The sequence below is a fragment of the Amblyomma mixtum genome, chromosome 5, assembly GCF_055824585.1.
Source record: "Amblyomma mixtum isolate Tamu chromosome 5, ASM5582458v1, whole genome shotgun sequence".
In the NCBI taxonomy this organism is placed as follows: domain Eukaryota; kingdom Metazoa; phylum Arthropoda; class Arachnida; order Ixodida; family Ixodidae; genus Amblyomma; species Amblyomma mixtum.
The window spans coordinates 141,807,019-141,928,914 of record NC_143016.1 but is presented as its reverse complement, the minus strand read 5'-3'; the positions used below and the strand labels follow the sequence as shown (position 1 = coordinate 141,928,914).

The 121,896-nt window shown below is 47.9% G+C and overlaps 1 protein-coding gene and 1 long non-coding RNA gene across 3 annotated transcripts; both read left to right on the top strand.

Annotated features, from left to right (window-relative positions):
• The first annotated feature begins 10,887 nt into the window (after window positions 1–10,887).
• On the top strand, window positions 10,888–67,708 carry LOC149343928 (uncharacterized). 2 transcript variants are annotated; one of them, XR_016282742.1, is made up of 5 exons: window positions 10,888–11,070; window positions 49,400–49,509; window positions 55,243–55,312; window positions 63,622–63,685; window positions 67,669–67,708. It is a non-coding gene; the product is annotated as an uncharacterized LOC149343928 (long non-coding RNA). The 2 variants fall into 2 exon arrangements; XR_016282743.1 differs by lacking the exons at window positions 63,622–63,685; window positions 67,669–67,708 and adding an exon at window positions 57,183–57,551.
• On the top strand, window positions 41,410–42,906 carry LOC149343929 (uncharacterized). Its single transcript, XM_089542528.1, has one exon. It carries the CDS (start codon window positions 41,410–41,412, stop codon window positions 42,319–42,321), a length of 912 nt encoding a protein of 303 aa, XP_089398654.1. The 3' UTR covers window positions 42,322–42,906.
• Window positions 67,709–121,896: the final 54,188 nt, after the last annotated feature.

Here is a 121,896-nt window from a genome sequence, read left to right as displayed (position 1 = left end):
CGGATGCATGGGGATCTGCCAATATCCAGAGCGCAGGTCAACCGACGAGAAGTACGACGCAGATTGAAGACTGTCCATGGCATCATCAATACGCGGGAGCGGGTAGACGTCCTTCTTCGTCACAGCATTTAACCGACGATAGTCTACGCAAAAACGCCAGGAATTATCCTTCTTGCGTACCAGTATAACAGGAGCAGCCCATGGACTTGACGACTCCCGGATGACGCCTTTCTGTAGCATATTCTGCACTTGCTCGTTGATTAGCTTCCGTTCAGCCTGGGACACACGATAAGGCTTCTGTCTGATCGGATGAGCGGTACCGGTGTTGATGTGATGCTGCGTGCGAGAAACTGGCAGCGAAGGTGGATTGGCTGGCTGAGCGAAGTCAAATACCGACGCATACTGGGTAAGAACAGTCTGTAAAGCAAGCCGTTCGGACGACGGAAGCGACTTGCTGATCATGCGCATGATATTGACGGAAAAGTCTTCTGCTCGACTGGAAGGCTCGCACTCAGACACAGATTGGATAGTAAGAATGTCGTAAGCATGAAACCGAGCGAGTTTAAGCCCCGATGGGATCAAAACAGGTTCCGACGAAGCACTCACTGTCCATAGTTGTGCGCTACCGTCGACGACGGCAACAATGGCCCGGGGCACCAGACATTCTGTTTCGCGGCGTTGTGCACATCTGGCTCAACAAGCAAATGGAAGGTGCCTTTGCGGTTGTCCGAAGAGCGAACAGAGACGAACATTGCTGCCATGGCTGGCAAACGCACATCTTGCGTGACACTAAAGACACCATCACTGCAGTCGGATGAATCCTGCACAAAAGTAGATAGCATATTGCGCTGGAGAGAAATTTCTCCTGCTCCGCAATGCAAAGTGGCCCCGCATTTACGTAAAAAATCAATACCTAATATGACATCATGCGTCGCATGGGGTAATACGACAAATTTTGCTCGAAACTTCTCTCCAGCAATGGTGACTGATACGAAGCAGATGCCAACTGGGCGCAAAGTTTCACCCCCAACACCACGAAAACTGGCACTCTGGTCCCATGCAAACATCACTTTGCGTCCAAGGCGCTTTTTGAAAGAAAAGCTCATCACCGACACAGCGGCACCGGTGTCCACTAATGCAAGAGTGTTTAAGCCACCAACACACACAGACACTTTGTTCTTCAACATGATGACCGGCAGAGGAATTGTTGATGACGACCGTTCCGCGACCTCACCTCTATCGGCAGCAGGAGCTAGTTTTCCGGCGGTGGTGGGGAAGAACGACGACGAGGCGATGGTGAACGGCCACGTCGCGAAGGCGGTGGTGTGAGGCTGCGGTCGGAAACGGGAGAATTGGGGCGGAAGAGTCGGTCTTGGCGTGGCTGCCAGTCACGAGGAGGGTTCCAGGACTGGGGGCCACGGAAAGCCAGGGACGGCCGGGCCGACGATTGTGTGAAGCGGGGTGGTTGGTCGCGACGCCGACAGTAAAGGGAAATATGCCCAGGACGACCACAACGGTACCAAACTGGGGCCGCACGTGGAGCGTAAGTACCGGGGCAGTCGCTCGGAGGGGGGTAGGAGTTCCGAGGCGCAGAATAGTGCTCTTCCTCAGAGCGGGGGTAGGACTGGTGCGTTGGAGGTGCAGAGACGCGACCTTGGTCGGTATTAGTGCGTGGACCAGGGTAGGCCTGTCTGGCCCAGTTGACTTGTGGTTCAGGGAGTGCAGGCTGGAGCGAGCATGCGTTGTATACGGGATCAGCGGCGGGGCGTTGAAATTGCTGGCTCAGCTCTTCTTGGACGATGCGTCGGACGATTGAAGCAAGGTCGTCACTGCCTGCAAAGTCCACGCTGGCGACGATGGGAACGTTGGAAAGACGGCCAAACTTGTGGGAAATGCGGCGAGTCTTTAGGGCCTCAAACGTTCGGCAATGACGAATGACGTCAGACGAAGTGGCGAGGTCGTCCTTCGTTATCAGGAAATGATAGAGGTCTTCAGCAATACCCTTTAAGAGGTGGCCGACTTTGTCGTCTTCAGTCATGATGCGATTTACAGTGGAGCACAGCTTTAGGACTTCCTCAATGTACATTGTACAAGTCTCGTTAGGTCGTTGAGCTCGTTGGGCAAGTGTTTGTTCGGCTTTCTTTTTTTTCGATATCGTGTCACCGAAACACGCCTTGAGCTCGTCGACAAAACTGTCCCATGTAGCTAGTGCGTCCTCATGGTTCTCGAACCATAAAAGTGTCGTTCCCGCAAGAAAGAAAACAACGTTCATGAGCTGCATCGACTTGTCCCAGCGGTTGTATTTGCTCACACGCTGGTAGTGCTTGAGCCTCTCCTCGACGTCCTCGTCCGCTGCGCCAGAAAACATGCGGGGCTCGCGCTGAGGCGGCCAGAACCTGACCTGTTCGGAGCTGTCCCGGCTGGTTTGTAGACCCGGCTCAGAGGTGCTGGCAGGTGGTGGATTGGTGCCGTTGCGGGTAGCCATAATGGGAAATGCGGGTGGTAGCCCGGCCAAGCGTCGGCTGCTGCGAACGGAGATAGGGTCCAGGACGTCAAAACCCCACCTCCACCAAGTGTCACGAAGTTGCGAGGACGGGAACGGGTTTATTTACAAGTCGGCATCGTGGACGTCACTGGACGCTCAGCGTCAGGCGGGCTCCACCACGGTCTCGCGCACACCGAGTTCTTCTTCTTCTTTCCACTGCACTGCAGTGCGACAGCGCCGCAGCGCGGCGTAACAATACGCTAGTTGCTTCCCCTGTGCATAGACAAGGGAAGGGTAGTCATGCATCTGACAGCCTGGGTCTGTGACGTGTTACTAACCGTTCGCTCCTTGCCGAAGACTTTGAATCTTGCGCGGTGGCTCAGTGGTTATGGTGCTCGGCTGCTGACCCGAAAGACGCGGGTTCGAACCCGGCCGCGGCGGTTCAATTTCTTTGGAGGATAAATTCTAGAGGCCCGTGTACTGTGCGATGTCAGTGCACGTTAAAGAACCCCAAGTGGTCGAAATTTTCGGAGCCCTCCACTACGGCGTCTCTCATAGCCTTTGTCGCTTTGGGAAGGTAAACCCCATAAACCAACCAACCATCTTCCAAAGCTATTCAATTGCTTTTAGGGGAGAGATCAGTCCGTCTAATGCAACAACTGTTCTAGTCCATTTTCCCAGCCAAAGAATGTGTAGCATAAGTAACAATTTCGCCCTGCTGATTCTGTTGATGATTATTCTTTGGCTGAAGGTATGCCACTTAGTCGTTAGAACCCCTATTATCTAATTGGCACCGAGGGTTGAAAAAATAAAATAGAATTGAGCAAATGGAACTGTATAATATGACCTCGTTTTCAGCGCGTACGCACTTACCAAAAATGAGTTCGAAGGTATCTTAACGCAAAAAAGGCAAAATCATTCACTTGTCCGATATACAGTGTTAAAAAAAAACACTTTATGCTGAACGGGGATAGAAAGGTTGACGCATAGTTAGTTACTCATTAGCAATAGAGAAGAATGGCCATGTGGCGCTGTGCATTAATTTGTGCACATCCTCCTGCACAGATCATTTCGAGCACCAATTGTGTAAAATCGGCATCTCTACTCAGGTCAACGGTAAATGATTAGTAACTATTCACCATCTACGCATCAGGCATATTAGCGCAGGTGCGCAGGATTAGCAGTACTCGTGGAAGACACGCCAAACCGGTGCCCTAACATGGAAGCAATTGGCCCAATAGCGCGGCGCAGCCCCGAATGTACGGCAACGTGAAGACCCGACGCGGCTGGTTACTGAATCCCCGCAGACTCTGCGCATATGTGAAGCAAGACGAGAAGAGAAGATGAAGCCATTTTACTAAATGTCGCATCGTGTAACTTGTTCCGCAAGAAAACGCACGTGGCAAATTTTACTGTGCGTATAGATATGAATGACAGCGGATAAGTTTGTGAGTCTAGATCTCAATGAGTGAACGCATGTGGGAATGAATATACCGGGTGTTTAAGCGAACACTTTCAAAATTTTAAAGAATCGGCTTTTTGAGGTAAATATATGGTTTTTGCGGCATACTATTACCAGTGTTGGCGTACACTACAAAACCGGTGTGTCGTCTTAAGTGGTAGCTGGTTAAATAATTTTTAATAATTAACTTTTTAGCTAGTAGAGTGAGTTAGGCCTGTAGTTGTAATTAGATATTTGTAGCCAGTGGTTAGTGTTAGCCATATCAGTTTCTAGAATTGCGAAAACTCGATTACGCGTGAAGGCTCTGGCTGGACAGAATTTGGCTTTTTCGACTAGTTACGTGCACTGGAGGGTTTGCTATGCCCGCATGACATCGAAAGTCCATCTTTTTCGCCCGAAACAGCCAGATTTTTTTGGAGCTACAGGGACGGCGGTTATCGCGTTTCGGAGGTCTCAAAAACTGATATGACTATTACTAACCACTGGCTACAAGTCTCTAATTGCAACTAGTCTCGTAACTCTAATAGTTAAAATGTTAGTTATTAAAGTCAGTAAACCAGCTTACTACTTAAAACGATTCATCGGGGTTCTGGTTCCCGCAAACATGGCGAAGCACCATGCCGCAAACGACATATTTTTACCCGAAAAAGCCTATTGTTTAAAATTTTCGAAAGTCTCCGCTGAAACACCCGATACATATTGTTATTTGATATGAGCTTTGGCAAGCGAAGCGGAGCCTGGATGAGTTCATACGAATGCCAGTGAATAAATGTTAGAGTGCAATTTGGGCAGAGATGAAAAAGTGTTGGCACAATTGAGATCCTGCGATCGTTCTGTCAAAGTGCCAAGGTGTCGTAGAAAAAGCTTTGGAAATAGAAAAATTGTAATATACCGTTATGGGAATATTGAAGGCAGTTGTCCATTCTTGTGATATGTTGCAAATTTTTTTTTCAAGCATTTCTATCGACCGCAGCGCAAATTTGACTGCCACTGAAAACGAATCGGAAACGCTTCTGGCGATAGCAAACACATTAATATAAGAGAAATACCAGACTGCCGTCGGTGATTCCCAGAAAGATTATTGTTATAGCGAAATCCTATATTATACAAAAAAAACTGCGTTCATAACCGGCTTCCTGTTCAAAAAGGCTTTTGTCCAGACTTGTTCGGTACGAAGGACTGGGGAAAGACTGCTATATAGCTTTGCGTTTGGGCAGGTCGGCGTCACGCCCGGAGAATTCCCTGTGTGTTGGGGGGTATAGACAGCGCTCGAGCCGATAATGCTGAAGTGTGTACGCGTACGTAACAGAGTGCATGAGTGCCTAGGGGAGTGTCAGAGGAAGCGGCAGTCTCAGGAAAGCTCCGCCCAAAATTTGAGTTCTCGGGATAGAGCATGCCCATGTGCGTTCCTGCTGAGCTCCGCATGGACTAAGGCCCGTAAGAGAAGACGAGCTGTAGACGGTAAAGGGAGAAATCAGACGGTAGAGTGTGCCTGTCTGGAGATACGACCTGCATTCATGTTACGAATGGCTTGTTGGGATGGGAGTCGCTAACGACTACTCTGATACAGGAGTCGCACACAGCTAGCGCGGCGGCAAACTCCTCTGTGGTGGTAACTGTTGCAACGTTAAGGACGCTGCGTTCATTGTGCCACATTCGGTGGAGTGCCAGTGCGAGTGCAACCATAGCGGGACAAAACAAGACGGCCTTGAGTCTGCACATGCGGTGACCGATTCTGTGGAGGAATTAAAGTGAATGCACAATGTCCTTATTTGCATATGGGTACAGAATAATTGGTGGGGGCTAAACGTTTACCGAGGCACTTGCGTCGATGGGTTTGGACTCCGGACTGAGCAAGGGGCCTGCATGCATAGCTGCGGATTCATCGCTAATCGGGAGGACACAGTCCACGTGTCAAAACCTTTCCTTCAATGGTGATTCAAAGTGGCATAGTTCAAAGACACCTACGTCCCTTTTACTTTAGACTGACTTCGGCTCTGCATCGAAGAAGTACAGTCGTAGCAGACTCTAGTGGAGGGCAGCTGTAAACGCGTTTCTGATCACATTTAGAAGCAACGCAGAAATGAGCAAGCAGCTGCCGCTTTTGTTATTTTATTGTGCTTCGCGCCGCAACAAGGTGGATAAAATCGACGTCAGCAGCGCGCCTGAGCAGGCTGTCGGAAGCCTGAGACGCCTCGCACCGATGGAACATGTGTTAAATCGATTCGAGCATCGCGCCGGTGCGTGCCCACCCAGCACGCCGCCGGTAAGTTTTGTTGCTCTCCATCTTCACTCACTCCTCTTATCTGATTGGCCGCCGCAATCCCCCTCTTCTCTCTCCTCTCCTTAGCAGTTGCGCTCCAGGCCTTACCATCTCACGTGCGTCTCCGCTCGTAACCTGCTGTTCACTTTCCACGACCGCGGCTTCATCAGACTGCTATTTTTACGAGGCGATGGTCCTCTCATTGCTCACAGATTATAAAGCGTAAAGAGGCGAATGACGAAAAAAATTCTCCACCAACACTGACTCAGTGTTTGACTTAAGGGGTTAGCTACGGAAGCTTTGTGTCTACATCTTTGTGCTCAGCAAACGTGGAGGAGACGAAATCCAAACATCTGCGAATGTTTCCTTTCCGGAAGCACCCCTTCTGAGACGCAAAAAGTGACATATACCTCATTCATTTTGCGCTATTGCGATTTACAGCCAACTTCGCTATATTCGGTATAATTCGTGGGGATACCTGCTAATAAATTTATAAAAGTGTGCATCACCACTCGGCGAATCGTTTCACAACATCCGGAACGCCCTGTGACAAACGGTACGGCCGTAATGGTCGTCAGAATGTCCTCTGTATGCGCGGGTTAGGGGCCGAAAGGTCTAATTTCGACAGCGTCTATACTGTATATATATATTGCGCAGTATACGCTTCGTTAAAGGAAACATTTATTCAACTCGACGTTTCGATCGGAAGACCGATCTTCTTCGGTCTTCCGATCGAAACGTCGAGTTGAATAAATATGTTTCCTTTAACGAAGCGTATATTTCGCTATATATTCTTATAAGCAGTCTAGTACTTCACGCTTTCGCAACCTATATATATATATATATATATAGGTGCTACGCACCCATTGTTGCTATCTGATGTAGTGTGGTCACATTGTAACTATATTGGTCAATTTTACCTTCATTACAGACATACAGGCCCTTGGAGTAGTAAGAGCTAACGGTCTTGAAAGAGCAGCGCTTGAGATGCCTATTATATCTTTGTCCTTGGCCTCTTTGCGCTCTTTTATTTTAAGAATGTATTTTATAGCCGGGGGGTTAGGGGTGCTTGAGGAGGTTCTGCATACTGGCAATTACTGGGAACCTTTTGTAGGACAGCGGTAGGAGCATGATCAGTTGGTTTATTGGCTTGTTGGGGTTTAACGTCCTAAAGCGACTCATACTATGAGGGACACCGTAGTGAAGGACTCCGGAAATTCTGACCACCTGGGATTCCTTAACGCACACTGACATCGCACAGTACACGGGCCTCTAGAATTTCGTCTCCACCGAAATTTCAAGGCCGCGGCTGGGATATAAGCCGCGTCGGACAGCGCCTGTATGGGACGATCCGGCTGTCATACGCAACGGAGCATGTAGCAGCTCTGATCCCACCTCTTGAGGCCTCTATGTAGATGATGGTTGAATCATGGGGATGAGTTTGGTGGGGGACGCCAACTGCGTATCTACGCAATCGGTCGGAACGTGTTTTGGAATGGGAGCTATGCGGAGGTTATGCATGTGCGGGGAAGGACCCGCTATGACGTGGAGGTCGATCGGATTAAATGCAACTTTTTCAAGCATCCGGTGTCCCGGTAAGATGCTGGAATGAGGGGCCATATGTTGTTTTACTGCTGTTTTATGAGGTCTCTACGGCCTAAGATATGGAACTAAATTGAGAAGGGTGACCATGTGAACTAGTTGCCTGACTTGCCTCTCGCGACGCCCGCGGTGCTTATGAGTCTGCGGCGAGTATGACGAGTTAGCTGATGACAAACTTTGCTGGTGGCAGTAATATTGACTTATTTAGATCATCCATGAGGTTGAAATCCTTGAATCTGATGGGAGGGTGTTAGAAAGATTTGGCGACCGGACATTGTGAGAGAGTTACGGTGAATATATTGGCGTTATTACTGGAATTCTCCGAAGAGGAATATTTCGGATCGGTTGTCCGCGGGACACAGGCCTACTACGCACAGTTAAGAAGGGACTACAATGGTGCCTTGCTTGTAGCTGTCGTGGATTTCCTAAGTAGAACAACAAGTGCACAGAAGGTCTGGTGTAGAAAGGATGATTGATGTTTAGGAGAGATGCAAGAATATGGGATACAGAAGCCGTACCCACGCTTAAAACGGTGGGTGAAAAAATAACACCTTGTAGAGTGCCCCGAATGAGGAGGAAGGAATTAAAGACAAAGTCGAGGAGAAGGAGCCTGGCCGTGTGGTTACGCCGAAATTCAGTAAGGTATCTGTACACCTTAGACTTGAAACAGGTTGAGCCAATGGTGGGCGAGGTTATCAGATGCATTTCGTATATCGAGGGCAACTATTGCTTTAATGCCGCTAAACTGGAGGAGGATAAAATTCCTTCATGAGAGGAAGAAGAGGTATTTGGCGCGCATAACCTTTAAGAGGCCCTCTTATTGAGGAGGAATGGAATCCGTACGTCTAGATGCGCCTTAATTCGATTGGTAGCCATACGCTCCATGCTCTTTCCCACGCAGGAAGCTATGAAGATTGCACAGAAACTTTGAGCGGTTGTTTTTTTATCGCTTTCAGGAGGAGCGTTATATGGGTCTGTTTCTAAGGCTCTGGAAGGGTGCCGTCCTCCAAATGGGACTTCATGATGTTCAGAATGTGTTCTTTGTCCCGGCCGCGGAAGTTGCGAGAAAGTGTGTACGTATTACGATACTCGCCTGTGGCATACTTCCGCCTTTGTTGAGCCAGTGCTTATTCGAGGTTCAGGGGATGGTCTGCTCATTGAGGCCTGCAGTGGGAGAGCCTGTTTGGGAGGGCAGGAAATGCAAGGAAGGAACATGCGTGTCGCGGAGCTTGGTTGCTGATGCGGCAGTGCCTAGTGGAAACTGTAATTTCTCAGAGGTAGGAACAGGAACCGGTTGGTGACCAAGGAGTTAAGGGTTCAGTTTTGATGAAGTGAGTTTAGCTTTTTACTTTTTAACGTCCAAAGCGGCTCAGGCTATGAGGGATTTTGGTTGAGGATGCCTTCGATGCCATTACCAATTTGTTTCAGTGAGTTATGGCGAAGGTAGCGATGTGTCCTTTGACCTATAGCTTCAAATGGCTAACGCACTCGGCAAGCCGAATGTTGATGCGCAGGGTGCGAGGAGTGTGTAGCAGTTGTTTCCTTCAATTCGAGATACGGACAATATAGAAGTCCGGGTTTTCTGAGCGGACCGATCTGGAATATTTCTGCGTGGCTTGTTTCTAGGCTTGTTTGAGTGATTTGTCCAACCCTCAAGATCCCCATTTGTATGAGAGGAATCACAACTAGCATGAAAGGACTACATGTTAGTCAGCGAAATTTTTCCCTAACAGGAATAAAGATAGCAAGAAACCACAGTTCGCGTAGTCGTGAGTATTGAGGCAGAAGTTTTTACAACCAGCCTTGACTCTTACAGTTACACTATTCTAATTACATTGCATGTCTTAGGAGACTGTAAAATACTGATTCCATACCACCAGCCCTTATTATAACAGTGGCGAACCGATCACTGGGGCTACCCGCCTCGCCATCAGGCGCATGCTCCACCTTCTGGTAAAAGTTTGCATACAAGACCCTCATCTGCCCTGAACTAAATTATGTAACACTATTTTTGACTGTCATCATGCTGACCTAATCAAAACACTAGACGAACCTCGTCACTATACTTATTCTATCTTGTTGCTCTCACAGTAGCAGTATTGCAGCAATAAAAGCATAGTTTAATTTACACGACACGCATTCTGTATTTTAAGAGCCCGACTTCACCTTTTTCACAGATTTCATCAGCCATTGCCACCACCTAACAAGAATATCAAATCTCCCAACCGCTATGCCCTTCACACCCACTCGAATGCTATGTATCCACCCCCTCCCGCACACGCACAGTCACATACCAAAATTGATTTTTTATCCGCTGTGCCAATGATTGGAGCCACGTGCCAGACAATATTCCCACACTGAGTGTCCCCTCAACCTTCAAGTTTGCAATCGAGTCATCACCCAAGCCTTATCACCTATCGACATCTTAACCATGTGATGAGCATCTGTCATGTAATATCGCAGCTAGGTACACCTGCGGTAGACTCTTTAACTACTTATTTTCGCCAACAAGAACGACCACAAAAAGCTTGAGCGACTAAACTTTTTTTGAAGTGGTCAAGAAGGTGTGAACGTGGAGTTACACACAGAATACATTCATTTAATTTCTCATTGTAAAAGAACGATTGTAACGAATAAAGTTGCCAAATGCAGAACACCACTGATAATAATATCGGGCTTCTTCGAAAAAGCAAAACAAAGAGATTAAGAATCGGTTCGCGTCAAAAACCTCGTCACCAAGTAAAACATCATTTCACAACTTGAACAGCCAGCACTCTCAAATATTGGTAACGAGGCTAACCAGCTTGGTACATCGATATCAAGGGACAAAAAAAATTACTCGCATGATTCCACTATTCAAACCGAGCTTCTATCAACACCTGTTTAGCACCCTGGCCTCTCTCTCAGCGTATATGTCAAACGAAATGCTGCAGTTCACAGTCGAAAGAAGGATTTTATTTTGTGCATTTTATAGAGCATATGGACACAGCGCTGAGTTTTGTAGAAGTCATGGAATGACCTTTTTTATGAACGCAATATAGCCGGAGACAATAACATGTCAGCAGTTGTGTGAAGCCCCTTAAGAGCCAGCTTGTTGCGACGCGTTAAGCGCAGCGTAGCCGATCTGCCTGAACTATCGTTCTGTCGGACCATTATACGGCAGGTCAGCTGTGCAAGTGCACACGTCGGCTATTTCGTCGTCACGCCTCAATATACATTGCTGGCTGGTCTTGGTCCCGTTGTACAGTGAAATATTTGGTAAGGAGCGCCAAGTATGTATTTTGTTTAATTTTCGAGGCTCAACCGTTTTGCGCTCGAACTTCTCGGAACAGAAATTTCTTTTTGAATTTTGAACATCGCTTGGTACTTCAGCAATTTTATGCAGTTGTTTTTTTTTACTGCACGTTCTAATCATGGCTCCCATCCTCGCCAGATGTGCACCTTTCGTTCCGTGGAGAATTCGTTCTAAATTTGTCCCCACTTGTATTTCAATAGGCTGTAATTTTTGAATAGGCTGCAATATGACGCGATAGACTTAATGCGTTAATGCCCATACACATGGAAATGGTCATTCTTTACATTCATAGACCGCTGGGAGTTGTGAGGGCATTCATGGCGCCGAAGTGCTGCGGTTAAGCGTTGCGCCACTGCTCTGATAGGAGATTAGAATATGACGTGATACCCTTAAAGAGTTAATGCCCATACACACGGAAATGGTCTTTCTTTACATTAGGAGAACGCTGGGAGTTGTCATGCCACTCCGGGCGCCGCGGTGCTCTGGTTAAGCGATGAGTCACTGCTCTTAAAGGAAGTTAGTATATGAGGCGAATAGACTTAATGAGTTAATGCCCATACACAAGGAAATGGTCATTCTTTAGATTCACAGACCTCTGGGAGTTGTCAGGCCACTCCTGGTGCCGAGGTGCTGCCGTTAAGCGTTGCGCCACTGCTGTGATAGGAATTTAGTATATGACGCGATAGCCTTAATGAGTGCATGCCCGTACACACGGAAATGGTCATTCTTTACATTCATAGAACGCTGGCAGTTGTCAGGTCATTCCTGGCGCCGAGGTGCTCCGGTTAAGCGATGAGCCACTGCTCTTATAGGAAGTTAGTGTATGACGCCATAACATTAATGAGTTAATGTCCGTACATACGGAAATGGTAATTCTTTACATTCATAGACTGCTGGGAGTTGTGAATCATTCCTGGCGCCAAGGTGCTGCGGTTAAGCGATGCGCCACTGCTGTGCTGGGAGGTTAGTATATAACGGGATACCCTTAAAGAGTTAGTGCCTATACACACGGAAATGGTAATTGTTTACATTCATAGACCGCTCGAAATTTTCATGCCATTCTTGGCGCCGAGGTGCTGCGGTTAAGCGTTGCTGCACTGCTCTGCTGGGAGGTTAGTATATAACGGGATAGCCTTAAAGAGCTAATGCCTATACGCACGGAAATGGTCATTCTTTACATTCATAGACCGCTCGGAATTTTCAGGCCTTTCCTGGCGCCGAGGTGCTGCGGTTAAGCGTTGCGGCACTGCTCTGCTGAGAGATTAGTATATAACGCGATAGCCTTAAAGAGTTAATGCCTATACACACGGAAATGGTCATTCTTTACATTCATAGAGCGCTCGGAATTTTCAGGCCATTCCTGGCGCCGAAGTGCTGCGCTTAAGCGTTGCGGGACTGCTCTGCTGAGAGGTTAGCATATAACCCGATAGCCTTAAAGAGTTAATGCCTATACATACGGAAATGGTCATTCTTTACATTCACAGACCGCTCGGAATTTTCATGCCATTCTTGGCGCCGACGTGCTGCGCTTAAGCGTTGCGGCACTGCTCTGCTGGGAGGTTAGTATATAACAGGATAGCCTTAAAGAGTTAATGCCTATACACACGGAAATGGTCATTCTTTACATTCATAGACCGCTCGGAATTTTCAGGCCATTCTTGGCGCCTAGGTGCTGCGGTTAAGCGTTGCGGCACTGCTCTGCTGAGAGGTTAGTATATACTGCGATAGCCTTAAATGGTTAATGCCTATACACACGGAAATGGTCATTCTATACATTCATAGACCGCTCGGAATTTTCAGGCCATTCTTGGCGCCGAGGTGGTGCGGTTAAGCGTTGCGGCACTGCTCTGCTGAGAGGTTAGTATATAACGCGATAGCCTTAGAGAGTTAATGCCTATACACACGGAAATGGTCATTCTTTACATTCAGAGAACACTGGAAGTTGTCATGCCACTCCTAACGGCGCGGTGCTCCAGCTAAGCGATGCGCCCCTGCTCTTACAGGAAGTTTGTATATTACGCGATAGCGTAAATGAGTTAATGCCCGTACACATGAAAATGGTCATATTTTACATTCATCGACAGCTGGGAGTTGTCAGGCAAATCCTGGCGCCGAGGTGCTGCGGTTAATCGATGCGCCCCTGCTCTTATAGGAAGTTAATATATTGGCGCCATCCGTTCGTCGTCATCGCTCTCTTGGTAACACGACAGCGCGGAATGCGCGGGAGCTCGCCTTAAAAAGAAAGAAGCATAAGTGTCTGCCAAGTGAATGCTCCGGTTTTGAGCTTTTACCGACGTCCACTGCAGTCGCCTACTTTGACGTACCCAGCACCTCCACCAGGTGTCACGAGTGGTTCAGTACGTCAGGCACGGTTTGGTACGTCAAAGTGGGCGACTGCAGTGGACGTCGGTAGCAGCCCAAAAGCGGAGCATTCACTTGCCAGACGCTTCATGACACCGTCCATTCGTCATCATCGTTCTCCTGGCAACACGATAGCGTGGAATGGGCGCGAGCTCGCCTTATAAAGAAGCTGAAGTGTCTGGCAAGCGAATGCTCCGCTTTGGGGCTACTACCGACGTCCACTGCAGTCGCCTACTTTGATGTAGAAGGCGAAATTCTAGAGGCCCGTGTACTGTGCGATGTCAGTGCACGTTAAAGAACCCCAGGTGGTCGAAATTTCCGAAGCCCTTCACTACGGCGTCCCTCATAGCCTTAGTTGCTTTGGGACGTTAAACCTCAATAAACCAAACCAAACTTTGATGTACCCAACCGTGCCTGACGTGCTGAACCACGCGTGACATCTGGTGGAGAGCGCTGAGTAACGCATTCCATGCCTCGGACTCCCCCATCAAGCAGGGATTCAAGTCCTCGAGGTTCGTCTGCCATGAAGGCGTCGCGAATCGGTTAGATGCGTCCCCGACTGCTGGAGGGGAACGCTTTCGCGTGCAGGTTCGAAGAAAACAAACAAACCAATCAAAACAAAACGAAGCCGTGTTTATATTTTAAAGGAAAGGAGGCAATAAAAGAAACGAAAACACCCAGGAAAACACACACTAGGAACGCGTACAACAGTAGAGACAAAAAAATTACCGACGATTACGTTACTTCCTAATGCAAAATTTGAGCGCAGCAAATAAGCTGTTTCACCTTTTCGATAGATTGAGGCAAAGAAATCGAGCAACACATGTATGCGCTATCACAGATTTTTTTTTTTTTTCACACGTATTCCTTTAACAAAGACTCCACTAACAGTTCTTGACAGTCATGAAGGAAGCTTTGTGGTCGGAGAAATAGACTGATATATGTTCGACTTGGTACACCAATGCTTGATTCTCAAAGACGAGATCTATACAAGTGCCTCGCGAGGTTGTCACAGCCGTGACGCGTTACGAGCGAGAGGAACGGGATGTTCTCCCGCATAAGTGTTAGGAAATTGCCGTTAGTCTTTATGTCAACATTAAAGTCCCCCACTACTAACATCGGTGTGGATCGATGGACGGTTAATGCGAGTTGCAGGAAGTGCACGACGTCTTTCGTGAGTGCGGTAGGGGCGAAGTAGGCAGCTACTACCAGCAAGCCGTTGGGCAACTTTGCGGCGCACAGTTCGCCAACTTCATGTGACGTGCGAAACATTTCGACTGGTATTGCAGAGAGACCTGTGCGCAAGTAGATAGCGACTCCCGCCGCTCTGTTGTGGTCTCTGCGAGCACCACAGCAGTATAGGAAATGTATGATTTCGAGAGGCTCTTCGGGATCCATCCAGGTTTCAGCAAAGCAAAGTACAGAGGAATGGCGCAGAATGTGATCGTGGTGTACGTCCTTGGCATGTGCGGCAAGGGAGCGTACGTTAAGAATGTGGTTGTGAATGATGAATCAAGTGCTGCCAGCGAATGACGCGTCCATTGGCTGTCTGCGTGTGTTACTGATGTGTGGTTAACATGTTAAGCTTCGCCTGTAAGAGTGGAACGCGACAGCGTCTTGCAACGCTGCCAGGGAGTCCACAGAACGCCATCGCCAATTCGGCTGTACGCCTTGCTGGACGGTAAATTTATTTTTTGAGGAAAGGAAATGTATCTCTCTCTCGCATATCTGGGTGGACACCTGCACCTCGCCGTAAGGGAAAGGGGGAAGATGGGAGTGAACGAAGACGCCGTATTAGCTAGACGCGCCTTTGTTCACTCCAAACCATTCAGCTGGCATTACGGAGTGGCTAGCGTGCTCGTATCGCACTCCGTAGACCCTGGTTCGATTCCCCAACTCGACCAATTTCGTTCTCGGTTTCATTGATTTATGCGGTCTAACTAGAAAGGTTAATTAGGCTATTTCATATTTATATTATTGCATTTCTATCCATCGTGTTCTGTCATTAACCTGTCAATTGTTGGAACTGTCTAGGATGTTCGACACAACGTATATGAAACGAGCAACGTCTTACTGAGTGGGGAAGTGCGTGGTGGTGGAGGGAACGCGGCTTCGTACTTATCTGTTTTTTTTCAGCAGCGTCTCCTTCCGCGGACGCTGTTGTCGCTGCGGCGCGCGTCTTTCTTTTCTTTTCTTCTGACCTCTTCATTCTCCTCTATATTAATTAGGCTAATTGATTAATTAAGCAATTAGCTAAACTCAGTCCAACTTAGTTGCAGCATCACTATACGATCCCTTTGATTGGTTGCATGGTTACTAGCCAAAGTACAACTGGCCCCATTTGAAATTCGCGCACTGTGACGTCACGAGCATTTCGACCAATTGAAAAGCGTGATATTGGGGGCGGAGCTGGTTACGAGGCCGACGCCGACGCGAAACCCAGGAACGGACGCCAAAGAGCTGCGCTCTAAAAGGAGAGAGTTCACCGGATACAAAGCGTCCCAGGTGGTGCGGGAATGCCTTGCAGGTAGCGCAGACGCGGGTTGGCGAGTTGCGATGCGTCGCTGGCGTTGCGTCCAGGGAGGCGATGGTAGAGAGCCAAGAGATGAGGAACGGAGATGTATACGGGAGATTCTGACAAACTCCTGTCAGCTGCCCCCAAGAACTGGGCAGCTGCAGCAGGAAAACTGTAGCCAGGCCCCGTCGACAGCGTCCCGATGCACCGTGGGCCCATGCAGCCCATCCAAGCCGTGGCCGCAAATTGGCGATCACAGTAGGTCTGCGTCGTAGATTCAAGGGAAGTCGACGGCAGCACAGATCCGAAGTGTGACGGCTGCGACCTCCACGCTTGAATGAGGCTCAATGATCTTGCGTCGATGATCCAAGGGAAGTCACTGGCAGCTCGGATCCAACGTCCGACAGCTGCCACTTCCACGCTTGAATGACCAAAATTGTGGTGCGGTGTCTTCCTCAACACCTCGGATTGCTCACACGTAGCTCTACGCACCTCGTGCCTGCCTCGCGCACACCACTCGCACGCGCACACGCGCTACGCGGGGCTGGCACGCACGGCGCTCTGATGTCCGACGCACCACTGCCGACTCGCCGCGTTCTGAAAATCTCTCGGCAGCGTGGTGTGCACATCACAGGAGGTGACGCCTGTACACCACGGCAGCCGCCGGCTTCAAGGCCTTCAACCCTAGTTTGGGCTTCTGGAGTCTCGCTCGACCCAAGCGCGTCGTCCAGCGCCATCGCCGACGACCGCTCAGCTCGAAATAGGCATGCAGACGACGATTAGTTCACTTTCCGTTGTGCTGCAGCAGCCTCGGGAGCCACCGCCCGGAAGACTGGCTGGAGAAATTTGAACGCGTGGTCCGGTACAACAGATGGACGGATGACTCCAAGCTTCAGCACGTGTTTTAAGGCGGAAGCCTTTAATGCCTCATCGTTGTAAGCAGGAGTTGTCGACAGAAATGTCACGCTTTTCAATTGGTCAAAATGCTCGTGACGTCACAGTGCGCGAATTTCAAGTGGGGCCAATTGTACTTTAGGTAGTAACCAATTAAAGGGATCGTGTAGTGATGCTCCAACTAAGTGGGACTGAGTTTAGTTAATTGCCTAATTAATCAATTAGCGTAATTAAGATAGAGGAGAATGAAGAGGTCAGAAGAAAAAGTAAAAGAAAGACGTGCGTCGCAGCAACAACCGCTGCTTAAAGAACAGATAAGTGGTCGATGTTTAGAAAAAATTTATTTACATATGTACACATGCCAAGGTTACAAGATACAATCACATTAACAAAAACACATGACATTAAGCATGTAAGGTGAGCCAATTAAACAGGTACCGTAAACATTTCTAAGTAACTAACAGGAATGGGCAATGTAAAATAAGAATGCACATATACCGATTGACAGAAGAGAGAAAAGTCGATAATTAGTCATTGAAACATTGAAAAGTTGACCTTAGCGCCAGTTTGGCCTAAAAACCAAGACAAGACGACCGTTATTAACAGAAATAAATGGCCATGACCATTGTCGGAGAAACTCTTCCTCACCCAAGAAAAAGAGTTCCTCGGACAAAAAACTAATCAGCTCCCGTCGGAGAGGGCCGAGAATTGGCCACACAGCGCGGCGTCGAAAGCCACTAGCGACCGCGGCGCATCGACTGCGCCATAAACTAAAAAGACCTGCAACTATTAACAGGCGAGCAAAACGGCCGCTGGGGAAGCGGCCGCGGGAGACGAAGCACGAAATGCCCTGCCCACGAAATCCCGCATGAACCGCGCGCCAAAAGACACGCGCTACAACACAGGTGACTGTAGCGTGGCGATTAGATTCCGGGAGCGGGCAATTCGGACAGATACTGGAGCGTAACACACCCCACCGCTCTAACCGGTCACAAGTAGGGAGCACTGCCCAGCCAAGTTTCCAGGCAAAGTCACGTAGATGATCTGGGAGAGGTGTCGACGCTAAACGCGCCCACTGAACGCGGCGCATAGGTGAGCGGCGAGACGCCGGCACAACAGGTAACAATAGTGTGCCCATAATGTCCACCACACGGTCTGCAACGATGTTGACAGCAGGTGCTACTGCTCTTACATGCCTGTAAAAGGCTACTGATGAAGCGTAGAAAGCGGTAGGTTGCTCTGACTGGGGTCCATGATTAACAGGGGCCGCCGGATCCAAAAAGCGTAAAGAAGGGCCCACAAAGTACCGAGCCAGGATTCGCGCCGGAGACGCGTTTCCTAGCAGGATACGCAAAATACTCTTCAACGCTAACAGCGAGGACGTGACGGACAAATTTGGAAAGGCAAACCCTCCTCTCTCCCGTGGCTGTCCAAGAACAGCACGGGCTACAAGCTCGGTTCCGCCTGACCAAAAGAACGAAAAAACTGTAGTCTGCACTCGCCTTATGACACGGAGGGGTGGTTTAACAGTGTAGCAGAGGTACCAGAAGGCACCAAGTATGACGGACTGAACCAGGTAGCGCCTCTCAAGCAGAGGCAACTCGAATGTCTGCGCCCTTCGCACACGAGCTGTAATGTCTTCGACGACCGAAGACCACACACCATTCCATATTCCAGCACAGTCGTAGGTCACACCTAAAATGCGCATCTGCGCGCACCACTGCAAAGGTATTGAAGATGTAATACGAGTCTGGGAAGACCCCACAAAAAAGTAACAACTCTTCGAGTAATTAAGAGCAGCCCCAGACAAGGAGGCGTACTCACGGAAAACATTTAAAGTTTCAAGCAGGCTGCGTTCATCAGCTAAGTACAGAGTGATGTCGTCTGCATAAGCAGTGACGCGTACCGCTTCGCTGCCTGGCAAAGCCAGACCTCTAATAAAGGAGTGGCGATTGACTGCCAAGAGGAAAGGCTCTAATGCTAAGACAAACAAAAGGGGGGAGAGCGGACAACCTTGACGGACGCCGCGGCGAACATCAAATGCGGTACTTTCCCGGCCATCGAGGAACAGAGTGCTTGAAATATCTCTGTACATCTCTTTAATGAGAAGCACGAATGAAGGTGGGAAGCCGAAAGCATCCAGCATCCCGTAAAGGTACTCGTGCTCTAAGAAGTCGAACGCCTTTTCCTGATCAAGGGAAACAAGAAGACCCTGTGCGCGCCGTCGTAAAGTATACGCTAGGATGTCTCGCGTTACAGAAGATAAACTGTGTATTTCACGGCCTGGGATGGAGCAAACCTGGTGGCAGGAAATAAGTGACGGGAGGAGAGCTCGTAGACGACGAACGAGTAATTTTGCTAACACTTTGTAATCTGAATTTAGCAGGGTGATAGGGCGCCAATCTGCCGGGCATGTCGACATAGGAGACTTTTTAGGAATAAGGACAATGCGGCCTCTTTTGAATGATTCAGGAAATACGTGCTCAGTAAAGCATATTTTTAATACTTCCAAGAAAATAGGGCCCACAATATCCCAAAATTCTAAATAGAACTCCACAGGAAGGCCGTCTGGACCAGGCGCTGAGCCTCGTTTCATGAAGTCCAACGCCTCCTTGATTTCATCTGTTTTTGGCACAGCCATAAGGCCATCATGGAGTTCAGTTGAAACCTGCGGCAAGCCTGCTAAAAATGGGGCTGCGGAAACGACATTGCGATCAACTAGAATGACCGACTGAGCAATACCCCTGAAATGGCTAAAAAACGCACTGAAATTCCTGCCACCTGGTTGGGACGTAGCCCCGGCGGAAGATGTAAACGCAGGGGCACCTTGAGTGTACAACAGCTCTTGGCGGGCCAACCGAAGCACCTCAGGATGAGCAGTTGGACTGCGTCGACAACGCCATGCAGCCGCTGTCAAAGAGGAGGCACGTAAAAGACGCTGTAGGCGCTCCGAAAGCTCCTCTTTCCATGCGCACATAAGCGACGAAGGCGACGGGGTGCGTTGAGCAATACGTAGCTTCGCCGTCACCACACGCACCTCATCTGACACGCGAGCCCTAAGGGCTCGACCAGATGCGGCGCAATGGTGACGCCACTGCTCCTTCAGACGGTCCCAGTCACCAGGCACCGCCCCAACAACCGAAAAACGCAAGACCCGTGTGAGCCCCTCTTTAGTGCTGGCGTCGTGAAGTATGCGTACATCCAACCGCCATGGTCTATGGGGTGATACTGCAGGCGCCGGAACCGTGAGTGATAGAAGAAAAGGGCGGTGGTCTGATATGTGCACCGGCGAGGATGGCAGCGTCAGTACATTAGCTACACACACTGACCGCGAAAGGCTCGCCGGAACGTACGCCCTGTCTAGCCTACTCGACGATAACCCGCGACGCCAAGTCCACACAAAGACGTTGCCATAGAGGAGCTCATACGCGTCCGTGAGCATGAAATGATTCACTAAGCGGCGCAACTAACGTGCATTCCAGCCTGGCCTACCCCTACCAGGGCCTTGCACATCGGCGACCGTATCGAGCACGCAGTTGAAATCGCCCAACATCACAACATTACGCCCTCCAAGAAAATACACATATAAATCTTTAAAGAATGCGTTTACCAAATTGGAATGCGCAGGCGCATAAATACAAAGAATTCTCAGGTGAAGTGCGTTAAACGTGCAGTCGAACGCCAACACGCGTCCAAGCGCATCGTAGGTAACATGATGATCGCGCAACAGTGAGCGGTTCAAAACAAGAACGCCAACGCCGCTAGAACGCGTGCTGGCGTACGAAAAAAAGGCATCGACGCCAAACCTACGCTTGAATTTCAACACGTCACTGAGACGAAAAAAATTGGTTTCTTGCAGGCAGACGATATCGCAACCCGAGGAACGAGCGAATGCGACCACCGTTGCCTGCTTCAAAACACTGCGGAACCCCTGCACGTTAAGAGTAATAATTTGAAGGTTAGTCATTTTAGAAATGAAAAATGAAACCTGAACAGTCGTGATGTTTAGGCAATACAAAGCGCGCCGCGAACGGCGCTAAACCACCTCACTTTTTGCGGAGGGTCGGACCAGAGGAGGCACGAGGCCTCCTTGGCCGACCGGCAGAATTGTCCGAGTCCGTAGTCGACGCATGTGGACGCTTTAAGCTCGAACTTAAAGCGACCATCTCAATATCCGACGACTCTTCGCTAGAAGTGCTAGCGCTGATCCTCGATGTTGAAGAGGACGGCGACTGCACAGGGTCAGCGTCTGGAGATGATCTTGGCTCTCGTACAAGCGATGACGAAGACGACGATGGCGGCGTCGGGTCCTCCTCAGGCGTGATGGCAGTCTCGTCAATGACGAGGTTGACTGAAGAGGACGAGGACGTCAAGCTGCTGTCGTCACCGTCGACCTCAGCTATGTCGGCGTCTCTGCTCAAAACCGCAACGCTGGCCGCGGGCTCTAGCGCGGGCTCCGAGGGTGGCACGTTCTCAGCCTCAGATTTTTCCAGGGACACAGTAGGCTCGGCCCCTGCCTCATCAGGGACGCTCGGAGAGACTGAGGCTGACGCAGCAGGAACCTTTACTGTCTGCTCGCTTGGTGCAGCACTGGACGCATCAACAGCAGACTCCGGCTCTTCCACGCAGCGACGCTGAGACGCAGTGGAAGCACCCGTAACGGCGGCGGTGTTGGATCCGCCGGTCTCCTTGATGGCTTCAACCGCTCCCTGAGCGGCCTGCGGGGGCGCAGGGCGGGCCGCAGCCTCCGAGTACGAGGGCTTGATAGCGCACGCCACAGTAGCGTGCGGATCACCACAACGACGACATGGCAGCACGCAACCCTGGCCTTGGTGCCCAAAGACCCCACAGCGGGCGCAGAAAGGAGCCGTGCACTGTGCCCTGAAGTGCGCAGTGGACCCGCAACGCCGGCAAACGCGCTGCATGCCCTTGTAGTCGCACGTCACGCGGTGGCCCGCGACCTTGATGTAGTTGGGTACGGGTGACTCTGGTTTCATTTCAATCCGCACGTAGCGGGTCCCGGTGGTGACAGTGGGACGCGATCCCATGACGCCGCGACTAATGTGCAGCACCTTGCCAAAAGGGGAGAGAGCCTTGGCAAGGGCGTCACTGGGTACACGTGCGGGCAGAAAAAGAACAGTCACCTGGGTCACCTGCGGGCTCAGGGGAACGATGGCGACGCGTTCCTTGCCGATGGTGAGGCAGGAAGCTTCAACGATTTTAGCCATGGCGGCTTCACTTTTCACAGTGACTTGGTAGTTGCGTCCACCGAAGTGCTGGACGCAGTACACTTCCTCCAATCCAACTACGGAGGCTGTCGCATCGACGACATCCTCCGGACTAGCCCCCTCAGGGACGACAACATCAAAGGCCAGAGCCTTTGTAGGTGGCTGGCTCACCATAATGAGGCGCCCGCCAGCCGAAGGACACCTTAACAAAACACGTCGAAATGTCACACACCGGCCACCGACGCAAGCCGGCGGCCGGAACACACACCGAAGCGTCCACCAGCACAGCTACTCGGACAACGAAGCCGCGTTCGCTCCACCACCACGCACTTCCCCCCAACTTCGACGTTGCTCGATTCGACGTTTCTCATTTCATATACATTGTGCGGAACATCCTAGACAGTTCAAACGTTTCACAGGTGAATGACAGAACACGATGGATAGAATTGTAATAGTGTAAATATCAAATAGCCTAATTAACCTTTCTAGTCAGACCACATAAATCAATAAAACCGAGTACGAAATTGGTCGAGTTGGGGAATCGAAACAGGGTCTCCGGAGTGCGACACGACCACGCTAGTCACTCCGCCATGCCAGCTGAATGGTTTGGAATGAACAAAGGCGCGTCTAGCTAATACGGCGTCTTCGTTCACTCCCATCTTCCCCCCTTCCCTTACGGCGAGGTTCAGGTGTCCACCCAGATATGCGAGATACATTTCCTTTCCAAAAAAATAAATTTACCGTCCAGCAAGGCGTAGAGCCGAATGGGCGATGGCGTTCTGTGGACTCCCTGGCAGCGTTGCAAGACGCTGTCGCGTTCCACCCTTACAGGCGAAGCTTAACCTCTTAACCCCATATCAGTGACACAAACAGACAGCCAATGGACGCGTCATTCGCTGGCAGCACTTGAATCATCATTCGCAACCACATTCGTGGCAGAATGTTATACTCAGGCTTTCGCCTTGCACCACTTTAGTCGCCAAAGTGTCTCCTAATTTTTTTCGCTGAAGGGCGCAGGTCGTACGTGGTTCGAGAACCGGGATTCATTCATAACGACGTGGAATGTATTTAAACACCAGTTCCTGAAGAATTTCAAGACGGTGCTTCGAAGAGAACGGGCCGATCTGCTCCTTCAGTCCTGAACTCAGCTCCCAAATAAAAACTTGCCTTTTAAATGACATATCCGCTATTTTTTTGCTGAATTTTATTTTATTTGTTTCATTTTACTCGAACATATCCACAAAATATCGTACCGAAAAGTGGCCTGAAACAATTAGACGCTCTTTTTTCAATTTCTTTTTTGATGGGTTTCACATCATAGCCACAGATTTACTTTCTCAGAATATGACCCATTACTTTCTGCGGATAACTCATCTCACAAAAGTAAAGAAAGAATAGAGTCCGTTGCTCTCCATTTGTGAAAAAAAAGCGCGAGCTATACTGCGGGAAGGACTATCGTTAAAAATTCAAGTGATTAGATTACCATGTTGCGTTTTTCTAATATACATGCACTGCATGACACACTGTGAAGACAATCTCTCAAAAGATGATAAAAAACATAGTGCATGGGGTCAAGGGAAGACAGAAGAGAGAAAAAAAAATCTCTGCCTCTCCCGTAACCGAGAGTAAACATGAAATGTTTACGGGCCTAATGTCATCTCGGTGGACACCCGAACCGCACCGTACAGGAAGGAAGGAACGCCACCACCCGTTCAGCGCGATGCCTTGCCATTTGAACGCAAGGTTTTTTGAGGAAAGTAAATGGCGCAGTAATTCTCTCCCATCTCGGTGGACACCCGAACCACACCGTAATGGAAGGGAGGAGCGCCAACACCCGTTCGGCGCGATGCCTTGCCCTTTGAACGCAGCGCTTCTCCCCCCCCGGGCCCCTGTGCGCCTGCGCGGCTTTGCTTCGATGCGCGAAGCCCCTAAGAGTTCACGTGTGACAACGAAGTGTATCGTGGCATTTATGTGCTTTTTGCACGCGTTATTAGAAATCGGAAATTATAATTCCGTGCATTATCAAACGTACAGCGACTGATATCTTGATAAACATTGAGAAGGCACTGGCAGCAGTTATTTTTTTGTGACTCCTTTGGAGACCAACCGGCGCTTGCATGCCGGTCGCGTAGGAGGGCTTACAGAGTCTCGTGAAATCTCGTCAAGTCTCGTACGGTGCCCGGATGTTCTCGTTTCAGAGCCCGGATGACTGGAATTCAGTGCCCGTATGAGTGGATTTCAGTGCCCGGATGAGTGGATTTTATTGCCCGGATAAGTGGATTTCAGTGCCCGGATGAGTGGATTTCAGTGCCCGGATGATGGCTCTCGGTCTCGGCGTGACGTCACCACACTGCCGACAACGGGGGCTAAAAGCATTTCATGCTCAAAATGTGCTTGTCTACTTCGAAGAGATGGCGAAGTTATTTCGTCGATCTGACCCGGATATGACTAAGCAGAAGAAACTCCGGTACCTTATGCGACGTGTAAAGGAGCAAATCTTTGCCGGACTGCTTCGCAATCCACCGAGCACGAATGCAGAGTTTGTCGGAGGCCACCACCATGGAAAATACACTCGATATGCGGTTACGGCAACACGAGCGTCAGCCTTTGGCGATGACTGCGGCAGCCATTGACATCAATACCAGTGATGGGCTTCGCGAAACCGTACGAGCTGCCGTTCTCGAGGAGCTCCAGAAACTGTTCCCGGCTGCGTCGCCTGCGCCAGCGGTTTCTACCCTATCCGAGGATATTAGGGAGGAGGTGCAACAGGCGCTTACAGCCCCAGCTTCCTTTCAGCCGTACTTAGCCCCACCGCTGATGACGTACGCCGCTGTTGCTCGTCGCGCACAACCGCCGCCGAGTCGCCGTCAGAAAACCCGGCGCCGCCACCACCTGCTCGTCCTGCTCCAGCGTATCCCAGTAAAAGTGACATCTGGCGCACTCCCAACTACCGTCCACTCTGCTGTCACTGCGGTGAACCGGGCCACCTGTACCGCAATTGCAGGTATCGTCAGATGGGCCTCCAGGGATTCCCTGCCGATGCACCACGTCCGCAGCCTGGGCAGCGACCCAGGGAAATCGACTATTATCTGGCGGAATCTGCCGGCGGGACACGCAGGTCTCCATCCCCACGTCGTTTCTCTTCTCCTCGTCGGTCTTACGGTGACTTCCCGCGGGGAAGCTCGCCAAGCCCCCGCCAGGAAAACTAAAAGCAGCAACCTTTGAGGGGGAGGTTGCTCATCGACGCAATGTACAAGACCCTCCTACGCCGGAACTGGGTGGCCACCTGATGCCACGACCAACTGCCGTCCATAACCATTACACGCCGACTCCACGCCAATGCCAGCTGACAAATCGAAGCAAACCCGTGCTGCACCGCAGCCGTGACCGTACACCACGCCTTACCCCTCACACGACGTCTACGACAGCAAACCTTAGCATTTCCCTCGCCGGAACAGACGTCACTGCACTCATCTACATAGGGGCCGATTACTGTATCCTCAGTGGACATGTCACAGCAACCCTGAAAAAGGTCAGCACTGCGTGGGTGGGCACACAGATTCGTACAGCCGGGGGTCACTTAGTTACACCGACTGGGATTTGCACATCAAGAGTGACAGCTGAAGGCGCAACCTACCTGGCAATGTTCGTCATACTCGAACATTGTTCACGTGACGTCATTCTCGGAATGGATTTCTTGACCGAGAATGGCGCGGTCATCGACCTCCAGTCAAAGGCCGTGTGTTTCTCCACAGAGAACGCAATACACAGAGCTTTAGACCACCCGACCGCACTTTGCATCCTGGATGACCACGTCATCATTCCACCTCGTTGGGGTCTCATGGTTTCTGTCGGCGCTAAGACTGTGCGGAATTTCGAAAGCGTCGCGGAAGGCAACCAGATCTTGCATTTTGCCAGAAGCCTTGCTGTCGCCAGAGGCGTCGGTTACCTCGTCGACGGAGCAACAGAAGTGCTGACAGCCAATTTCAGTGGTGCACACCAGCATCGGAACGTGGGAACCATTGTGGCTCACGTTGACGCCAATCCCCATGTCAGCAGTACATCCAGTATTCCCACAATGTCGTTGTCGGAACAGCAGAGCCCAGTCACTGGTTTCACGTTCGACGTCAATCCAAGACTCTCTCCGACGCAGCAACAACAAGTTAAAGATCTTCTGCGCTATGGCGACACCTTCTCGGTATCACTGCGTGTTGGACGAACTAACCTAGCGAAGCATCACATTATCACGGACGATAACGTGCACCCTCTCCGGCAGTCCCCCTACCGAGTATCTCTCGGTGAACGCAACGCTATTGGCCTCCCAGTCAAATAAATGCTCCGCGACGACGTAATTCGTCCTTCCTAGAGTCCCTGGGCGGAGCCAATCGTCCTTGTAAAGAAAAAAGACGGAACATTGCAGCTCTGTGTAGATTGCTGTCGCCTAAACAAAATCACTAAAAAGGATGTCTATCCTCTTCCCCGGATTGATTACGCTCTGGATCTCCTCTGTAGAGCGAAATACTTTTCTTCGATTGACCTCAAGTCAGGCTACTGGCAAATTGAGGTCGATGAGCGGGACCCTGAAAAAGCAGCTTTTATTACTCCAGATGGCCTTTATAAATTTACAGCCATGCCTTTTCGACTGTGCTCTGCACCGGCCACTTTCCAAAGCCTCATGGACACCGTGTTTGCCGATTTAAAATGGGAGACGTGTCTCGTCTATCTTGACGATGTTGTCGTCTTCGCCCCGACTTTTCAGGAGCACCTTCACCGCTTTGAATTGGTCCTAGAAGCCATAAGATCTTGTGGACCCGCGCTCAAAAATGAGAAATGCCACTTTGCGTATACAGAGCTAAAGTTCTTAGGGCCCGCTATGAATCAAGCCGGAGTTCAGCCTGATCCTGAGAAAACAACAGCTATTGCCAATTTTCCGCCGCCGCAAGACCTGAAAGCTGTCTGCCGTTTTCTTGGATTGTGCGCGTATTACCGTCGCTTCGTGAAAGATTTTGCTCGCATTGCCGAGCCGCTGACGCGCCTAACCCGGACGGACACACTTTTCAGATGGGAAGTAGCGCAAGAAAATGCATTCCGCAGCCTTCAAAGCCTCGTGCAGGCGCCTCCCATTCTGGCTCACTTCGACATAAACGCCGACACGAAGCCCCATACTGATGCCAGCAACATCGGCTTAGGTGCTGTCCTGATCCAGATCCAAGCAGGTCAAGAACGGGTCATCGCTTACGCAAGTCGGTGTTTCTCGCCAGCCGAATCAAACTATTCTGCTACCGTGAAAGAATGTCTTGCCATTGTATGGCCACTTCGAAATTCCGAGCGTACCTTTACGGCAAAAATTTTAAGGTGCTAACCGATCATCATGCCTTATGCTGGCTCTCAAGCCTCACAGACCCATCGCTCGCCTCGTCCGATGGAGTCTGCGCCTCCAGGAATACGACATGACGGTCTTGTACAAATCCGGGCGCAAGCACTGTGACGCCAATTGTCTGTCCCGCGCCCCAGTAGATCCTTATACCGACGTCTCTAATGATGACGACATCTTACTGAGTGCTCTTAGCGCCTCCTGCCTCGCTGAACAACAATGCGCCGACCTAGAACTTCGCGATGTAATGGAATTTATCAACGGTAGCAACATGACCGCCCGGCGCGCTTTCATGCGCGTGTTCTCCTCTCTACGCATCCGCAATGGTCTTCTGGTCAAGAAAAATTTCGCCTCGAACAATACACAATACCTAATTGTCGTACCGGCTGGCCTGCGCAATGAAATCCTCCAAGCCTCCCATGACGAACCCACTTCTGCACATTTGGGCATAGCCCGTGCGCTAGCCCGAATACAAGAGAAGTACTACTGGCCTCGTCTCCGTGCTGATGTCACTCACTACGTCAGAACGTGCCGAGCCTGTCAGCGTCGCAAGATGCCGTCAACCAAACAAGCTGGGCTCTTGATACCTATTAAACCACCCATAAGGCCCTTCCAACAAATAGGATTGGACATGCTGGGTCCGTTCCCAAGTTCGAACTCTGGCAACAAATGGATAAATGTAGCGACGAACTACCTGACCCGCTATGCAGAAATGTCATCTCTACCTAGCGGCACCGCTTTAGAAGTCGCCAAGTTCTTCGTCCATGAGATCGTACTCCGCCATGGGGCACCTGAAGTGCTTGTCACTGACAGAGGTCCTGCGGTGATGGCTGAGCTGCTGCAGGAGGTCTTGGTTTATAGCCATAGCGACCACCGCCGAACAACGTCGTAGCCCCCTCAGACGAAAGGGTTGACTGAAAGACTGAACCGAAACATTTCTGACATGATCTCCGTGAACCTGGATATTGAACACAAAACGTGGGACGAAGTGCTCCCTTATGTCACCTTCGCCTTCAATACGGCCATGCAAGAAACAACGCAGATTTCCCCTTCCCGCCTCGTTTACGGCCGAGCAGTGACGACGATGCTCGATGCAATGTTACCACATCTGGACGACTCTAGCCTTCACTCTGGTACCTACACCTTCATAGAACGCGCCGAAGCTGCTCGCCAACTGGCCAAAGTAGAAATTCAGGACCAACAACTTCGAGATGCAGACCATTGTAATCGGCGCCGTCATGAGGTCCATTATGCGCCTGGCGACCGTGTGTGGGTGTGGTCCCCCATTCAGCGACGAGGACTCAGCGAAAAACTCCTCCATCGCTTCTATGCACCATACCCCGTGATCAGGCCATTGGGCGACCTGAACTACGAGGTCATTCCCGATGGATTTCAGAAGTCACGACGGTCTCCGTGCCCTGAAGTGGTGCACGTGGTCCGCCTGAAGCCTTATCGCGAGCGGTAGACCTGCCCACTAATCCTGTTCCGTCCATCCGACAACTTCACTCATTCCCAGCATCAGGACGACGCTTCTTTTTGTCGGGGAGTAATGACACTGACCATTCGTCGTCATCGTTCTCCTGGCAACACGGCAGCGCGGAATGCGCGCGAGCTCGCCTTATAAAGAAAGAAGCTGAACTGTCTGGCAAGCGAATTCTCCACTTTTTGGCTGCTTCCGACGTCCACTGCAGTCGTCTACTTTGACGTACCCAATCGTGCCTGACGTGCTGAACCACGCGTGACAATATGACGCGATAGCCTTAACGAGTAAATGTCCGTACACACGGAAATGGTCATTCTTTACATTGAGAGAGCGCTGGAAGTTGTCATGCCAATATTGGCGGCGCGGTGCTCCGGTTAAGCGATGCTCTACTGCTCTTATAGGAGGTTAGTATATGACGCGATAGACTTAATGAGTTAATGCCCGTACACACGGAAATGGTCATTCTTTACATTCAGAGAGCGATGGGAGTTGTAATGCCAATATTGGCGGCGCGGTGTTCCGGTTAAGCGATGCGCTACTGCTCTTATAGGAGGTTAGTATATGACGCGATAGCCTTAATGAGTTAATGCCCGTACACACGGAAATGGTCATTCTTTACATTCAGAGAGCGCTGGGAGTTGTCATGCCAATATTGGCGGCGCGGTGCTCCGGTTAAGCGATGCGCTACTGCTCTTATAGGAGGTTAGTATATGACGCGATAGCCTTAATGAGTTAATGCCCGCACACACGGAAATGGTCATTCTTTACATTCAGAGAGCACTGGGAGTTGTCATGCCAATATTGGCGGCGCGGTGCTCACGTTAAGCGATGCGCTACTGCTCTTGAAGGAGGTAAGTATATGACGCGATAGCCTTAATCAGTTAATGCCCGTACACACGGAAATCGTCATTCTTTACATTCAGACAGCGCTGGGAGTTGTCATGCCAATACTGGCGGCGCGGAGCTCCGGTTAAGCGATGCGCTACTGCTCTTATAGGAGGTTAGTATATGACGCGATAGCCTTCATGAGTTAATGCGCGTACACACGGAAATCGTCATTCTTTACATTCAGAAAGCGCTGGGAGTTGTCATGGCAATATTGGCGGCGTGGTACTCCGCTTAGCAGTGCACTACTGCTCTTATAGCAGGTTATTATATGACGCGATAGCCTTAATGAGTTAATGCCCGTACACACGGAAATCGTCATTCTTTACATTCATAGAGCGCTGGGAGTCGTCATGCCAATATTGGCGGCGCGGTGCTCCGGTTAAGCGATGCGCTACTGCTCTTATAGGAGGTTAGTATATGACGCGATAGCCTCAATGAGTTAATGCCCGTACACACGTAAATCGTCATTCTTTACATTCAGAGAGCGCTGGGAGTTGTCATGCCAATATTGGCGGCGCGGAGCTCCGGTTAAGCGATGCGCTACTGCTCTTCTAGGAGGTTAGTGTATGACGCGATAGCCTTAATGAGTTACTGCCCGTTCACACGGAAATCGTCATTATTTACATTCAGAGAGCGCTGGGAGTTGTAATGCCAATATTGGCGGCGCGGTGTTCCGTTTAAGCGATGCGCTACTGCTCTTATAGGGGGTTAGTATATGACCCGATAGCCTTACTGAGTTAATGCGCGTACACACGGAAATGGTCATTCTTTACATGCAGAGAGCGCTGGGAGTTGTCATGCCAATATTGGCGGCGCGGTGCTCCGGTTAAGCGATGCGCTACTGCTCTTATAGGAGTTAAGTATATGACGCGATAGCCTTAATGAGTTAATGCCCGTACACACGGAAATGGTCATTCTTTACATTCAGAGAGCGCTGGGAGTTTTTATGCCAATATTGGCGGCGCGGTGCTCCGGTTAAGCGGTGCGCTACTGCTCTTATAGGAGGTTAGTATATGACGCGATAGCCTTAATGAGTTAATGCCCGTATACACAGAAATCGTCATTCTTTACATTCAGAGAGCGCTGGGAGTTGTCATGCCAATATTGGCGGCGCGGAGCTCCGGTTAAGCGATGCGCTACTGCTCTTATAGGAGGTTAGTATATGACGCGATAGCCTTAATGAGTTAATGCGCGTACACACGGAAATCATCATTCTTTACATTCAGAAAGCGCTGGGAGTTGTCATGGCAATATTGGCGGCGCGGTACTCCGGTTAGCGGTGCACTACTGCTCTTATAGCAGGTTAGTATATGACGCGATAGCCTTAATGAGTTACTGCCCGTTCACACGGAAATCGTCATTATTTACATTCAGAGAGCGCTGGGAGTTGTAATGCCAATATTGGCGGCGCGGTGTTCCGGTTAAGCGATGCGCTACTGCTCTTATAGGAGGTTAGTATATGACGCGATAGCCTTAATGAGTTAATGCCCGTACACACGGAAATGGTCATTCTTTACATTCAGAGAGCGCTGGGAGTTGTCATGCCAATATTGGCGGCGCGGTGCTCCGGTTAAGCGATGCGCTACTGCTCTTAAGGAGTTAAGTATATGACGCGATAGCCTTAATGAGTTAATGCCCGTACACACGGAAATGATCATTCTTTACATTCAGAGAGCGCTGGGAGTTTTTATGCCAATATTGGCGGCGCGGTGCTCCGGTTAAGCGGTGCGCTACTGCTCTTATAGAAGGTTAGTATAGGACGCGATAGCCTTAATGAGTTAATGCCCGTACACACGGAAATCGTCATTCTTTACATTCAGAGAGCGCTGGGAGCCGTCATGCCAATATTGGCGGTGCGGTGCTCCGGTTCAGCGATGCGCTACTGCTCTTATACGAGGTTAGTATATGACGCGATAGCCTCAATGAGTTAATGCCCGTACACACGTAAATCGTCATTCTTCACATTCAGAGAGCGCTGGGAGTTGTCATGCCAATATTGGCGGCGCGGAGCTCCGGTTAAGCGATGCGCTACTGCTCTTCTAGGAGGTTAGTGTATGACGCGATAGCCTTAATGAGTTACTGCCCGTTCACACGGAAATCGTCATTATTTACATTCAGAGAGCGCTGGGAGTTGTCATGTCAATATTGGCGGCACGGTTCTCCGTTTAAGCGATGCGCTACTGCTCTTATAGGAGGTTAGTATATGACGCGATAGCCTTAATGAGTTAATGTCCGTACGCACGGAAATCGTCATTCTGTACATTCAGAGAGCGCTGGGAGTTGTCATGCCAATATTGGCGGCGCGGTGCTCCGGTTAAGCGATGCGCTACTGCTCTTATACGAGGTTAGTATATGACGCGATAGCCTTAATGAGTTAATGCCCGTACACACGGAAATCCTCATTCTTTACATTCAGAAAGCGCTGGGAGTTGTCATGGCAATATAGGCGGCGCGGTACTCCGGTTAGCGGTGCACTACTGCTCTTATAGCAGGTTAGTATATGACGCGATAGCCTTAATGAGTTACTGCCCGTTCACACGGAAATCGTCATTATTTACATTCAGAGAGCGCTGGGAGTTGTAATGCCAATATTGGCGGCGCGGTGTTCCGGTTAAGCGATGCGCTACTGCTCTTATAGGAGGTTAGTATATGACGCGATAGCCTTAATGAGTTAATGCCCGTACACACGGAAATGGTCATTCTTTACATTCAGAGAGCGCTGGGAGTTGTCATGCCAATATTGGCGGCGCGGTGCTCCGGTTAAGCGATGCGCTACTGCTCTTAAGGAGTTAAGTATATGACGCGATAGCCTTAATGAGTTAATGCCCGTACACACGGAAATGGTCATTCTTTACATTCAGAGAGCGCTGGGAGTTTTTATGCCAATATTGGCGGCGCGGTGCTCCGGTTAAGCGGTGCGCTACTGCTCTTATAGGAGGTTAGTATAGGACGCGATAGCCTTAATGAGTTAATGCCCGTACACACGGAAATCGTCATTCTTTACATTCAGAGAGCGCTGGGAGCCGTCATGCCAATATTGGCGGTGCGGTGCTCCGGTTCAGCGATGCGCTACTGCTCTTATACGAGGTTAGTATATGACGCGATAGCCTCAATGAGTTAATGCCCGTACACACGTAAATCGTCATTCTTCACATTCAGAGAGCGCTGGGAGTTGTCATGCCAATATTGGCGGCGCGGAGCTCCGGTTAAGCGATGCGCTACTGCTCTTCTAGGAGGTTAGTGTATGACGCGAAAGCCTTAATGAGTTACTGCCCGTTCACACGGAAATCGTCATTATTTACATTCAGAGAGCGCTGGGAGTTGTCATGTCAATATTGGCGGCACGGTTCTCCGTTTAAGCGATGCGCTACTGCTCTTATAGGAGGTTAGTATATGACGCGATAGCCTTAATGAGTTAATGTCCGTACGCACGGAAATCGTCATTCTGTACATTCAGAGAGCGCTGGGAGTTGTCATGCCAATATTGGCGGCGCGGTGCTCCGGTTAAGCGATGCGCTACTGCTCTTATACGAGGTTAGTATATGACGCGATAGCCTTAATGAGTTAATGCCCGTACACACGGAAATCCTCATTCTTTACATTCAGAAAGCGCTGGGAGTTGTCATGGCAATATTGGCGGCGCGGTACTCCGGTTAGCGGTGCACTACTGCTCTTATAGCAGGTTAGTATATGACGCGATAGCCTTAATGAGTTACTGCCCGTTCACACGGAAATCGTCATTATTTACATTCAGAGAGCGCTGGGAGTTGTAATGCCAATATTGGCGGCGCGGTGTTCCGGTTAAGCGATGCGCTACTGCTCTTATAGGAGGTTAGTATATGACGCGATAGCCTTAATGAGTTAATGCCCGTACACACGGAAAAGGTCATTCTTTACATTCAGAGAGCGCTGGGAGTTGTCATGCCAATATTGGCGGCGCGGTGCTCCGGTTAAGCGATGCGCTACTGCTCTTATACGAGGTTAGTATATGACGCGATAGCCTCAATGAGTTAATGCCCGTACACACGTAAATCGTCATTCTTCACATTCAGAGAGCGCTGGGAGTTGTCATGCCAATATTGGCGGCGCGGAGCTCCGGTTAAGCGATGCGCTACTGCTCTTAAGGAGTTAAGTATATGACGCGATAGCCTTAATGAGTTAATGCCCGTACACACGGAAATGGTCATTCTTTACATTCAGAGAGCGCTGGGAGTTTTTATGCCAATATTGGCGGCGCGGTGCTCCGGTTAAGCGGTGCGCTACTGCTCTTATAGGAGGTTAGTATAGGACGCGATAGCCTTAATGAGTTAATGCCCGTACACACGGAAATCGTCATTCTTTACATTCAGAGAGCGCTGGGAGCCGTCATGCCAATATTGGCGGTGCGGTGCTCCGGTTCAGCGATGCGCTACTGCTCTTATACGAGGTTAGTATATGACGCGATAGCCTCAATGAGTTAATGCCCGTACACACGTAAATCGTCATTCTTCACATTCAGAGAGCGCTGGGAGTTGTCATGCCAATATTGGCGGCGCGGGGCTCCGGTTAAGCGATGCGCTACTGCTCTTCTAGGAGGTTAGTGTATGACGCGATAGCCTTAATGAGTTACTGCCCGTTCACACGGAAATCGTCATTATTTACATTCAGAGAGCGCTGGGAGTTGTCATGTCAATATTGGCGGCACGGTTCTCCGTTTAAGCGATGCGCTACTGCTCTTATAGGAGGTTAGTATATGACGCGATAGCCTTAATGAGTTAATGTCCGTACGCACGGAAATCGTCATTCTGTACATGCAGAGAGCGCTGGGAGTTGTCATGCCAATATTGGCGGCGCGGTGCTCCGGTTAAGCGATGCGCTACTGCTCTTATAGGAGTTAAGTATATGACGCGATAGCCTTAATGAGTTAATGCCCGTACACACGGAAATGGTCATTCTTTACATTCAGAGAGCGCTGGGAGTTTTTATGCCAATATTGGCGGCGCGGTGCTCCGGTTAAGCGGTGCGCTACTGCTCTTATAGGAGGTTAGTATATGACGCGATAGCCTTAATGAGTTAATGCCCGTATACACAGAAATCGTCATTCTTTACATTCAGAGAGCGCTGGGAGTTGTCATGCCAATATTGGCGGCGCGGAGCTCCGGTTAAGCGATGCGCTACTGCTCTTATAGGAGGTTAGTATATGACGCGATAGCCTTAATGAGTTAATGCGCGTACACACGGAAATCGTCATTCTTTACATTCAGAAAGCGCTGGGAGTTGTCATGGCAATATTGGCGGCGCGGTACTCCGGTTAGCGGTGCACTACTGCTCTTATAGCAGGTTAGTATATGACGCGATAGCCTTAATGAGTTACTGCCCGTTCACACGGAAATCGTCATTATTTACATTCAGAGAGCGCTGGGAGTTGTAATGCCAATATTGGCGGCGCGGTGTTCCGGTTAAGCGATGCGCTACTGCTCTTATAGGAGGTTAGTATATGACGCGATAGCCTTAATGAGTTAATGCCCGTACACACGGAAATGGTCATTCTTTACATTCAGAGAGCGCTGGGAGTTGTCATGCCAATATTGGCGGCGCGGTGCTCCGGTTAAGCGATGCGCTACTGCTCTTAAGGAGTTAAGTATATGACGCGATAGCCTTAATGAGTTAATGCCCGTACACACGGAAATGGTCATTCTTTACATTCAGAGAGCGCTGGGAGTTTTTATGCCAATATTGGCGGCGCGGTGCTCCGGTTAAGCGGTGCGCTACTGCTCTTATAGGAGGTTAGTATAGGACGCGATAGCCTTAATGAGTTAATGCCCGTACACACGGAAATCGTCATTCTTTACATTCAGAGAGCGCTGGGAGCCGTCATGCCAATATTGGCGGTGCGGTGCTCCGGTTCAGCGATGCGCTACTGCTCTTATACGAGGTTAGTATATGACGCGATAGCCTCAATGAGTTAATGCCCGTACACACGTAAATCGTCATTCTTCACATTCAGAGAGCGCTGGGAGTTGTCATGCCAATATTGGCGGCGCGGAGCTCCGGTTAAGCGATGCGCTACTGCTCTTCTAGGAGGTTAGTGTATGACGCGATAGCCTTAATGAGTTACTGCCCGTTCACACGGAAATCGTCTTTATTTACATTCAGAGAGCGCTGGGAGTTGTCATGTCAATATTGGCGGCACGGTTCTCCGTTTAAGCGATGCGCTACTGCTCTTATAGGAGGTTAGTATATGACGCGATAGCCTTAATGAGTTAATGTCCGTACGCACGGAAATCGTCATTCTGTACATGCAGAGAGCGCTGGGAGTTGTCATGCCAATATTGGCGGCGCGGTGCTCCGGTTAAGCGATGCGCTACTGCTCTTATAGGAGTTAAGTATATGACGCGATAGCCTTAATGAGTTAATGCCCGTACACACGGAAATGGTCATTCTTTACATTCAGAGAGCGCTGGGAGTTTTTATGCCAATATTGGCGGCGCGGTGCTCCGGTTAAGCGGTGCGCTACTGCTCTTATAGGAGGTTAGTATATGACGCGATAGCCTTAATGAGTTAATGCCCGTATACACAGAAATCGTCATTCTTTACATTCAGAGAGCGCTGGGAGTTGTCATGCCAATATTGGCGGCGCGGAGCTCCGGTTAAGCGATGCGCTACTGCTCTTATAGGAGGTTAGTATATGACGCGATAGCCTTAATGAGTTAATGCGCGTACACACGGAAATCGTCATTCTTTACATTCAGAAAGCGCTGGGAGTTGTCATGGCAATATTGGCGGCGCGGTACTCCGGTTAGCGGTGCACTACTGCTCTTATAGCAGGTTAGTATATGACGCGATAGCCTTAATGAGTTACTGCCCGTTCACACGGAAATCGTCATTATTTACATTCAGAGAGCGCTGGGAGTTGTAATGCCAATATTGGCGGCGCGGTGTTCCGGTTAAGCGATGCGCTACTGCTCTTATAGGAGGTTAGTATATGACGCGATAGCCTTAATGAGTTAATGCCCGTACACACGGAAATGGTCATTCTTTACATTCAGAGAGCGCTGGGAGTTGTCATGCCAATATTGGCGGCGCGGTGCTCCGGTTAAGCGATGCGCTACTGCTCTTAAGGAGTTAAGTATATGACGCGATAGCCTTAATGAGTTAATGCCCGTACACACGGAAATGGTCATTCTTTACATTCAGAGAGCGCTGGGAGTTTTTATGCCAATATTGGCGGCGCGGTGCTCCGGTTAAGCGGTGCGCTACTGCTCTTATAGGAGGTTAGTATAGGACGCGATAGCCTTAATGAGTTAATGCCCGTACACACGGAAATCGTCATTCTTTACATTCAGAGAGCGCTGGGAGCCGTCATGCCAATATTGGCGGTGCGGTGCTCCGGTTCAGCGATGCGCTACTGCTCTTATACGAGGTTAGTATATGACGCGATAGCCTCAATGAGTTAATGCCCGTACACACGTAAATCGTCATTCTTCACATTCAGAGAGCGCTGGGAGTTGTCATGCCAATATTGGCGGCGCGGAGCTCCGGTTAAGCGATGCGCTACTGCTCTTCTAGGAGGTTAGTGTATGACGCGATAGCCTTAATGAGTTACTGCCCGTTCACACGGAAATCGTCTTTATTTACATTCAGAGAGCGCTGGGAGTTGTCATGTCAATATTGGCGGCACGGTTCTCCGTTTAAGCGATGCGCTACTGCTCTTATAGGAGGTTAGTATATGACGCGATAGCCTTAATGAGTTAATGTCCGTACGCACGGAAATCGTCATTCTGTACATTCAGAGAGCGCTGGGAGTTGTCATGCCAATATTGGCGGCGCGGTGCTCCGGTTAAGCGATGCGCTACTGCTCTTATACGAGGTTAGTATATGACGCGATAGCCTTAATGAGTTAATGCCCGTACACACGGAAATCCTCATTCTTTACATTCAGAAAGCGCTGGGAGTTGTCATGGCAATATTGGCGGCGCGGTACTCCGGTTAGCGGTGCACTACTGCTCTTATAGCAGGTTAGTATATGACGCGATAGCCTTAATGAGTTACTGCCCGTTCACACGGAAATCGTCATTATTTACATTCAGAGAGCGCTGGGAGTTGTAATGCCAATATTGGCGGCGCGGTGTTCCGGTTAAGCGATGCGCTACTGCTCTTATAGGAGGTTAGTATATGACGCGATAGCCTTAATGAGTTAATGCCCGTACACACGGAAATGGTCATTCTTTACATTCAGAGAGCGCTGGGAGTTGTCATGCCAATATTGGCGGCGCGGTGCTCCGGTTAAGCGATGCGCTACTGCTCTTAAGGAGTTAAGTATATGACGCGATAGCCTTAATGAGTTAATGCCCGTACACACGGAAATGGTCATTCTTTACATTCAGAGAGCGCTGGGAGTTTTTATGCCAATATTGGCGGCGCGGTGCTCCGGTTAAGCGGTGCGCTACTGCTCTTATAGGAGGTTAGTATAGGACGCGATAGCCTTAATGAGTTAATGCCCGTACACACGGAAATCGTCATTCTTTACATTCAGAGAGCGCTGGGAGCCGTCATGCCAATATTGGCGGTGCGGTGCTCCGGTTCAGCGATGCGCTACTGCTCTTATACGAGGTTAGTATATGACGCGATAGCCTCAATGAGTTAATGCCCGTACACACGTAAATCGTCATTCTTCACATTCAGAGAGCGCTGGGAGTTGTCATGCCAATATTGGCGGCGCGGAGCTCCGGTTAAGCGATGCGCTACTGCTCTTCTAGGAGGTTAGTGTATGACGCGATAGCCTTAATGAGTTACTGCCCGTTCACACGGAAATCGTCATTATTTACATTCAGAGAGCGCTGGGAGTTGTCATGTCAATATTGGCGGCACGGTTCTCCGTTTAAGCGATGCGCTACTGCTCTTATAGGAGGTTAGTATATGACGCGATAGCCTTAATGAGTTAATGTCCGTACGCACGGAAATCGTCATTCTGTACATTCAGAGAGCGCTGGGAGTTGTCATGCCAATATTGGCGGCGCGGTGCTCCGGTTAAGCGATGCGCTACTGCTCTTATACGAGGTTAGTATATGACGCGATAGCCTTAATGAGTTAATGCCCGTACACACGGAAATCCTCATTCTTTACATTCAGAAAGCGCTGGGAGTTGTCATGGCAATATTGGCGGCGCGGTACTCCGGTTAGCGGTGCACTACTGCTCTTATAGCAGGTTAGTATATGACGCGATAGCCTTAATGAGTTACTGCCCGTTCACACGGAAATCGTCATTATTTACATTCAGAGAGCGCTGGGAGTTGTAATGCCAATATTGGCGGCGCGGTGTTCCGGTTAAGCGATGCGCTACTGCTCTTATAGGAGGTTAGTATATGACGCGATAGCCTTAATGAGTTAATGCCCGTACACACGGAAATGGTCATTCTTTACATTCAGAGAGCGCTGGGAGTTGTCATGCCAATATTGGCGGCGCGGTGCTCCGGTTAAGCGATGCGCTACTGCTCTTATACGAGGTTAGTATATGACGCGATAGCCTCAATGAGTTAATGCCCGTACACACGTAAATCGTCATTCTTCACATTCAGAGAGCGCTGGGAGTTGTCATGCCAATATTGGCGGCGCGGAGCTCCGGTTAAGCGATGCGCTACTGCTCTTAAGGAGTTAAGTATATGACGCGATAGCCTTAATGAGTTAATGCCCGTACACACGGAAATGGTCATTCTTTACATTCAGAGAGCGCTGGGAGTTTTTATGCCAATATTGGCGGCGCGGTGCTCCGGTTAAGCGGTGCGCTACTGCTCTTATAGGAGGTTAGTATAGGACGCGATAGCCTTAATGAGTTAATGCCCGTACACACGGAAATCGTCATTCTTTACATTCAGAGAGCGCTGGGAGCCGTCATGCCAATATTGGCGGTGCGGTGCTCCGGTTCAGCGATGCGCTACTGCTCTTATACGAGGTTAGTATATGACGCGATAGCCTCAATGAGTTAATGCCCGTACACACGTAAATCGTCATTCTTCACATTCAGAGAGCGCTGGGAGTTGTCATGCCAATATTGGCGGCGCGGAGCTCCGGTTAAGCGATGCGCTACTGCTCTTCTAGGAGGTTAGTGTATGACGCGATAGCCTTAATGAGTTACTGCCCGTTCACACGGAAATCGTCATTATTTACATTCAGAGAGCGCTGGGAGTTGTCATGTCAATATTGGCGGCACGGTTCTCCGTTTAAGCGATGCGCTACTGCTCTTATAGGAGGTTAGTATATGACGCGATAGCCTTAATGAGTTAATGTCCGTACGCACGGAAATCGTCATTCTGTACATTCAGAGAGCGCTGGGAGTTGTCATGCCAATATTGGCGGCGCGGTGCTCCGGTTAAGCGATGCGCTACTGCTCTTATACGAGGTTAGTATATGACGCGATAGCCTTAATGAGTTAATGCCCGTACACACGGAAATCCTCATTCTTTACATTGAGAGAGCGCTGGGAGTTGTCATGCCAATATTGGCGGCGTGGTGCTCCGGTTAATCGATGCGCTTCTGCCCTTATTGAAGGTTAGTATATGACGCGATAGCCTTAATGAGTTAATGCCCGTTCACACGGAAATCGTCATTCTTTACATTCATGGACCGCTGGCAGCTGTCAGGTCATTCCTGGCGCCGAGGTGCTGCGGTTAAGCGTTGCGGCAATGCTCTGATAGGAGGTTAGTATAAGATGCGATAGCCTTAAAGAGTTAATGCCCATACAAACGGAAATGATCATTCTATACATTCAGAGAGCGCTGGGAGTTGTCATGTCAATCTTGGCGCCGCGGCGCTCCGGTTAAGCGATGCGCCACTGCTCTTATAGGAAGCTAGTATATGACGCGATAGCTTTTATGGGTTAATGCTCATACACAAGGAAATGGTCATTCTTTACTTTCATAGACCTCTGGGAGTTGTCAGGCCACTCCTGGTGCCTAGGGGCTGCGGTTAAGCGTTGCGCCACTGCTGTGATAAGAATTTAGTATATGGCGCCATAGCCTTAAAGGGGCCCTGCACCATAATCTGAGTGCATTGTTTTGCTTCCTTGTTGCAACTGTTGAGTTATGGCGACGCTATTACCGCCGGTCATAACACGCATATGTTTGTATTTAATATTTTAAGTTGCTCGAGAATCAAAATCATGGCACTGACGTCGTCGGCACACAGCGGTGGTCTTTTGCATTGTTGCAGCAGATATGACTTCAGCTGGCGGACAGTTATGATTGGATGAACAACTAATAACAAGCTAATTGTGTTTCGTAACAATATGTTATGTTTTGTTGTGTCCTTTTATATTAAATTGAAAATAACTAGCATCTTTTTTGACGCCAAAGCATTTCAAAGCTTGTTAGAAAAAAAGACCCAGCAGAGGCGCTGGCAATTACTTTGCATCAAACAATTTCGTGGCCTCCTGCTGCGCCGCTCTGCCCAAGCTCCGCCCACAACCGGTGTCGCACTTCGCCGCCGTGCAGCAGTGCCTGAGCGCTGCTTGGCTTGGTATACAAATATCGGAAGGAAAGACAAGATCGCCTTGTTATCAGAAAGACTGCCAGCTTTGTGACAATGCCCCCACATTTGCAGTGCTCTGTGTGTTCTGTAGATTGCACTTCGTCAGATGGCACTATTGACTGCAGTGAGTGTGGTCACAGATACCACACTGGGAAATGCGCCGGAATTACCGATGCTACGCTCAAAACAAAGGGAGATGAATACCGTAAAGCCTGGCGCTGCATCTTCTGTAGGCGCTCGAAAGCACGCACGCCGGCTGCGCAGGATGCAAAACTCGCCAGTGATGATAGCGTGGATCTGAGGATCTGGATGATGGCAATTAGTGATAAGCTTGACCAGCTGCTGCCTCTTAAAGAAACGATTGACGGTATCGAAGACTCATTGCAGCTGTTAAGCGACCAGTACGATGATTTGCTTTCACGCACAGAGCGGAACGAGCGCGAGGTGAAAGAACTAAGGAAGAGGGTGGAAAAGGTCGAAACACAGAATGATGATGTCGCTCAATTGAAAGATGACATTGATGACCTTGAATGGAGGAGCCGCCGCCTCAACCTAGAATTTCATGGCATCCAAGAAACTGATAAAGAAAACCTGTTGGATAAGATAAATGCACTGACTGCCCAAATTAAACTTCCTGCCCTCTCAGCGAATGATGTAGTGGCAGTTCACCGTCTGCCAGCAAAAAAAGATAAGATCCCAGGCATAATTTGTCGTTTCGCAAGGCAAGCTGACAGGGACGCGTGGTGGCAAAACAGAAAGAAACTGCAAGAAGCAGACGGAAATATCTTCGTGCTAGAAAACCTAACGAAAAGAACCCGTGCACTGTTGTTCGAAGCTAAGAACTGGGCAAAAGTTAAGAAATACAAATACGTGTGGCATAGCAATGGCCGAATTCTGGTACGAAAGGCTGATGGACTGAATGCCGAATTGGTATCGAGCGTTGGCGACCTGGAGAAGCTTGCCTAAAGGCGGATGACCCATGGATATGGCGTCCTACGTTTTGCCGCACGACTTCCAGAAACACATAGGGAAACCGTTTTTGCAGTCATTCAAATGCTTTCATCTGAACATAAGATCAATCAAATATAAAAAATTAGGTCTGGATTTACTTCTTGATGAGCTAAATGAGTCACTAGATTGTGTATTGCTAACTGAGACATGGTCAACGGACAGCACCGACGTTTATAGACTTGCTGGGTATGAATCTTGTTACTTAAATCGCTCCTCTGGAAGGGGTGGCGGAATTTGCATTTTGATAAACAAAATGTACGACTATGAACTGCTTGAAAATTTTTCCATCGTTACAGATGATTATGAAATTGTATCTGTTCTTGTTCACAACAATTTGTTGGTAGTTTGTTACCGTCCTCCACATGGAAAGATGGCGCCTTTCTTTGACTACTTAGAAACGCTGTTCTCCTTTGTTGATATTAATCGTTATAGTATTATATTTGGTGGTGATATTAACATAAATATGATGAATGCTTCTTTGCAAACTAACTTTTCTGTTTTGTTGAACACGCATGGTATTAGGAACACTATTGATATGCCGACGAGAGTGACAGAAAGTTCATCCTCATTAATTGATGTGTTCCTTACAAATATTGACACATGTAGAATCAAAGCGGGTGTACTTACGTCAGATCTCAGTGATCACTTGCCTATATTTTTGTGCGCCAAAAGTCAATTCAGCAAAAATAAAGCACGACATACATATTTTGTTCAACATATGACACACTGCAACCTTTCCAAGTTTTATAGCAAAGTTTCACGCACTTCGTGGGATCAAGTTTTTGGTAGCCAAGATGCGAACGTTGCTTATGACACATTCATGAAAATACTGAAACCAATCTATGAGGAGAGTTTCCCTTTAGTAGCAAGGAAGAACGGTAGAAAAATTCGAAAACCATGGGTTAACGCAGAACTTTCCGCGAGGATCAGAAAAAAGAATAACTTGTACCACCAATTTGTCAAAAGCAAAGACAAAAAAATACTACTAGAATTTAAAGCTTTCCGTAATCGTCTAGATAAAGATATAAAAAAAGCCAGACGTGAATATTTAGACAATGTATTTATGCCTGCAGCAGGACAAATGGATGCAGTTTGGCGTAGACTGAACTCGATGCTAAATTACAAGATAGGAACTGAAAAAGTGTGTAAGATAAAAAGACATGATGCTGAGTTAACAGGAGAAACCCTCGCGAACGCATTCAACCAACATTTTGTTCAAGGTAACACCGCCATTTGCTCCAATGACCTAGCAAACTTTCCGCGTAATGATAACTCGGTGTTTCTGACTCCAGTAAGTGAAACAGAAACTGCAAGCATAATTCTGAATTTAAGAAATAGCAGTGCCAAAGACGTAGATGGAATTCAGGTAAAACCAATCAAACACGTTGCACATTATCTTGCTCCATGCTTAATGCATGTACTTAATTTATGCTTTCAGCAGGCCATATTTCCGCCCAAAATGCAGGTCGCTCGAGTAAGCGTGCTATATAAGAAAGGTGACAAAAATGATATGGGAAATTATCGGCCCATATCGATTCTCCCGGTCTTTTCCAAAGTCTTTGAAAAAGCTATTTTAAACCGATTGACAGCATTTCAAGAAAAGCACAAATTGCTAGCTAGTAGCCAGTTCGGTTTCCGCAAAGGATTTAGCACTGAACTTGGCCTCTTGACGCAGAAAGAACACATTTTAAGTGGTTTGGAGAAAGGTAAGCTAGTCTTGGGCCTTTACGTTGACTTCTCGAAAGAATTCGACACTATCAGCCACGCAATACTTATTAGGAAGTTAGAACATTATGGCATTCGCGGAAAGGCCGGTGTTCTTATGGAATCCTACCTTAAACATCGTACCCAAATTGTAGCCATTGGTGATTCTTTATCAGATGCACTTCATGTTTCCCTGGGTGTGCCGCAAGGCAGCATCTTGGGCCCCTTTTTGTTCAAGTTGTACGTGAACGATGTTTACGGTATCGCTCCATCCGCTACTTTTGTGAATTATGCGGATGATACAAGCGTGTTTTTCACAGGAGAATCAAGTGATCACCTAATAGCTGCAGCAAATGTAGCGCTTGCTAAGCTTGATGAATGGACCCAAAAAAATAGCTTGAAGATTAATGCTGATAAAACTAAAGCAGTTTTGTATCATACTAGGAACAAAAACATAGACACACAAAACACAATTACACTACGGTCAACTCCTGTAGAGATTGTGTCTAGTTTTAAAACTCTGGGTGTCATTTTTCAAAACACAATGTCATGGGATGCCAACATAGATTATATTACAAAAAAACTATCACAAATAGTAGGCATTGTTTCGCGAAATCGCCATGCATTCCCTCGCCACATTCTGATGCTGATTTATAATGGTCTTTTCTCCCCTAGACTTAATTATTGTCACTTGGTATGGGCATCGACTACTAAATCTAATATAGACAGAGTGCTCATTCTCCAAAAAAAGTTTTTAAGAGCTGTCGAAAACGTACCAATGCACTACCACACACATGAATTATTTAAAAAATACAATGTAATTCCAGTAACAAAATCCTATGACTACCGGCTTTGCAAGTTGTTCAAACAAGAAACTAAATGTAACAATTGTACTATTCAGAACATAGCTCAGCTAGAGAATAATGTAGTTTCATACCAGACGCGTCATTTTGAACCATGGAAGGTTAACACAAGTAGAACTACATGCGGTCTAGAAATGCTGCAAAACAAGTTACCCCGATTACTAAACAGTTTGCAAGCTAAAAATATCCAACTCGACAATATAACTTTCAAAGCACTGCGCGATCTTTTCAAAACGAAGTAAAACGAGATTTTGCGTCTATAATATTTCCCCATGAATGTATTAAAAATGTGAGTACGTGTTACACTGAAATGTGGTAACAGTATATATGTTTTAGCGTTTTTTCTTGTAATATGTTGTTGTTTTTTTTCACTTTTTTTTTCTTTACATGTTGTGATAAAATATGCTGTGTATAAACTTTTCTTTACGACATTCCGCCAACTGCCAATGAAAGGGGGCCTGCGGCCCTGTCAAGCTGGCTTATGGCAGCTTTTTCTGCAGGCTTCCTGCATCATGTAATGTGATGTGAATAAACTTCTTCTTCTTCTTCTTCTTCTATACTCGAGCAGCGACAAAGCATGCCTGCTTATGTTGCGAGCTTACGGCAACGGCACCGCTCGCGGGCGCTCCTGGCGACGAGCTCTGCTGCTGCCTGGCTGCCGAGGTCGTCGCAAGGCCCTATAGCTCGTTTCGCGTCGAAGCCACAGCGGCCGGCGCTTCGGAAGGCGCCGGCGCTATAATGAAAGGCCTACTGTTCACACTGCTTTTCTGTCAACAGCATTATCTCGCAATAAAATAATAGCGTCGTCAATATCCGCTACGCCCTCAGCAGCGGAGCTAGCGGGCGCCAGTCGAGCCAGACCCGGTCGGGTCAGAGGCAGCTGCGAGGCGGTTCTCGCAACAAATTCGCTCGTGCCACTGTTGTACCTTTTACCAGCAACTCGGTATTGGCCAGTGACCCAGAAAAATGATATATTTCTCATTTTCCTATCCCAGGCTTTATTACTTACGTCAAGAACACTCTTTAGCTCGTTTTTATGACGCCGGCAGACGGGATCCCGTCTGCCGGCGTCCAGGCTGGCCGGCCGGCAGGCTCGGCTTACTTCACGTTCGCACAATAAAATACAAAAACAGCCATGCTACCTGAAAGGATGCTTTCTAGATTGGAGCAACGGCAGCATGAGTGGAGCTTTCGGCTCCTTCGCTCCGTCTCAGTCTAGCGCCCATGTGCTTGTAACCACGGAAACGACGTCGTCAGCGTCAGCGGAAACGTGTTACAGCGACCAGGAAACCATGAGAAGCTATCTTCCGGGACGTTGTGGTGACGTGCTCGGGCACGCTGTTTCCATTGGTCTCGCCGCGTGTCGTCATTGGGTGAGTGAAACGGCAAAGAGAATACCGAGAAAATTTGAGTCGAGGGCAATTTTTTGTTTGCTTGTATTTTGAAAATTCATTCCTTAATAACTCCCGTTCTAGTGCACCGATTCCAGTTATTCATTTTGATTCGGTATCTGTGTGCCATGAACAACTCATCTAAAGCATATGGAAAAAGCGTTGCTGGGCCCCTTTAAAGAGTTAACGCCCATGCACACGGAAATGGTAATTCTTTACATTCAGAGAACGCTGGGAGTTGTGCCACTCCTGGCGCCGCGGTGCTCGGGTTAAGCGATGGGGTACTGTTCTGACAGGAGGCTGTTACAAACACAGCCATCTGCGGGGCTTGTGATGTGCAGTTTGGTCTACACTAGCAAACCCTCGCGATCGATGATGAGTTTACCACTTGCCACGCTCGGTAGTTTCCCCCCAGTCCAATGGCCAGGTTGGCCTCTGCGTCGCTGTTCTCGTTGTGATAATGTCGCAAGGTTTGCAGAACGTCTAGCGTCACGTGTCCCGTGCCACACGGGATGGTGGTCCCCATTTCCTCCTGCGCAGGTCCTTCTAACGCTAACGCACTAACGTCAGGTCATGCGCCCAGCTATTGATTTTGGTATCACATGGGTTTTTGTAGGCAGCGGACACTAGCTGCAATGCGTTGTAACATTTCACAAAATGCTGCCGGATCCCCATAGTTCTTACGCTCTTATAGTGCATTAAAAAGTTGGGTAAGGTGCACGAAAATCTTGCTCGCTGTAAACGGTTCGGTAGTTTTAGAGCGCAGCTCTTTGGCGTCCGTTCCTGGGTTTCGCGTCGTCGTCGGCCTCGTAACCAGCTCCGCCCCCAATGTCACGCTTTTCAATTGGTCGAAATGCTCGTGACGTCACAGTGCGCGAATTTCAAATGGGGCCAATTGTACTTTGGCTAGTAACCATGCAACCAATCAAAGGGATCGTATAGTGATGCTGCAACTAAGTTGGACTGAGTTTAGTTAATTGCTTAATTAATCAATTAGCCTAATTAATATAGAGGAGAATGAAGAGGTCAGAAGAAAAGAAAAGAAAGACGCGCGCCGCAGCGACAACAGCGTCCGCGGAAGGAGACGCTGCTGAAAAAAAACAGATAAGTACGAAGCCGCGTTCCCTCCACCACCACGCACTTCGCCACTCAGTAAGACGTTGCTCGTTTCATATACGTTGTGTCGAACATCCTAGACAGTTCCAACAATTGACAGGTTAATGACAGAACACGATGGATAGAAATGCAATAATATAAATATGAAATAGCCTAATTAACCTTTCTAGTTAGACCGCATAAATCAATAAAACCGAGAACGAAATTGGTCGAGTTGGGGAATCGAACCAGGGTCTCCGGAGTGCGATACGAGCACGCTAGCCACTCCGTAATGCCAGCTGAATGGTTTGGAATGAACAGAGGCGCGTCTAGCTAATACGGCGTCTTCGTTCACTCCCATCTTCCCCTTTCCCTTACGGCGAGGTGCAGGTGTCCACCCAGATATGCGAGAGAGATACATTTCCTTTCCTCAAAAAATAAATTTACCGTCCAGCAAGGCGTACAGCCGAATTGGCGAGGGCGTTCTGTGGACTCCCTGGCAGCGTTGCAAGACGCTGTCGCGTTCCACTCTACAGGCGAAGCTTAACATGTTAACCACACATCAGTAACACACGCAGACAGCCAATGAACGCGTCATTCGCTGGCAGCACTTGATTCATCATTCACAACCACATTCTTAACGTACGCTCCCTTGCCGCACATGCCAAGGACGTACACCACGATCACATTCTGCGCCATTCCTCTGTACATTGCTTTGCTGAAACCTGGATGGATCCCGAAGAGCCTCTCGAAATCATACATTTCCTATACTGCTGTGGTGCTCGCAGAGACCACAACAGAGCGGCGGGAGTCGCTATCTACTTGCGCACAGGTCTCTCTGCAATACCAGTCGAAATGTTTCGCACGTCACATGAAGTTGGCTAACTGTGCGCCGCAAAGTTGCCCAACGGCTTGCTGGTAGTAGCTGCCTACTTCGCCCCTACCGCACTCACGAAAGACGTCGTGCACTTCCTGCAACTCGCATTAACCGTCCATCGATCCACACCGATGTTAGTAGTGGGGGACTTTAATGTTGACATAAAGACAAACAGCAATTTCTTAACACTTATGCGGGAGAACATCCCGTTCTTATCGCTCGTAACGCGTCCCACAGCTGTGACAACCTCGCGAGGCACTTGTATAGATCTCGTCTTTGAGAATCAAGCATTGGTGTACCAATTCGAACATATATCACTCTATTTCTCCGACCACAAAGCTTCCTTCATGACTGTCAAGAACTGTTAGTGGAGTCTTTGTTAAAGGAATACGTGTGAAAAATAAAAAAAAAATTCTGTGATAGCGCATACATGTGTTGCTCGATTTCTTTGCCTCAATCTATCGAAAAGGTGAAACAGCTTATTTGCTGCGCTCAAATTTCGCATTAGGAAGTAACGTAATCGTCGGTAATTTTTTTTCGTCACGTTGTTTAGAAAAACAAACGTGGTCGTTTACTTTTGACCTCCTGAGTACTAGCATTACGTTCGCCAAAGGTTCCTAGCTATACATATTCATATTCATCGCTGCGATCTACGTATTCTATGCACTGAATTATAGCTCGCCGTGAAACAGCTTTTTAGCCTGCCGCCACCTGTCCGTCATTAAGCTGCCGTTTCGAATCTGCAATGCACTCGCTAGTTTTGCACTAATAGCAGAGTGCTTAATAATCCCGTCTTGTTGGAGTTAGCGTGGCTTCCGAAGGCTGTGGTTCCGGGAGTACAGAAGCACTTTTGCGGATTTCATAAGGAAGCAATCTGTTGGTGAAATAAAGCCAAGCAAATCGTAATACGTTTTAGACTTCGTCACTGGAGCGCATTGTTCGGGACATGCGTTTTGTATCGACGAGAGGAACAGTTTTCCGTGAAAAACAACGATGGGAGCTGTTTATATGGAGGACGGCAAGTAAATGAGCGATGGTGCAGGCGTTTTAGGGGTGCCAAATATCTGTTGTATTTTGACCTCATCCCAATTTTATTTTTACAGGGAAGGCAGGAACGGCAGAAGAAAAACACGGAAACATCTGAAGTGTTGAGCTTTAACATGAACATGACTTTCGTTTTCCTTGTACTAGCCTTCCTTATTCTATTGCACCGGTGAGTACTACTTCGACAGTTTCACGCATTAGAGAGAACGGATGGTCTGTGGAGAGTTTTCGCCTGTTCAGAAATTTCGAAAACTTTTGATTTTTGATCAGCTTTGTTTCTTTAATGTTCGCCAAAGTTTTCTGCAATTACACACTCCGTAGTTCCCTGTTTGCGAGTTTTTTATTGCTAACAGCTATTGTTTCCCCTCATATTACTCTAGGTTTTTTGAGCTTCCCATCAGTTATCAGATTTAAATGGTCAAATAAATGAAAAAATGATGGCAAGAAGAAGACTATACGCATGTAAATGATACCCGGGAAGGATAGCAGGCATCCTCATCTTGATGCCATAGTGGGCTTAGCGTTACCATAGGCCCTGCAAAAAAGTATATGGTGTAAAATGGTTATCACGCTTCTTGTTTATTTTTAACTTTGGCGGTTCTTTGAAAGGAATATGTCTGTTCCTGCTCAACCTAATTTATCAGGCTGTCATGTGACAAAACCTTGCGTTGGAGCTAGCGTGGGGCTGTGGTATTGATTTCAGGATCTGCCTCGCGTTCACGAGTCCGTCCTAACAATCCTGGTGCTGTACAATTCTCCACCGCATTAAAAAAATCCGTATCTCGGTGGAATTCCATAACCAGTCTTGTGGCGTGGCCTGATTTCAGTCATCCCTCACCTGAAAAATGTTTGCACACCATGGTGTAGTACTAGGCCACAAGCTCTTACATGAATACAAGGATTAATGAGGCATCTTTTTTCATGAGCAAAATCACCACTGCTATCCGTAAACAGGCGCAGACTGCTCCTTCAAGAAAGGCTTAGTGGCATTGGAGTATTGGCTAGATGAGACGGAGGCGGTATGTACACGACACTTTTATTGCGAAAGCAATACTACTCGCACTTTCAAGCCTTCGCGTGAGCCGCCCGCAGTTACGTTTGACCTTTAGCGGAGTGAATATGGGCGACCAACGCGCTCCTTCAGAGAGCCCGGCTGCAGTTACGCCGCACCGCTCACCTGTGGCGCTATTGCCGCTGTGACGTCATACCAACTGTAGATTGTTTTTTTTCTCTCAGTCGCAACATCAAAAACAAAATATAAAAACTACCGAAGACGCTTTCAGTCGTCGGGCAGCGGCGGCCGGTAGCCACGCGTGACCTGTAGATGCGGAGCACTGAGTTCCTAAAGTTGGAGGCGCGGCGCTTTTGCTTTCGCAGCCTACCAGGCTTAACCAAAGTTAAGCCTTAAAGTTAACCAAAGCTAAGCCTTCACTTTGGCTTAAAGTTTAGCCATAGTTAAGTTACTTTATTCGGCACCGAATTGTGTACGATATCTCGCTATACTACCACTTGCTGATGAACCTTTAGATGTGTTGTAATTGAATTTCACAGCCTCTGGAAAACACACACAATGGAGCCCATTGTGAGCCTTTCTGAAAACGCTATTTCAGTAAATTGACTGTACACCTAAAAGAAATGCATGCCCAGAGGAAGTTCGAACCAGAGTGGCGCTCACTCTTGGGGCTGCGCTGTTCATTGCCATTTTTTCTAGTACTTTGTTGCATTGATATGTACGATTATGATATACCAGTTAAGTGCTCTACATTGATAATTTTTTCACGCTACGTGGCTTAGATGTGTCGTGTTGTGCACCGTGTTGATTTGGCACTGCTTTTCAAGTGTTTGCCCTTATTTTATTGAATTATATACTTTAAAAAATTGCATGACTGTAATAAGTATCACCTTGACAAAAAGTCTCAATATGGTCAAGAGTATAGTGCCCTCTGCTTTCAATCTAAGACAGAGCAGTTGGATTTCGACCCACCACCACGCCATTTCTTTCCTCATCACCTCTTCCTGTCTTAGGGTGACCGCTTGCGCCCTTTGTTAGCTCCCTCCCGTCGAGCAGCTGATCCCTAGGGATGATTCGTGCCAAAGTAAGCGTCGGCATTCAGTCTGGAGAAGTACTAACTGTTGTGGCAATGCAGTTAGTCTCCGGAAAGGACCAACGTTTGATATAAAATGAAGAAAAAGCGCTTAGGGTACACTGAAGAGCACTGGTTCAGTGCGGTTGTCCAGACTCCTTGTGCGGCAAAGCGGCAATTGTTCGCATGGTGCTCTTCAGGGTGGCTCAAGTGTGGTCTATATTTTCTGCTTCAGTATATAGCAATATCAACGTGAGCTAAATTTTCTCTGGGAAGTACCGTAATCGTAGTTCAAACTTACCTCCACTAGGATCGCTTCTCTAGAGGAGAAAAAACTCCACACTTCCCTCGAGAATCACGAGATAGTAGCGACTCCACCTTGAATGCTATTAGGCCACCAATCTGCTTGTAAATATCATGGGCAGCGCACTGTTTCTTCTCTGCGTGGATTTCATTCAACCCAAAATCGAAGATTTTCACTGACGTGCATACGATGCGGATGCAGGGAGCCGTGTGCCGAAGCATCGTCTGAATGATGGTGTCAGTCAGTTCATCCCACAGAGTAAAGTTTCAGGCGTCATGCGTGCTTGCCGTCCCCCACGTTACATCAGAGGGAAGACAGAGGGGAAGTCGGAGAGCGGACGATTCCAAGAATACGAGAAGAATGAACCTTGTTCCAGGCCCACTACGGGCACCCTAGACGTCGTACAGCACCTGATTGTAAACAGCTTTACGGTGAGGTAGGCGCGCCCAGGTGGCGACAAGTCCTCATATTCTAAGTTCTGATATTCTAAGTCCTGATATTCTTTTGCGCCATCTCTGCGGTTCCGCCGATCAAAGCGCAGGGTGGCTCAGGCTGCGCTCTTCGATGGCATAATGCGCTGCGGGCAAGACAGCTTGTGAGTGACGGCACTTTATTCGGAATGTCGCAATCTTCTCAGTGTAACCAGCCATAAATATGCCTGCTCAAAAGGCCAACAGATGCGAAAAAGATACCCTTTTTCCTTCTCACGAATGGCGAGTTTCGCTGCACAACCTACAGCACCGTAAATGTACTTTCATATAACCGTAAACGTGCTATGATACATTTTCTCTCTTCTGCTTATGCTTAACAAAGTGTATACTGTGGTCCCCAAAACTATATCCGCTTCACTGCCGCGATAGACAGTTGTCCCCTAGCGAATTATGGCTTCTGATGCGCAAAGCCTGTTTTAAGAATTGTAAGAGCTCGAATCCAAAATTTTACCATGACTGAGGCCTTGCGGTTGGCGTTCCACAGTCAGCTTCCGAATGTCATCGCTGTAGTGTGCCGTCTTTATTTCGCATTTTCTAAAGGTTGCGCTGTGTTGTATTCCTAGTTCTCATGAATTAATAACTGCCCCGATCAGTACTCGCTAGTCATCTAACCACGTACCGGCCAAAAACGGCCTCCTGAAGAAAGAGTGAGCATTTTTGCAGCCGACAATTGTCGAACTCTTGCAGAAACTCGTATGTTCACGGAGGTGTAGATCCATTCTTGTTGACCAGGACACCATTGCTGGATTTTTTTTCGGAGACCCTGAGCGACCTTGAGCGCCAACTAAGAGTGCATATCCTGCAGCTTACCTACGCTTCTCTCTCAAATACACCACCCGGTGAGTTCTTTGTAGTGGTGCCGAACTGTCATTTTGACCTCCGTACAAATATATGGATCATTATAGGGGGTGCTACACCGCCCCTCTATGTTGATCCGCCTTGGCTGTACTCGTCTGGTGTTGTGAGGGATTCTTAAAAGAAATTTACCGTTGGGTAGCTTCCGCAAGCATCTGCTGCCGACTTTGAGAGGAGAAAAAGAGCAGGCACCCGCAGCGGTGAGGGGTTGAGTGCTGCGCCTGCACACTGCTGCTGATTCTGCTGTGACGGAGCGTGTCAACATTCGTCAAGATTTGTGCGTTCTGTCCCAGAACTGCAGGCGACCGGTGTTTGGGTTGCGCGAGAATGCCGGCGTCGGGCAGACACCATGGCTCTGAAGGGGAGTTGGATTGCTAGCACATCCTTTTCTGCGGGATCATAGCGGCTCCTTGCCCTCAGTGAAGAGGAGCAGCCGTTGCTGTAAGGCATGTGCATGCTGTTGTTGCGCACAGGAAAGCTCGAACCCGGGCTCCATTTGGTAGCGTGTTGAGTCGTCGGGCTGAGGAAAGTCTGAAGCTTCGAAGGTTGGGGAAACACGAAAACAAGCAGGTTTAATGGCAAGAAGCCAAGACAATTATTTACATAAATTTACAAAAGAAGAGCAAGGAATCAAAATTTAAGAGTTCATGACGTCGATCGACTGGATGAGCCTTTTTCCCCGGGCCCAGAGCGTTCGTGCTCACTTAGAGCGCAGGTTAAATAGCCCAAGGCTCCGCCCTTTCACAAGGCGGCAATTCATCGTGACACAAAAGATCGGCACCACACGACACAGCCAACGGAGACACCTGTTGAGAGCCCACACGTGGGAACTGGCGATGAGGAGCGTAAGTCCGCATCTCTGTCGCACTGCGAGGCAACCATACTGTTGTCAGTTCGCGTCCATCGAACACAGGTGTGGCCTCATGACGTCGCAGCCGCAGCTACGCCGGCTTCCTCTGATTCATTCCGGGTTTTTTTCAGACGAGGGGCAACCTTTCTTCCCCTGTCGTCGATTGCTTCTCGAAGATCGTTCGCACCGAGCCGAGCGTGGGATGAGCATCCATCGACCATTTCCCAGCTGGTCGTTCTTTTTGGTGGGGTCATCTTGGGGGTCAAGGACCTTTTGAAATATCCGCTGTTGAATCCACCATCATTTCATCGCGGGTCTCAAGATGGGTCGCAACAATGCCCAGTGGCACCACATCAAAGCTTTGCTCGCCTTCTACCTGCACTGGCTGAAGAGTACCCCTTTTTCAGAGGGCCGGATTCGAAGCTGGGCTTGGCCGATGAGGGACGCAGTGGGACTTACGGAGGCTCTGTCAAGCGCATCAAGCGCACACCTCTAAATAAAGCAGGTAGCCAAGCCAGTGGATGCTTGAGCCCCTTTCTACCAGTGGGTGTCCGGCTCTGGAATTCGAACCAACCAACTATCGCAGCTCAGATGGGCGCCCAAGCCACTAGCCCATGGCTGCTCTGTGAACAGTAGAGCGGAAGTAATCATTTCTTTACTAGTAAAAACTAGTCTGCACCATTTCTGCATATTATACGGTCCTTCAAAAGACGTATCGATTAAAAGACGGAGTGCCTTCCCACCGTCTGTGGCACCCTCTCACACTCTGACTCGTTCTCTTGGAACGCGATAGGCGAAATGCTGGCGAAGGTCTCACTTAGCGAGAGCTAGCTTCTGTGATAACCCCTAGACTGTATCTGATGCAGAAGGCAAGGAACGTGCCGCTTCGAGCGTACACTGATATTGTCCTAATAGGATTGAAATGTCGACGTTTTTGTAGCGGGAGCTACAATACGCCAGCCGCTTTGCGAGGTCAGCGTGGCTGCGCGCTGAGCCACGGCATCACGCTCCGCCAGCTGTGCGCATGCGCGGAGTGACGTCAGAGGACGCAGCTAGTGTGGGCGTTGCCGCCTCACCGCTGCGCTGACGGCGGTGCAGACGCAGCCCGTCTCGTCACTTGTGCACCAGTCTCACTACTTTACTGAGCACCGGAGCATCTTCATTAGTATAAACAATAAAGTTCAAGCCGTTACGTAAACCGCTTGTATTACTTTCAAGAGAAACCTAAGGGTCGCCAGAGGTATGTACCTCTCGCTACCCTACCAGGTTTCACCACAGTAAAACCACAGCCAATTTTTTCGACGCTCTCTCTTTTCAGAGTTACCCCCAGCGGAAAACAGTGCCCCAAACAACCAGCCAAAAATGAGAAATATCCCTGTGTCGGACAAGTATGTGGTTTCCGTTCTGTAGAAATTTTAGCCTATTCAAAGCCTCTTATTATTTACCGGCGCAAACATCAGCACTGGCACGTTATTTTACGCACAATTATACCGCGCCATTTTGTGAGATCAGTCTTTCAGTTTCACATTTTCTAAAATAAAATCCTCCGGCCACTTTTCTGACGGTCAGTGAGAGCGATTTAAAAGCTTTTAGACGACATGGAGGTTCATGCCGACGCAGCTATCGCTTGAAAGCAACACTTAAATACTCGTGAGCCGCTTACTGGCGCGCTGCTCAGAAAGTGAATTGTGTTGTGTGCACGTCTATCGCCCCTTCACTGTCAGAACACATGTGCGAATATATAGAACAACTGTATTTATAGAGAGTCAGAAATTTTATTCAAAAAGTGAACAACAGGAAAAGAGCATCATTGTGTAAATGCAGTATTCTTACTAGGTGTACTTCAAAAAAAGAAGCCAGAAACATCACTTATGAATTGCCCATAAACTGGCCTGTAAAAGTAAACTACACCCTGCAATTCTTGGATTCAGCGATTTTATGTGAAATCTCTGTTTTATTCTGGCCTGCCTATACAAAGGTCTGTTTTGCCTTTACCGTACCTTTGCATGCTTCGTTCACCATCACAGTTGCGTTTTGGTTGTTTTTTGTGCTCATCTTTCATAATTTCCCTCCGGTTTACACCGTATGTAATTATATTTCACGGTTTCTTCACCTCTGCACTCAAGCCTTATCACTTTTAGTAACTCTAGTGGGATTTTTAACAGGTTGCCTTTTAGGTTCCATTAACGCACTTTGACGCGACTGCAACTGTAGGCCGCACCAGTTGTTCAAGTAAAGGAGAATGGAAGATAAAATCCTGTATAAATATGTTCTTCCCGATGTAAAATTTCAGTTACAAGTCTAGAGTTTGTCCAGTCTGGATTCCTTCCGTGTGCGTCTTCCTGGTGCGCTAGCCGCTATGTTGAATTTCAGCAAGAGCTGCTCCTGGTTGTTGCAACAAAGTACGCATGGAGCCATATGCGATACGGAATTTTAGCATGCATTGCGACGACTAGCGACCAATCAACTCTGCAGCTGTTCATGTATACCTTCGCCTCCATCCATTCATCGGTATTAATGCTGCTAAAAGACTTTCAGAAGGTCCTTATATAAAGGAAGGAATTTGCGGTGAATGTGCCACGTATGTGTTGACAACCTCAAGTTGAGTGCTATATGCAGCACGTATACAGCATGTTGCCTGTATGCAGCACATGGAAGCTGTGTACGCGCTCGGGACTAGTTGTGGGAACCAGTCTGCAAGTAATTCGGTGTAAGGCTAAATGATTAGGCCTCCGTGCGCCCAACCACGCTATTGGCGTGGAGGTTGCGTGTTTTCTAAAAGGTAAGTAAAATGCACTTCTAAATTGTTTCTACTAAATGGCTTCTTCAGAGCAACTACATCTTTAGCTGTACAATAGGTAACTGTGTTAATATACCCTTGGCATGTTAATTAAATTTTTTTACGAAGAATTAGCCACCCAAATTTCTGGGAATACCGGATTAGAGGGGAAGCTTGTGAAATCTAAAATGCCCTACATTAGTAAAAATCTAAATGCCTTACATTAGTTCTATCGCATGTCCCCTCCTTCAAAGTTGAGAGATTTGTAACTAGCTCTAGGTAGGCCTCTTCGCGGCTCCGAGACATTGCTACCTGGGCCGCCCTGCAAAGTGTGGCCGTCTTAATTTTTTTGCCCGCAAAAAAAGGCAACCTCTTATGTGACGGATATGTAAATTTCTCCCACCATACGCAATAATTATCGCTCATGCATTGCACATGCAATCAAATACTCACTCAGATGCCGATTAATTCCCATGCAGGTCTGTCCGCATAGCCGCCTCTGTGAGTCCCCATGTGCCTGCGTGGGTTATAATTTTTACTCTTGTTATGGCCACTGTGACCTGCCTACAAGACCCAATCGCAATTGATAATCTTGCCTGTACACGATGAAGGTGAAATGCTTCTGACATGAAACCAGTTCTACTCTTTACACTTTCAAGACCTTCCCTGCAGCATGTCCTCTAATATTCTTCAGTCTCTAAATTGATGTGCAGTATTCGTCAAAATACGATGGTGATTTTCTTTGCATCAGAATATACACACAATTTCAAGATATTGAAATTTTAGCAGGAGTAACAAGTGCCTGCTAAAAGCATGAGAGCTGGACTATGTTTCTTGTACATCATACATCATAAATAAACAGTTGTCAGATCCCGCTTTGCGTGTCCTGTCGCTGTTTAGTGGTAGCAAGCATGGTGTATCAGGCGTTGCACGTATGAATAATACCCCATCTAAGGGTTTTTCCTGAGAGTAAGCGTTTACCGGTCCCACCGTATAATACAAAGGAAGTGTCCGTAATGAAAAGCGACTGGTGCGGTCATGTTATTCGGTTTGTCACACATTCGCAAGCCCGTTCAAAGCAAAGAAAAAGTAATTGCTTGATTGAAAGTTTTTAACAATTTATACCCAACATAATTATTACAGTTTCTTTCGCAGTTGTATGAGGCAAAGCATAAACGCCGTCCCACGCTTGATTCTCAAGACACCGTAAGAAGTATATTTCGCTATTTTTGCAGGAGTCCGAAATAGGTTTAAGGCGCCAATAGCTCTGGCAGCGATTTTTTTTGCCGCCTCCTCCGCTTTCGTCACACTGCTTTCTTCAATGGCAGCGCGAAACCGCGATATCCCCATCTCTTGTTCCTTCATATGGCTTTGCCCCCCCCCCCCCCCCCCCCCTCTATCCTAACGGGTGCATCCGAGGGTGCTAGCCGCATAGACCGCATAGGCGCACTGACCTGCAAGCCATAAAAGATCTAGTATCGTGCCCAGCCGCGTGTGTGCCGCCGCGAGAATTTTTTTGCCCTGTTCATTCCTCAGTACGTGTCAATCGCCGAAGGAGGGCGTGGGTTTCTGCGCCATGGTGTGTCCAGTTCAAATGTACAAAGACATTTTCGCGAAGTTAACGGCCCCGCATTAATACCTACGTTAGGCAAACTGAAACATACAGAGTTAATTTTTCAATTTACTTGCTCATGAAGCAAAAATTTAGAGAACTCCTCTTATGTTATTTCACACAATGTGAGTAACTGATGTTTATTTCACCGCTTGTAACTGTAGCCAGATCCAGCCCGTAAAAAAACGAGAAGCGGCATTACTTTGAAAGCGCTCGTTCGTAGGCCAGCTGCAAGATATTGGCTTCGGCTGGTGCGTACGAAATCGCTGGAAAGATCCTTCCTCGGTCTTTCTGAAGAAAACATGTTTTTGCAAAAGGGCGGCTTTGCATGTGGAGGGAGACGCGAGCAAATATGAAACTTTAGAAATACGTTTCACTGCCTTCAAAAGTCAACGATCCAGCCTTAGGCAAGCACCCGAACGTCACCAAGTAAGAACTTTGTCCCGCTTTGATGTTTTTTGTTATTATTGTTGGATTTGTTCTATGACATTGGGAATTTAAATGCGTATGTTAACATCCTCAGAATGGTTTGATCAAAAATGCAGACTCTTGAGGCATTCGAAAGGAGATAAACGTTGGCTCCAGCACAGTGTCCTAAGGATTCTTTCCAACTGACGCCCCCAACAAAAAACAAGTTTCTACAAAGTTTGAAGCCAATTTTTCATTATCTTTTTATAGGCTGCTTTGCTCTTCAAAAATTATCGCTAAAGTTTAGAACCGCTAATATGTCTTGTGTAGGCGTCTGTCTATGCGACATTTTCTCAGAAATAGACCTCCAACCATCATTCGGTGACACTTCTCTTTGCCCCGTCGCGGTGGCTCAGTGGCTACGGCGCTCGGCTGCTGACCCGAAAGACGCGGGTTTGATCCCGGCCGCGGCGGATGAATTTCGATGAAGGCGAAATTCTAGAGGCCCGTGTGCTGTGCGATGACAGTGCACGTTAAAGAACCCCAGATGGTCGAAATTTCCGGAGCCATTCACTACGGCGTCCCTCATAGCCTGAGTTGCTTTGGGACGTTGCAGCTCAAAAAAGCATAAAAAAGTAACATTTCCCTTTATTCGGTGAGACACTGAAATGTTGAATGGCTAGTGAGAGCAAAGACATAGCAAAGGTATTGTCGATGCTCATACTGTCACGAAGTGCACACGAGATTCTAGGCAGTGAGGAAGACAGCGAAACATGCTCAGGAAAGTAAACTGTTTATTGGGCTGACCTTCGTCCATAGTGGACTGAATGACTGGGCGGCGGCGAAAGAAACAAGCGTGCTCGGAGGACGTCGAACAGAATGCCCGCCACTCTCCGCTGTGCTCAATTTGAAGCTGACAGCGAACGTTCGACATTCAGCCTGCTACGTCACCACAACATTCAGGAAAAAATATAGAATGGGCTCCTTCTGTATGCAGTCAAGCGAGATAAATCTGGCTTCGTCCTCCATCACACACAAAGCGATAAAGCCGCATACCGGCTAAATGAAGAATAAAATATGAACAGCTAAGAGATTCGCCAAAATTCTCCTCTCTCAAGGAAGCACCGACCAGATGCTTTAAAAGAAATAAGGTGACTTGAAACAAATAAAACGGACTCTGCACAATAAAGACCAAGAATTGAAAAACAGCGTCCATTAGCGCACATGATGGGGCTTTAGACAGACGGCCTGGACAACTTCTGGTAGTGCGCGGCGTCGCTGAGATGCAGCTATTTTCTCAGTAAGAAGTGTATTTTGCTTTTTTTTCAGGCGTCCGAAATAGGTTTATGGCGCCAATAGCGCTGGTGGCGTCTTTTTGCCGTCTCCATCGCTTTGGTCACTCCTTCAATGGCGGCGCGAAACCGCGATATTCCTATCTCTTGTTCCTCCTCCTGGCTTTTGCCTCCCCACTCTATCCTAACGGCTGCAACCAAGCGTGCTAGCCACTTAGACTGCATAGCCGCACCTACCTGCAAGCCATAAAAGCTCTAGTACCGTGCAACAGGTGTGCAGCCGTGAAAGTATTCTTGCCCTGTTTGTTCCTCTGTAAGTGTCAATCGTCGAAGCAGGGCCTGAGTTTTGGCGCCATGGCGTGTCCAGTTTAAAGGAACGAATACATTTTCGCGAAGTTAACTGCCCTGCATTAATACCTACGGTACGCAAACTAAAACAAAAAGGGTTAATTTTTCAATTTCTTTGTCATGAAGAGAAAATTTAGAAAACTCCTATTATTCTATATCACACAAAGTGAGCAAGTGATGTTAATTTGACCGCTGGAAACTGGTGCCAGATCAAGTCGCTTAAAAAACGTGAAGCGGCATTACTTTGAAAGCGGTCGTGCCTAGGCCAGCTGCAAGCTATTGGCTTCGCACAATGCGCGCGAACTCGCTGGAAAGGTTGTTCTTCGATCTTTGTAAAGAGCACGTGTTGTGTTTGCAAAAGGGTGGCTTTGCATGTGGAGGGACACAACGGCATATATGGAATTCTAGAGCTAGGTTTCACTGGCTTGAAAAGTGAACGATCGAGCTGAGGCAAGCATCCGAACGTCACCAAGTAAAAACTTTGTCCCGCTTTCATGTTTTATGCGAAGCATACTACTTTAGCTACCACTTCAGCCCTTCACCGTGGTTATGCGCCTCCAAATCACGTGATACATGACGTCACACCACGTGACACGATGACGTCACGACAGTGGAGAAACGGGGGCCCACCTCGCGCCGTCGCTGTGGTTGTGCGCCTCCAAATTACGCGACACGATGATGCTTCGCATTCTCCAGGCTTAACCAAGTTAAGCCTCAGCCATTTTTTTTGTTATAGATGTTGGATTTCTTCTATGATTTTTCGAACTAAAATGTGTATGTTAACATCCGCACAATGGTTTGAATAAAAACGCAGACTATTGAGCCATTAGAAAGGAGATAAGCGTAGGCTCCAGCACAGCGTCCTATGAATTCTTTCCAACTGACGTCCCTTACACAAAACAACCATTTCTACAATGTTCAAAGCCAGTTTTCTTTTTTCATTTTCTGCTTTCTAGGCTGCTTTGCTCTTCAAAAATTATCGCTAAACTTTAGAACCGCTAATATGCCTTTTGTAGGCGTCTGTATATGCGACACCTTATCAGAAATAGACCTCTAACCACAATTTGCTGACATTTCTCTTTGCCCCATTGCAATGGCTCAATGGCTCCGGCGCTCGGCTGCTGACCCAAAAGACACCGGTGCGATCGCGGCCGCGGCGGCTGAATTTCGATGAGGGCGAAATTCTAGAGGCCCGTGCACTGTGCGGTGTCACTGCACATTAAAGAACCCCAGGTGGTTGAGATTTCCGGAGCCCTTCACTACGGCGTCCCTCATAGCCTGAGATGGTTTGGGACGTTAAACATCAATAAACCATAAACCAAACATTTCTCCTTATTCCGGTGAGACACTGAAATTTTGAATGGCTTTTTAGAGCAAAGGCATAACAAAGGTATTGTCCATGCTCAGACTGTTACGAAGTGCACACGGGAGTCTAGGCAGTGACGATAGCAGCAAACCCTGTTTCTGAAAGTAAACTGTTTGTTGGGCTGAACTGTTCCCACAGTAGACTGAATGACTGGGCGGCGGAGAAAGCAACAAGCGTGCTCGGAGGACGTCGAACGGAACGCGCGCTGCTCTCGGTCGTGCTCAAATTGAAGCTGACAGCGAGCTTTAGAGATGCAGCCTGCTACGTTACCACAAAATTGAGGAAAAAAATATAGAATCGGCTCCTTCTGGATACAGTCAAGCGAACTGGTAGCGGTGGCTCACTTTTTACGGCGCTCGGCTTCCGACCCGAAAGACGCGGTTTGGTTCCCGGCCCCTGCGGCCGAATTTCGATAGAGGTAGAATTCTTGAGGCCCGTGTACTGTGCGATGTCAGTGCAGGTTAAAGAACCCCAGGTGGATGAAATTTCGGAAAACCTTAACTACGGCGTCCCTCATAGCCTGAGTCGCTTTGGGACGTTAAACCCCAATAAAACCAAACCAAAAGCAATCAAGCAAGATAAATCAGGCTGCGTCCTACATCACACACAAAGCGATAAAGCCGCGTATCGGCTACTTTGAAGAATAACAAAGTAAGCACACAGAGATTCGCGCCATTTCTCCTGTATCAAGGAACCATTGGCCCGATTTTTAAAAGAAATAAGGCGACCGAATCAAATAAAATGGACTCTGCACAATAAACACGGAGAACTGAAATACAGTGTCCTTTAGCGCGCGTGATGGGGTTTAGACAGACGACACGGACAACTTCTGGTAGTGCGCGGCGTCATTAGGCTCAGTCACTTCCTGAGGGACAACTTGAAAGAGCTGTTCACCTAGTCGACGAAGATTCCTGTACTTCAGAAATAGCGGCGCAAAAGCTTTTCACTCAATCAGCGGCGGCGAATGGGCGTCGAAGCCAAGACGGTCTCCTGGGTTGTATTTCAGGTTGTGCCTTCATAGGTTGTACCGTCTGGCGTCGGCCCACTGCTGGCCTTTGGTCCGTAATCAGGCAAGTCGTCGGGCTTATGCGCTGAAAATAGGCGGCGATATCGACGCTATCTTCTTCTATAACGTTAGGCAGCATGGCGTCTATCGTGGTCGCGGCCTCCATGCCATGGACAAGGCTAGAAGGCGTCATCTGGGTGGCCTCCAGCACTGCACTGCTGTAGGCGAAGACAATGTAAATCAGGATGACGCCCCAGGTCTTGTGTTCGGCGTTGACATACATGGCGAGTATGTCCGAAACTGCTTTGTTCAGGCACTCCGTGGGTCTGTTAGTCTGCGGATGGTATGCAGGTGTCCTCCAGTGGCTGGTTTGGCTGCAGCGCGGGATGCGTTGTGTTTGTTGGGTTTAATGGCACATACCCTGTTAAGGCTATCCTACGCCAAGCGCAAGGTAAAGGAAGATTCTTTTCTGCAGCTTTTTACTAATATGCGAAAAAAATGTAGCGGCGTGGTGGGTCCAAAAAGTTTGTTCGTTCTACCTAGTAATGCGAGAGTAAAGAAATTTTATAAATGGCTTCTTGTAACAGTTTTAAAGGACACTGGACTACCTCTGCAGTCGTCCTTGGCTAAGCAAGGATACTGAGGTTTCCAGCCCATTAAATAAAGACCTCAGCCTACTTCTCAAGAATCTGAAAATGGCTGAATATAGCATGTGCTTAAGCGGAGCAGTGGATAGAAATTTACAATTTCTGAAGAACATCAGCGTCTTTGAAAAGCACAAAAGTCAAAACGGGCTAACAATGGCATTTTCACCTAAGAGCAGCGGTGAGTGTAAAGTACTGCATTTATTACACACTTACAAAAGTGCTTCTTTCTCAATTTTCAGAGTTCTGAACAAGAGAATGAAATATTGTTTATTGTGGGGTCATCACCGCATCTTTCGCAAAGAGGTTTGTCTTGTTTCGCTAATGAGAAATTATGCAATATGATTGTCCGATCCGGACACGACATGCGCAGAATTACTTCTGTAAACCGTTCCTCGCGTCTGCAGGCCTTCCATTCACCCATGACCGGCTTTACAAAGCGAGGCTTGTTCTTAAGTTCATTGTCACATGAAGCCTGCCATTTTCTCTCAGTATATTTTGGTCACATTAGATGCACTATATGTTTACTTCTTTTACTTAACCCTTACAGGCAAGTGCACCACATGCGTCAGCGCTCTCGTTCCTGCTGATTTCCATGTGATTAGGAACCCCGCAGAACTTTATTGTACACCCTTGTGTTTCAGCTCAGCTTTTATCGTATTATGTGTTATGTTCCTATTATAGGTTCGACTGCATTTGTGTGGTTTAATAATGTAATTACTCTGAGGGAGTCAATTCTCTATGTCTTTCTTCATTCTACAGCTGCATCAGTGGGAAAGCATTCTGGTGTAAAAACTTAAGCGCACTGGGGCAGCCTAATTTTTCCCACTGAACTTGTGTTATCGAACGTAAAGTGCTGTTTTCGAACGGTCTATGTAGGAATTGGTGTAATTTTCGTATTTTTCACTTACTGCAAAAAAAACACAACTTAGCTGTATATATTCTTAGCTGTGTGTATATATATATATATATATATATATATATATATATATATATATATATATATATATATATATATATATATATATATATATACACACACTTAGCTGTATATATTCAGGATGCCTTGCGTCAGTTCCAACGTGAGCGCTGTTCCCTGTCCATGATGAGCACATCGCGTTCGGCGCGTTGGAGATCAATGCACTCCAAGAGGATTTTAGACACTACTGCTGCTGTTGTCTTCGGTATGGCTTCTGCCTCGGCGTAGCCCGTCGCCAGAGGATTACTCCAGCATGGCAAGTTTTCAGCTTCATGGCGGGAACACGGTTGGGCAGCAACTTCCGATCAATCCTTCCGCTTGAAAAAACCTACGTTGAAAAAACCTTGCGATGCTGTCTCCCAGTGCTTCAAAGGTATCTTTGAACAACAAGAAGATTCTCGAGGCCGTGAGCAAGAACTGCTTGCAGATATGCCTTGGCCTCCTAAGAGAACCTCTGCATCAGAAACAGTAGCGGAAGCAGACTGTCTTCCTCTAGATGTGATTGCCGTCCAGGGAACTATACTTACATATCTGCGCCATGTTCTGAAAGGAAAGAATTAGTACCTTCACTGCATCCATCTAACCCACTCCATCTCTCACTTTGGTCAACTTCCAGGGTATCGTAGATACCCTAACTCATTATTTACGCCGCGAAATTTGTTAGCCCATTTATCGGACTATGGACTTCATAATTACATACGTTACATCATTACTCGGCGATGCACCATAATACGGAATTAATGGCTGCATTTCATCTTTTCTCGTTTTATTTCTTTCATTTTATCTTTTCTGCGCCGCTCTCCTTTTGCCTTTGTCTCTCATATTCCCTTTCCTATGCAGAGTAGCATGCCAGTGATTTGTAATTGCCGGCTAAACTCCCTCTCTTTCATTAAAGGATTTCTCTCTCTCACCGTAGCGAGTCAGGTAGTCGGCCACCATGATGACCCACTTATTTCTACAGGTTGACTTAGGTAAAGTGCCAAGAATGTCTATGCCGACCTCCTGGAAGGGCCTTGAGGGCGGTTCATAGGGTTCAGAAGTCCTCCGGCTCGGGTTTCAGGGGTCTTTCGTCGCTGACAATCTCGGCAGCTTTTCACATAATGTGCGTCACCGAGAGACAGTCGGGGTCATTAATACTTGCGTTGAATGAGGCGTAGGATGCGAGAAAACCCTTAATGTCTAGGTGTCGGCTCGTAGTGTGAAGCCTGTAAAACTTCTTCGCGGAGACTTGCTGGTACAACAAGGAAGTAGGCTGTCTATTCTGCTGCGATGTTCGTCGCCCTGAGGACTTCATTCTGTTCACAGAACGAAGACAACCCTCGCTTGAACGACGCGGGGGGAGAAAAAACCTTGCGTACCAAGTGCTCGATGAGGTGCTTTAGGTTAGGGGAGCGTTCGTGCTTTGCAAACGAGCTTGAGCTGATGGGTCCAAGCAAAGTGTCATCGTCGCCCAGTGGCAGTGCATCTACAGGGGATCGTGACAGGCAGTCGGCGTCAGAGTGCTTGCGTCCTGACTTGTAAATGACGGTGACGCCAAACTCCTGGAGGCGCAGGCTCCATGGAGCGAGGCGGCCGGAGGGGCCCTTTAAACTGACAAGCCAGCAGAGTGCGTGGTGATTCCTGACCGTCTTGAACGGTGGTCCGTACAGGTAGGGGCGCAATTTCGAAGGAGCCCAGATGATGGTAAGGCACTGCTTCTCATTTGTCAAATAGTGAGCTTCGGTCTTCGACAGTGAACATCTACCGCATCACGATGTAAGAATAATTTAGGTGCTGACACTCGCCGCTCCCCGTAGAGAGAAGGCGCGGGCAGATTGTGTTCGCAGATGACCTTGAGTCAGCGGTAGTTTTCGCCGCAAGAGTACAGATGGCGCTGTAGTATGGGAGCACAGGGGCCCGCGCTGCCCGCTCGCGTGCGTTCAGAAATTTCCTGAAACTCGTGTGTGTGTGTGTGTGTGTGTGTGTGTGTGTGTGTGTGTGTGTGTGTGTGTGTGTGTGTGTGTGTGTGTGTGTGTGTGTGTGTGTGTGTGTGTGAAGGCTTCTCCGGGTCCTCGAAAATTGTTTGGTTGTGCCCGTGAGTCCTGTGAGTGCATTGTTCGGCTGATTGGTATTCTGCTGGGATTCACTCAACGTATACCACGCCGCGGCACGTGACGCCGAGTGCAATTAGTTGCGCTCAGGCTTGCTGCGCTTCAAAATGGGCAAGAAGTGCTTTGTACCGAATTGCAAGTCGGGGTATAGGACTTGTACGGAACGTGCGTCGCTTTTCAAGGCTCCGCGTGAACCCGAACGTTTAGAAAAGTGGCGACGGGCGATTCCGAGAGCAGATAGAGTTTTGCAGCCTACCGACCACGTGTGCGCGAAGCATTTCCCGAATGATCTCTGCAACATATCACGCGGAATACAAGGGCAACGTCCTTCTACACGCACAAAAAAAAAAACCGGTGCTCTCACCCGACGCTGTGCCTAGCATTTTCCCGAACTGCCCAGGATACTTGACTGTGCAGCAAAAAACGAGAAAACCTCCGCGGTAACGGCAGGCTCTGCCGCCGACTTCTCAGAAGCCTAAGAAGCAAGGACTGCCAGAAGCAGCTTCTGAAGAGCTTCACCTGGCCGTTGAAAATACACCAAGTTTATTGCTGGTTGACACAACGAGTTCAGGACGTTCTGATGCCGAATCAACAGACGCGCCTTGTAAGAGGCCACGCTTGGATTTCAGCAGCGTCGCGCCCCCTCCACGTGAAGGAGAGGATACTTTTCAACACGATACTGACACATTGAGTGGCACATGCACTGCCGACGCACCTAGTCATACAGCTGAAAAGGTAATTTCCTGTTTTAAATTCAGGTGGCATTCCTCCAGCCGCCTCATCTAAGCTCACTAGGCGCAACAAATCATGATATTGTTCTACAATAACTACTGAGCGGAAATTATCGTAAATACGATTTGGTTGCCGCAGCCGTGTTTTCTTCCCTTCAGTATATTTATTTGATTATAATTAATTAGCCAGGATCTCACTGGACATCTAATAGCACAGTGTGCTAGTAATCGCATAAGCTTTGCTCACTATTAGGTGGCATCCGGAAAGTGAGCATTCATTTATTTAATTTCAGCGCCGGCGTTCTGGCGTTAAAGAAGAGGTTGGTAGCAGGAAAATTTTAGATTAATAAGAAATAATAAAATAGCAAGAAACATATAACACCAACTTGTTTAAGAGAAGTAATGACATAATATAGATGACGTAAACAAAACATTGGCTTAGTTGGGACGGCAGAAACATTCCTGATTCTATCATTTCTTTTCATTCAGCAACAAGTTTCTTCCTCATCTGAAAAAACTACGAAGCAAGAGAGAAGACATGGACCAACGCAAGAGCAGCGACCCACCGATTCCCTGTTCCTCCAGGACGGAGGACAGCAAATGACAATTTCCGCTCTGTCATGCTGTGCTTCCAGCCTTAAACTCCCAAGTGAAGCCTGAGCAGTCCAAGTTTCTGACAGATTTGGGGTTAAATCTGTTGTTTTCAGTGAGCTAAAATTGCCGAAAGATAGTAACCAAGCGGCTTTCCATAGAAAAGTACTAGAAGTAACCACATCACATAATGACTCTTTGTCAGTGAAATGTTTTGTTTATGGCCGTATTCTTAACGTACAGACCATAAGTTCTGGTTTGTCCATGAATTTTACCATTCCGGAAAACAGCTCTGCTGAAGCATCCCTGACCAACACAAAGAGCAGGGGTGGACTGTTGCACCCCAACGTGAATCTCTTTGAGCTGTTGAGAGCAGCTGAGGAGCACATTGCAAAAAATGCAAACAGTCAGTCTGTATACTGGGAAACGGTGGAGCATGTGCTTGACACAAAGACCTTGACTTTTCCATGTGCTCAGCACAAAGAAGAGGTCATTGCACAAATTCTGCACTATTTCTTAACAATGAGAATGAGGCAGCACTGCAAGGCTGTAACCATGAACTTGAAAAAACAAGCTCAAGAGAAAAAAAAAAAGCTTGCAAAACTTTGTTCAGCCTGAATCTTCTTGCCAAGTTTACAGAATGTACTAATTTTTGTTAGATTTTTTGTGAATGTATGTTTTAAACAGTTTGTGCCATGTAATGTATAGTTTTGTAACAGAATAAAGTACATGTTCAGCCCCCCTTTCCGCATACCATTCCTAATATTCTACACAAATGTAAGAGCCTGTACACACCACCAGACCTACTTCCGGTCGGACATTTTTTTTTTCTAATATAAGAGCGCGTATTGTTCTCTTGAAATGACAGAGTAGGATAGAAAATCTATGCCCATTCATGGGCAACTAGCACAAGATATACTGCTTTGAGAGTTGCTATGGATTTAACCGTGTGACATGCCCTTCAGCAAGCTATACTGCACACGGCTTGCTGTACTGGCGCAAAGTATAACCGCCATCGCCTTAGCACTGAGCAGAAGTCTGCGTAGGGGTCGCGTGTCGAGCGAAGTTTGTAACCAAGTACATGTGTAAGCTAGAGGTGCAATGATTCAAGGTGCTTTGAGGACGTTTATTTTGTAAAGAGTAAGATGAGCAGCGGCGGCAGCCGCACCGCGAACGCACAGCGCGAGATCGCTGGGTTGACGACCGAAGCTCGGAACGGCATTTTGGCTAGCTGTCCTTAGGCTATTTCCCCGGAAGTCCTGCTACAATTTATTTCTTTTTGCTTTAATTAGCTAACATTGGCGGGCGCAACTAGAAAATACGATTGATATACTGGCTTCAACGTATGCTAGCTATCAGAGCTATTACATAAACGCCGTCGAGAAATCAGTTGCGCATTCATTTAGATAAACAGTCTGGTTACTGCAGAATCCCGGTGTATTCATGCTTGTGCATACTTTTCTATATACCCCGATATCGAGCGCGACAAACGAGCAACGCTTAGCATCGATAACCTACGCAGCGCGAATCCGAGAGCCTCCACCTACTAGCGCCACCTGTCGCCGGGAAACGGAAACAGCGCCGGCGGCGAACACAACCAGGACGGTGCGCCGGCCGCAGTGTCATCACCTAAATTATTCTTACACCGTGCTACCGCATATTATTACTTTCTCCAGTCCATCGGTTTTCTGAATGAGGAGACTGCGCCTAGCTCTACGCTGCCAGCATGAGTATGAATTTCAGTCATGACGTCTTAAAGTCTTGACGTTTGCAGCAACCCCCCCCCCCCCCCCCCCCCCCGCGGAGACTGAGCGATAGGGTCAGATCAAGAGCAGGCAAAATAATGGAACATATATTAACACATCTTGTTAATTTCTTGAGGGATAGCAACATCTTCTCTGTGACAAAGCATGGCTTTCGATAGTTTTTCTCCTGTGACATTTAACTACTTTCCTTCTCTTGCGACTTGCACTTCTATTTGGACTCCGCTTTTTCATCTTACTGCAATATTTCTTCACTTTTCTAAAGCATTCGATAAAGTTGAACACTCACTGCTATTACATAAACTGAGTATGCTGAACATTAAAGTTGCAGTTCTTAACAGGATCAGTGGGTTTCCTTGTTCTCGTGTTGAATTTTTCAGCAGTGATGATGCTGATTCCTCTACTCTATCATTTTGTGGTAGTGTTACTTAAGGATCAGTACTTGGCCCCATTATCTTTTTTATCTTCTATATTGATGTGAATTGCCGTTGCCCACTGTTCCGTATCCTGTGAGTAAAATAAATAAATAAATATCTCTTGCCAAGGAGCATGACCGGAAGAGGCCGGGGGGAGGTGTTCAAAAGAGATTGAAAGCTCGGCGCCTATGCGATGACCTTATCTAAATTTACCAAGGAAATCTGACAGTGGTTTGAGCGCCCGTCTCGGCTGCGGGAGGTGGTTGGTTCGAAACCCACCGCCGGACACCCACCGGTAAAATGGGTACAAGCGTCCCCCGGCCTGGCGCTCGGCTTCCTTTAGGGGTGTACGCTTGGGAGAAGCTCCGTAAACCGCGCTGTGCCCCTTGCGGGCCAAGCCCAGTTTCGAACAACCTCGCAGCCTGCTAAAGGTGGTAGGCACCCCTCGGCCAACGCGGTTCGAACGCGAGCAAAATGCCGAACGCTGGCACTGGGCGCACGCACGCCCTAGCGCAACGGCCTTTCACTCTACGCGAGGAGAAAGAAAAGCCCCTCCGCAGGGAAAACCTCCCTCAGCGCCACGGTGATGTACACACACACCGTCCTGCAGTTCTACCCACAGAACGGCCCAACTCTCGCACTGTTCCGCTGGCTCACCGCCGCAGCATCAGCAGCAGTCATAAAAGCGAAGCTCGTGGCCGAAGCGTGGCCTTGTGGTAGAGCATCCGCCTCGCATTCGGGAGGTGCTGGGTTCGATCCCCAGTGCCGCCGGGTACCCACCGGTTTCTTTAATGGGTACAAGATTTACCCTGGCCTGGTGCTCGGCTCTTCTAGGGTGAAATGCTTGGGAAAGGGGTCTTAGACCAAACAGTTGCCTTGGCGGATGAGTGATAAGTTCCCCTGCCAAGCAACCATAAGTCCGCCTCGTGCGGCATAAGCCCAATTTGTGGCCCTTTTTTCCCCAGTGCCGCCGGGTACCCACCGGTTTCTTTAATGGGTACAAGATTTCCCCTGGCCTGGTGCTCGGCTCTTCTAGGGTGAAATGCTTGGGAAAAGGGTCTTAGACCAAACAGTTGCCTTGACGGATGAGTGATAAGTTCCCCCGGCAAGCAACCATAAGTCCGCCTCGAGCGGCATAAGCCCAATTTGTGGCCCTTTTTTATCACTTCTCCCAAACGTACACCCCTAAAGGAAGCCGAGCGCCAGGCCGGGGGACGCTTGTATCCTTTTGACCGGTGGGTGCCCGGCGGTGGGTTGGTTTCGAACCACCCACCTCCCGCAGCCGAGACGGGCGCTCAAACCACTAGGCCACTTTGTCTTTCGCTTTGTCTACACGACACTCTGCCCACAGTGACGGGATTTGAAGGCGCAGGCTCCTTTCCCAAGCAATGTAGCCCTGGTAAGCCGAGCACCAGGCCGGGCCATAGCTTGTACCCATTTTGAGAAAACCGGTGGGTACCCGGCCGGCGGCGGGAGTCGAACCCACCACCTCCCGAAGACGAGGCGGGCGCTCTGCCACGAGGCAGAGCTCCTGCCACGAGGCAGAGGCTCTGCCACTGCATCCATTACTCTTTGAAATCCCGCTGGTGCGTATAAGAGATTAAATGGCATCAAGCTGAAATCGAATAGGCCATCGGGAGTGATGAAACCTGTCTTCTCGTGATCTCTTTCTCTCGTAGATCTCAATTTGCAGCAGCCGCTGTAGAAGTCTTATGATGATAAATACTTGGCGTTGCAGAGCCCATCTAGTGTGTCGTCGATGCGGCGGAAGGGCTCTTGCTGTGCCGCCCAGGGGTTCTTCGATGGCAGGATGACGCCGTCGCGAAGCATTTCTTCGACTTGGTCCCAGGTGGCTTCTCGTTCTCGCTGCAACAAACGGTACGGGCTTTGGCAGAAAGGTAGAGCATGCTGGTTGGTTAAAATATGATGCTTGCAATAGGTATTTATTGCACCTTCGGAAATGACGATAAGCACTCGCTGTAGCTTTGAAGCAGATTGCTGATCTAGTCTTGTCTGTTCCGAGGCAGGGCTGGGTTGATGTTTAAAGTGGGCGAGTTCTCTTCGTCAGGCGAATCTTCTTCGGATCAGTCGGAGAGGAGATGTGTCGTACGTCGGACATCTCTTCGAAGAAAGCAATTGGCGTTCTTCTCTTAAAGTGTAGGTATTCTTTGGGGATTTTCGTCAGTAGTACTTCAGCTTTGACTTTGCGGAAATGTGCGATGCATCTTGCGATGACGATTCCTTGGTCTAGAAGCAATTGCATATCGCCCTCGATGATGGCTTCAGTATTCTTGGCTTCCGTGGTGCCTATCAGGACTTTGACGCTTGATCGGGTTAGGACGCTCACTGTTTCCTCCACGACACTCACGACAACTTGACGTTCCTGAGTTTCCATTGAAGATGGCCTGCTCCGTCGAAAGCGTTATCAGCTGGGATCGCAGGCCGATGGTCACCTGACACTGAATAATGAAATCTATGCCCATGATCACTTCGCGGGAACACTGACATAGCCCAAAAAGGTCGTAGGATAGGCATGTCCGTTGACAGTCACTGGCGCTGTGCATCGTCCTCATAGCTTATTGAGGTCGCCCACTGCAGTGCGAATTTTTGGCCCAACCCAAGCGCTCGTGACTGTCCACTGCTGCGCAACGAATGTTCTGTTCATCACCGAATAATCGGCTCTGGGCCGACTAGAGCAGTAACTTTCCGGTCGTCGATAACCACATCTATGTCGGATGCCCTGGCTTTCGCGTCGCACGTCGTCCGCGGCGTTGACTCGCGGCTTCGTCGGGCACATGCATCTTTGAGAGGACGTGTCGTCGATGCTCTTCTAGATCGTGGCCTCATTTTGAAGGCGGCTGCCGTCGTGATCGAGGTTGTCATTGTATGCGGCGTCTGCCTATCGCGGTTGCCGTCCTCATGCGCCGTGGTCGTTGGAGGAGCTTCGGCATTTCATTTGTGAGGAACCTCACTTCCAGAGTTAGCTGTATTTAGTTTACCCACCCAACAGGGGCTGGGAGGCCTTCATCACATCACGGCTGTGTATCTGCGGCGGAGCGACGGAAAACACGAGGCTGACGGCGATGGTGAGGGCGAAAGGCGGTTCGGCGCATACTCCTCTCGACGCAGGTATCTGCCTATTTCTTGCGGACTTTGGCCGAAGAGTGGTCGTGGTGCGTTAACGGCAGAGCAAGAAACCGATACACAGGATGATTATGGCCGGCTTCACCGCAATAGAAGCACAGTGGGTTTTTGTCGGAAATCCTCCAGACGTCGCATTTTCTTCGGCTTTGGCTTCGGTCGTAGGCTGCGCGCGGGGGGGGGGGGGGGAGGGGGGGTTCAGCGTTCGGGAATAGCTTGTTCACGTCGAAGAGGCGAACTTAGGGCGCATCGTTGGAGCTTCAGCTCGAGGCTTCGATGACGGGGAGCCAAGCTCATGCTGCACTTCATATACGCTTTCCCTAAGAATCACTACTTGAGGCTGATTGGAAGATGGTAAGAGACGATGAAGTTTTTCTGCACAATTTAGTGGATAACATCCTGAAGGTTGCCTGTGAATGCGGTGCCATGCGAGATGGTTGTTCTGTTCACTTCGAGTTTTCGATGTAAATGGAGCGCTCGTGGTTGCAAGGTTCTCAATGGTGGCCGCTTCGCTGGTAAATTTAGCGACGGCCTTCAATGCATTGCGTGTCAGACTTTTGAAAAGTGTGTCTTTAGCAACACGCATAAAAAGTTCCGCCTTCTTCTCTTCCGTCATTTCAGGCATCATGTCTTCTATGTATGCGGTGACTGGCTCATTCGGGTCCTGGTAGCGTGACTTTAGGTGCGTTTGAGCCCTTTTTTCCTGGCAATGCTTGCGAATATCTTCCCGAACAATCGCTTGGGTGATCGCCACGCGGCTAGAGATGCTTCTTGGTTTTTGAACGGAATTTTGGCTGGTCATTACAGGGCGCAGAAAACGTGCCTCACTTTGGTCTAGTCATCGCACCTGTTGAATACGGCGACACGCTTAAAATGGTCCAGTCATTCTTCAGGATCCTTGCCCGGTGAACAACTGAACCAGGGCAGCAATCGGGGCTGGAGTAAAATAATGGCGGCTGGTATCGTAGCCATGTTTGGCAACGGCGTTGAAGAGTTCTTCTTTGCTCGCGTGCGGTCCGGTACAAGTTCATATTCAGATGAACGCCTCTGGAGACGACGGCTGCTTCCAACTTCGTCTCGGTTTGGGACGGCTTCTGCGGTTTTGCCGTGATCTCCTTCTGCCAGGCGGCTCGGGCTGCTCTGGCGGTACTAGGGTGTGAAGGTGAGAGGGAAATCCGATACCACCGTCACGCAGCGGTGACGGGAGTCCAGGCAGTGAGGAAGACAGCGAAAAGCGCGAATCTCACGCTCAAAGTAAGATACAAGGTAAGCTGCGCTTGAGCGCGAGGTTTGCGATGTTGTTGCAAACCTGACACAGCGCTTGTCTTCTTTTTGTGTGTCCCGCCTTTGTTGCTCTGTTCCCCATAAGATGAATACTTACCAACTCGCCCAAATTTCAGCTTTACTCAACCTGAGAGAGCTTTTTACTCTTCACTCATGCAAGGGTGTCCGTTGTATTGCACAGCAACATTCGGTGTTAAGTTACTTACGAAAACTGTTGGCAACATTTTTACGGCAGCAGGAGTTGAGTTTGATTAGAGGACGAGCACTCGATTCCTTTCGAGTTGCAGTCGATGACACGAAGGAATGTCTTTTCTTGATACAGACCTGAAAATTGATGTGCAATCTTTCTTGTCCATGATAAAGTTGTTTTTTCCTAGGGTAGTATTGCAGCGTGGGGCACTGCATTCCCTGACTGGTGACAGGTGTCAGAAGTGCGGACTCGCTCCAGGGACTCATTCTTCAGTCCCTGGCCGCGAAATCTAGCGTCACGAGAATTCATTTATTCCAACTATTTTAAGAGGAGTGCAATTCAGTATATACAGCACCGCTTCTCACAATAAAGGGAGTACAACCACTCAGTTTTCCCACTGATGCAAACAATGTAAATGGAGAGTTTGACAGGCCTTTAGGAATGAGGCCTTTAAAGTTCAAGCTTCTTAAGATAATGCCACCCTTGCCGTGCTCAACACAACGCGCGGGACAAAACTATAATTTTTACGTCCGAGACAAGCTGCGAATGTTCGACCGGTTTCGTAGGAAGAAACTCTAACAGCGGGTTTTCAGCAAAGTTGGCGTGTCAACAATGGCCACCAAAAAGGGAAGTCGCTCAAAGAATCTGCAAGACTCAGATTTTGAGATGTTTCATAGTCAAACAGGAAAAAAAAGGCAAACCGCCACCCGCCGCGGTGGCTCAGTGGTTAGGTGCTCGTCTACCGAGCCGGAGTACCAGGCGGCGGCGTTTCTATGGAGGCGAAACGCAAGAGGCGCCCGTGTGCTGTGCGATGTCAGTGCACGTAAAGATCCCCAGCTGGTCGAAATTATTCCTTAGGCCTCCACTACGGCACCTCTCTCTCTTTCTTCTTTCACTGCCACCTTCCTCCCTTCCCTTACGGCGCGGTTCAGGTGTCCGCTGAGATATGTGAGACAGATACTGCGCCATTTCCTTTCCCTAAAAACCAATTCGCGAATGTACCAATTTACCAAACTGCCATGCAGCATAGGCGCTGGAACTAATGGTGGCATCACCATGATGCAAATAATATGCCAGCAAAGTTTCATGTATAGTGAAAATCTTGACTCAGTGGAAGCCTCAGCAATCAGGAATCAGAGTGTAGAAAAGTCTTATGTGAGAATAACGAAATATATCTGTAACGAATGCACAGCAACCATAGTCGTCAAATGAATCAGCAATAAAATTACAGTAAGGAAGTGTGTCAGGCAGGGAGGCACGTTCTCGCCAGTGATATTCATCGCCTGTTTACAAAAGGCGTTCCGATGCATGGATTAGGAAAAGATGGGGATAAGAGTTGTTACAGAACAACTACGTAATTTGCGATTCGCTGATGACATTGTCTTGCTAGGTCACTCAGGAGATGAGCTGCGAAGCATAAGGAAGAAATGGGCCTGGGATGGGAATGTAATGCGAAGCCAAGATAACCGCTGGTCCTTATGTGTAAGGCGATGAATTCTAAACAGGGAAGCGTGGCTGCGGGTAGAAGAAATTTAGGTGGGCGGATGATATTATGAAGTTTGTGGAGATACGGTGCCGCAGCTGGCAGAGGACAGGTTTGACTGCAGAGACATTGCAAAGGTCTTTGCGGTGCAGTGGACATCAAAATCCTGGAGTTTAGTGTATAAAGGTAATCGGGGCACTTTTTTTATCCTTGAGACCACTTTTAAGCTGATTAGTAATGAAGGTTCTTGAGCCACAAGCGATTGGTGCCATTCGCTTGTCATGTCGCACGTTGCTCAAATTTTATTGCTGGTTTATTGAGGTTCAACGTCCCAAAGTGACTCAAGCTATGAGGGACGCCGTAGTGAAGTTCTACGGAAATTTCGACCACCTATGGTTCTTTAGCGTGCCTGACATTGCGAAGTACACTGGCCACTAGAATTTTGCCTCCATCGAAAGTGGACCGCCAGGCGAGATCGAACACGCGTCTTTTGGTTCAGCACCCGAGCGCCATAACCAGTGAGCCACTACAACCGCTCTTTGAAGAATATCGAGAGGCCTAAATCGAGAACTGTTTTGATAATATAATGTTTGCAACCAAAAATATTGTGAACTCGAGCTGACAGTGCGTTGCTCTTTCTGGTAACTCAGGGGACGAGTTATAGAGCATGATGAGCGATCTACACGAAAAAAACAGTACTATGAACATAAGTAGAGGAATTCAAAGTATCATTTCTGATCACAAATTTGTGTTTAACAGTTGACAACGGCATTAATGTTAAACCAATGAACGGTAATCTGACAGCTTTTATTTATCGGATACGCATTAGAAGTATGCGGTAGGATGTTCTGACTGAATATCGCAAACTCTCTTAGGAGACAGTTCATTAATCAAGTATCGACAAATAATGAGGGCATCTGGCCCCACTAATAGAATAGAGCTAGCAGAATTATTAAAGCTAATCAACAGACACAGGTTAACCGACACACGGAAGTGAAGTATGGAGAGAATCGTTTGTGTTGTAAAAAACATAGGTAGACAAAATGGCTGAAGAGGAAAGTAGGCGTAGACAAAATGCTGAGGTATCCGTTCAGGGACAACGACGGCAATGTAATGAGAAATATGTATAAGACAGTTAAAGTACCTGAGGTATACTATACAAATCTGTATAGCAGCCAGCATCGACAAGACGTAAATAAGCAAGGCAGTAGCGCACAGCAAAGACACATTACGGCAGTACCGAATGAGATCGTAAAGAAAGCCTAAGGAGTGTCGGAAAGGGGAAAATCAGGAGGTCAGAGTCAGATAAGAGCAGGTCTGCTGAAGGATGGTGGACAGAATGTGCCAGAAAAGCTAGCCACCCTGTAAATGCAATACTCTATGAACTTCAGCCTACCGTGAGCTTGAAAGACCTCTAACATTATCTTAAGCCATACGAAGGGAGACGTCAAGACCTTGAAAAGTAAAGTGCCGATCAGCTTACAGTCCGTTTTCCCCAAGCTATGTATAGGGTAATTGGTAATAGAATCTGGACAGATTTAAACTTGTGTCAACCAAATGACCAGCCAGGCGCTCGTAAAGGCTACTGTACAATAGTCCATACCAATGCTGAAAATAAGTTCATACTGAAATGCGATGAATATAACGAACCTCGATATATATCTTCCTTAGTTTGGTAGGAAACATTTGACTCATTTATGGGCTGGAAGTGACAAGGGATGTGTCCAGCTTAAGGAGGTGGCGCCCGCGGATACAGATCCCGAGAGTGATATAACTAGATTGTGTTTGTGTTGAGTTTAGTGGTCCATAAGCATCTAAGGCTATCATGCTCCAAGCTCAAGGTGTAATAAAATTGTTTTCTGCAGAATCTTAGAAAAAAGCAAAAATCACCAGCGGTGTCAAGGGCTAAAAATGAGTTGCTACTACATCATAATTCTCAGAAAGAACTTTGAGAAATGGCTCGTATTAAAACCTTTAATCAAGGTCGAGTAACCTCAGCGGCCATACTTGGCTGGGCAAGGACACCCCGGTTTCTCTACCAATCAAGTAACGACCTCAGCATGCTTCTCAGGAATGAGAAAGCGGCTGAGGTGTATAAAAAAGGTCAGCATAGCAGTGGATCAGGATTTATACTCTTGTGACGTTATTGATCTCTGGAGGGCGCCACCGCGTCGGTAAATAAAAACGTTGGGCTGAGGCTTAGCTTAGGTGTTAAGCCTGGATATCTCGAAGCGAAAAGCTTCGTGGCGATGCTCGTTTCATACATAGGGTTGCAATTTGGGTATAGCTTTCTAGCTTTTCCAAAAAGTGTTGTCTTGGTATACAAAGCTTGTAAAATCGTTATACAAGGCTATTAAAATCTCTTCTCCTCTTGGGATGGTGGCGGCGAAAGGCAAAACGGTGGCGAGGAGGACAAGTTGCGACGTATCGCGCGGCCGCTTTTATGGCCCCCGCCGCCGCTCACCCGTTCTCGCAACGCCTTGCGAAAGAACCATCTCCTCTTGGGAAGGCGGCTGCGACCGCGTGGCAGCGGCGAGGGGTAAAACGGTGGCGAGGAGGAGAAGTGGCGAAGGAGCGCGCGCTGCGGCGACGCCGAGGGGTGGCTGACGCGAATCTCGGTATTGACGAGCCTAGTGAAGCTTTTCGCTTCAAAAGGCGCGCATGACTGGGCCAGTAAGGGCGTGGCATGCCCTCAACTGGCGTGTTGTTCTTCGCTCTTGGCCGGGAAATGTTCCCGGCCCGGCTTATCACAACTGGCGACGAGCGATAAACCGCGCTCACGTCTGCGCTATCCGCCCTCCTGTATCGGCCATGTCTGTTGTCGGGAAGGTGGAACCGTTCGATGCGGGTACGACCTATTGGACCGAGTATCGTGAACGGGTAGAATTGTACTTCAGAGCGAACGACATCGCTGAGACGAAGAAAACTGTTGTGTTTCTGACGTGCTCTGGATCAGAAACGTACTCGCTGCTGCGGAGCCTGCTAGCTCCTACGAAGCCTGCCGACACCACCTTGACTGAAATTTTCGACGCTGTGACCAAGCACTACTCGCCAAAGGTATCGGAGGTTGTGGCCAGTTTCAAGTTTTTTTTCTCGACACCGTCGGGACGGAGAGTCAGTTAGCGACTTAATCGCATCACTGAAGAAGCTCGCTAATGACTGCAAGTTCGCATCATTTCGTGAGCGGATGCCGCGGGACCAAATCGTGAGCGGAATAAACGACGTTACAATGCAGACTCCGCTGTTGGAAACGGCAGATTTGGAGTTTAAGACCGCAAAGAATACCGTCATTGCCACGGAGGTTGCACGGAAAGATTCCCGTGCATTATGTACTCAGCTACCCCAAGCGACGCCAGTGCAATCCGAGGAGTCTGCGAATGTTGTGAAAACCAAGCATCGGGCAAGTGGGTCTTGTTTCCGCTGCGGGGGGAATCATCTGCCACCCCAATGCCGTCACGTGAGCAGCGTTTGCTTCAAGTGTGAGCAGAGAGGACATCTGGCCAGGGTATGCCGGTCAAGCACGTCACAGACTGCAAAAACGAGATTCCGGAATGGACCGAAACCTGTCCACAACCTGGACGACGAGTTGGCAGCGACGGAATACAGGCCGGAGAAGGAGGGAGCGTATGACCTACGGACACTTCAAAGAGCCGGGACAGAGCGAATGCGTGTGGAAGTTTCCATCAATGGAGTGACTTTGGACATGGAGCTTGATACCGGCGCCAGCGTGTCAACCATCAGCGAGATGAAGTTTACGCAGCTGTTTCCCTCGGCGATACTGGAGACATCGCAGGTTCAGCTTCGAGGATTCTTCGGTGACACGAAGCCGGTGGTAGGCAAGTTTGTAGCAACCGTGAAGCTCGGCGAGAGCGAATGTGTGCTGCCTTTGTTCGTCGTGAACGGCCCGTGCCCAACGTTGTTCGGAAGAAGTTGGATGAATGAATTTCAGCTCGGAATTGGCAAGCCAGAAACAGTCAATGCGGTGACGTCCGTGGAACAAGTGGTGAGTCAATTCCAAGAAGTATTCTCGGAGGGACTGGGCACCCTTAACGGCGTGACCGCCGAGATTACCGTTGAGAGGGTGCTAAGCCAAGATTTTTTAAGCCGCGGGTCGTCCCATTCGCGCTGCGAGACAGAGTTGTCGAGGAGTGGCAGAGGATGGAGCGTGAGGGAGCCATCCGCCCTGTGAAGACGTCCGAATGGGCCGTGCCAATCGTTGCTGTGGTAAAGCGGGATGGCCGCGTTCGCCTGTGCGGCGACTTCAAGATGACAGTCAACCCCGTGACGGTGCTGGAGTCGTACCCAATCCCTCGCATCGAGGAGCTGTTTGCAAGGCTAACGGGGGGCGCTAAGTTTACAAAGCTCGACCTGAGAGATGCGTACCAGCAGGTTAAGCTGCACGAAGACTCTCAAAAATTTGTCACCATTAACATCCCGAAGGGCTTGTACCAATTCACCCGACTTCCGTTTGGGGTGTCGGCAGCCCCGGCTTTATATCAACGCGAGATGGAGAACCTTCTCCACAACCTTGACCATGTCACTGTGTACTTTGACGATATACTGGTGACCGGCGCCAATGACAGCGACCATTGGGCTAATGTGTGCCGAGTCATGGAACGACTGAGGAAAGCTGGGCTGCGGCTGAAGCTTTCTAAATGCGAGTTCCTGGTACCTAAGGTGGAACATTTGGGGCACGTCATCAGTGCAGCCGGTCTCCAACCGAACCCAACCAAGACTGAAGCCGTCCTGGCAGCGCCAGTGCGTCGGAATGTGAAGGAGCTACAGAGCTACTTGGGCCTGATTAACTTTTATAGACTGTTCAGGCCAAACCTCTCTAGCGTGTTGCACCCCCTGAACTGCTTGTTGGGGGCAGGGGTTCGGTGGTGCTGTACGTCTGAGGAGGAGCAAGCTTTCCGGAAAAGCAAAGAGCTGCTTACGTCCGCTAGAGTTTTAGCCATTTTGACCCTGCAAGGCCGACTGTGCTGATCACAGATGCCTCACATTACGTGTTGGGGGCAGTCTTGGCACAGCGCGAGATGTCGGGGGAGGAGCGTCCCATTGCCTTTGCGTCTCGAAGCTTGGCGGCTGCAGAAAGGAACCACAGCCAGTTGGACAAGTTAGCGTTAGCGCTCGTGTTTGGGGTCACAAAGTTCAGACAGTACATGTGGGTCGACCGTTCGAAGCCGTCACTGACCACAAGGCACTACTAGGTTTACTCGCAGCAGACAGACCTGCGCCAGAATCCTGCTCTCCCAGGGTGCTATGATGGGCCATGCTGTTGTCAGGGTACGGCTATACACTAAGCTACAGGTCTGGTAGCCACATAGCACATGCGGACTGACTGAGTCGCCTGCCACTTCCCACAACAGAGTTTCCCTTGGATTGCCCTGCTGACGTCTTCATGCTGGCGGGAGTATACCCGCGAACGCTGTCATCAGCTGCTGTTGCTGACGCCACTGCCCGGGACCAGTGGTTTCGCGAGTGAGGGAAGCCTAGTGGACTGGCCGCCAGCTGGACATGGGACCTGAGGGGAAACCCTATGAAACATGAGATGAGTGTGCAAGGGAACTGCGTGTTCTGGGGCAACCATGTGTTGGTACCTGCGTCACACCAGGGCGACGTCTTGAGGCTGCTTCACGAGGGCCATCCAGGGATATCCAAGATGAAAGCTGTAGCGCGGAGCCACGTATTGTGGCCTGCAATGGATGACGATATCGTTGCTGCCGTCCAGGGTTGCCCCACGTGCCAGGAGCAGCAACGAGCGTAACGGCCAATACCCGTCATGCCCTGGCCGTTCCCGGACAGACCCTGGTCAAGGCTTCATGTGGACTATGCTGGGCCATACCGGAACACTTATTTTTTATTGCAGTGGATGCATTTTCTACATGGATTGAGGTGTTCCCAGTTTTTTCACCATCTGCAGAAGCCACCATTATGTGTTTGAAAGTCATGTTCACGAACCAGGGGTTGCCCGACATTGTGGTTTCCGAGAATGGTCCAGCGTCTATTACTGACGAGTATGACACATTCTTGAAGAAGAATGGGGTGAGATGGATGCTGGTACCGCCGTACCATCCAGCGTGTAATGGCGCTGCAGAACGGGCCGTTCAGACCGTGAAGCGCAAGTTACAGAAGGCTGGTCCTGGGGACCTTCGGGCACAAATTGCACGCTTCTTGCTGACTTATCAATCGACACCATATGAAGTCACAGGGTGCAGCCCCGCAGAGCTACTACCAGGACGAAAAATGAAGACTGCAATGGACCTGCTCCGACCGGATGTAAGGACCACCGTACAGCAAAAACAGCTCAAGCAGAAAATCAGATGCGACCAGCGAACGAAACCTCGAATTCAGGTACTGCCTGGGAATCAGGTATTTGCCAGGAACTTTCGGCCAGGGCCTGCATAGGTGCCGGCTGTAGTCACACTCAGGGGGCGTTTTCATCGGACCTTCAACTGGCAGACGGACGACGTTGGTCACCGCATCTTGATGCTCTCCGGCAGGCAAACCCGCTACCCCTGGTTGAGCATAACCAACCGTCCAGCACAGTCACGGACCCTGACGCTCCTGCGCCCAGTCCTGACGTATCCAAGCCGGTAGGGCAGGTTGGGGCACCTGATTGTCAGATCAGAGCTCTGAAAAATCCTCTCCAGGGGTTTCAACTGAGGAACCAAGGCAACCAAGGGCTTCAGAAGGTACAGCGTCCCCTCGTCAAACACCTGTCACCACGCCTCCACGACGGGGCACGAGGGTTCGTCGTCCTGTACAGCGCTATTGCCCATAACTCAAGTGCTGCCATTGTTACACGTAACCCTCTTATAATTGTTTGATTGTTTTTTTAACTTAGGGTGGGAGGGATGTGACGTTATTGATCCCTGGAGGGCGCCACCGCGTCGGTAAATAAAAAGGCACGCATGACTGGGCCAGTCAGTGCGTGGCATGCCCTCGACTGGCGTGTTGTTCTTCGCTCTTGGCCGGGAAATGTTCCCGGTCAGGCTTATCACCTGCTTCTCTTAAAAAGCTAAAAACACTAGATATGTCAGCAACTGCATTGTCGCTTAAGAAGACTGTTCGGTGAAAAGGAATGCACTGATTGTAAATTGACTGGAGTAGTTTTTCCTTATTTTTGATGTTTCGCGCATGAGAATAAAATGTGATTAATTTTAAGTTGATCCGCATTCCTCCCCGACTGGCTTGTCTTGTTTTGTCAGTTTGAAGCTGTGTGTAAAGGGTGTGTGTCCAGTGCGGAGACGACACAAAATTACTTCGATAAAACCTTTCTGGTGCCCAAAGGGCTTCCATTCACCGAGGACTCGCTTTACAAAATGTAGCTGGTTATTAACTTCGCTGTCCCATGAAGCCTGCCATTTACTCTCAGTTTATTTATTTATTTATTTATCACCATACCCACAGCGCCATTGTCTGGCATTACAGTGAGGGGGTTGAAGAAAAAGTACACAAATGCCACCGCGTGCAGGTGGTTACAAAAAAAAGATATTATTATACACAGAAAATGTCACAGCATGGAAGAAAATGAATCATTTGATAATATGGACACTACTTCCTCAGGCAGCTTGTTCCATTTCGAAACCGTTTTGGGGAAAAAAGACATTTTAAAAAGGTCAGTCCGGCACCTGTATTCTTTAACTTTAAGTGAATGATCTCTTCGTAAAGACACGTAATCAGGGTTGGCTATATATTTGGTTCTGTCTATTCCAGCTCTGGAATGAAATATATTATGAAATAATTTTAAACGCAGTACTTTCCTACGTTATTGAAGTGAGTCCCAACCCAAAGATTTTTCGCGCTCGTTACACTAAAATATCGCCCATAGTTACTGAAAACAATACGAACGGCCAAATTCTGAACTCTTTCTAGCTTTTGAACGTCGAGAAAGGTTTTCGGATCCCAGACTGTGCAAGCATACTCAAGTATGCTTCTAACATTTGTATTATACAGAAGTTCTTTAGTCTCTAAAGGGAAAAGTTTAGCGTTACGTCGCAGGAAGCCTAAAACACGAAAGGCTTTGGCAGTAACGAAATCCACGTGACGATGCCAAGACAATGAACTTGTTAAATATACACCAAGATATTTAAATTCCAACACTGAAAGCAGTCTGCTATTATTTATGTTATAAGTGAAAATATGGGGAACCCTCTTTTTAGTGAAACACATATGTAGAGATTTTTGTAAGTTAATATGCATTCCCCAGTTCTCACACCACTGGGCCACTTTATACAAATCCTGTTGTAATGCATCGCAGTCACATTGATCGTTAATAATTCTCTACAATACACAATCGTCCGTAAAAAGACGCATGTATGAAGAAATACCTGAAAAGATGTCATTCATGTAAATTATGAACAGTAATGGGTCCAATACGGATCCCTGAGGCACCCCTGATGTTACAGCCACCTCATGCGATTGTTTCCGTTGACATCAACACATTGACGCCTATACAAGTTTCACGCAGTCTTATAAGGTATGTACTTGTTTTACCTGTACAGTCGTTTTCAAAAATACACGGCCCACGGCTTCAGCGGCGGAGCAGCCGCGGGGCCGCGACGCGGCGCTGCTGTCTCCGACCGGCGCTTCCTGCGAGAGTGCCCCGGGTGACGAGAGCCTTCGCCCTCACTCTCGAGCTGTTACGCAACGCGCCTGATAAAGTCTATATGCGGCGTTCGCCCGTTTCGCCGCTGGGGCTCGCTTCGAAAGAGGGCGCTGGATATTCGCGGGGGTCTGCGCGCGCCGTGTGGGCGTGAAAATCGAGTGTCATGGCAAGATGCTCCGGCTTAGCCGCGCTCACTTGCCGCTGCTTTTCAACAAGTGTAGGCTCGCGCAGCGCTGAGATACGGCGGTTTGCAGTGGCGAGGCTTTCTTCTCTGTTCAGGCGCATTACGTAACAGCTCGAGAGTGAGGGCGAAGGCTGTCGTCACGCCGGGCACTCTCGCAGCAAGCGCCGGTCGGAGACAGCAGCACCGCGGTGCGGGCCCGCGGCCGCTCCGCCGGCTTAAGCCGTGGGCCGTGTATTTTTGAAAACGACTGTACATTACAGGCACGTCTGGATCATGCATCATGGCTCTCGTTCCCTTCGGTTTCCACTTGACTAGGGACCCAGCAACACTTTATTGTACTGTTGGTCGATAAATACTGCGGGGTCTGAGAAGCGAGGAGGAGCGAAGCGAAACTGCACTGCTGCGCCATCTGCCGTCTATCGAGGCTCACTAACAGTACTGCCGCGGCAGGCGTGCTGTGAGCCTCGGCACCACGCTCTGTGACGGCAGATGGCGCAGGAATGCAATTTTGCCTCGTTCCGCCACTCATCGCAGGTGCCGCAAACTTTTGCGGCCGGCAGTAGGTATTTGTGTTGCAGCTTTCATTACGTTATGTATATTTCCTATTACGGGTATAACTGCATTTCTAGAGTTTAGTGCTGTAAATAAGATGACAGAGTTGGTGTAGATTACACATTTTTGTATACTTTTCTTGATTATTTCTTTTACTGCGACAACAATGGCGTAAGTTTTCGCCGTAAAAACTAATGCGCACTTATGTAGCCAGGCTATTTTTTCTCCTTTCCCTTATATTACCGCGCTCCCAGCGTAGTGTGCGGTTTTATATCCACCTGTTTAAAAATCTGTGTAATTCTTGTACTCTTCCTTCACTGCAAAAAACTCTAGCCGTAAATATTTTCTTGAAGTTTGGTTTTTTTGGGTATGTGTCAACGTAAGATCATATACAGGAGGGAAGCTGTACCAAGGTGTCAGTGGGTGGTGTAAGGGGGCAGTATTCGGTGGTGTGTTGAGTACTCCTAATTCTTCGCATTTCGTAGCGATAGCTACACTACGTAGCCGCTTTGCGAGGTCAGCATGGCTGCGCGCTGAGCCGTGGCACCATCGCTCCCCCAGCGGTGCGCATGCGCGGAGGGACGTCATAGCCCATAGCTGTTGAGCGCGCCACTCGCCTCCCGCGGCGCCGACGGCGTAGCAGGCGCCGCCCACCTCGTGAGTTCTGTGCTCGCGCGGAATGACGTCAGTGCACGCAGCTGGTGTGCGCGCAGCGCGCCTATATTACGGTAGCATTTCGAGCCTTCAGCCTGACGGCGCAGTGGCTGGTCACGTGGTTGGTCACGTGGTACGGAGCAGCTGCCGGCACCGCATCGGAGAAACTGACTAGGGGAGGTGTGGAGAGAGGAAGACAGCGAATGCACATCCAGGGAAAGCCCAGCAAAACGAAGCAGCGAAAGACTAACTTTGTAATTCGACTGAGCGAGTTGTGCTCGGCTAGCTGTAGCTATCGCGTCACTCCAGGTTTAACCAGAGCTAAATCGCACACATTTATTTCTTCAAAGCGGAGGAGGAGTGGTCTGATTATTTGGAGTTTGTTGTTAAGCACTTCTTTGGAAAGGCGTTTTGCAAATATGAGATAGCAGAAATCATTTGGTAGTGGACAGGCTTTTAGGATGTATGGGGATGTCCGCATGATTTTCGGTCTGTAAAGGAGGGTTCATTGATTTCGACATTTTATGGAGGATGTTCTGTATGCGCCTGTGGAAAGACATAAACCAGGCATATGCATGAGATGCAGTTGTATTAGGTACGATGACTTGCAGGCCAATGATCAGGCATTCTTTTGTAAAGGATACTCGACAATAGACAAAATTCACGCAATCAATCAGGTGATAGACAAATGCGCAGAATATAACCAGCCTCTATATACAGCGTTCATTGATCACGAGAAAGCATTCAACTCAGTACAAAACTCAAGCAGTCATGAAGGCATTGCGGAATCAGGGTGTAGAAGAGTGTTGTATGAAAATATTGGAAAATATTTATAACAATTGCACCGCTACCATAGTTCTCCATAGTGTCGGCAATAAAATTCCAATAAAGAAAGGTGTCAGGTAGGGAGACACGATCTCGCCTATGCTATTCACTGCCTGTTTACAGGAGGTATTCCGGGGCTTGAAATGGGAACAGTTGGGGATAACAATTAATGAAGAATACATAAGTAATTTGCGATTCACTGATGACGTTGCCTTGCTAAGTCACTCAGTCCATGAACTGCAAAGCATGATCAATTCATTAGACAGGCAGAGCAGAACGGTGGAGCTAAAAAATAACATGCAGAAAACCAAAGTAACGTTCAACAGCCTAGCAAGGGAACAGCAGTTCGCAATTGGTAGCCAGGTGCTGGAAGTAGTAAGAGAATATGTCTATTTAGGGCAGGTAGTGACAGCTGATCCGGATCATGAGAGGGAATTAACTAGAAGAATAAGAATTGGGTGGAGCACATATGGCAGGTTCTCTCAGATCATGAATGGCAGTTTACCAATATCCCTCAGGAGAAAAGTATACAGCAGCTGTATCTTACCGGTACTCACATAAGGGGCGGAAACGTGGAGGCTACCAAAAAGGGTTCACCTTACGTTAAGGACAACGCAGCGAGCTATGGAAAGAAAAATGATAGGTGTAACGTTAAGAGATCGGAAGCGGGCGGAGTGGGTGAGAGAGCAAACGCGCGTTAATGATATCCTAGTTGAAATCAAGAGGAAGAAGTGGGCTTGGGCAGGGCATGTAATGCGAAGGCAAGATAACCGCTGGTTCTTAACGGTAACGGAGCGGATTCCAAGAGAAGGCAAGCGTAGCAGGGGGCGGCAGAAAGTTAGGTTAGATGAAGTTAGATGAAGTTTGCGGAATACGGTGGCCGCAACAGGCGAAGGAAAGAGTTAATTGGATAGAGATGAGAAAGGCCTTTGCCCTGCAGTAGGCGTAGTTAGGCTGATGATGATAATGATGGCACGAAGCACCCGTAATCTAGGCAGGATCCTACTACAGCACTATAAATGCGCCAAATACATGCTCTGTCGGACCGCCACCGTTTTCGTGAAAGCAGCTTCACGACAATTAAGGCTTGGGAAGCTTTCCTCTTCAGGTTGTTTATGAGTGGAAGGAATGTGAGCATATTATCAATAATTATAGCTAAAAAAGTGTGTTGTTCGTTTATTGGTTATTCGTTTCTCTTAGGTAGAGGCCGGAATTGCTTTCTAGGCATCGTTTGAGAGAGAACATGAGGGCCAGTATTTTCTCAGGAGAGAACTTGAATCTGTTTGTCTTCCCTTGTCGCTAGATTATTTACTGCCAGTTGCACTTGTCTCACTCATATTGATATGTCGCTTGATGTGCAGGCAATTCGGAGATCGGAAACATAAAATGAGAGTATAATTGATGTTGGAATCATTTCTACAATAAATTCATTTTCACGACAAAGGGTGTAGTGCTTAAAATACACCCCTGTGGTACTCCATTATCCTGAACAAACTTCTTCGAGATGGTTGAACCTAGGCGTACGTGAAAGGATCGGTTGGATAGTAATTTTTTTATGCAGTTCAACATCCTCAATCGTATTCGAAGCTCTGCTAAGTCGTGGAGTATTCTGATAGTGCAAGTTGTGTCGTATGCCTTTCGAGGTAGAAGAGGACAGGAAGACAGCGTTGTCTATGATGAAAGCCTCTTGGACAGTATTTTCGACGCGAACTAAACGCACTGCTCTCGAGCATACCTTTTGAACCCACAAACACGGCTGTCAAAGAGTTCGCGAGATGCGAGCACTAAGGTTACCCTGATATTAAACATGCTTTCAAAAGACTTGGCGAGAAAGGTGGCAAGAGCTATTGGTCTATAACTGCCAGGGGATGCTGGCTGCTATTCAGGTTTCAGGAATTTATTTATTTATTTATTTATTTATTTATTTATTTCCTCGAAGGTCTCGGTTGAGACATTACATGAGGGAGTGGACAGTATCTGGCAAAATAAGGGTAAAAAATGTTACGATGAAAGGTTGGTGATGCTCCGCTAGAATTCTAGTGGGTTGATGATAATGGCAACTTCGATGAGCACGTCATTCCAGTCTCGTGCAGTACGCTGAAAAAATGACTGCTGAAATGTCACAGTATGGGCTTGTAGGCGATACACTGCATTACTGTGGCTGAACCGGGCGATGCGGTGGGCTCTTTTTATTTAGGGGTTATCAAAAGGCAAAGAATGGAAAAATTTATGAAAAAGGTTAAGACGTGCTATCCTACGGCGCAAGGCTAGGGGGCTAAGCTGATTCGAGCTTTTAGTGCTGAGATGCTTGAGTGGTAGGAATAATTAGATAGAATGAATCGTGTTGCGCGGTTCTGAAGCAATTCTAGGGCGTTAGTAAGGTTACAGTGGTGGGGATCCAAAATAGCGTTAGAATACTCAAGCTTGGGTCACCCAAAGGTTTCAAAAGCAAACTGTTTAATAGGGGGAGGAGCGATTGAAAGGTTATGACGTAATTAATCTAGAGCGCAATTAGAAGAATTTATTATGTGGTTAATATTGACAATTCCAAGTTAGGTCACGCGAGATATGCACACCAAGATATTTGAATGATTCGGATGTTGCAATCGGCACGTTATTAATTTTTTAATTAGGTACTACGTAATTACGACGACAGTGAACGGACATTAACACGGTTTCAGAAATATTTAATGACATGAGCCATGTTGTACCCCAGTCCTGTATGCGAATAAGGTCAGTTTGTAATGCGAAATGGTCGGTGGAGTTAGTAATTCCTCGGTAAACGACACAGTCATCGGCGAAGAGTCGGATATGAGAAGAAATGTTACACGGTAGGTCATTAATCTATATCAAGAAAAGGAGGGGCCCGAGTACCGTTCTTTGCGGTACCCCTGAGAGCACAGGTGTTAAGGATGAAAAGTGTGAATTGGCACATACGAACTGCTGACGGGTAGATGAAAATCCTAGAATCCAGTTCAGAACACATGAATGAATATAAAGCGCGATAACTTTAGTAAGAGACGATCATGGGGGACCTTTTTGAATGCTTTTTCGAAGTCTAAAAACACTACATGAGTTGGGATATTACGATCAAGGTTTAAATGTAAGTCGTGCAGGAAGAGTGCCAGTTGGGTGTCACAGGAATGATCTTTCGAAAACCATGCTCACTTGTGTGAAAAATGGCAGTATAATGGCAGTATAATGGCTTTTTTCCATGCTTGTGGAATTTTTCCTAGTGTCCAAACTTTATTTTTCAATTTCAAAAGTGTTTCTTCAGAAGCTTGGGAAAGATGCGTCAGTATTTTGTGATGCATTTCATCATGGCCTGGAGCAGTCTGGTTGCTGGCAGATAAAATTGTTTATTTTTTGGATTTGCGATTAATATAGTGAAGAGTTTATTGTGCAACTATATGTTGGAATTCTATGTTTCGCAGCCGTGTTTTTGTAATTTAAAAATGATTCTGTGTAGTGTGCTGAACTGGAAACACTTGAGAAATCTTCCCTCACGATGTTTGGTTCTTCCTCTATACTTGTTTGCGTATCACTGGCTCTAAGAAAAGGAGTTGTGGAAGAGAAGAAGTCACATTTAATTTACGAACTTGCTCGCACGTTTTCTTGGATGTGATTGAACTGTTTACAAGCGGTGTGTATTTTTTTCCGGAAGCTTTCTCAGCATTGCGCCGGATACGCTGTGCATTAGGCCTCTCTTTTTTAAAGTTTAGAAGGTTCTCGTTTGTCGAACACGTTCGAAAAATTCCCCAAGCTTTAATTTGCTCCTCTTTCTCTTCTCTACATTCGTTGCCATACGACACCTTGTGTTTGTGTCGAACCACACCCAAATCTGAGGGATAGCCTGTCATGCCTCAGAAATGATGCAGACAGCTCTATACAGCTGATTTTTCCTGAGCTTGTAGAACAGTATGTGTCTTTTACTCTATTGAGCAGGCGGACATTATTTGACAAAATAAAATATTCAAAAATACGACCCCTAGTATCTATTTGCGCACTTCCCCACAAACTAGACTCCGCATTAAAAACCCCGGCTGCTAGGGATCGCTCCTGTAGCTTCTCAAAAGCTACCTAATTCGTGAAGTGTAAGTATTAAGGTTGCTTCGAGATAAAGAGAACATATTGTGATTGTTTTAAAACGCAGGTCTTCAAGCCCGGTCATTTTGACAGTGTGCCGGACCTCTTACCATCGTGCAGGTAGCTTTCGTTAAGATAGGTGAAATAGAGGTACATTTATTGCTGATTCTAACTCGCAAGATTTCAAGCGCTGACCTATGACTGCAGCTGCAATGAATGTATTTATTTTATGTATTTGCCTCTATCACTATTACAGTATGAATCACCAAAATAATTTCAGTCAGTACCACAGTATAAGTCAGTGATAAACGAGCACGATTGTTTGGGACAGCTAGCAATGAGTCGTGTCTACAGCGATATTCAATACAAGTTCGTCAGCAAACTTCAGAGAAAGAAAGGCAAATCAAAGCGATAGTTATACTGACGCTCTACACAGGCGGCCACATATATTCGCGTTGTTCCTGTCGGACATTCATCACACAGTACTAGCAGGCCGTTGTTTTTTGTCCCAGGGTTGTTGAACAAACTTTTGCATGCCAGTACTTATTTTAAGCCAACCTAACGCAATTACACTCATATGTGAACAGTCACTGGCAAATAGAATCATTTTTGCCAGTCACCTCTGATAATTCCTGGATAACTCCCCAGTTGTGTTTTTAATGCTGTCGACACTGTCAGTAGCGGTTCACCTGCAGCCTACCCACATTATGCGCGGCATGAAGCGGTCCCTCATCCAAGCCGCCGTTCCTTTCAGTACCGGGCTCTGATTGTAGAAATTTCTCGAGGCGCAAAGTTACAGTGCAGCCTTCTCCGCTTCAGATGGTGTTGGTGTCCCTTAGTTTACAGTGGCTGAAAGTGTGACCTCAGAAGCGTGGCGAACATAACGATCTTTTTCACCGCTTCTGGAAACTGGCCATTGGGACATCATTATGCAAAACGGGTGCACAAATCGTAATCACCATCACCTTCTGAGCTTCGCCACTGCAGTAGAAATGCTTGTTTATTATCCCTCCAGATAACCCTGTCCCGTGCCAACTGCGTCCGCCTTCTCTCTAGTACTCATCCGCCCACATGATGGTCTGCCGTCACCTGCTGCATCGCCGGCTACTTCAAGGGATCATGGAGTATTCTTCCTTCGTCTTTCATGCCCTGCAGGAGATGTAAAGATGGAGGAATGTGCTTAGAACCGTAGTTTCGCCGCAGTCCATCACCAAAACAATAAATAATCGGTCGTTGTTCGAATTGCGCAGCCAGGCCTGCGGTGGGGTTTGTTCTGGCCGAACTGGGCCATTATTCCATCCTGTCACGAGAACACAATATTGCTTTCGTGGTGTAGTATTTGTCCACAACCTTCCATATGAAGACACATGTAGAATGAAGGCAACTTACAGAAATCAAGGCAGGAGATTTGCAAGCCAATTTCGAATATATGATACGTAATACCGGTGACACAGGAGTCCAGGACGGGCCTCCGCTTGCTCAAATGCGTCGCTACGAGTCAACAGGGACCTAGTGGTCCGTGAATGGCAGTTCTATTTCGCGCGCCTTCCTGTTCTTGCCTACAAGCGGCTGCTGTTGGGCATCGTGCGAGAAGCAACCCACACGTTGAGTAGACAATATGGCACGTTTACCGCATATGGTGCCAAACTGTTCAGCCGCCAGCAACCCGCATTTCTTTATGCCGCAGCGTTGACCCGCGCATCAAGATGAAGGATTGGAAGCATTCTGCCATGACCGTTCGTACTAACCGCCGCGAGAATGGCGGAAAAAAAAATGCCACCGCGAGCGTTCTATTTTTGTTTTCTTGCGAGCACTGGCGCGTGGTGGTACTTATGTCCCTGACAGTACATACATTTATTTCCGTTTTAATCTCAAACAGTTTGATGTAAACCATTGCACTGCTGAAGTAAGTATACGAATTAGTTGCGTACGAGACAAATAAGTGCTAAGGTTTTCAACAGGTTTATTGTACTTGATTTGTTACGATACGCTTTCAGGTTTAATACCTTGAGAATTAAGGCACTAGATGTCATGTCTACAACCACCCTGGCTTCTTTCATAAGTTTATGGCTACTCACCCAATTCTGCACCGGCATAGGAAAGTGAACCGGAGTAACCTGTACAATCACTGACATTCAGAAAACGTTTTAGCATTGCAACAAGGCTTTTAAGTGCAACGTCCCTTCAAGTCCTTCAGTGATCAGGCGACCGCCTCCTGCGGATGCCTTGCGCTACCTTTCTGTTCCTAGGATGGGGGCGTGCGCGCAAAGTTCGTAATGTGCTCAAGATCTGCTCCAGGGACAGGTGACCCCAGTGTGGGCAGAGCACGTACTAAGGCATCGTTCAGCCTTCGTTGTCGCAGTGTCGCGTTGACACGCGGTCGTTAGCCGCCGCAGGAAGCTTCTAAACGTCTTTCGGACGGTCTGTGCGCATCTGTGCAGAGATTATATCTGATGACAAAAGGCGTGGCAGCTTTATAACGCTCCATAAATGGCTGGATCCTTCAGCAACAAAAACGTTTGGATGAGGTAAAGCGGCACAGAAAAAGCAAACGGACAGCATTTATGCTTGCACTAGTAGTTCCACGACTTTAAATCATAGCGTAGCCTAGGTCAAATTTTAGTGCTTGAGGCGCAATGAAAGATTTTGATGCCAAACATGCTGCTGCGTGTGGCCCAGCCTGATTTGTTCATATTGGCTAAATTTTAATCTTGCCCTTAGATGAGAATTAAGTGCTCTTGGAGCTAAAAATTTTGTTCTAGTCAATGATAGTTCTCTTCCACCTCTGAAAATGTTGAGAACATTTTCTCAAATTTGACTCTGACAAGTTTTATTACTGACGAATTCTTCTCCTGACGCTTCGTCATCTTTATGCTACCTCGTTTTTTCAAGCATAACCACCGTGAAGTGGCATTTCGCCAACTATATGCCACGGGAAAAATTGCTATTGGAATGTGGGCAAAAAGAGCGAGGAGCAAAGACCCACGGTTATTTGCATCTGCCAATCGCTGGGCACTAGCGGAATATACGCATGTTGTCAGTGCAATGTCGCTTTATCACGGTCTGCATGGGTCCTAATAGCAAGTAACTCTGTAACGTTGATAATCGCTGCTTTTTTTGTAGGTGGTCGGTCCAGAAAGGACATGATATTTAAGGATTATACCAAATTCATTGCGCTGTTATTTAGTGATGTACAGGGAGACCTGGTGGGTGGTGCCAGGCTCATACGGCCAGGTTTCCTTCTTCAAAGCTACAGATAACAGCTCATCGATCTATGCAATCGATTTATGTAGCACATGTTTCATTTTGATGGCTACGCCTCCAACAGCTTCGTCGCCCCCTTTCGAGCACGGCAGAGAAGCATATTTTTTAGGCACAGTTAGGTGCCGAGGACATAGATTTGCCGCTTGCACACATAACTTGGCAGAAGAGTAGTCTTTTCTGTCATATTAATTTAAGCCCTGTACAGGTACACTTTACAATGAAAGCCATTTGCGTGTTTGTGCCCATAAACCTAAAGCTTGTTTAACATGAAGGCATCCAGCGGTTACCGAAACAATAAAACATAGAGGATGTATTTGTATTAATATTTCGAAATATGATTTGTGGTGCTCATGAGTGGAACTATAGTGAGATGATAATTTCTTAAATATAACTCGTTACAAAGCAGGAGAAAAAAATGTCATGCTGGCTGTGGGAGCCGAACCCACGACCTCCAAATTACACGTCAGGTGTTCTACCAACTGAGCTCCAACAGCGGCTTTCCAATCAGCTTTAGGGGTATTTACCTATTGCCTCTAGCCTAAACATTCACCATCGCCACCTGCCACCATCATCGCCACCTGGTTCACCATCGCCACCTGCGTCCATAGTGATGCACGTAGTATGTCCTGTATTTCCACGACTGTGACATTGAACGCCGTCAAACTGCGAGGGCGAACGCTGTGCGAGAACCCTCTTACGCTCCCTATGACATTAAGGCTGTCAGAATCGAGGCCCTCGTTAGCTGTTGAGCTGACTAGGGAAGGAGAATGCGGAGCTCGTTATGACATAAACGACTGAAGGCACCAGCCAGCGAATCCACAGAGCCTGGTTGACGAAATTTTTAGTAATATTTTTATTATAATGCGATTACAAAGCAGAAAAAAACACTCAGATAACGTCAGTGGATCCGAACCTACGAGATAAGTTTATTTCGGCCCCCTGACGTAGGGTACCTCTTTTGTAACTGATAATAAGGAGTGCAGCCCTCTGTCCGATGTGGACCGAGCAGGGCTGCCTTGCTTCGTGCCCGTCACATCTGTAGGGGTGTTAGACTGCAGTGCAGCAGGCACATGGGCAGCTTTTGAGGCCCGCCGACCTTGGGTCCGCAATGCCTGCTTTCCGGTTGGCACATCACTGTCAGCTACTCCATCACGGGGCGCGCATCACCCTGCTGCAGGCTCCCTGCGTGGGGCCTGGACAGCTGCCGAAGTCTGTCCGGTGCCGCACCCACGCGCCACATCGGCTAAGTTGGATTTATTCTGGTGAATACGAATGTGTGAAGACCGAATCGCCGTCTTGGATCTTTAAATCAGATTTTTCCTCTGTCTTTAGCGAGAAAATTAAGTTTTCTTCCACGACGGGCACTGACTGGAGTATGCACGTGGTCTCCTTCGCAGTTCGCGCAGCATGAGGCAGCGTCACATTTCGTGGCGAAACATCTGGCAACAGAAACATCTGCGAGGATCGGGTATGTATGGTGTTACAGTTACTTTCAAATATCCAACTTTTATTCAGTCAGGCAATGTGCTGGTGTTGAACGTGAGGATCGGGTGTTTTGTGACTATTTCCTTATTGTCCTTCCTTCCGCACCTTGATCAGGTAAGCGACTATGACACCTTGTTCAGTGAGGCCTTCAAGCGTTGCTTTCTTTGTCATGTGTAAAAAATTAGTTTCCGTGGTTACGTATCGGACAGTTTTCAGAGATCTGTGGTGAGTGAGAGACTGGAATTTCCTCTATGGACACAATGTTTGCGAGTTCTGAATGTTGCATATTGCAACGCAGTCCGATAAGGGGTACCGCATAGAAGTTTGGAAGTACTTTGCTTGTTGTAGAACAGGCATTGCGGCCACGATATAGACATCTAAATAAGGCAAGTTACTGCGACTGTGGCCCCTTTCGGCTTCGTATAAAAAAAGTACAAAAGCATTGCTTCCTTTTGTAATCTGTGATTGGCTTCAGAAATTTGTGCCCAACAAATGCTTTGTGAAGGCATAAGCTTCTCGAAAAAGCCGTGCAGAGTTCCAGGCCCGTTATTTTTGACAGAATGCAGGACCTCTCATCATCCGGCAGGTAGCTGTGTTTAAGAGGGGAGAAATAGCAGTAGATTTATTGCTCATTCCAACTCCCATGGTTTTCCGACGCAGACTTATGAGTACAGCTAGAATTAACGTTTTTATTTTATGTGCTTGTTTCTATCACTGTCACAGTATCAAACACCATAATAATTTGAGTCAGTACCACCGTATGAGTCAGCGCTAAACGAGCATGATTGTTTGAGACAGCAGCTATCAATGAGTGGGCTTTTCAAGCGCACGTCGTGGCTACAGCGATGTTGAACAGAAGCTCGTCAGCACACTTCACAGAAGAAAAGGCAAATGGCAACGATAATTATACTGGCGCTCTACACAGGCGGCCACGTATATTCGCGTTCTTCCTTTCGGCCATTAAGAATACACTGCTGGCAGGCCACCGTTTTTTGTTTAAGGGCTGATGACTAAACTTTTGCATGTCAGTACTTATTTTAAGCTTTATTTTAAGGCTAACGCAGTTACACTCACATATGAACAGTCCCAGGCAAATTGAAATCTTTTATTACAACTGTCCGTGGTGCCATAAAAAACCTAGTGTATCAGATAACATGCGCATGTAAAAAAGTCGACGTCGTCCTAGTTATACCAAACCCAAGTGCGGAGCAATGGGAGGGTCTGCTCTCCAGCGACTGCCGCGATGACCAGATCGGTTCGATACGGCGAGCTCAGCTGACGGCAGCATCCAGCGGAGCCCTGGAATAGGAGCAACCGACCGTTGCAGATGCGGATAAAAGCACTTGCGCTAGAGCTAAATAAAGTTATCCCATCCTAAACCTACCAGTTACCTGTGATAATTCCTGCTTAACTCCCCAATTGCGTTTTTAACGCTGCCGCCACTGTGAGAGGGGGTTTACCTTGCGGCGTCCCGCATTATGCGATGTATGAAGCGGTCCCTCATCCAAGCTGCCGTTCCTTTCATTTCCCGGCTGTGAACCTAGAAATTTCTCAAACCGCATAGCATAGTTATGGTGCAGCCTTCTCCGCTTCAGATGGTATTGGTGTCCCTGTGTTTCGACAGGCTGAAAGTGTGATCTCAGAAGCGTGGCGAACATAACGATTCTTTTATGGCTTATGGAAAATGGTCATTGGGTCCTCATCATGCAAAATGAATGCACAAATCTAAATCACCATTACCTACTCAGCTTCGCCACTGTAGTAGAAACGCTCCTTTATTATCCCTCCAGGTAACCCTGTCCTGTGCAAACTGCGGCCTACTTCTCCCTAGTCTCATCCGCCCAAATGATGGTCTGCCGTCACCTGCTGCTTCGCCGGCTACCTCAAGGGATCATGGGGTATCCTTCCTTTGTCATTACATGCCCTGCAGGAGATGTAGCGATGGAGGAATGTGCTTAGAATCGCAGTTCCGTCGCAATTCTACACCGAAACGAGAAATAATCGAACGTCGTTGGAATTGGGTGCCAGGCCTGGGGAGAGGTTTGATCAGGCCGAACTGGGCTACCACTCCACCTTTTCACGAGAACAGAATGTGGCTTCCTTGGTGTAGTATTTGTCCACAACCTTCGACATGACCACACATGTGGAATGAAGGTAATTTAGTGAAATCAAGAGAGGATATTTCCAGCCTTGTTTGAATTTATCATTCGTACTACCGGGAGAGAGGAGTCCAGGACGGGTCTCCGCTGGCTGAAATGCATCGCTACGGGTCAACAGTCAACTAGAGGTGCGTGAATGGCAGTTCTATTTCGTGCGCCCTCGGGTGCTTGCCTAGAAGAGACTGCTGTTGGTCATCGTGCAAGAAGTAACCCACACGATGAGTCGATAATATGGCACGTCTACCGGCGTATGCTGCTAATTTGTTCGGGCGCCAGCAATCCGCATTTCTTTTTGCCGCGCTGTTGAGCCGCGCATCAAGATGAAGGATTGGAAATATTCTGGAAACACCCCATTCTGCACCGGCGTAGGAAAGTTAACGGGAGTCACATGTACAATAACTGACATTTGGGAAACTTTCTACTATTGCAACAAGACTTGTATGTGCAACGTCCCTTGAAGTCTTTCAGTGACCACCTCCTGCGGTTGCCTGGCGCTGCCTTTCTACTCATAGGATGGGGGCATGCGCGCAAAGTTCGTGATGTGCTCAAGCTCTGCCCTACAAACAGGTGGCCCCGATGTGGGCAGAGCATGTACTAAGGCATCGTTGAACCTTCGTTGTCGCAGTGTGGACGCGCGGTCATCAGCCGCCGCAGAAAGCTTCTAAGCGCCTTTCGGATGATCTGCGCTCATCTGCGCTGAGATTATATCTGATGAGAGAAGGCGTGGCAGCAGTATTACACTGAATAAAAGATTGGACCGTGAAGCAACATAATAAAGTTTGGATGAGGTAAAACGGCAGAAAATATAAAAACGGACAGCATTTATGCTTGCACTTGTAGTTGCACGCCTTAAAATCGTAGCGTAACCTGCGTCATTTTTTTAGTGTTTTACGCGCAATGAAAAATTATAATGCCAGCGGGAGGCCCAGGCTGATTTGTTGATATGGAATAAATTTCAGTATTCCCTTCACATGAGGTGTCATTCCTCTGGGAGCTAGAAATAATGTTCTTTTCAGTGATAGCTCTCTTCCACTTCTGAACATGTTGAGAACATTTTCTCAAATTTGGTTCGGCCAAGTGTTATTCCTAACGATTTCTTCTCCTGTCGCTCGTTCAACTTTATGCTACTTCGTTTTTTGAAGCATGTGCACCGTGATGTGACATTTCGCCCACGGTATGCCACGGGAAAAACGTATTGCTGTTGCAATGTGGGGAAAACGGCCGAAGAGCGATGACACGCTGTTTTTTTTCCATCTGCTAAGCTCGGCGCAGGAGCGGAAAATGACGCACATTGTCTGAACAATGTCGCTTTATCACGGTCTTCATTGGAGCTGATGGCAAGTAATTCACAAACGTTGATAATAGCTGCCTTTTTTTTCTTCAGAAAGGGCATGATATTCCTTGGTAGTCCAGAAAGGGCATGATATTTTAAGGATTATACCAGATTCATTGCGCTGTTGTTTAGTGATAAGTGGGGGGACCTGGTGGATATTGCCAGCCTCAAACGGCCAGGTGAACTTCTTCATAGCTGCAGATAGTAGCTCATCGATCTATGAAACAGGATGTTGCGGAGCATTAGATGCAACCCCTGCGCATTTAATCACTCTGGATGGGAGTGGTAAAATCTTTGGTTTACTGCAGTTTAACGTGCCAAAGGGACTCGGGCTATTTGGGAAGCCGTAGTGAAGGGCTGCGGAAATATACACCGCCTGGGCTTATTTTACGTGCACTGACATCGCGCTGTACATGTCCCACTAGAACTTCGCCTCCATCGAAATTCGACCGACGCGGCCCGGATCAAACCTACGTCTTTTGGAACAGCAGCCTAGCGCCATAACTACTCAGTCACCGCGTTGCAGCAATGGTAAAATGGGTACGAATAAATCATGAGCAAGGTACACTTTGTCTGTTTTAGTGTTGATTTCTTTGAAGGAGAGCAGCAGGAAACCCAATTCTGCGCTCTCGTAATGGGAAACCAATCTTTTTGTTCGGCGTCGTGTTCGCATGAGTCAGATTAGCAGCTGACATAAAATTACCACCTAATATGGTCCTTAAAGAAAGCTATAACTTACGAAAAAAAATATAACGCGTCCTAAGTAGCAGATGCTAGAGCTGTGCTGTACTAGGCAAATAAACCTTTATTTTCCGACGACGACACATTTAATAGTGTGCCTTCCCTACGATTTTTTCGGGACGGTAAATCAAATATTGTGGCAAATATTGATGAATGATACTCAAAAACCAAATATATCAAATGAAACCGCTGAGAGCAGACAATTGTCATGTAAACGACGTATCAAGATATGAAGTTTATTTCTCCGCATGAATGAGGTTAATAGAAGCTGGAGATAGTCAATTTAGGTTAGCTCATCGTCGCCCTTGATCGCTATTTGCAATAATAGGCCAGTTGTTAAAGGGTTGATGTTTTTATGCCCTTCTTATTTTTATTCCGTCTTTATAGCTCAGATCTACACTCTTGTTTTTGAAAGTTGTTCGACTCTATGAACATTGTGAACTGAATAAAACCGTTAGGCTTTTTAGATCAAAGCGATTAGCGTCGCTAGGGAGGTGCCTAAATACACAGGTAATTTCAGTTCTATACTGGACAATAACCTTATTTTTGTCATAATGACAAATAATAAATTCAGCACGTAACTGCTGTGCATATATTTATTTTTTGCACTGAACAGCTGCATAATGCAAGTGGGCGAACGTAGTTTTCTTTCCCTGGTGGTTTGGTTTGTAAGAATGAGGCGGCGATACTATATGCTCTACGTACAATAATTTATGAATCAGCTGGGAATATTGCGCCAATCTAATTTGTTACAGGGGATCACGTAAGGCGGAGTAGACCTTTTTGATGGCACAATTCTCACTCATTACTTATTGTAATGAGAGAATTCCTGCAATTCTTGCAGGCGCAGACCCAGGGCTGCAGAAGAAATGTATGTAATTATGAAGTGCAACTTCGTGTTTTGGTCATCTTGGCTCGTAGATCAAAAACGGGACCTTCGTATGCCCCGGACACAAACCCTAGAAACTAAGTGGCGTTATTTCTAAAATATACTGTTCCCTGAAGGATCGCCATTATGGCTTTAGAGTTGTGCAGATCTCTGAGGCCATGCTACGCCGCCACTGACTTCCCTTGGGTTATTATGGAGTCCTTTTTGCTATTGATCCCACGAATCGTAAAATAGTGCAGGAACAAAGTTCTCTATCCATTAAGGAATTCTTAAATGGATCTTTTTCCTCCGGATTTAGGTCACCATGTCTAAAAAAGTCAAGGGATTTATTTTAGTAACAACATATTCAACACGAAATTGTACTCAGTGGCCCTTTAATCTTTCGGCCGCCGGTCTTTTGCAAAACAGATGCAATTCTTTATTTCTATTTTATGTGGTATTAAGCTGCACCAGTAACTCCTCACAAGTGATAGAGCAGCAAAGTTTATTCTCGTCGCATTTGAAATCACCATTGTTTTTCTATGAGGTAAGGCAAGTCCTCGATCCTGCGATTTCGCTCGCAGGATCGCTCGCGAATATGTTTCTAAACGTCACAGGCGCCTCTTGTCTTCAAGAAGACTAGCCGGCGCGCCATCATTGAGCCAAACTAACTTTAGGAGCTTCGATTTCAAGGCAGTTTATTTGGAGTTGTTTACAATACTCATTTACAGCTACAGTTGCAGTTAATGCATGGAAATATAATCAAATTCACATTGTAACTGCGCTGTGTTATTATTTGTGCAACCTGATTAGTAACTATTACTCCAGTTCAATATGAAATAATCAGCAAAAGCCCCAGAAGAGGCTTTAAGGCTTATATTTCTACTTCATTCGAGGATTGCGAACCTAAATGTGGCTTCCAAATTTTTTTATTGCAAAATTTTTAATTTCCTCATTCGATCAAATCTGGCAGTGAAAAACGAGCGTTAACCGTTAACCACCATTATGTGTGGGCGCACACAACCAGTACAATACGGCTTGGTTAATTTCAACTGCATGCTTCCCGCCGATGACCAGGTAGCTCCGCAAAGCGTAAGTGCTTGCCTTTCGCTAGGGTTTGTGCATAGTATATTTACTCGTCTGCTTTTCAGCTTAGAAACTAAATTAGTTACACGAGAGGAATTATCTCCTAAATCCATTTCATAACAGATTAAAAGCCAGCTGACATGATGACACTGCAGAAAACGACCACCCAATAACGGAATGTTATTATTGCCTTTCATCAAAGCTGTAACATTGGAGTGTAGAAGGGAGTAGGACATGCATTCAGGGTAATGCTGGAACACCAGAGAGTGAGGCAATTCTCATCGACTAGAATCCCGCGCTAGTGGCTTCCCCTGTTCATAAACAAGGGAAGAGGGAGCCACGCATCTAGCAGCCGGGGTATATGACGTGTTACTGGCCGTTGGCCACTTGCCGCAGACTCTGAATCCTCCAGAGCCATTCGGTTTCATTTAGGGGAGGGATCAGCCCGTCTAATGCAACAAGTAACTGTTCTAGTCCAATTTCCCGGCACATAAATGTGTAGCATAACTAACAATTTCACCATACTTATCTTTTCCCGATTAATCTTTCCCTGAAGGTCTGTTATTTCATCGTTTGAACCCCGATTACTCAGTTGTCACCGAGGGTTCAAAACATAAAACAGAATTGAGCAAATGGAACTGTACAATATGGTCCCGCTTTTAACAAATGTCGTTTTCAGTAGGTGCGTACTCACCGAAAATGAGTAGGAAGGTTTTTTAATTCAAAAAAAGGTAAATTCTTCACCTTTACCGCAATACATTTCAGGAAGAAAACGCTTTATGCTGAACGGGGATAGACAGGCTGATACACAGCCAACCGTTAGCAATAGTGTCGTGAAGAATGCCCATCTAGCGCTGCGCATTAACTTGTGCTCATCCCCTCTACAGATCATTTAGATCGCAAATTCTGTAAATTCAGCATCTAAGCTCAAGTCAGCGGTAATTGATAAACAAGCACTCACCATCTATGCATCAAGCATTTTATCACAGGCGCGCAGTACTCGTCGAAGACGCGCCAAAAAGGTGGCCTGCCCTCGAGCAGCCACATGAAAGCGGCGCGCCACGAAAGTACGGCAAAGTAATGACCCGAGACACTTGGTTGCTGAATCCTCGTCGAGTCTGCGCATATGTGAAGCAAGAGTTGAGAACAGGAGATGAAGCCACTGCAGTAAATGTCGCATCGTGTGACTTCGTGCTCAAGAAAACGCACACGAGTGCGAGTAGATATGAATGCCGGTGGATAAGTTTATCAATGTAAATCTCAATGAGTGAACTATGCGCGAATAAATATACCGGGTATTTCAGCGAACATTTACCAAATTTTCACATGTAGGCTTTTTGAGGTAAATACATGTTTTTTGGGGCATAGTATTACCGGTGTTGGCGGACACTACAAAACCGGTGAGTCGAGTTAAGTGGTAAGCTGGTTAAATATTTTTTAATAATTAACTTTTTAGCTAGTGGAGTTAGGCGCCTAGTTGTAACCAGATATTTGTAGGCAGTGTTTAGTAATAGCCATATCAGTTTCTAGAATTGCGAAAACGCGATTACGCGTGGCGCTCTGGCTGGACAAAATTCCTCTTTTTCGCTTAGTTATGTGTACTGGAGTGATTGCTTTGCCTGCATGACTTCGAAATTGCATCTATTTTCGCCCGACGCAGCCAGATTTTGTTAAGCTACAGGGACGAGGGTAATTCCGTTTTCGTAGATCTAGAAACTGATATGGCTATTACTAACAAGCGGCTACAAATTTGTAATTGCAACCAGTCGCCTAACTCCATTAGTTAAAAAGTTAGTTATTAAAAGTTGGTAAACCAGCTTACTACTTAAGGCGATTCACCGGTGTTCAGATTTCCGCCAACATGGGAAATACTATGCCTCAAAAGCCATATTTTTACCCCGAAAAGCCTATTCTTTAAAATTTTGAAAGTGTTCGCTTAAACACCCGGTATATAATGTTATTGGATATGAGCTTTGGCCGGTGAACGGGAGTGTGGATGAGTTCATACGAATGTCAGTGAATATATCATAGAGTGCAATTTGGGCAGATGTGAACAAGCGTTGACAGTTGAGAGCGTGCGACTTTCTGTCAAACTGCCGATGTTTCTTGGGAAAAAACTTTGGAAATAGGAAATTGTAACATACTGTTATGGAAATATTGAATATACTGATATGTTGCAAAATCTTTTTTTCTTGAAGCGTTTCTATCAATCGCAACAAAAATTTAAGACTGCCATTGGAAAGCAATGGAGAACGCTTCTGGCGATAGCAAGGACAATAATAGAAAAAAAAAATGCAAGCATGCCTTCGAGTGATTCCCAGAAACATTTATTCTTAATGTGAAATCCTATACTATACCAAAAAACTGCGTTCATAGCTGGTTTTTCGTTTAAAAATGATTTTGTCCAGAATTCTTGCGTATGAAAATTTTGGGAAAGTCTGCTATGTAGCCATATTTTTTGGAAGGTCGGCGTCGCGCCGGGGAGTTCCCTGTATGCTGGGGGGATAGACACCACCCGAGCCGATAATGCTGGAGGGCGTCCGAGTAGATAACAAGCAGCGTATGACTGCCCTGGGGAGTGTCAAAGGAAACGGCAGGCAGAGGAGAGCACCGGCCAGTATTTGAGTTCCCGGGCTAGAGCATGCCAACTGCGTTCCCGTTCAGCTCCTCACGGACTAAGGCCCGTAAGAGAAGACGGATCGGAGAGATCGGAGGGTAGCGTGTGGTTGTCGGGATGTACGACCTGCATCAAAGTTGCAAATAGCTTATTAGGAGTCGCTAAGGAATACTTTGACGGAGGAGTCAGTCAGAGCTAGCGCTATGGCAAACTCTTCTGTGATGGTAACAGTTGCTACGTTAAGCACGCTGCGCACATTGAGCCGCTTTCAGGACGGTGCCAGTGCGACCGCAACCATAGCGGGACGAAACAAGACGGCCTCTAGTCTGCACATAGGATGATCGAGCCTTTGGAGCAATTAAAGTTAGGGCAAAATGACTTCATTTGCATATGGGTACGAAATGATGGGTGCGGGCTAAACTTTTATCGAGGCGCATGCATCGCTGGGTTTGGACTGAGTGCTGAGCAAGGGGCCTGCTTGCATAGGTGCGGATTCATCGCTAATCGGGAGGACAGAATCCATGTATCAGAACCTTTTCATCAATGGGGATTCAAACTTGCATAATTCAAATATACCAAAGACCCTTTTTATTTAGTCTGACGTTGGTTTCTGCATCAAAGAAGTACAGTCTAAGCAGTCTCGGTAAAAGGGCTGTAAACGCTTTTTCGACCAAATTGAGAAGCGAAGAAGAACTGAACGAGCAGCTGTGGCTTTTATTATTTTATTGCGCGTTGCGCTGGAAGCGCGCGGGTCAAGTCGATGCCAGCAGCTCGCCTGGGCACTCCGTCGGAAGCCTGAGACGCCTCGCACCGCTGGAGCGCCTGTTAAATCAATTCCAGCATCGCGCCGGTGCGTGCACACCCAGCGCATCCCCGATAAGTTTCCTTGCTCTCTATCCTCACCACCTCCTCTGGTCTGATTGTCCACCGCTTCCCCCTGTTCTCTTTTCTCTCAGTTGCGCTGCAGGCCTTACCCTCTCCCGGGCCTCTCCGCTCGTAACCTGCCGTTCACTTTTCACGACCGTGGCTTCATCAGACTGCTATTTTTACGGGGCGATGTGCCTCTCATTGCTCACAGAATAAACCGCCTAATCAGCTGAATGACGAAAAAAATTCCCCGCCAACGATGCCTCAGGGTTTGACTTAAGAGGGTCAGCTACGGAAGCTGTAAGTGTCTACATCAGTGTGCTCAGCAAACTTAGAGAAGACCAAATAAAAACATCCGTGGATGTTTCCTTTCCGGAAACACCCCTTCTAACACACAAACAGCGACATTTACCTCATGGATTTTGCACTATTGCGATTTACAGCCACCTTCGCTTTATCATGTATAATTTCTCTCTATACCAGTTCATAAAGTTTATAAACGTGTGCATCACCAATCGGCGAATAGTCCAACACCATACGGACCTCCTGCGACAAACGGTACGGCTGTCATAGCCATCAGAATGTCTTCAGAATGCGCGGGTTGAGGGCGGAAAGGTCGTCGTTGCCATTCCCACACATAATTTGGGCTTGATCAGAATTAGTAATTTTATCATGTCTGACATGCCAAGTCATATCACGCGGGTGAGATTTTTTTTAACGCAGATGAAAACCGCGTGGCCCCCAAATTTTATGCCGGTGTTGGTCCCCCGGGGGAGGGGGGGGTGGCTCCATTACGGCGGCCACTGTACTGGGCTATATATACCAGGTGTTTCAAGGAATGTGATCAGTCATTTTTGTAATTAGGGTTCTTGAAGTAAATAGAAGCTTTTTTCAGAATAGTAAGATCATTTTGGCGGACGTCAAAAAACAGGCAAATCATGTTAACTACTGAAGTTTTTAATCAAATTTTGATAGTTGACTCTAACTATTGCTGATAGGCGCACGCTTGCAATTAGTGATTTGTAACTGGCCGTTAGCAATAAGCATATCAACTTTTAGAACTTCTAAAACTCGATTAACCTCACCGCTGTGCCTGAACTATTTTGGGCAATTTATGGCACCTTTGAAAACCGCGCGCCGGCGGCAGGGCTAAAAACGACGTCAATAAAATCTCGCCATGTACACGTGTCCTGCGCTGTCACACCCAAGCTGGAACACCGTGAAAAATGCGCGCGTCTGCTGGCGCTGCGAAGATGGAAAGGGATAAGGTGCTCCGACGGTACCCGCGGCGACATATGCTTTGCCGATACATGGCGAGAGTGATAACCGAGGAACGCCGACAGCGCATGCAACGCAGCATTAAGCAGCGCCAAATGTACAGGAATAAAACAAGAATGAAAGCAGCGGAGACAGCTTAGGAAATGTCTTTGAGTGGTTACCTTGTAAGCAGTCTGTCGACCACTCAAATGGTTGACATTGGGCGCATTTGTTTTTCAGTCCCGGACTGCCCGGGACTACTTGCGGGCTCGAGTCCGGTATTTGTTTTTCTCGGGCAGCCCGAAAGCTCCGCCCACCTGCTTGCATCGCCATAGCAACGGGTTCGTTTTTATCCTATGGCAGTCCGCGGGCTGCTTGGGGCTGCTGAGAAGGCAGCAGACGATAGCTGCGCGCCGCGCTGGCAGCCATATTAAGTTAGACTCCGTGTGCATTTTGAGTGCTTTTCGTGTCCCTGGAGGTCGATATCACGCGTTAAACCTTCACATGAGCTCCGTAGCTCCTCTCTGAGCCATCGCAAGACTTTTTGTTCTTGCATCTTCGTTTATTTTCTTGAAATCCACCGCACACAGACGCGCGTTCGGAGCTGCGAGCGCGTATTGTTTGCTCGTGTCGTCAAGAGGTTCTTGTTCGCTTGTTTTGCCACATGCTGTCTGTACGCTTACCTGAAAGCATCGCAGGTGAGCCACTCGTATACTGGAGCAGCTATAGAGCTTGTTGTCAACATTTTTGCGGAGGCTTTCGTCTATCCACCTTTCCGCAACGAGTTGGGCTACTTTGTGCGAACTTTGCCGCAAGCAGTAGCGGCGAGCATACCTCCCCCCTGGCGAAAATCTTTGCCAGCCCAAATGGTTTATGGAACAATTTCCAGTTGGTTCCAACTGGAACCAGCTGGGAATTGTTCCATAAACCAGTTGAAGCTGAGTTCTGTAATGCACCTACGCTAAGCTGACAGTACAGTCTTTAAATCGACTCAGTATCATGATCGAGCGCACGGCGTTGCTTCGGTGTCGTAGTGGCCGTGGCTTGCATCGTCTGCTAGCAGATGACAGCGTCCTTGTACGGTAACCGAGGGGGAGCCCGACTCTGGCGCCGTGTTCGAAAGCAGCCTATGGCAAGCAGGGCATGTGACCATGACGCTTTTCCTGTCCGAGCGGAAGCCGAGACCTGCCAGCAAGTAGTCCGGGAGTGGAAAAACAAATGCGGCCATTGTCACCGCGTACTTGCGCGCGCAGAAGAATGCCGCTTTAGCGGCACGGTGGTATGAAGATGCTCATCCTGGTTGCCGTGGGCCCCCTCGCTGCACTTTCACAAGAGTCTTCAGTTGTTTTGCGAGAACAGAATCGGTGTACCCTCAACGCCAAAGAAGTGGCTCAGTTTAGACGAAGAGTTTGAAACTGGCGTCTTGGCCTGTGTGTAGGTCAACCCACAGGCCGGCGTGAGAGAAATCGGCGGTGCATGGGATGCAGTTTCTGTTCGGTTTGGAGAGTTTTCAAAAAGCACAACATGTATCTGTACAAAGGAATGCCTCCACGAAGCACTGGGAAGGTGTGATTTTCAGCGCCTACTCGATTTCTGTAACTGGTGCTTAATCAAAGGCGAGGCGACCCTGAATATATAGACAACGTGATGTGGACTGATGAAGCGCACTTTTTCACAGATTGCACGGTAAATCAGCACAACGCGCATTACTGGTCGGCCGCCAACCCAAATTGGGTACGAGGACAAAGACATCGGTTTGGGTGGTCCGCAAATGTATGGCGCGTGATATTTGAAGGATGTATTGTAGGCCCCTACTTTATTGACGGTTTCCTCAACGGCAGGAACTACACCGAGCGCATCCTAAATGATGTGGTCATCGACCTCGCCTCAGAACTTCCACTTAACGTGCTGAATTTTCTGTGATTTCAGCATGACGGGGCTCCACCACACTCATTCTCTCGTGCTGTGAACATTTTGGACACGAACTTTCCCAGACAGTGGATTGCGCGCGGTGGACCGGCTGCTTGGCCGCCGAGGTCAAAATACTTATCTCTCCTGGACTTCTTTCTCTGCGGATACGTGAAGAATAAGGTTTATACGACGCAGCCATCCAGCTGTGATGACCTGAAGCATAGAATTACTGTAGCCTTGACAAGCATTCCGCAGGACATGATTGAGCGCTCTATCCGCGTGATGAAAGATGGTTTTTTTTCAGTGCAATTACATGGAAGGACAGCTTTTCGAGTACGTGTACTGCTCTTGTATTGTACAGGGGTGATGGAGAGAAATGTTAAAAAAGCAAAGCCCAGGCGCACTGCCCTTCAGCCTTGTAAAGGTCACCAGCGTAGCTTGGAAACACAGTTCATGAACTCATGTCGGCATACTGTTAGGTCCTGTGTGTTCTTTTCTTTTTATTTTGAAACGATCTCTTGGAAACAGACGTCAGCGCAGAAGATTTTATACGTGTCGTTTGTTGACTCACGGTTTGTTGAATAAGAACGAGTCACTGCCTTGTAAAACCAATTAACACTGCTCATGTCCTTACATGCTCAGGCTATCTTTGTGAGCGCCACATTTATTGACCAATCTTTGCGGAGGGTTTAAAAAATTTAAAAGCCTGTGAAAAACTATAAAAAATGCAAAGAATAAACGACAAAGAAGAAAGAATGCAACGAAGGGCAGGTGGCGCAAGAAAAGGCTTTCGAGCAAAAAGTATTATCAAACCATTATTTTCGACCCGGAAAAAGAAACAACGTCGAGTGAAATGGAAAAATATGCAGATAATTTACCGATTTTAAACTGACAGCCCAAGGAAAACAACTGTTTACTGCGCATTTATTGCCTCAATATTACCTGCACTACAAGGATGAAAAAAAAATAAGGCAAGTACACGCGTAACTTCACTGGACATCTGCCGTAACGACAAGAACTTGACCTTCCGGTGCTTTGCTGCGAAAAGGTCGGTGGTGCCAGTTCATGCTCTTGGTAAGTTGGAATCGGCAGGATAAAACTTGTACGCAAATATACAAACGTTGCTTTAGCCTCAGTTGCTTTGGGACGTTAAACCCATACAAACGTTGCAAGATGCAAACAGTTAAGCACTGCAACTAATCCAAGCCGCAAGCCGTGTATTCAGGCTAAGAAACTAGTTCGCCAAGTGCCAGTGACTCAGCTTCGCTTACAATAAAGAAAGGCAGCAGGAGACGGGCGGGACACAGTAAGCCACGTGGCTGCCCCCTTGCGTAACGCGAGCTTGTGGGTGTGGGGTGTATGCCGGCATCAGCCACGTGGTTTCGATTTCACGCGCCGCGAAGACCCAGACTATCTTGCCGCGTAGGGACCAGCACATTCGCAATTTCGAACTTCTAAAATGGATATGGTTATTACCAACGGTGGGCTACAAATCACTAATTCCAAGTGGCCACCGATCGAAAATAGTAAAAATGTTTACTATCAGAATTTAATTAAAAACTTCGCTAATATGATTCGCCTGTTCTTTGACGTCCGCCTGCACTGGAAATTACTATGCCTCAAATAGCTTCCATTTACCTCAGGAACCCTATTTTTAAGAATTACTGATAACCTTCCATCAAACACCTGATATATATATATATATATATATATATATATATATATATATATATATATATATATATATATATATGACAGCAGGCAACAGCCACAGAAACCAAGGGGCACAGGGGATGTTTAATTAATTTATTTATTTTGTGCTGTTGTTCGGTTTAGAATATTACTGAATATGTTATCGCTTAAAGCTAATTGATTAGAAAAGCAGAAAAAAAAACAACCACATGCCACCGGTGGGTGCCCACCGGCGGCATGTGGTTATTTTATATATACTGTGAGGTGCAAGCCACTCGCCGCCTGGAACAGCCAAACTCATAAGTGGCCTGGCAACCCTGACTGGCTCCGTGCGTTCCCTCTCGGAGTGCCGAGGCGGAGAGAGAGCCTTCAGCCGCGAGCGGAGACGCCGCCGTCTGTATTTCAAGCCCTTTGTTTGTAACCGTTGTTCGACGGTAGAATAAATGCATCCGTGCTCACATATAGCGCAGTCGACGTCCCGAACCTCGGTGTAGCCCGCCCATTCGAAGCCGCAAGCCACTTCACCGAAAGCCAGAGTCAACGTGTGTCGAGCACCAGCAGCCAAAGCCCAACGCCCGTCTCACCGCCGCCGCCGCCGCCATGCCGCTCATAAACTGGGAGGAAGCCACCGCCTCGGACCTCGCTGGTTTTACAGTGGACTTCTTGCGAGATGAACTATCGCATCGCAATTTGGACAATACTGGTTCCAAGGACGAACTTATTTCTCGCATCCTTGCTGACACTGCCGCAAAACGAGTCCTGCTACCGGAAACAACTGGATCAGTCACCGAGACGCAGCCCGCTCCAACTCAAGGTGACCAGTTTTTCCAGCCTATGCCAGTGTTCAGCGCCGACCCCGTACAGAATATGCAGATTTTGACCGCCTACCTTCAAAATCAACTAGCTTTTTCACTGTCACAAGCCTCTACGAGAGCAGTGCACGTAACAACTTTGCCGGACTTGTCATCAACGCTTCCGACGTTCAGTGGCGACGGAGGGTTATCCGTAACCCGATGGATAGACGATCTCGAGCGCACCCAACAGCTTGCCTCTTGGGAACCCGCTACCCTGCTAGCCATCGCCCTCTCAAAACTTCGTGGCCCAGCCGCTGACTGGAAGGAAATCACTGGCCACCAGCTAAAAACTTGGTCAGAGTGGAAGGAAGCGCTTATAGCGCAGTTCGGCGAGCGACTGTCGCTTATACAGTGGCAGGAACTTGTCGGTGCGCGTGAGCAAAGCCCCGGTGAGAGCCTGGTTACCTATACTCTCGCCTAGCTCAAGATAATTGGAAGGTGCCCACTTTCATTGACTGACAAAGATCGCATGGAATATTTAATTCAGGGCATCCGTGATGAGCAAGTGGCTACAGCGATCGTCGTTCAACGCCCGAAGACTGTCCAGGATTTCGTCAGCATCGCTTCAGAAGTTGATCGTGCCATGGACCACTCCCGCATGACTAGACTGTCAAAGCCATCCGCGCCAATTTCAAGTCGACAGCCGCATCCTATCACCTCCAGTGCTACAGCTACGACCGAGAGCACTGCAGACATCCGCCAGCCTTCCAGACCTATAAATAGCACCTACCAGCAACCAAACCGTGGAAGGCTGCCGCCCTCAAGAATATCCAACCTGCCACCTGCTAACCAAGAACATCGGTACGAGGCAATCTCTTCCAAGTATGGTGCACCTGCCTACAGACGAGGGCAAGACCTAAGCGAAGCAGTATGTTATAGCTGCAAGAAAAAGGGCCATCTGGCTAGCAACTGCACTGAGAAAGGACAGCCCTCCCGAGACAAGACGCAAACAATCCCTAAAACGCCAACAGCTTGTGTTGGCCGCACTGAGGACCCTTTGCTTGGATCCATGCTCAGGTGTGCGGTTATCACTGCTCACGTCAAGGGCCTTGGAGAGATCAATGCCTTCCCAGACAGTGGTTCCAACGTCACTATCCTCGCTGCCAGCCTAGCTGAAAACCTCAGCATAGAGCCGTGGACAAAGCCACCCCTTCTCGTCGTAGGAGGAGCCTCCGTCGCGCCTCAGGGATCTGTCTTCTTGCAAATCAGCGTAGGCCCCCTCTCTGCAATTGTGGAAGCAGCAGTCCTTCAGAGAAATGCCCTTCCCCTTATTCTGGGAGAGGACTGGTTTTATGCTGCTCAAGCGGAACTTCATTTCAGACCACCACACCTTCCTGTTATCTGCCAGCCCTCTACAAACACTGTCGTGCTGTGCAAAGAGGAACTGTTACCGCGTATGTCCAATGCAGTGATACTTAAAACATCAACTTTGTCTCGCTTTGACCCACCGCATACCACCAGCGAACCCCTACAAGTGGATTTTGAACCAGACGAACACGAGCCCGTGTGGAGCAAGCTCAACAAGGCAGCCCAGTCTCAAACTCAGCCAGCAGACTACAAGAGCCCAGCCCAGCCAGCCTCATGCAGCGTATTTCCTTCTGAGCCATGTTCATCCACGCCCAACAGTTTCCCTGATATCATCATCGGGACCCAACTCAAGCCCGAAGAACAGCAAGCAGTGAAGCAAATAGTGCACCGCCACTCACGTCTCTTCGCTACCAGTCCTGATGACATTGGCCTTTATGAAGGCATCGAGCACGAGATCAACATACTGCCGGATGCAAAGCCTTATGGACGGCAACCATACCGCTACACAGCCAGCGATCGGAAGTTCCTCGAAACCCAAACAGCATCTCTTCTTCAAAATGACATCATCCGTCCTTCATCTGGACCTTGGGGATTTCCTGCCATTGTCGTGACGCAGAAAGACAAAAAGAGGCTATGTGTTAACTACATACCTCTTAACAGGATGACCATAAATGTGCTCCAACCACTGCCTCGCGCCGATGACATTTTTGACGACCTTGCAGGAAGTTCTCTCTTTGCAATTCTTGACCTCTGCTGCGCTTATTGGCAGATTAAAGTAAAAGATGAAGACCAAGAAAAAACCACCTTCATCACGCACCAGGGAACTTTCAAGTGGACAAGAATGCCATTTGGGTTGAAAAATGCACCAGCTACCTTCCAGAAAGCAATGCACCAAATATTTTTTCGACTCAAAGCCCGACAGTCAAGATGTGGTGTACGCACATATCTTGACGACATCATCGTGTTCGGTGATAACTTTCCAGAGTTTCTCGATCTCCTAGACGAGACCCTCACTCTCCTTCTACAAGCCGGCTTCAAAGTTTCTTTGAACAAATGCAAGTTTGCTGTCCCCAGTGTGAAGTTTCTGGGATTTATGATCTCGGAACAAGGGAAACAGCCAGACCCATCAAAGATTGCCGCAATCATGTGCATGCCCACGCCACGCTCGTCAAAGCACCTGTTATCTTGGCTTCAGACAGCTAACTTTTACAGGCGCTTCATCCCGAATTTCTCGAAAGTTGCCGCACCTCTGCAAGCTGCCATCCGAAAGGCTGACTTCGGGTGGACAGTTGAGTGTCAACAAGCCTTTGAAGCCCTTCGCTCCGCACTTACAACAGCACCTATACTGGGACACTTCCACAATGAGGCACCTACAACAGTCACCACAGACGCATCAGCAACAGCCCTCGGAGCGATACTCACGCAGCGCCAAGACGACAAGGATGTGGTGATTGAATACGCAAGTAGGTCACTCACTGAGCCTGAAAGGAAACTTCACAGCAACGTTTGGGAGGCTTTGGCAGTACACTGGGCCATTACTGAGAAGTTTCGACACTATTTGCTGGGCCGCCGGTTTCATTTATTGACCGACAATTGGTCAGTAGCCTGCCTGACAACTAACTTCAAGCCTTCACGGCGCTTCACTAGAATGCTGCTCGACCTGTCCGAGTTTGACTTTTCGGTCGAACACAGAGCAGGACGCCAGAACTGCGTGGCCGACATGCTATCGCGGTACTCCTGTGCTGCGGTCCCCCACACAGCTACTCTTGCTGCCATGCAGGCAGATGATGAAACTTGCAAGGCCATTCGTGTCAGGCTTACTTCAGGCGAAGACACCCAGGACTTTGTCGTTATTGATGACATTCTGTGCAAGGTTGTGTCCCCGGAGCTACAAACCATTGTCGTTCCCGCCAAGATGCAGCAGCAGGTTCTCGAGCTCGTACACGATGCCAGTGGTCACATGGACGCCTCACGTACGTTGGCGAAACTGCAGGAGCGTTATTGGTGGCCGCGCATGGCAGCCACAACACGGGACTATGTTCAGGCTTGCCAATTATGTCAAGTGTACAACCGCCCTACCACACGGTCAGTTGGTCCCATGTGTTTTATGCCGACAACAGAACTTCCATTCAGTGCAATAGCCTTAGATCATATCACAATGACCCCAGCAGAGGACAAATATATACTTAATGTCATTGACTTTTCAACGAGATATATTGTTCCAGCTGCTGTGCCTACAACCTCTGCAAAAGACGCCTTGAAACATCTCCACTCAGTGTTTTACAGGTTCGGTGCTCCTGACGATTGCTTGTGTGACCATGCCAAGTCATTTGAATCACACCTGTTCAAGAACTTCATGCATATGCATAGTGTGAACATACACTTCTCAGTAGCTTACAGAGCAGCTAGCAACGGACTGGTGGAACATGCCAATGCCACACTTGTGACCGTCCTCCGAAAACTGTGCAACAATGATCAGGCACTGTGGGTCTCCAAACTCGATGAAGCAGCTTTCGCTGTCAATGTAACCCGCCACAGAAGTACAGGATTTTCGCCATTCGAGCTTCTGTTTGGATTTTTGCCGACATTCCCATATCAGAAAGTCCGCACAACGCAAGCAGCCGACATTCGTGACAGGCTTATGAACTTGCCAGACCTTCGCAGCGAGGCTGCGAGTAACTCCCAGGAAGCTCAAAGGAACCGCAAGAGAATCTACGACCGCACCCACCGCAGCACCTCATTTGATGTCGGAGACTTTGTCTGGGTGCGAAGACAAGAGCCAGTACTTGGCGGAACTGAAAAGCTGGCGCCAAAGTTCAAGGGACTCTACCAGGTGACACGGAAAAGGACGCCCGTCACCTACGACGTTCGGCGCATAACGAACTCCGCCACATCCTCACCAGATGCGCGTACAGTGCACATAAGTCAAATGAAACTGTACCACCCTCCGTACTTTGACCCAGTGCTAGTGGAGCCCACATGCGAAGCTGTGCAACCTATCCCGAGTCCTGATGAAGACAATGCCGAGCAAATGCCACCTATGACCAATGAGCCGGATCAGCCAACTGGTTCAGCGAGTCAGCGACCTCAGCGTCACCGTGCACCACCCAAGCGACTGCTTGACTACGACTTTGCCAAAGTAGACTAATGTTCCTGTCCAAGAGGACTTGGACTTGCAGGCGGGGTGGGATGTGAGGTGCAAGCCACTCGCCGCCTGGAACAGCCAAACTCATAAGTGGCCTGGCAACCCTGACTGGCTCCGTGCGTTCCCTCTCGGAGTGCCGAGGCGGAGAGAGAGCCTTCAGCCGCGAGCGGAGACGCCGCCGTCTGTATTTCAAGCCCTTTGTTTGTAACCGTTGTTCGACGGTAGAATAAATGCATCCGTGCTCACAATACATATATACATAAATGTATGTATGGATATGTATATATGTATACATATATGACGGATGGAAATTACAGGGATCAAATGAGACTGTACGCGCCCACTGTTGCTATCTGATATAGTGTGGTCCCATTGTAACTGTTTTGGTAAGTTTGACCTGCATTGCAGACAGACGCCCCTTGGAGCAGTAAGAGCTAACGGTCATAGAAGAGCAGCGCTTTTGGTGCCTGCTATTTCTTCGTCCTTGGCCTCATTGCGCACTTTTATTTTCAGAAACTCTTGTATAGCCGCTGTGGTTAGGGGCGCTTGGGAGAGGCTCTGTATACCGGCAATTATCGGGACGTTTTGTAGGCCAGCGGAAGGAGCGTGATAAGATGGTTTAATGGTATATTGGGGTTTAACGTCCCAAAGCGACTCAGGAAATTTTTTGTCTTTTTTGGTATTTTTTTTTGGTAAAGCGCTCCGCTAATTTCGAATACCTGGAGTTCTTTAACGTGCACTGCCATCGCACAGTAAACGGGCCTCTAGACTCTCACCTCCTTCGAAATTACACCGCCACGGCTGAGATCGAACCCGCGTCGTAGAGAGGGTGTGTGCCACGATCAGGATGCCACGCGCCATGGAGCAAGTAGCAGCTCTGATCTCAGCTCTTGAGACCTCTCTGTGGACGATGGTCGAATCATGGTGATGACTCTGGTGGGGGACGTCTGCAGCACGTCTATCCAATCGGTCGCAACATGTTTCGGAATGGGAGCTTTGATGAGGTTATCCATGTGCGGGGAAGGACGCGCTATGACGTGGAGGCCAGCTGGAATAAATGCAGCTTTTTCAAGCATCCACGTCGCTGTAGGCTGCTGGAAAGAGAGGCCTTATGCTGTTTTTTACCTGCAGTTTTAGGAGGATTCTACTGCCTAAGATATGGAACTAAACTGAGAAGGGCGACTACGTGGACTGTCGAGAAGCCCGCGTTGCTTATTGAGGCTGCGGCGGGTAAGACGCGTTAGCTGATGGCAAAGGTTTATTGTGGCATTAATATTGACTTATTTAGATGATGCATGGGCTTGAATTCCGAGAATCCGATGGAAGGGTGTTCGAGATATGTGGCGACCGGTGATTTTACGAGAGATACGGTGATTGTATTGGCGTTATTAGCGGGATTCTCCGAAGAGCAATATTCCGGATTTGTTGCGTGCGGGGTGCCGGCCAACTACACCCAGTTAAGAAGTGCCGAAAATGATGCCTTGCATTTAGCTGTCTTCGGTTACCTAAGGAGAACAAGAAGTGCACAGAAGTACTGGTGTAGAAAGGATCATTGATGCTTGCGATAGATTCAAGAATATGGGATACAGGAGCCGTTACCTCGCTTAAAACGGTGGGTGAAAGAATAACGCCTGGTTGAGTGCCCTGCGTGAGGAGGATGGACCGGAGACAAATTCAAGGAGAAGGAACGTGACTGTGTGGTTACGCAGAAATTCAGTGAAGTATCTGTACACATTAGACTCGCAACAGGTTGTGCGAATGGTGTACAGCAGTCATCGGTAAGGTTATCAAATGCCTTCCCTCCATCAAGGGCAACTATGGCTTTGATGCCGGAAAAATGGGGGAGGAAAAAAATTCCTGCTGGGGAGGAAGAAGAGGTACTTGGTGCAAATACTCTTCGAGAGGCCCCTTTATTGTAGAAGAAATATATCCGTAAGTCTGGATGTGTCTTTATTCGATGGAGAGCCATGCGCTCCATGGTCTTTCCCATGCAGGAAGCTAGGGAGATTGCATGGAAACTTTGCACAGCTGTTTTTTTTTGCCTGTTTTCGGAGGAGGGTTATAAAGCTCTCTTTCTCAGGAGCTGGAAGCGTGCCAAATCCACAGTGGGAGTTGGTGGTGTACAGAATGTGTTCTTTGTCCCGGTCGTGGAGGTTGGGAGGAAGTACGCACGTATTACGATACTCGCCTGAGGCATAATTCCGCCTTTGTTGAGCCAGTGCCCATTCGAGGTTCGGGGGCTGGTCTGCTCATTAAGGTCTGCACAGTGGGAGAGGCTGTGTACGGTGGGCAGTGAATGCTAGAAAGGAAGGTACATATCGCGGAGCTTGGTTGTTAATGCGGCAGGCCGTAGTGGAAACTAGACTCCTGAGAATTGGTAACAGGAGCCGCTTGGTGCCCAAGGAGTTCAGTATAGGTCCTGATTCAATTTTATTCAGTTAGTTTAGTTTTATACCTTTTAGCATCCAAAGCGACTCAGGCTATGAGGAATGTTGATCCAGTGATCTGTGGCGAAGGTAGCGATGTGTGTTTTGACCTATCGCTTCAAATGGCTAACGCACTCGGCAAGCCGAATGTTGATGCGCAGGGGCGTAGAGAGTGTAGCAGTTGTTTCCTTCAATTCGAGATACGCACGATATAAAACTCCGGGTTTTTTGAGGGGCCGATCTGAAATATTTCTGCGTCGCTTGTTTCTAGGCTTGTTTGAGCGATTTGTCCAACCGTCGAGATCCGCATTTGTATGAGGCGAATCGCGACTAGCTAGGAAGGTCTACACATTAGTGAGCAAAATTGTACCCTTACGGGAGTAAATATAGCAAGGAACCAGAATTTGCGGTGTCGTGAGTCTTGAGGCATAATTTCTTCCAACAGCCAGCCTTGTCTCTTACAGTTATACAATCCTAATTACATTGGGTGTCTCGGGGGATTATCAAACGCGGTTTCAACATCACCAGGCATTATTTTTTAACAATGGCGAGCTGGTTATTGGGCTATCTGTATCGCTATCCAGCGCTTGCTAAACCTTCCATTATTTTCTTGTAGACAAGACCCACATCTCCCCTGAACAAATAATGTCACGTTATTTCTGACTCTCATCATACTGACCTATTCAAGACACTAGAATTAAAAACCTGGTCACTGCACTTATTATATCTTGTTACTATCAAAGTAGTTCTATTGCAGCTATAAAAGCACAGTTTAATCTACCTGATACGCCTTCCGCACTTTAATAGCCCAAATCGTTTTTTCTATTAGATTTTATCAGCTATTGCCATCAGCTAACAATATCAAAGCACCCAACCGCTATCCCCTTAATACCGTCTCGAATTCTCGCTATCCCCCCCCCTTCCCGCGCACGCACAGTCAGATACCAAAATTGATTTGTTGTCTCCTCCACCACTGAGTAAAGCCACATGCCAGACGATATTGCCACCATCAGTGTCCTCTCAACCTTCAAGCTTTCAATCGAGTTTATCAGCCATGCCTTCTAACCTATCTACTTCTTAACCATGTGTTGCGCATCCCTTGTGTAATATCGCAGCTAGGTACCTTTTGCACTAGACTCTTTATCTAATTAAATCCAACGAGAACGACCACAAAAAGCTTAAGCTGTTAAAGTTTTTTTCCAGTGATCAAAAATGTGTGAACGTGGTGTTACACACCACAAATTTGTCAAATGCAGAATACCCCTCATAATAACATCAGCCTTCTTCAAAAAAGCCGAAAAAAAAGATTAAGAAAAGGTACGCGTTAAAAAACGTGTCACCCAGTAAAACACCGTCTCCCAAGTCGAATAGCCAGTACTATGAAATATCGGCAACAAGTCAAACCAGCATGGCATATAAATAGAAAGCGAGAAAAATTTCATTAGTGTGATTCCACTGGGTAATGAAACCGAGCTATTTCCAACATTTGTTTTGCGCCCTGATGGACTCTCTCTCAGCGCATGTGTCAAATGAAATGCTGTAGTTCAGAGTAGAAAGAATGATTTTATTTTGTGCATTTTGTAGTGGATATGGGCACGGCGCTGAATTTTTAAGAAGTCATAGAATGACCTTTTATGACTGGAATATAGCGAAATACAGTGACATGTGGGCAGTTTGGTTAAGCTCGCTTAGAGCCAGCTTCTTTCCACGTGTTAAGCGTGGCTCTACCTATCTGTTTGAACTATTGTTCTTTCTGGCCTTTATACGGGAGGTCAGCTGTGAAAGGGCGCACTGTGGACTATTTACTCGTCGCACTTCAAGATAAATCGCTTAATGGACTTGGTCGCCTTGTGCAGTGAAATATTTGATACATAATTTTTTCAGGAAGCTTTCTGAGCATTGCGCCAGAAAGGCCGTGCATTAGACCTAGCCTTTTTAAAGTTTGTAAGGTTCTCGTGTGTCGAACACCTTCGAAAAATTCCCGAAGATTTATTTTGCTCCTTTTTCTCCTCTTTATATTCTTTGCCTTGGGGTTGTGTCGAATCACCCCCAAAGCTGAGGCATAGCCAGTCATGCCTCAGAAATGATGCAGGGTGTAATAAATTCATTTAGTTCATCAACAATGAGATCATCGGCAAATAATTTTTCTAGAGAGGCCTTTTCCTAAAATAACTCCCGGTCAGCTTTCTGAAGCTTCCAACGAGGCCGTTTGTTTGGGATAATTCATGTTGATGACGAAAAGCTGATTGCATCGGGTAGGTGATTGCTTGCGTAGCGGTTGTCAAGGCTATTTCATGTAAAATCCACAAAAACCGACGATGAACTAAAAGACAACCCTATACAGCTCATTTTTCCTGAGCTTGGAGAACAGTGTATGTCTTTTCCTCTATTGAGCAGGCAGATATTATTTGACAAATGAAATATTCAAAAATGTGACTCCTAGTATCTGTTTGCGCACTTCCCCAGAAACTGTACTCAGCATTGAAAACCCCGGCTACTAGAGGTGGCTCCGGTAGCTGCTCTAAAGCTACCTAATTTGTGAAGTGAAAGTATTAAGGTTGGTTTGAGGTAAAGAGAACACATTGTAATTGTTTTAAAGTGCAGGTCTTCAAGCCGGCCCTTTTTGACAGTGTGCAGGGCCTCTGAGCATCTTGCAGGTAGCTGCTCTTAAGAGAGGTGAAACAGCAGTACATTTATTGCTGATTCTAACTGGCAAGGTTTCAGGCGCAGACCTATGATTGCAGCTGCAATGAACGTATTTATTTTGTGTATTTGCCTCTATCACACACAGTATGAATCACCATAATAATTTGAGTCAGTACCACACTATGAGTCAGTGGTAAATGAGCACGATTGCTTGAGACAGCTACCAATGAGAGGTCTTGTCAAGCGCAAGTCGTGGCTACAGCGATGTTCAAGATAAGCTCGTCAGCACACTTCAGAGAAGGGAATGAAAATGACAAGGATAGCTATACTAGCGTTTTACACAGGCGGCCACGTACAGTCTTTGTCAAAAGTTTAGTGCCCAGGGGGTTCGCTTCTAAGCCTCGCAGTGGGTCTCCTGTAACATTCGTGGTAGTCCTACCCATTGGAGGAGGCAGGACAAGAAATCTTCTTACCTTCAGCAAATTTGGAGCGCTGGACATGCATTACGAACCAGAGAGCGGGCTTCAGAAGCAAACCCCCTGGGCTCCAAACTTTTGACAAAGGCTGTACATTCGCGTTGTTCCTGTCGGCCATTCATCATGCGGATGCTGTTAAGCACTGCAATAAACTGCGCGCTCATGTTGCTGAGTCTGCAGGTGTAGCAGCAGTCCTGAATGCATTTGAGGCTTCTATGTAGGCATGATACTCCTCTAGATGTAAGCGTAACTGACTGTCAAATATTTCTTTTTGTATAGCACGTGGTTCTACAGTGGTGTGAATTGTGTTGTGTATTTATACTCACTTGTATTTTATGCTCGAAGAGGCTTTTCATTCTCGTGTATATATGAATTTTTTTCTTCATTTTCTTTCCGTGTAGTGGCGGTCAAATGAGGATTGAGGGTATCCATAAATAAAATAAACAAACACACTGCTGGCAGGCCGTTATTTTTTTATTTTCAGCGTTGATGACTAAACTTTTGCATGCCAGTAGATATTTTAAGCTACCCTAACACAGTTACAATCGTCTGTGAACACTCCTTGGCAAATATAAATCTTTTCACCCATTACTTGTGGTAATTCCTGCTTAACTCCCCAATTGTGTTTTTAACGCTGTCGCCGCTGTTAGTGACGGTTCACCTGCAGGCTTCCCGCATTATGCGCTGTGTGAAGCGGTTCCTCATCCAAGCTGCCGTTTCTTTCATTACCAGGCTCTGAACGTAGAAATTTCAGGAGGCGCAAAGTGGTGGCGCTACCTTCTTTGCTTAAGATGGTATTGGT

What these genes read in the sequence shown, in the direction of transcription:
- LOC149343929 (XM_089542528.1), top strand. Translation starts at nt 41,410, where the DNA reads ATGCCCCCACATTTGCAGTGCTCTGTGTGTTCTGTAGATTGCACTTCG.